General features: G+C 46.6%; 2 protein-coding genes, 1 non-coding gene and 2 pseudogenes across 4 annotated transcripts; all 5 read right to left on the bottom strand.

Annotated features, from left to right (window-relative positions):
• Nucleotides 1-6,688: 6,688 nt before the first annotated feature.
• LOC133253438 (hydroxyacyl-thioester dehydratase type 2, mitochondrial-like) lies at nucleotides 6,689-8,490 on the bottom strand (annotated as a pseudogene).
• A 4,488-nt stretch (nucleotides 8,491-12,978) lies between these two features.
• LOC133252910 (L-gulonolactone oxidase) lies at nucleotides 12,979-40,578 on the bottom strand. Its single transcript, XM_061425913.1, has 12 exons — nucleotides 38,171-40,578; nucleotides 37,092-37,193; nucleotides 34,975-35,100; nucleotides 33,623-33,717; nucleotides 33,162-33,252; nucleotides 30,154-30,339; nucleotides 21,947-22,054; nucleotides 20,814-20,890; nucleotides 18,467-18,616; nucleotides 17,468-17,632; nucleotides 14,534-14,624; nucleotides 12,979-13,759 (listed from the first exon to the last, which is right to left on the bottom strand). Exons 1-12 carry the CDS (start codon nucleotides 38,171-38,173, stop codon nucleotides 13,631-13,633), a joined length of 1,323 nt encoding a protein of 440 aa, XP_061281897.1. The 5' UTR covers nucleotides 38,174-40,578; the 3' UTR covers nucleotides 12,979-13,630.
• A 4,951-nt stretch (nucleotides 40,579-45,529) lies between these two features.
• Nucleotides 45,530-117,447, bottom strand: EPHX2 (epoxide hydrolase 2). Of its 2 annotated transcripts, XM_061425911.1 has the most exons (19): nucleotides 117,197-117,447; nucleotides 109,287-109,371; nucleotides 106,252-106,411; nucleotides 104,552-104,742; nucleotides 102,488-102,610; nucleotides 83,801-83,875; nucleotides 78,423-78,518; nucleotides 77,831-77,909; nucleotides 74,306-74,340; nucleotides 72,060-72,086; nucleotides 70,300-70,385; nucleotides 65,176-65,287; nucleotides 56,471-56,542; nucleotides 54,211-54,244; nucleotides 52,931-53,033; nucleotides 51,484-51,553; nucleotides 47,845-47,925; nucleotides 46,151-46,209; nucleotides 45,530-46,006 (listed from the first exon to the last, which is right to left on the bottom strand). In XM_061425911.1, exons 1-19 carry the CDS (start codon nucleotides 117,295-117,297, stop codon nucleotides 45,928-45,930), a joined length of 1,668 nt encoding a protein of 555 aa, XP_061281895.1. In that variant the 5' UTR covers nucleotides 117,298-117,447; the 3' UTR covers nucleotides 45,530-45,927. The 2 variants fall into 2 exon arrangements, with proteins under 2 accessions (XP_061281895.1, XP_061281896.1); XM_061425912.1 differs by lacking the exon at nucleotides 109,287-109,371 and having other exon boundaries at nucleotides 117,197-117,437.
• On the bottom strand, nucleotides 74,786-75,554 carry LOC133252911 (nascent polypeptide-associated complex subunit alpha-like; annotated as a pseudogene).
• Nucleotides 86,803-86,875, bottom strand: TRNAR-ACG (transfer RNA arginine (anticodon ACG)). Its single transcript has one exon. It is a non-coding gene; the product is annotated as a tRNA-Arg (tRNA).
• Nucleotides 117,448-122,351: the final 4,904 nt, after the last annotated feature.

Genomic DNA, 122,351 nt, shown 5'->3' with positions numbered 1-122,351 from the left:
TGGACCACCAGGGAAGTCCTGGTGTGTCCACCTTAGGCTGGTTGTTTTGTTTGTTTTAACCCCGGAAGGTCTTCATTTGAATGTGGGAAAAAAAGAGAAGAGAAAAACCAATGGCTAAGATGGTATAGTCTCATATAGTTGAGAATAAAAGGAGTGGGATGATGAAGTTGGTCCAGTTCAAGGATTTCCTGCTTTTAGGAAGAGATGTGCTCAGCAGCCAGCTAAAGCATGTTTCTGAAAAACGAACCTTTTCCATTTTCTTATAAAGTGGATACTTACTATGATTGGGGTGAGGATGATCTCCCGAAGGAATACATTGAAAATTAGGGTGTGTAAGGGGTAAAAATAAGGCATACTGGTTATTTTGATATATAATTGATATTTTCCTTCTGGAAAATGTACTCCTCCCCAAAAAACAAAAGGAAGTAATTTTCTTTTAGTTGTGAGAGCTTAGCATCCCTGTGAAACCTTGACTGTGGTATTGCTTGTTTACTCTCTGTTCTATACCACCTTTATATCTTTCCCCCAACCTTAAGAATTTCTCCTCTGCCTGGGTTTTTCCTGATAACTATTCATCCCTCCGGGCTTCTCAGGTGCCTCAGTGGTAGAGAATCCACCTGCAATGCAGGAGACACTAGTTCAATCCCTGGGTTGGGATGAACAGGAGAGGGTGAGATGTATGGAAAGAGTACCATGGAAGCTTACCTTACCATATGTAAAATAGATAGCAACGGGAATTTGCTGTATGGCTCAGGAAACTCAAACAGGGGCTCTGTGTCAACCTTAGAGGGGTGGGATGGGGCGGGAGATGGAGGGAGTTTCAAACGAGGGGGGATATATGTATACCCATGGCTGATTCATGTTGAGGTTTGACAGAAAAATAACAAAATTTAAAAATTTTAAAAATTTCGCCCCTCTGAAATATAGCTGGTCTGCAGTACCTCCAGATTGCCAGCAGGTGGCACTGACTAACTGCGACACTTCTCTCCACATTAAGAAGCCTTTGCATTTATAAATCTTCTCTAAAGAATCCTGTTCATCAAACATACATCAAAGGGAAATGAAAACCATCTGGATGCACCCCAGGTCTGTAACAAGATCCACATGTAAATTAAAAGCTTAAAATATTCTTAGTTTACTATTCCTTTTCTCTCTTAAGTTATAAGCACACTTGCCACACACGACAATGTCTATTAGCTTATGTCCATAGAAGCTAGTACTTTAGTATTGCTACCAAGGAAATTCAGAGGAAGGTAAGTGTGTGTGATTCACTTAAAGATATACATTAATTAGGGTTATGGTTCAGAAGACATTTGCTAAAATGACCATATTGTAAATTATATATTACATTAATGTCACTTACTACATTTCACAAGTTATTTTCTGTCTTCCACTATGCTGCTGGATGTTGGAAGTCACTATACCCAGTTGTTGCTTCTTTTTATGCAACTCCCTTTAAATTCTAGACTTGCCCCTTAAAAGACAGAGACTAGGACTTCCCTGGTGGTCCAGTGGTTAAGAATTTTTTCTGCCAATGTGGGGAACATGGGTTTGATCCCTGGTCCAGGAAGATCCTGCATGCCATGGGGCAGCTAAGCCTATACACCACAACTACTGAGCCCACGCGCCTAGAACCTGTGCTCTGCAACAAGAGAAGCCACCACAATTAAAAACTCATGCACCACAACTGCTTGCCCTAACTAGAGAAAGCCCACATGCAGCAATGAAGACCCTGCGCAGCCCAAAATACTACCTGATGCAAAGAGCCAACTCATTGGAAAAGACCCTGATGCTGGGAAAGACTGAGGGCAGGAGGAGAGGGGGGCGACAAAGGATGAGATGGTTGGATGGTATGACCGACTCAATGGACATGAATTTGAGCAAAATCTGGGAGATAGTGAAGGATGGGGAAGCCTGGCATGCTGCAGTCCATGGGATTCGAAAGTAGACACAACTGAGCAACTGAACAACAATAAAAGCACCCCCAAAAAGAGAGAGAGCCTGAAGCTGACTCTGAGTTTCATCGGATGCCCCTTTCCCCTTCCTGTTTCCCTCTTTGCACAGTGACCTGGTTTGAGGGTCCTTGGATGTCCCTCCATCCCTGATAGAAATCCCAGCCCGAGGCCCCAGAAAGCCCTGAGGCAGGAGATGAAGTCACCAAGGTACTAGATGAGACAGGGTGGGGATCTTCCAGCTGGGGGTCTGTGGATAATGGGCCCTTGGTTTCCAGCTTCTAGGATCCTTGTGGCAGAGAGGGAGCAGGGCTTGATGTTCTGAGAAGAGAGGGCTTGACCTCTGCTTAGTGGAGGTGGGGACGGGGTGCGGAATCACGAAGCCTGCTGTCAGACTCTGCATGCCACTTGACTGTCTTCTGCCAGAAACCTATGATTGGATATCGTCTCTGATGACCATGATGTGAAATGACACCAGAGTTGTGCAGTGTGCAGCCTGGGCAACTGTTACCAGGAACCCTGGACCAACCACAATTCTCTAATCCCTGGGCCAATTATTTTGTGTGATCCCATCAGTTCCCCACAGTTACCCTCAGGGCAGTGGTTATTTCCTCCACAGCATAAAAGCTGCTGGGAGTGGTGGGGGGAGCTTTCACTTGAGAAGTGCCTCGAGGGAAGAAGACCCCGCCCCAGTTCCTTGTGGCCCACAGAGGCTATAGGAGACCCGGGTTGCGGCCCTACCCTGTGAAGTAGCAGGGAATAGGGGAGTGGTGGGAGCCAAGAAGCCCTCCAAAAGGATGCAGAGAGCGAGAGCGCGCCACCAAGTGGTGGAGGTGGGGATGACAGTCACTCAGCTCAGGACTCCCCAGCCTCCTGGCATCGTCTCTCCTGGGGTTACACGGTCACGGAGTCACAGTGACAGGATTAGAAGAAAGTGGTCAACACGTAACAGAGCCTTTGGTCGCCCTGAGGGGGCTGGAGACTCGGACTGCTGGCAGGGGCCTATGGAGGACACAGGTGCCAAGTTTAAGGCCTACCCAGGGACACTGTTCACTTGTCGGTGATGAGAAGAGACCAACAGTAGCAGCCCAGGTCAACAGACCAAGCAAGACCCCACCCTGCCTCAGAGGAGCTTGACCAGGAGCAAGGAGGACGAGGGAGGGGTGTCCAGCGTGGGACACGCCCCCCTCCCTTCTCTGCTCCGGTTCTCAGAACGTGAGGAGGGCAGCCTGGTGCCCCCACCTCCTGCACCCCTCCTCCTCTGATGGGGGAGAGAAAGAGCCTGGCTTTGCATGGGAGAGTGGCGTTCCAAAGTAAATGGATCCTTTTATTACCTGTGAGATGTTCAGGAAGTAAAACAATCTGCTCTAGCTGTTATCAAGTGACGAGAACAGTGGTCAGAATGAATAAAATTGCTTCTTGTGTGTGCCTCTGAAGCATTGGAAACTCCACAATAAACAGATTCCCAGAGTCGCAACCACAGTTGAGCAAGAGCTTCAGACAGGAAGTGGACCGAGGAGAGGTAATTGCAAGTGTGGGTGTAAACATAATGTGTGTGCTCAGTTGCTCGGTCATGTCCTACCCTTTGTAGCCCCATGGACTGTAGCCTGCCAGGCTCCCGTTCATGGGATTCTTCAGGCAAGAATACTGGAGTGGGTTGCTGTGCCCTCCTTCTCCAGGGGATCTTCCCAACTCAGGGACTAAACGTGTGTCTCTTATGTCTCCTGCGTTGGCAGGTGAGTTCTTTACCACTATTGCTACCCGGGAAGCATAGAGATAATAAGAACCATTTATTTTCAGAAATGCAGAGTTGGGATCAAACCCAAGTCTGACTCTGGGGTCTGAGGCCCCTGCCCCAGGGTCCTCTCACGACCGAGCATTTGCCTGGTGTTCTCTCACTGTGACAGAATGGCTTGGCAAACCCAGGAAGTATCAGTATTGAATAGATCTAAAGACAATTCGAGGACTCAGCTCTGCAGAATTTATTCATAGAACTGACAACTGCCGAATCAGTCAATAAGAAAGCAAGGAAATGCTGGGCAACAGGGAACAAATTTACCAGGTTAATAATGGACTCTGCCTCTGAGATATCTCAGCCCCTCGGGCACAATCCTCCCAGATGGTGACATTGATCTCGGTGAGGTGGGGGTGGGCAATAACAGTGACTCCTGCCCCACCCCCACCACTCTTACACACTAATGGTCAACACTTGCCTTCAGCCAGGTCAAGTCCGCTGCAAGGTTGGGGAGGGGGAGTCAGGCTACATATAGGAGAGGGAGACAAGTCAGCACATTTCTTGCCCTCACTTCTTGCCTTGGGGCTTCCCAGGTGGCACGAGTGGTAAAGAACCCATCTGCCAAGGCAGGAGGCTTAAAAGATGAGGTTCGGTCCCTGAGTCAGGAAGATCTCCTGGAGGAGGGCACAGCAACCCACTCCAGTATTCTTGCCTGGAGACTCCCATGGACAGAGGAGCCTGGCGGGCTAGGTCCATGGAGTCGCAAAGAGTCAAACATGACTGAAGTGACTTAGCATTCCAATATCAAAGGAATAAAGACAGTGATCTTCAACTGGTACCAGATGTTCTACAATCTCCTCTTGATCTCCAGACACTTTGGTGCCCAATTCAATAAAAAAGAGCACTTGACCTAGGTTGACTGCCAAGCAGGCCTGTCACTCAGCAGTGGAGGTGACAGGTGAACCACATACTCCAGCCTCATGTCCATGAAGAGACTTTTGCCTTTTTTGTGAAGGACTTTGTGTACGTGGACAACATCACAGAGATGCCCTGACAGCATTAAAGGAAGATATTCGTCCTCCAAATTCAAGCCTGCACCCCTACTACCAGCCTGGAATGAACAAGCCATCATTCTTTAAAACAATGTCCTGCGATTATCCAGAGCCCAACAAAACATTCTCTTACTCTGTGTATGTAAAAGTATCCATTTGTGTGTGTCAAAAATTAAAACTAACCAAAAGTTTGATAATTTTCTTTGGGAACTTTCTGGAAATGCCTGGGTGTCTCTTGACCCTGTCACATGGAGAAGAAACCAGGGTGGAGATGAAGATAAATCAAGCTTGGGTATTTCGTGCAGCTTTACTCAGGCACTGCCTTGTATTCATCCCCTTTAGTTCATGGGTTCCTCAAGGAACTATTTCTCATAGCTATTTATCCACTTTCCACTGCCCCATTCTTGTAGCTCCTGCTTTTGGCCTCATTTTTGTGTGTGGCGCTAGTGGTAAAGAACCTGCCTGCCAATGCAGAAGATATAAGAGACACAGGTTCAATCCCTGGGTCAGAAAGATCCCCTGAAGTAGGAAATGGCAATCCACTCCAGTATTCTTGCTTGGAGAACCCCATGAACAGAGGACCCTGGCGAGCTACAGTCCATGCGGTCGCAAAGAGTCAGACATGACTGAACACACATAGAGATCTATGGGTAAGATCTTCCTGGTAGGGGACCCAGCGCCACCCCTTCTAAATTTGTTTCCTTTTTTTTTGTTTTAAAGACTCATCTGTTCTTTAATTTTTGGCCAGTTCAGTTCAGTCGCTCAGTCATGTCCGACTCTTTGTGATCCCATGAACCGCAGCACACCAGGCCTCTCTGTCCATCACCAACTCCTGGAGTTCACCCAAACCCATGTCCATTGAGTTGGTGATGCCATCCAACCATCTCATTCTCTGGCATCCCTTTCTCCTCCTGCCCTCAATCTCCAAATGCCCAAAGCTCCCAAATCAGGAAACCTGTAACCTTGCTCACAGATGAGAATGGACAACAGCAGAAGCTACTGTGTAGAGGCTGGGCTTTGTGCTTACCTGTTTGTATCTGTCATCTCCAACACTCCTGTGTGGTGTCATTATCCCTGCTTTGTAGTGAAACCAAGAGAGCTTATAGAACTGAGTCCAAAGATGTATATAAGCCCTCCCCCAGTGACAGGAAAACCATCTGAAGGGACAGTGACACTGAAGGGTCAAAAAATCACCGTCTTGCTATAAACAGTAATGAATTATAATAAATTCTGACTCAGAAATTGCTGGAGAACAGGATCTAAGAATATTTACTGGTAAAAGATAGGTGTTTAAAGAGGACCTATCTTCCATCATTGCCTTTAATAATTAAATGCTTGCTACTTATAAATTCAGTGACTTTAACAAATTCTTATTCTACACAGGTATAGACAAGTTTGTGTTATCTAACTGCAAATCTAATTAGGTTTGAAATCCTAAAAGTAGAACATTTAAGCTAAATGATAACTTTCCTAACACTTTTCAGAGTTTTTTTTTTTTTTCCCTTCTACAATGGCACCTCGTGGGAGACTGGTTAACAATGTGCAACCTTAGAATCACCACTGATTTCCTCTGTGTGTGTGTGTGTGTATATGTGTGCACGCGTGTGTGCTGTGCCACATGGCTTGTGGGTCTCAGCTTGTGGGATCGTAGTTCCCTGACTAGGGATTGGATCCATTGGATTGGCCCTGGCAGTGAAAGCCTGGAGTCCTAACCACTGCACTGCCAGGGAATTGCCTGTTTTTCTCAGTTTTGAAAACCTAGATAGGTGATGAATATACTTAATCCTGAGTGAAGCATTAGTGGACACTGGAACAACTCTTCACCTGCTCCCCTCCCCCAGTATAGGTCTGTGAGCCTGTCCTTGGGAAGAACAGCAATCCCTGTTTTCCCCAGAGGCTTTCAATACTAAAAACACTGATGGCTGAACTTGCATCTTTAAAGACATAGTTCAGGATTTGGGCGTTTCTGGAACCATAACTTTAACCCAGCCTTCCATAACAGTCTTTTTACTTTCTAGTACAGAACATGACACTGCAATAATGGCAATGAACCGCTTCAGCTTTTTCACTTCTGCAGAAGCTGAAACAACTTCCCCAACATACAAAGGGGCTGGAAAGTTAATTTTCTGGGAAAGAAATACACAGCCCGGCCCCGGCATTTTAGTACCGAGGAAAGCTGAAGTAAGTCCATTGATCAAAACTTCATGGACAATTGTCTTCCTAAATCTAGTGTGTTTTGCAAATCTTCGTCTAAGTGCAAAGGGTTGACATCCCCTGTTAATTCTGAGAAGGTGGCTACGTCCCTGTGTGTGAAGGCCCTATTGAGTTCAGCCCAGTCTCCGACTCTGAGGTGTGTGTGCTCTAAGGGCTGCCTGTTCGGTACTGATTGGCTCAGGCAGATTCTCCAGTGAAGCCAACCCCACCAAAGGCGATGGCTGGACATTACTGGGAGCATCTTCAACACTCTTAAATTCCATCGACAGGAGATTTTGGGCTGCTTCAGTCTCCAAACATTATGCTGGCACCAAAAAGTACTTTTGAGAGTGAGGAATATTTTCTCAAATTGAAGACTACTCAATTCTAGTTCCCTACTATTGCCAGATAATGCAAGGAGAGGTGGAGAAACCTGAATCACTCTGAAAGCACAGTTCTTGCCTTTATAGGATCCTAACAGGGTCAGAGAGCTCCACAATTTGACGAGACCACTGCTGCATATCCTTAGGATGGCTGACAGGGTCTTCTCTTCATAGGTCAGAACGTCCAAGGGTAACGCAGCATCAACCTCACCAAACAGGTCCTTCAGGGCTGAAATAAGCAGCTGTTTGAATTGTGCAGCATTCAGTCCAATCCCACAATCTTGAAATTCTAGGCGGACTTTCATGTAGTGGTACTCAGAGGGATGTTTGTAAACTGTTCTTTTCTATGTGGCAGCTGAGGCTGGCATCTTTTTCCAGTGCTGATCACATCTATATTGAGTCAAGAGGGTTTTGGGCACTTGAAGTCATTTTCAACTTTTTTTTGACTAACTTCTGCCACTGATTTCTCCCCTACCTGGGGCCAGGCGCATGCGCTCTGCATACGTGGTCTCAGTCCTCTCGGCCGCCCTGTGTGACTGAGACCGTGTTGTAGAGAGAGGCCTGGGATGGTTCATGGCCCAGCCTCACCTTAGTCGGTGGCATCCGCGGCCAGAGCGGGAGGTACCCAAGGCCGCTCCTTGCTGCCCGCCACCCTTCTGCCTTCTGTTTTCATTTTTTACTTTTTTATTATTTTATTTATTTGACTGGACCAGATTTCACTGTGGCAGGCAGGATCTATTTCCTTGATCAGGGATAGAACCCAGGGCCTCTGCTTTAGGAGCAGGGAGTCTTAACCACTGGACCACCAGGGATGTCCTCCACCCCTTCTCAATTTGAAACCTACTTTTGCAGGGAGGAATCTGTTCCCTCTTGCCCACCCCCATCCTCCAGGGTTTTCTCCCTTTTCTGAGGCCCTTCTGGTGGCTTCAGAGTTTGAGACTAGCCAGCTTCACGCCTTTAGGGTCAGCCTTGCTTGCCTTCTTGTGTGCTCAGCTGTGTCCGACTCTTCACGACCCCATGGATTGTAGCCCACCAGGCTTCTCTGTCCTTGGGATTCTCCAGGCAAGAATACTGGGATGTGTTGTCATTTCCTTCACCAGGGCATCTCCCCAACCCAGGGGTCGAACCTGAGTCTCCTGCATTGGCAGGCAGATTCTTTACCACTGAGCCACTTGGAAAGCCTTTTAGGTTCAGAGAGGGAGGCTTTGTTCCTCTTGAGCCTGCACCTCGCAGGATCCCGACAGCTGCCATCAGGGGGCGCCATGAGCCCCTGTTCCAGGGCTGACGGTGGATGCTGACCTTGAGAAGGACCAGAGCTGTGCTGTGGCTCCGCAGACGCTGGGCTTTGCTGCACTGCCCGCTCCCGTCACCTGACCCACACATTCCCTTGTCTATCTTCCAGTCTGAGCCCCTGCAGGTGGCCAGGTTGACTTGGCCGGTTTGGGGTTATCCGCATGCAGAGACACCTGCAAGTGAAGTGAGGGGGCATCCGTCTTGGTTTTTAAATGTCCCACATCTTTGCATTTGGGGAGGCTTTCTGATCAGTGGTGCATCCTTCTGGGACCCTCAGAGGTCACCTGGAACCCTCCTTTTCTCTGCTATGCACCTGTAGGGTGCGGGGGCCAGGCGGCCACTCGAGGGGAGAAGCTGCCCACAGTCCACTCACTCCACTTGGTGAAATTTGCATGTTACTTTTCGGCTGGTCACCCCAAATTCAACTTTGAGAGCCGCCCACAACCCAACAGCTCTGATGCTGTACTATGACTGAGCTTCACACTGGCCCAGGAGGACTTTTCCTCATCCTTCCAGCCTACTTCAAAGATGCTGCCGACGATCACTGTTTACTGTTAGAAGCACAGGTTCTGACTCTCAGCACCCACGATTTTCCAAGTCCCCCGAGGTGAGGACAGTGTTTGCCACTGGGGCACAATATGACCCGAGGCTTGGGCCTGAGGACAGCATTGGGAGAGAGGGGAAGCCAGCCAGTGGGAATCTGGACCAGCAATGGCCAGCAGGAGGTGAAGGAGGAGAGAAAAAGTGGATCTGCAGCAGTGGTGGCTCAGGAGCACAATTTATGGCCTCAGTATACACTCAATCTCAAAAGGACTCTGCAATGAAAATTTGGGGGGCGGGGAATGACCTTCAGGCTTTAAAAGGTCTCAAATCAAAGGAAGACTAAATTATAATTCATCAAAAGCCTGATCTAGGAAGGGGCCTTGGGTTCTCTGGTAGTTAGAAAGTCTGTTTCCAAAATATTCTTTGACCTCAGCATTCCAGGAGTTGAAGTTTAACTGAATCTCAAGGTTTTGGACTTAAGCCATTGCAGTGGGTATTCCTTAAAGCCTGCACTTGTCCCCTTGGGGTTCATGAAAGGGGCCATAAAACACACAGCAAACGTGGCACTCCTGCCTAGGCTGGAAATGCCATCTAAAAATTTGGAAAATAAAACTGCTCAAAAGTTTAAAACACAATTACATAATGGAATAGAAGACAAAATTCACAGATTTTAAACATTTGATTCGAGCTATTGAAAATATGGGTTTTGAGATGTACCTTGATTGAAATATTTAGGGGCACTGTATTTCCTAAATTGCTGTGTGACATTGAACAAGTTTCCTCAACTCTCTGAGACTTGGTTTTCTCATCTGTACAACAGGGAGTGACTTGGACTCCACCTTTTCCCGAGCCTCAGAGTTTAGTCCACCACGCTTTTCTTTGTATTAACGTCACCAGTCTATCTCTTTCCTTATATATCAGACAGCTCCTCCAGAGAAATAGAACCAGTGTACATGTTTATGTTAGACTGATGTCAAGGAGCTGGCTCAAGTCTGACAGTTGTAGGGCAGCCCCACGGGCTGGAAACTTAGCCAGCAGCTCTTGAAATAGAATTTATTCTTCTCTTAGAGATGTCAACTTGTGTTTTGAAGCCCTTTCTAATGTTGCATGAAGCCCATGTGCATTGTTATTGTTCAGTTGCTAAGTCGTGTCTGACTCTTTGCGACCCCATGGACTGCAGCACGCCAGGCTCCCCTGTCCCCCACTATCTCACTGGAGCTCGCTCAGATTCATGTCCATTGAGTTGGTGATGCTATCTAACCATCTCATCCTCTGCCACCCCCTTCTCCTTTTGCCTTCAATCTTTAGCATCTGGGTCTTTTCCAATGAGTCGGCTCTTTGCATCAGGTAGACAAGTATTGGAGCTTCAGCATCAGTACATTATTGAGGGTAATTCCCTTTAAATTAACTCACTGTAGATGCTCAGTGCTTCCACAAAATACCTTCAGAACAACCCCTAGGTTAGTGTTTGATGAAATGATTCAGACTGTTGTCCAGTAAGGTGACACGTGCCTACCAGCTATGCCTGGTGGTGGGGAGCAGGGCTGGTTTCATGGGTTAGCTCAGCCAGTGCTGTGCTTAGAAGGTCCCTGTACTTTTTAATTGTATATTTTAGTTTTGGGTTGTGCCGTGCAGCATGTGGGATCTTAGTTCCTTACCCAGGGATCCAACCCATGGCGCCTGCACTGGAGTATGGAGCCTTAACCACTGGACCAGCAGGAATGTCCCAGAAGGCCCTTGTGCTTGGTTGAGTGCTCTGTTGTCACCCTCTTGAAATTTGTGTTTTAATTGAAGTATAATTGTCTTCTTGAAATTCTTTATCGTCTTGCGCTGGGCCCTGTGATTCACATAGCCTGTCCTACTGAAGGTGTAGTTTTTGCCCTTGAAACCATGGCCTCGGATCTTGAACCAGTCTCTCTGGGGAAGCTGAGTCCATGGGGACTGACCAGGTCTCCATGGCTGTGCCATTTCGCTGACACTTCATCACACACTTCCTGGCTTGGCTATTTAATGTCCTATGAATGTTAGTCTTGCTTCCCTGAATTAGAATATACATTGCTTTACTTTTATTGGTGTAGAAATATATATAATATAGAATGTACCGTGTTAACCATTTTTCAGTGTGCAGTTCAGTGGCATTAAGTGCATTCACTGTATTTTATTTTTTCATATTTATTTATTTATATGGCTGTACCGGGTCTTCATTGCAGCATGTGGTATGGATTGAACCTGGGCACCCTGAGCTGAGACTGGACACCAGGGACGTCCCAAAGACATTCACTTTATTGTGAAGCCATCACCAGTCTCCAGAATTCTTCATCTGCCCCAACTGGAAACTGTACCAGTTAAACACTGTCTCCTAGCCTCCCTTTCTCCCAGCCCCCAGCACTCACTATTCTATTTTCTGTTTCTGAGTCTGAATATTCTAGGTACCTCATATAAGTGGAATCGTGCAGGATTTGTCTCTTTGTGATTGGCTTATTTCAGTTAGCAGAAAGCTTTCAAGGCTCATTAATTGTAGGATATATCAAAATTTCCTTCCTTTTTAAGTCTGAGTATTATTCTACTGTATGTGGAATATGAGTCCACATTTTATTTATCCAACCGTCCATCAGTGGACATGTGGGTTGCTTCTACTTTTTGGCAATGGTGAACGATGCTGCTATGAGTATAGGTGTGCAAATATCTGTTTGAGTCCCTGCTTTCAGTTGTTTTGGGTGTATGCCCAGAAGTGGAATTGCTGGATCGTGTTTTATGTTTTTTGAGGAACCCTGTACTATTTTCCTTGGCAGCTGCACCATATTATTACAGTTTCACCAGCAATATACACAGATTCCAATTTCTCCATGTCCTTGACAACACTTGTTATTTTCTGTTGTTGTTTTGGAAAATAGTAATCCTAATGCATGTAAAGGGACATCTCATTGTGATTTTATTTTCATTTCCCTAATGATTAGTGTATGGATGTGAGAGTTGAATTGTGAAGAAAACTGAGTGCCGAAGAATTGATGCTTTTGAACTGTGGTGTTGGAGAAGACTCCTGAGAGTCCCTTGGACTGCAAGGAGATCCAACCAGTCCATTCTAAAGGATATCAGCCCTGGGTGTTCTTTGGAAGGAATGATGCTAAAGCTGAAACTCCAGTACTTTGGCCACCTCATGCGAAGAGTTGACTCATTGGAAAAGACTCTGATGCTGGGAGGGATCGGGGGCAGGAGAAGAAGGGGATGACAGAGGATGAGATGGCTGGATGGCATCACTGACTCGATGGATGTGAGTTTGAGTGAACTCCGGGAGTTGGTGATGGACAGGGAGGTCTGGCGTGCTGCGATTCATGGGGTCGCAAAGAGTCGGACACGACTGAGCGACTGAACTGAACTGAACTGAATGATGAGTGATATGGAGCATCTTTTCATGTGCTTATTGACCATTTGTATATTTTCTTTGGAGAAATGTGTATTCAAGTCCTTTGCCCATTTTTGATTAGTTTGTTTTTGTGTTGATAAATTGTAGGGGTTCTTGGTATCTTCTGCATATTAACCTCTTATGAGACATATGATTAGAATATACATTTCTTGATCCAGGAGCCTGTCTTAAGGTTCTTTTAATTTCCCCCAAAGCACTTGGCACCTTGTAGATATTCAACAAAAGCTTTGTGAAATACTAGCCACAACATGTGGGAGGTTAGAGGCCACTTGAAACTGCAAAAGGAATATGAAGAGCATTTTCCAGGCAAGTCCAAGACTCTGGAGGGAAGCTGGGGAATCAAGGAGCCTTCTGTTCCCAAAGGATTACCTTGGAGATGGAGAGGAAGGAGCAGAGACTAGACTAAATGAACTCTTGGCCTTTATTAAAAAGAAGGCAAGGAAAGTCCCCCTTTCCAAACATCCCTGGAATAGACATGCTGCAGGTTGGGCTATGGGAGGTCAGGTGGACAAGTGGACCCCCTGAAGAGAACAGTCCCAGGGCAGGGCACATGCCTCTGAGCATCTGAAAGACCCTGGAGGGTGAAAGGAAGCAGGGCACAGCACACACGACCTCTATGTCTAAACGTATGCTGGTGGGACTCCTCCTTATGAGGGTAGGCAGGGTGACCCCTGGAGCTCCAGACATCCAGCCAGCAGGTGGAACCTGTGAATGGCCGAATCCTTACCTCCTAGATACACAGAATGTTTGGGGGCTTCTCTGTGTCCTGGGAACAGGATGTGGTGACTGCAGGCTTGGGCCAAGAGGATGCTGCTGGAGAGGTAAAGGGATTTGGTGCTCTTCCTTACCGAGGGTGTTGTGAGGATGAAGGAGGCAGGGGATGCCCAGACCCAGGTTCCTTGCTGTGGGTCAGAGAAGCTGTGGGTGTCCTGGCAGAGGGCCCCAGGGGAGACGTCTGTTCCCCATCAGGACAGCGGGACACTGAGCCTTCAGCCCTGTGGCAGGTGGGCCTGGAGGTGGGATGAGGTGGGCTAGACTTGTTTTCTGTTTGTGCTTCAGTAGAACACTTTCTCCAGATAGGCGTTCAGGAACATCCCCGTGGGGTCCAGCTTTTCTCGGATGGCACAGAACCTCTGGAAGGCCGGGTACATTTTCTCAAAGTCCTTCCGGGTGCAGTTGTGGGCCTGAGGAAGCAACCGGAGACAACAGGCCTTGTTTCCCGGAGCCGGCATTTCAGCGGGGCTGCAAACCTGTGTCTGTGTGCCTGCATGTGTGATCCCCCATCCCTTGGCACACACAGAGCACATGCGTGCAGGTATATGCATGCACACACTCATAAACCCACATGCGTGTACCACACCCATGTCTGCATGTATGCACATGTATACATGCATATAGGCTCATGCACAAACACATGTGTTATGTGTGTGCACATACGCACACACATACATGCATGCACATACATATACTGTGAAGAACCCAAACAGGAGGGAGGAAGTTCTTGGAAAGCAGAGAAGGAAGCGGTTAAAATGCAGTATTAAAGTTCCCGTTCCATTTGCCATTGGGCAGTGGAGGGGGCTCTGGCCCCAGTTCTACTGCTAATTAGTAGGTCCCATCATCTCTGAGAGACCCCTAGTTTCCTGTCTGCTGAATGGACTCATTGCCTTAGCCTGCTTATAGGGTTTCTATGAGAATTAAATAAAATGAAAAGTGAGCACTAAAAACTCGAAGGGAACTACAGTCACTGGGCTGCTGGAACATGAATGCAGAGAAGCTGGTTTAGTTGAGGTGGTGGAGGTCCTCCTTCCTCTGACTTGCTCAGCTCACAGTTTCCCCAGGAGGTTGGAGCCCTGGGCAGGCCGGACAATAGGGAAGAGAGGCGCCCTCTGGTGGAAGCCCTGGCTCACAGTAGCTGCCCAGCTCCCACCCATGGTGAGGCTCCAACAGACGCGTCTTACCTTGGCCCAGTGGGGCCTGCCTCCCACCTTCTTCATGATGGTCTCATAGGCCAGCCAGTAGTCCAGCCGCGGTACGTCCTTGCCATAGGGCCTGAGGAGGGGGCAGAAGGAGGTGAGGCTATGCTCTTGTCTTGTGTGGTCTCACCCATGGTTATCAGGCATCTTGCCCAGCACTTGTCCACACAGCACGGATGGCAGTGACTCAGCATCCTGCAGCTTTTGCTCAGATGGATTTGGAAAAAGTTTACAACCTCTTACATATATTTTAACTGTCAACTGAAAGTTGCTGTATTTTTGTTGTTGTTCAGTCATTCAGTCATGTCCGACTCCTTGCAACCCCATGTGTATGAGTGTGAATAATTTTAAATTAATACATTTTTTCCCTCTGTGTGTGTGTATATATACACACACACTTATTTGGGCTTCCCTGGTGACTTAGTGGTAAAGAATCCACCTGCCAATGCAGGAGATGCGGGAGACATGGGTTGGGAGGATTCCCTGGAGGAGGAAATGGCAACCCACTCCAGTATTCTTGCCTGGAAAATCCCATGAACAGAGGGAAAATCCTATGAACAGAGGAGCCTGGTGGGCTACAGTCCATAGGGTTATAAGAGTTGGACATGACTGAGTGACTAAGCATAGCACATACAGTTATTTAAAGATTTGAATTTTAAATCTAAATAGTTTAAAATGTAAATGTAAAAAATTTAATGTAAAGATTATTTAAAAGATATATACAAAAAATCTTAATAATAAATAAATAGATATATAAATATTTCTATCAGAATCACCTCATTTGATGTATGGAAATCACAGCCAATATAACCTAGTTGGTCAGTCCTTGCTGCAAAGTCAGACTTACTGACAGAGAAGAATCAGAACTCACAAAAACTCAAATGTTATGATGCAGCCCCCAGGCGAATTTTCTTGCTTCTGAATTTGCATTCACAGGGACAAAATGGACAGACATCTTGAGGACTGAGCCAGGCCCTAAGTTTGTCCCTGCGTGAAATAAGCTGCCTTCTGTTCAGTGTGGGTTTCTGAAATTCTCTTTTCTGGCTTCCGGACCCCCCTCCAGGGCAGCGCCCTCTTAAATTGTCCCTTGGGATCCCCTGAGTTTGGGGGTATTTTACAGATGGGAGAAATAAAGCATAGTAAGATTCAGGCTGGGTGAGAGGTGGTCTGTTTGTCTTTTACAAAGTCAGGGAAGGACTAGTATCAGTGGTGGATGGGAAGGAAGATAGATGTGTCTTAAGCAAGGAGTTTTAGAAAAGATGAGTTTCTTAAACTGTGTGTGTCCTTAAGCCTCACATGGGAGGTCATTGCCCAACCAACTCAGGAAACAGTAACACAGTATGAGCGTAAGGTGTCTGCCTATGGCCTGGCGGAGCTGGCTAGATGGGCGCCGTGTTCAGGCATAACTCTGTTTTCTGCTGAACTGAAACCTGGCCTCACAGTCCTCAACCCAATGTTCCGGGCTCTCAGAATCATTGCCTAGGGCAGCACATGAGACAGCATAAACTTGTCATTCCTTAATATCAGTTTTGCAAAGGGTAGCTTTGCATATTAACATTAATATTAACATTTGCCTGTATTTTCTTTTTTTTTTCTTTTTTATTCTTTTCATTTTTTAAAAATTTTATTAATTATTTTTTTCTAAATTTTTAAAAGAAAATCCATCCTGAACCCTCCTCCCTCCTCCCTCCCCATACCATCCCTCTGGGTCATCCCAGTGCACCAGTCCCAAGCATCCAGCATCGTGCATTGAACCTGGACTGGCATCTCGTTTCATACATGACATTTCACATGTTTCAATGCCATTCTCCCAAATCTTCCCACCCTCTCCCTCTCCCACAGAGTCCATAAGCCTGTTCTATACATCAGTGTCTCTTTTGCTGTCTCGTATACAGGGTTATCGTTACCATCTTTCTAAATTCCATATATATGCGTTAGTATACTGTATTGGTGTTTGTCCTTCTGGCTTACTTCACTCTGTATAATAGGCTCCAGTTTCATCCACCTCATTAGAACTGATTCAAATGTATTCTTTTTAATGGCTGAGTAATACTCCATTGTGTATATGTACCACAGCTTTCTTATCCATTCATCTGCTGATGGACATCTAGGTTGCTTCCATGTCCTGGCTATTATAAACAGTGCTGCGATGAACATTGGGGTACACGTGTCTCTTTCCCTTCTGGTTTCCTCAGTGTGTATGCCCAGCAGTGGGATTGCTGGGTCATAAGGCAGTTCTATTTCCAGTTTTTTAAGGAATCTCCACACTGTTCTCCATAGTGGCTGTACTAGTTTGCATTCCCACCAACAGTGTAAGAGGGTTCCCTTTTCTCCACACCCTCTCCAGCATTTATTATTTGCCTGTATTCTCAGTCACTCAGTTGTGTCTGACTCTTTGTGATCCCATAGGCTATAGCCCACCAGGCTCCTGGGATTTTCCAGGCAAGAATACTGGAATGGGTTACCATGCCTTCCTCCAGGGGAATCTTCTGGACCCAGGGAATTGAACCTGTGATTCCTGCATTGGCAGGTGGATTCTTTACCACCAGAGGAGCCCATTACGTATTACATATTAATTAATAGTACATATTAATAATATCTCCAATAATAACTAACAATTATAATTATTATATATAAATAAAACAATTCTAATTAACAATAATATTATATATTAATTAACATTAATGACCACATTAACACAGTACAGCTAGAAAGGGTAGTTGTTGGAACGGGAAGGAGAGAGACTATTTTCTGCTGCTAGGACCAGGGAAGTCTCCCTGGAGAAGGTGGCATTTGAACTGGCCTTGAAAGCTGGGGAAGGAGGGAGGGGCCCTTCGAAGCGCAGGGACCTGCTTCCGCAGCCCCGCCCCTTCACTACCGCCTTCCCCAGCCCCGCCCCGCCCCGAGCGAACCACTCACCTGTACATGATGATGTTCATGTAGCAGCTGTCGCGCTGGAAGCAGGGGCTCAGCAGGATGTCGTCCCCGCGAGTGAAGCGTACCTCCACGGGGTAGTGGGCCACTACCTTGGGGTTCGCCTCCAGCATGGCCTTCAGCTCCAGCAGGGCCTCTTTGGTCTTCTCTCTGCCCTCGGCCCAGGGTGGGAGAGGGGATGGAACCCAGACCTGAGGAAGGGGCCTCCGGAGATGTCCCATGAGGCTCAGCATGGCCCCCAGGAAGCCCCTTCCTCATGGCTTCTGCTCTTAAAGTCCTTCTCACAGAAGCAGAGAGCTACCTCCTGCTCCTGCTCCAGCCCCCAGGACCCCCACCCAATTGGAGGCTCTCCTCAGGTCTCTTTTCTGGCCACAGCTGTCCCAGGCCGTGGCCTCCTCTTCTTCAGATAGGATCAAGCCACTCTGATGCCAAGATTCCTACGTTTTCTAATAGTCCAGCCCTGAGAGTCTGGTGGCCCCAGCCCCTGAACACTGTGACAGAGGGATCTCCTGAGCCCTGAGCACTGATCCCCCTTTTCCTGGAGAAAGACAAAGAGGGGCAATTCAGAGAGGAAGCTGCAGTGAGTCGGGTACAGACCTAGCCTCCGTCTCAAGAGGGTCCCTCCCCATGAAGAGGCCCCCAGCCTGCCAGGTGGGCTCTGCTAACGGAGGGACTGAACACAGGGTACAGTCTTTCAGAAGAACCAGATGCTGGCCACAAAGCCCTATGTTTCAAGTCTAAACCTGCTCTCCCAGCCTCATGGCTGGAGAGGGGCCAATGGGGAGAGTGGAGTGGATCCCCTGGCTGGTTTCCCGAGAGGCACAATGATGCAAGGACACTGAACGGGGATTTGGAACTTTCCGTTTCCCCCAGAAATAACAGGTAGGATGGGGAGCCTGGTTGGCAGTGCATAGGCTATGAGCAGGACCCAAAGGGAGCTATATGTTGCTGACCCACCCGCAGGGTGGCCCACTCGGCCCTTACCTGGGGATGGCCCAGTCCTGGACATGCTGCTTGAAGCGGCACTCGTAGGTGAAGATCTTATGGCTGAGGTTGCAGTTTTCCTTCTTCCCGTTGAACAGGAGCCAGAAGAAAAAGCGATTGATCCAGCCCACAAGGCCTGGCAGGAAAGTGCTGGGGGGCAGGCCAGAGGGGTCATGATCATCAAATTATCCAGCGGTTAAGTACTGGCTGTGTTGTGGGCAGTGGACCGAGTCCTTTACAAACCGGGGCTTCGTTCTCTACATCCTGTGCCACATGTGCTAATCTGCAGCCTGGAAATCCCTCCAGGGAACCTGAAGATCCCCCTGCAACACTCTCTCTGTGGCTGCCCAGGGCTCCAGTTATGGATTTTAGCCTACGTTTTATTCTTCTCTCCCTCTTTAATGACTAGGTTGTTTTTAGTGTTAGAGTGTTTCATCTTAATCGTGATTTAAAAGAAAAAAAACACATAAAATTTAGCCTCTTAACCATTGTTTAAGTGTGCAGTTCCGTAGTGTTAAGTATATTCACATCACTGAGCAGTGGATCTCCAGAATCTTGCAAAACCGAAACTCTTGTCTCCATTAAAAATTAACTCCCCATTTTTCCCTCCAGCCTCCGGCAACCTCCATTCTTCTCCCACAACCTTCCATACTTCCTGTCTCTGTGAATTTGACTGCTCTGGCTGCCTCGTATAAGTGGAATCCTCAATATTTGTCCTCTTACGTGTCTGGCTTATTTCAGTTTTCATCATGTCTTCAAGATTTGCTCACATTGTAGCCTGTGTCAGAATTTCCTTCCTTTTTAAAGGCTGTCTGGTTTTCCATTGCATAGCTATATGTCCCATTTTGTTTAGTCATCAGTTGGATAGTTATGTTCACTTTTTGGTTGTGAACACAGATGTGCAAATGTCTCTTTGAAATTGTGCTTTCAGTTCTTTCTGACATATAGTCAGAGGTGGAATTGCTGGGTCATAAGGGAAATTCTGTTTTTAACTGTTTGAGAAACCTCATACTGTTTTCCATAGTGGCTACACCAGTTTATATTCTCACCAACAGTGCATGCGTCCTAAGTCGCTTCCAACTCTCTGTGACCCTGTGGACTGTAGCCCGTCAGGCTCCTCTGTCCATGGGATTTCTCAGGCAAGAATACTGGAGGGGGTTGCCATTTCCTCCTCCAGGGGATCTTCCTGACCCAGGAATCGAACCTGTGTCTACTGCATTGGCAGGCGAGTTCTTTACCACCGAGCCACCAGGGAAGCCAAATCACCAAGACCCAATCCATCATTTAGCTTTCACCACTGCATCCTTGGGCACATGGCTCAGCAAGCGGCCCAGAGCTGCAAGGGTGAGGCCAAGTGGACATGGTTTTCAGAAGCTACTAAATGAGAGCCACATGGGCGGGGCTCACAGGCCATGGAGCTCCCTCAGAGCATGTGTCCCGGCCCGGGATGTGGCCACTGTGATTTAGAGCTCAATTTATTTGGATGCTTCCTGGCTTGGACTCCACAGACACAGGTACATAAAGCTGCCAGGCTGCTGGGATGGAAGGGGAGAGAAGTCTGGCTGGGCATTTTCCACTCTCACCCCCAATCCATCATCTGATGGAGCAATGGCCTCCAGGCTGGACTCACTGTCTTTAATAAGACACCAAAGTCTCCAAGATAAAAGACTAGATGGATACACTTTACAATAAGTTTAAATATGTCTATACACCATAAGGGCTTCCCAGGTGGTAAAGAATCTGCCTGTCAATGCAGGAGACACAAGAGAAGTAGGTTTGATCCCTGGGTCAAGAAGATCTCCTGGAGCAGGAAATGGCAACCCACTCCTGTATTCTTGCCTAGGAAATCCCATGGACAGAGGAGCCTGCTGGCCTACAGTCCAGGGGGTCTCAAAGAGTCTGACACTTAGTGGCTGAACAACAACAATAGCAGCAACATACTTTAAATATGTGTTGCCTATATTATTTATGTGTATGAAACATTTCAAAAGTTTTTATCAGATGCCATTCCACGTCTTGGCTGAATATAGCATCACTGCTCAAGGACCCATAGGCCTTCCTCATCACTCATAGTTATGTGTCTGGTGCTTGAGCCTGAACACAGACTTCAGGCTGGGAAGGAGGTAAGAAACTGGACAATAGGAAGGTTCACATCACCCATGAGTCAGGGTGTGCAGCCTGGGCATGGGTATTTTTAAAAAAAGCTCCACAGCGTTGGAATTCACTGCTCTGGACCATGCAGACAGACCCAGTTTGCATGTCTGAAGGTGGGATGTTGTTCTCCTGATGGACCACATCCCCAGAAGTAGATGGCAGGTGCTGGGGAAAGATACAGTAGCATTCCTACCTGATCCAGAGTAGGAACTCCAGTAAGTAGAATCCAATAGCGTAGTCCCAGAACCAGTTGGCTGAAGAGGAGGGCGGCTGGGAAGCAGAGTCTGTGGTCAGTTCCGAGCTGGAGCTGAGTGTCCCAGGAGAGTGTGTGTGCTGGGGGAGGGGGAACCCACTTGCCAGGATGATTGAAAGCCTCATTCTTGGTGGCACTGCCGATCCCCATGTCCTGTCCCCTTCTGTTTCGTGCTTATGTGATCGTTTTGCTCAAGACCAAGAAATGCCTATGTCTCTTCTCTGCAGAGCTGATGAGCCTGGTGTTCAGCAGTCACCCTTTATGAACCCCATGCCAGCCCCATACACATAGTAGGTGTTCTGGCCTTTGCCTGACTTGTCCGGTCAACATTTTCCTGCTGCTGCTGCTGCTAAGTCGCTTCATTCGTGTCCGACTCTGTGCGACCCCATAGATGGCAGCCCACCAGGCTCCCCCATCCCTGGGATTCTCCAGGCAAGAACACTGGAGTGGGTTGCCATTTCCTTCTCCAATGCATGAAAATGAAAAGTGAGAGTGAAGTCGCTCAGTCGTGTCCGACTGTTAGCGACCTCATGGACTGCAGCCTACCAGGCTCCTCCATCCATGGGATTTTCCAGGCAAGAGTACTGGAGTGGGTTGCCATTGCCTTCTCCAACATCTTCCTAAGTGATGGCTTTATTTTATTCTGCTGAGAAGCAGCCTGTTTGCCAAGGACATGGTGGTGAGGAGACAGAACCATGGGTTTCTTCCCCTGGGGGGTGGGAAGGATGGGGTGCTGGAGTGAAGGTGGGATGCGCTAGCTGGCTTCTGAGGTCTATCCTGACTGCTTAGGACTCATTAGCCAGTCCTGCCAACACCACTGTCTCTGCTTCCCACATCTGGATTGTCCCTTGACCTCCTACTCCTGTATCCCTGCTCACAGACTCATGGACCCTTACTGGGACCACCTTCCCTCTCCTTCCACCCTCTGGCATTTAGTGCTTCTCTCCTCATGCTCAGGGATGTTCACCCTTTGCTTTTCCTCTCATCTCTCACCGATCATCAGGATGATAATAAGTGTTAGGTGCCCTGGGAGCTGGGCAGTGTGGGGGAATGGGGAAGATGCCCACAGCTACCTTGTTGGTGTGGTCCTGGTAGATTACACTGACATTCTCGCTGTGTGGGAACCAGAGAAAGCGGAAGTATTCGGATTTCTTCAGGTGACTGTCCAGGTTGTCAAGAACCTGAGAAAGGAGCAGAGATTGTGTTGGTCACATTTGATGGTGGGGATGCTGGAAGTTGGGCCCCCCCATCAAAAGAAAATATCCCAAATTGTCCTAACATTGCCAAATAACAAGGGGTGTGTCCTATAAGATGCTGGACGTCAAGTAGTAAGGAATCTATCACCAATGCAGGAGATGCAAGAGACACAGTTTCGATCCCTGGGTTGGGAAGATCCCCTAGAGAAAGGAATGGCAACCCACTCCAGTATTCTTGCCTGGATAATCCCATGGACAGAGGAGCCTGGTGGGCTACCATCCATGGAATCACAAAGAGTTGGACACGACTGAGCACACGCATGCCACGGGCATTAAAATGGTCCACTTTATAGGTTGACTTCATTGAATTATGCAGAGGATAAAAATGAGTTCTTGGTTATCCTGACTTGAACAAAGACTAGCTGTATAAGTTTGGGCAAGTGCCTCAATTTCCTCATCTGCAAAATAGGATTAACAACAGTATCTATGTCAGGATTGTTATGAAGATTAAACACACTAATGCCTAGAAAGCCCTTAATGTGGTGTCATGAACACGGTAAGCTCCATACAGGAGTAAGCTGCTGCTGCTACTATCACTCTTCCACTGTCGCTGGCAGCCTCACTGTCATCCTCTCTTATTCCCACAACCCCTGACACTGCAGTGGGCTTTAATAAAATGAACAGGAGTGTCTGACTCTGAATGGCTCATCCGTATACGTCGAGATGTCACAGAGCAAGTCATCTCTCCCTGACACCCATCAGGCTGACACATGACAGATTCTGAGCCAAAGGAGATGCAGATTTGGGGTTTGACAGGCAGCTGGGAGGGAGGGGGAGAGTGCTGGTTTTGGAGTAAGTTCTGGATTCAAGGCCTGGCCTGGTGACTTGGCAGCTGCACAACCTTGCCGGATCTATATCCCTGGAGCCTTGGTTTCCCACCCTCCCCAACAACACATGGGCAGTTGTACAAATGAAATGAGATAATCTATGCTGAAGCTCCTGAGTAGAGTGCCTGCCTGTGGCATGTACCCAGTGGAGAGTTTAGGTTCTGAATGTGAGCAATCCTGGCACACATCTGGGGATCTAGCCCTATTCCCCACCAGGTTCCCAGCTGCGAGTTTCAGGAAGCAGCATCTCTTCATCTGTAGAACCAAGACAGAAATAGCTTTCTGTCCTTTTCTTCCTTCCTTCCTTCTTTCCTTCCAGGACTCTTGTGAGAACCAAGGGAGGTCATGGATGTGAAAGTAGTTTACAAGCTGTAAACACAGCAAGGAGATCAAACCAGTCAATCTGAAAGGGAATCAACCTTGAATTCTCATTGGGAAGACTGACGCTGAGGCTGAAGTTCCAATACTTTGGCCACTTGCTGCCAAGAATCAACTCATTGGAAAAGACTCTGTTGCTGGGAAAAATTGAAGGCAAAAGGAGAAGGGGGCAGCAGAGGATGAAATGGTTGGATGGCATCACTGACTCAATGAACATGAAGTTGAGCAAACTCTGGGAGATAGTGAAAGACAGGGAAGCCTGGTGCGCTGCAGTCCATGGGGTCACAAAGAACTGGACACAACTCAGCGACTGAACAACAACAAAAACCACCTGTGATTTCCATATCTGGCCAGAAAGGAAGGAAAAACCAAGGTGAAACACCAAGGAATGAGTCCATCTAAAACTTCAATTTGGAGCACCTGGGAGCAGTGGAATTTTAGGATTCTGGGTCCTGGTCATCACTTCAGGGAGGACCCCTGACTTGTTAACTGATGCTTGATGGGGCCCAGGAGATACAGGAATGGGCGGACCATTGTCACCTTCCAGTGACCTGGCTGCCATCCCGAACCTCCCCTGCCACACGTGAGCCCAGGCTGTGAGTCACCCGATTGCATCTCTGTTCATATCTCTCCAGCCTTCCCCTAAAATCGGTTCCTGCTAACGTGGCTTAGTCCAGGCCCTTCTTAGCTCTCAGTGGCTCTTCTGCACTAGCCTCATAATTTTCCCCATTTTTCATCTTTCCAGACAACATCCACAGGGAAGCATTCCAAGACACAGCTCAAAAATCCCCAGCAGGGCTCCATTTCCAATGGAATCGAGCCCGAATAGTTCAGCACTAAGAGGACTTCTTCCACACACTCTGTCCAGTTCTGTTGCCACTGCCCACAAGTGACCACGTGAAAAGGGTCAGATCTGAATTCAGATGTGCTGTAACTCAGATGCTCAACTCAACCCCACCCCTACCCCCACCAATGCTGTCTCCTTCCATTCTAAGTGGTGTTTATTTATTATATTACATCCATCCCAGAAGTATATTACAGGTACTGAAGCATACATCTGTCCTGAAAGTCATCAAGCCTCTCATTCACATTTGGTTTCTTCTCGAGGGCAGACATCAGCACATTTTTTTCTGTTAAGGGCTAGATAGTAAATATATTAGGCTTTGCTCTCTCTGTTTCCTCACCTCTGCTGTGGTAGCATGAAAGCAGCCACCGACAATACGTTAATGAGGATCGTTGCGGTGTGTCAAGAAAACTTTATTTATAAAAGCAGGCAGTGACCCAGATCTTGCCTGTGGGCCAGTTTCCCAAACCCTCATCCTATCCGCTGCCATAGGGACTTGGACACAGTAAATGCGGCAGGGTTCTTTGCTGTTGTTGTTCAGCCGCTCAGTAATACCCGACTCTTTGTGACCCCGTGGATTGCAGCACACCCGGGTTCCCTGTCCGTCACCATCTCCTGGAGTTTGCTTAAACTCATGTCCATTGAGTCGGTGATGCCATCCAACCATCTCATCCTCTGTCATCCCTTTTTCTTCCTGCCTTCAATCTTTCCCAGCATCATACCTTTTCTAATGAGTTAGCTTCGCATCAGGTGGCCAAAATATTGCAACTTCAGCTTCAGCATCAGTTCTTCCAATGCATATTCAGGGTTAATTTGTTTAGGATGGGCTGGTTGGATCTCCTTGCAGTCCAGGGGACTCTGAAGAGTCTTCTCCAACACCACAGTCTGACAGTATCAATTCTTTGGCGCTCAGCCTTAATGGTTCAACCCTCACATCGTACATGACTCCTGGAAAACACTATATGGACCTTTGTCCACAAAGTGACGTCTCTGCTTTTTAATATGCTGTCTAGGTTTGTCGTAGATTTTCTTCTAAGGAGCAAGTGTCTTTTCATTTCATGGCTGCAGTCATTGTCCACAGTGATTTTGGAGTCCAAGAAAAGAAAGCGCCCTATGATTCCTTATTGGAAGAGGAGGCCCTCTTCTGCTGGGCTGTAGATCCGTGAAAAGTTCAGGAAGAAACACCAGGTCCCTGTCACTATCACTTCCATCCTGACTGGGTGATGGACCCATGGCCCATCTCCTCTGGGCAGAACTATTTCTCCTGGGAGGATGGGAACATGGTCTGGAGCTCTGCCTGGAGGATGGGACTGAGAGAGTGGAAAATCCCCCTTCCCTCCTGTCCCAGCCTCCGGGGCCTTCCCAGGTTGCCCAGAATCTCAGCAGTAAAAGTAACGGTGGCACCCCTTTCAGGGCGCCCAGGTTCCCACCAGAATGGAGTAATGGAGCCACTTTCACAGCACACTTTGTGCCTCTCTCCTGGCATCTGTCATTTCTTTTCCTCCCTGCTTTAGAGGGACAAGGCATATCTTTCCTCCCATGCTAAACTCCAAGCTCCTCCAAGCAGGCAGCATGTACCCCCCAGCTCTGTGTCCCTGTGGTCCCTAACTGAGCATTGTGTGGTCACTGAAGGATGGAGCCCCCTGCCCTGGACCCATCCCACTGTGACTCTCTTCAGGGCCTACAAACAATCCTATCTGGGGGAGGAGGGTCCCCAGGATCATGTTTCCTCAAGTCTAATTGGTGGTTCCTGGGAGCACCATCAAAGCGGGTGGGCCCCAGAGGAACATCTTCCTTGGAATGTCATTGGCAGGAAGGGTTCTAGAGGGTTCCATCCCCTCCAAAATTAGCACCCTACTGAACTGACTCACGAGAACTGATTACCAGGCCTGTGAGCAGAAGCTGAGGGCTACCTGTCCCATGGTTGGGGGTTACCTAGTCGTCACTGGCCAGCCACTCAAGAGAGTGGCGGGCATTGGGATGCTGCTGACAAGGTTGGTGTGTCCCAGGGACCAACCCTGCTTCCTGCGGCACGGGGGGAGGCGGTGACGCAGGCAGCCGGCTGTACTTCTCACATCTCATTATGATTTGCATGGCATAAAGGGCAAAGGTTGACAGCCATTTCCAAAATCCTCCAGTCTTCTCTCTGACTGTGATTTCATACCAGTTGGACTGCAGAAAGTTGGGAATGCTGAGACCTTGTCATAAGAAGCCAGGGAGGCCACCCCTTTCTTGGCCCCTCTGCCCAGAAGCACTGATTCCAACTCTCCCTTCCCCTCATATGGCTTTGAGCGGCCTTCAGAAGCTGTGTTGAGGTGCAGATAAGAGAATCAGACCTGGGAAGCAGGGAGCTGCGTCTGAGATGGACCACACACAGCACAGGGGTGGGCAGGAGAGGGTAACCTCAGAGAGGGGTGGATGTTAATAAATTCTTCCTTGTGGCTCAGACAGTAAATCTGCTGTCAATGTGGGAGACTCGGGTTCGATCCCTGGGTAGGGAAGATCCCCTGGAGAAGCGAATGGCAACCCACTCCAATATTCTTGCCTGGGGAATCCCATGGACAGAGGAGCCTGGTGAGCTACAGTCCATGGGGTTGCAAAGACTCTGACACGACTAAGTGATTAAGCACACATTGGTTCTCAGGCACCTGCCTGCTCCTGGAAATGAGGTCTCATCATTTTTCTTTTCGGAAGGAAAACATTCAGGGGGAGCAAGAGTGAGGAGAAGCTGCTCCAGTGACAGTTTTCTGATCAGTCACTGAGCAGACTGGGAGCAGGGAGCAGCCTGGGACTCGGCTTCCCACCTGCATATTACTCTTCCTCCCAAGCATTCCCAGCCCCTTGAAGGGGCCCTTTAAAGGCTGCTCTGAGCGGAGAGGGTAAAAGAGAGTTGAATGCAGGGCCATGGACAGCACACGCCCCTGGGAGGAAATCATAGGGTTGTAAATGCCACCCACCCTCTGCACAGTCCTTGTTTGTGGCCAAAACTGGGCGGAGAAGGCTTGTCCATGGGCGTGATGGACACTGATGATGGGCCTGGTGGAGACCCATGCAGCTCCGGGTGGAAGAGCAGCCAGAGTTGTGCAGAGGAGAGAGAGAGAATCCACAGAGGACCTGCTGACTCACAGAAGAGGAGGAGGAGCAGCATCTAGCCTTGTGAGCCCTCGAGGGATGGGCCGGGGTCACAGGGGAACGGTGGGGGAATCCACACCAGGATTCATGCCCCTCCCCAGGGATAAGACCCAAGAACATCCCCAGATGCTCCAGGGGAGAGAAGGACCCTCTGTCTCCAGGGTGGGGCACAGTTTTGTATCCAAGTGCTGCACTGGTTTATGTAATGTCAGGGCTGGAAAAGACCTCAGGTTCATCTAATCTGACCCTACTTTTAAAATGGCCAAGAAGGGACTTCCCTGGTGGTCCAGTGGCTAGGGCTCCATGCCCCCAATGCAGGGGACTTGGTTTCGATCCCTGGTCAGGGAACTAGATCCCACATGCTGCAACTGAGACCTGACCAGACAAATAATTTAAAAAATAAAGGCTCCAAAAGTTTGAAGGGCTTGGTCCAGGTTCCACAGAGGGAGCTGCACAATCAGGCTTGGGGCTGCCTGCCTCCCCAGAGCCCCTCTAAATACTCACCGAGCATTCATTGCTGTGTAATTGTGTATGTGTGTTGGGGATGGGGGACAGCCTGAGATAAGACTGCAAGAACCAGGCCTTAGGTGTGGTCAGTCTTAATACATCTCTGCCAGGTCAAAGGAGGAGCAGGAAGAGGGTGGAGTCTGTCTGTCCACTTGGTTCTAATGCCCTGGTAGGAGCCCCGGGGCCAATCCTACTGGCAAAAGAAGAAGCAATCTCTTTATCTCTGGGTCAAATTATTCAGCTTAAAAATGAACAAGTTCTGACCTAAGTGAGAGGCCGGAAGGTGGTCCCTTTCTTATTGAAGGTGATCTCTGCCCATCTCCCTTCTCTGCCTGAGATGCCGACCCCTTAACCTGCCCACCGCTCCATTGACACCATGCTCACTGAAGTCAGCAGTGATCTCCTGATGACCAGACCCTGCTGTTGCTCCCCAACTCCTCACAGCGTTGGACTCGTCTGGCTGCTCTGCTCTGGACTGAGCACTAAGGCTCCCTTCTCTCCTCAGCCAAGCCCTCTCTCTGTGGGTGACCACATCTACTCTCACGGCCTGAGGGGAGTGTCGACCTCTGCTTTGCGCTGAATTGCATCGACCTAAAATGCAGCATGTAGAAGCCCTCATCCTCGGCATGTGACTGTATTTGAAGCTAGGGCCTGCTTGGAGTGAACAAGAAGCTTAGATCAGCCCCTTAACACTGGTCTGGGGATGTGACTAGTTGAAGCAGGCTCTTGAGGTGGCTCAGAGTCTGGGGTGGCTCCAGGTGGACTGGTTCTACCCTCTTGGAGCTCCCTGGCTTAGCCACACAGTATCACTGCCAAACAATTCCACGAAATGTCCTTGTAATCCTTTCTTGGGCCAAAGCATCAGGCAACTCATTTGCCAAGACTGGCCCACACATGCTCAGCATTGATGCTCTAGGAATCAATGCCGCATCCCCTCGACCAGCATCCCCAACCTTTTTGGCACCAGGGATTGGTCTCATGGAAGACAAGTTTTCCAAGGACCAGGACAGGGGTAATGGTTTCTGGATGATTCAAGTGCACTTTATTTCTGTCATTACTACATCAGCTCCACCTCAGATCATCAGGCATTAGATCTCAGGGAATGGGGACCCCTGCCCAAGAGCATCCCTGGAATCACTTTGTCAGCCACCAGTGGAGAGTTCTGGGGCTAAAGTTCCACAAACATCATGTGTGCTCAGCTGCTTCAGTTGGGTCCGACTCTTTGCAGCCCCACCCACTGTAGCCCACCAGGCTCCTCTGTCCATGGGATTCTCCAGGCAAGAATACTGGAGTGGGTTGCCATACCCTCTTCCAGGGGATCTTTCCAACCCAAGGATTGAATCCGCATCTCCTGCGTCTCCTGCATCTCCTGCAGGCAGACATTTTACCGCTGAGCCACCAGGGAGGCCCCACCAAACACCATGCCTCTGCATAAAGGACCTTCTGCATTTAAATCCTTTGCTGTAAGGTTTATAATGTATTAGAAATTCCAATGGTAAGGATTTTTTAGACCAGATGCTAGATAACAGAATTTTCCATTTTTCACTGACTAGGTACCCTGGGGAGCGTGTTTTGGTACTGAACTAGATACTTTACAAGTGTTATCTGAGTTAATTCTCAGGTTCAATCCTTTCAGGTAAACATGATTTACTCTGTTTTTGCATGAGGAAATGGGCTCAGCAAGGTTAAATGGCTGACTCAAGGTCACAGCTTGGGGGTGGTACTGCCAGCATTCAGTTTGACCCCAAATTCCACCATAACTATGTGGGGCCAGTAGTGTTCACATCACTACCAACTCCATCTGTGCAGAGGGTCTACTCATATTGAATAGTGAGTTGACTATGGAGGAGCTCAGATGCTGAGGGACTTGGAACCATAGATTTGAGTCCTGTAGCTTAGCAATTACCAGGGATAGATCCATGTTTATCAGGCATTTCTGGTCTATTGCATGCTATCCATCCATCCATGCATCAATCCATCATCCATTCATCCATCCATCTGATCATCTGTCCATCTAGTCATCCATCCATGTATCCATTCATCCATCCATCCAATCATCCATTTTCCCAGCTAACCAACATGGGTTTTCATTCATTCAAAAAACAATCCTATCATTCAGAAGCCATCCTTTCTGCCCCTCATCATCCAGCTCCTCTGAGCTCCACTGACCTGCTCACAAAGGGATACTGCCACAGTATTCTGGGGTCAAGGAAGGGCTGGTGAGGTCAGCTCACTGCCCCATTCTGGGGACCTGCAGAGGAGCTCAGAGGAGCATGACTTATTAATGTCCTCCATTTCTTTTCTGAGGCTGAGCAGTGGCAAAGGAGAGACAGTACCTCTTTCAAGGTTGAGGGGAAGGTGGTCTCCTGCAAGTGGAACTGGGGCACACACTGCAGTGTGACTGTGAGGATGACTCCGAGGCAGCCCAAGTGCACGCGCGCAGCCTGGAACACCTCTGCGTTGCTGGACTCGGAACACTCGAGAATGGTCCCATTGGCTGTCAGCAGGGTCAGTGCCACCACCTGGCGGTGGGAGAAGAACCACACTTCAGCATCCCCAGGCTTCTGGCAAACCCCTCACTTCCCTGTTTGTCCTTGCAAATGAGGCCAAGTGTCTCCGATTCCCAGATGTACCTGGCCATGATTCCCACCATGTTTCTGGCCCCAGAGACTTTCCCAGCTAGGTCTCCAATCACAGCCCGAGGGAGCCTCAGTCTTGGGGGAGGGTAGAAGGAGAAATGGAGTGAGGGGGGCTGTTTCTGGGTGGCATCAGCCCTCAGCAGGGAGGGGGCCCATCCATCACAGGCATTTCCATGGCACCCCAGTGGCTTGCCCTCCCCCAGCTGCCTTGCTCATCCTGTGGATTTCAAAGTCAGGATTCAGCAAGCTTGACCTTTGCCCGGAAGAGAGCTAAGATGAAATCAACTCCAAAGAGCACGAGGCCCTGGGTGGAAATGGCTCATAAAGGCAAAGGGTGTGCATGCATCTGGGGGTCCGGAGCTGGCTCTGCTGTCCCAACACACAGCCCTGGGGACCAGAGTCCCTTGCAGGCTGTCTGCTCATTGCCCACCTGAGCACCATCTCAGCCAAGTCTAGTCCATTTTCTCATTTGGGGACCTCTCCCTTGCCTTAGGAACTAGATTCCCCTACTTGGCTCTACCAAACGCAGAATCTCTGGGCTCTGCAGAGTGGGCCGCCCAGTTGGAGACAGGTGATGAACATCACTCTCCTTGCCCTGGGCTCCTGTTTCCAGAGGAACCCTCTTTCATTGCCTGCTGAAGTTCCTCTCCACACTCTGCTATCTGCTTACTGGGATGGAAATTGCTTTTGACATGTGCGGTTGGTGGCAGGGTGCCCAGGGTGAGAGAACAGATAAAGCTGAACTAATTCTGGTTAACAGCGACCTAAACCAGAGAAGAGAAACTGGCAGAAGTGGGGCACAGTGGCCTGCTGTGGGACTGAGGGCGTTAGGATGGTTTTTATTAAAAACACAAACAAACAGACTTTGTTGGAGATTTGGGGATGAGCTGAGCACTGGCCAGTGAAACACAGCAGCGGGGTCCAGCAATAATAAAGGTGGGCACTGACTCACCAGCTGTGTGATCTTGGATGTGTGACTTAACCTCTTTGTTTCCTCATCTGTGAAATGAGGGTCATAACCAACTCAGAGAGACTGGGTGAAGCACCCAGTTAAGTGCCTGGGGGACAGTAGATATTAAAGATGCCAGTGTCTTCCCCTTGCTCCCTGCCATCAGCATAAGTGTAGAATTAAACAGAGGAGCTCTCACCCCCATGTGCCAGGGCCTGTCTTACTCACCTGGGCTTCCTAAGGGAAAGAAAGTAAAAGTGAAAGTCCCTTGTGAAAGTGAAAGACTCTTTGTGACCCCATGGACTGTAGCCCACCAGGCTCCTCTGTCCATGGAATTCTCCAGGTAAGAATACTAGGGTGGGTTGCTATGCCCTCCTCCAGGGGATCTTCCTAACCCAGGGATTGAACCCAGGTCTCCTGCATTGCAGGCAGGTTCTTTACTGTCTGAGCCACCAGGGAGGCCCAAGAATACTGGAGTTGATAGCTTATCCCTTCTCAAGGGAATCTTCCTGACCCAGGAATCGAACGCAGGACTCCTGCATTGCAGGTGGAAGGGGTGGGGAGTTGATAGCTTATCCCTTCTCAAGAAGATCTTCCTGACCCAGGAGTCGAACCAGGGACTCCTGCATTGCAGGTGGAAGGGGTGGCTCCCGACGCAAGTGTCGTGAACTGTCATTGGGCCCCCAGGCTCTCATACACACTGTCTCATTAACCCCCAACCTCCTACAGGTTGAGGAAGATTCTCTTGAGGTAACAGCTGAAAACAGGGATGCCCAGATGAGTTAAACAACCTGCACACATGTGCACACCCAATGCATGTGGGAGGCAGGTTTTGGCCCCACATCTGAGTCCCAAATCTGTGCCCCATACTGGATTCCCATGAAGTTTAAGAAATACTTTTGGGTGGGAACTTCCATGGCAGTCCAGTGGTTAAGACTCTGCCTTCCAGTGCAGAGGGCAGGGGGTTTGATCCTTGGTTGAGGAGCTAAGATCTCACATGCCCAAAACCAAAACATAAAAAGGAAGCAATATTGTAACAAATTCAATAAAGATTGTAAAAAGTGAAAGAAAAGAAAGTGAAGTCGTTCAGTCGTGTCTGACTCTTTGCGACCGCATGGACTGTAGCCTGCCAGGCTCCTCCACCCATGGGATTTTCCAGGCAAGAATATTGGAGTGGGTTGCCATTTCCTTCTCCAGGGGATCTTCCCAACCCAGGGATTTAACACTGGTCCCCCGCACCGCAGGTAGACTCTTTACCATCTGAGCCACCAGGGAAGCAAAGTGGTCCACATCAAAAAATCTTAAAAGCTTTTGGGTGAAGGTCAGATGTGATCCCAGGCCCATGTGCTCAGCTCCTTCTTGGCTCCTCCCCAACTTGCTAACCTGAAAAGGCCCTTCGCCCTGCCTGGCTTCCAGTTCAGAGCTTTCCCTGGGGATGGAACCCTTTGCTCTGCTTGCCCTTTTCCCCAGGGTGGCCAGGAAGCTCCCTAGAGATGGGGCTGTGTCAACACACATGGGGGTGCCTTCGTCACTTGTGTCTGCTGGGGACTCATGAGGTTCAGAGAGACAATGTTTCTGGAGGGCCTTGCAGAGTCTCCATCAGAAGAGAGACCCAAATGTGTTCAAGGCCCCCACAGAGCTCTGCCGACACCATGCTGGAATGCCTGCTTGTCAGGAGCATCGATGACAAGGGTGAAGGGGCCCTGACCCATCCTCCCCTCTCCCTGGTGGTCAGCATCGAAGCAAGTGAACTCACTTGTGTGGCCAGGATGCCGTGCTTGATCCCTGTGTTGTGGGTTCCAGACCCGATGACGCCACCTGCGGTCACGTCTGACACAGCTCCCAGGCTGGGGAGAGGAGGAGGGACACGGTTAGTCTTCCTGGGACAATATCTCCCAGGATTGTGGTGCGAGGCCCCTCAAAGCAGAACAGCTGATTCATCTCCTGCCTGGGAATCTTGTCCCCAGTTTAGCTTGCAAAGAGTCAGACATGACTTAGCAACTAAACAACAATTTCTTTCTATTCACATATAATAGCCCCTGGACACCCGGGGATGGGGAGATGGGTACCCTGTACAGGGATCCAGAGAAACAAGTTCATCCTAAAATGTGCTCCTCTCTGGCCCCTGTCAGATCCTTGAGTGTCTGGCTGAGGTCAGGGCTGGGAGTGATGGGCATCACTGGCACCCGCCCTGGGAGTGGGCGAGGTGGCTCTTACTTGGACAAAGCCAGGCCGTGCTTGTCCAGCTGGGGGTGCAGGTCAGCTAGGAGGATGCCGGCCTCCACGGTCACCTGCTTCTTCTCTGTGTCCACCTGCAAGAGACCGGCACAGGCTAAGGTGAGCTAGGCTGTCACCCAGCCCTCGTCCTGCAGCCACGCAAGGCTGTGAGTACAAGCATATCTGGCCCAGCCCACAGTCAGCCCAAGCTGCCTCCCGCTGCAGGCAGCCAAAAGGGCGTGCAGGCAGAGCCCTAGAGTGCTGGGGCTCAGGGACTGTCCTGTGCAACCCTTCTAGTCACAGGGGAGAGAAATAAGGGGCAGGGAAGAGAAGAGGTTTACTCAAGGTCACCTTAGGGCTGGGACTGGTGCTCAGGTCCCCTCAGCCATGTGGGAGAGTGGCTCTATGCCCTGAGACCCCCATGGCTGCCCAGGGGTGGTGGGGGAGGGAGGGGAGGAGTAGTCTCTCCATTTCACAGCATGGAGACTGAAGTTCAGGGACTCTAAGTCACTTGCCCAAGGTCACACAAACATCCGCAGTGGAACCGAGATAAGGATTCACATCTGTGGACTCCGGAACACACACTTCACTGACCCTGAGCACACAGCCTGGGCAAAATCAATTACCAGAGCCCGGTCCTCACTAATTAGCGATCAGAGTTAATTCCTGCCATGACTGATGTTTTGACCAGAGCATTTTCTACGGGGTGGAGATGGTTGGCCTGAGCAAATCAGGAAATACATAGTACAGAGAAATCTAGAATCTCTGCTAGCAGAGCTGGAGGGGTGGGTACCAGGCAAAAAAGACAGCTCAGAGGAGCTGGCCCTGGCAGGTGAGAACAAGAGCCCTGCACATGCCTGCACTCTCACTCCCTGGCAGGCTCCTGGTTGTGGGCGGGGCAGGGGAGGGTGTGAGACGCCTGGATTAATGTATCCCAGCACAGGGCTGGTGTCAGACTCCTGAGTCTGTGGCCAGCTCTGCCACTGGTCAGCTGTGTGACCTTAGGCAAGTCACTCCCCCTCTCTGATCTTCAGTTTCCCTATATGCAGAACAAGTTAGGTGCAAATCTTGGATTTGTCATGAATCCACCTTTGGGGGCCTGACTTGTGGACATCCTCTCTGTGGCCACAAGGATGCACACAGACCAGATGTGAGGCTTGAAGGAGTCCAGGGCAGGCCTGCGGGAGGTGAGGGTGACCACAAGTGGACCAGGAATGGGGGGCGTCACTTTGGGACTCAGAGGCCAGGAGGGGATGATGCATGAGGGAAAAGGAGGCTCCGCGTCCACCCTGGAGTCTGGGATGGAGTGGCATGGGGTGGGGCAGAGGCAGGGAGCCCAGCGCTCCAAGTACCTTGAGGACGCGGTTCATCTTGCCCATGTGGATCATGAAGCCGTCAGTGCAGGCGATGTCTGAGGGCGAGTGGCCACCGCCCACCACCTTCACCCGCTTGTTCTGCTGCCTGGCCAGGGCCAGCACCTGTGGAGGCAGCATCTGCATCAGCCTCAGCCCAGGCCTTTCTCTGCGAGGCAGCCGGGAAACCCAGGTGTTGCACCCCCAGTCCCCCAGGTGCTGCCTGGCTGGAAGCCGCTGTGCAGGCCACTCCAAGAAAGAGCTAGAGAGAAGGACCAGAAAGTGAGCGGGGTGCAGGCCAGCACGGCTTGGAACAAACTTCGCATGCAGGACATCAGCCCTCAGCTCAGTATGAAGCCTGTTTTCTCCGCATTCAAGGACCTCGGATCCATTCAAAGCCACTCCACCTCCTAGCCTTCCTCTTTTGCCCTCTCTACTCCACAAACATCCCCCACCAGCCACTGAAGACTCTGATCATTCTCCACCTGTCCTCCCCTCATCTCCCACTGCCCTGCCCCAGCTCCCTTTTGAGCTCCTATTCATTTTCCGGGTTGACACAGTGATCATTTTTCTTCATTTTTCTGCTTAAGAAATTGGGGGCTTCGAATCCGGGTTTAAAATCTGGCTCTGATACTTAGTATTTAATAACAAGGGGAAATTCCAAAGCCTTTCTGAGCCTGTTTGCCCATCTGTTAAATGGGCTAATAATCACTACCTCACAGGTATGGATGGGGACAGGTGAGACCACAGATATGAAGCAGGTGGTGCTGATCACCAGTGGTGACCATGTCATTCCCACCACTCTCCTCTGAGTGCCCTCACACACACGTATGAACAGGCTCACAAACACGTGAATCTCTCCCCTCTTTGTGGTCTGCTAATACTAGTGAAACATCTGCATCCTCTGGGTTAGTCCTATGCAACCTGTCTTAGGGGTAAGCCTTTCAAGAGCAGAGGTTGGGTCTTGTCCATTCGTTCATTCATTCACTCATTTATTCAACAATATTCATTAAGTGCTTCCTGTGTGCCCGATAAAGGGCTAGGTGTGCTAAGGATCCAATGGAAAACAGGAAAAATGTGGCCTTACATCCTTATGAGGGAGAGAGAAAAAGGCATGAAAAAGTTCATGTCAATGAAATAACTGCAGGTTTTGAATGCAGTGAAAGAAATAAGCAAGGAGCTGAGATGCAGAAGATGGGGACATCCTCAGATGAAGTGGTCTGGAAGTCTCTGAGGAGGTGATTTACCCTGAGTGCTAAAGGATGCAAAGGAGTTGGTCCCGTGAAAAGTGAAGGGACAGGCATCCCAGGCAGTGGGAACAGCAAGGGCTAAGATACAGAGGTAGGAAAAAGCTTGGTTTTTCCTGTGATCAAAAGTAAAGAATCCGCCTGCCAGAGCAGGAGATGTGCGTTTGATCCCTGGGTCAGGAAGATCCCCTGGAGAAGGACATGGCAACCCACCCCAGTATTCTTGCCTGGAAAATCCCCTGGACAGAGAAGCCTAGTGGGCTACAGTCCACGGGGTCACAAAGCTTCGGACAGAGATCAGTAGTGAGGCCATTTCAGGCCATGGCAGGTGGGGAAGGGGCGGTGGCCTGGGCTTAGTGACAACAGTGCTGGAGAGAAGGAGGTGGGTTCTAGAAACTTCCAAGCCAGGACTTGCTGAAGTCAGATAAGGGTAAAGAAAGGACAGTGACCTACTTCCTGGCTTCTAGTTTGAGCAACCAGGTGGTTGGTACAGAGTTAGGAAGACCGCAATAGAATAGGCTGAAAGCAAAGAAACATCAAAAACATCCTTTGGGACATCAAAGTTTGTTATGTCTCTGATGAAAGAAGTCATATGCCAATTTGCAGCTCAGGGAAGAGGCCTGAGCCAGAAATAACAACCGGACAGTCACTGGTGGACACCCCAGGTGGTCACGTGAGAGCAGAGTTCAGTTGGAGCCAACCCCATGGTGCTGTTGCCCGGCTAGCAATTCTGGGGTGGGGATATGGGTCTTAGCCGGGAAGTCCTCCTCTCAGCCTCCTCTCTGGGGGCATTTCTGATCTACATCTCCGGATGGAACTGGAGATCTGGTGGCTGGACCATCGGGCACTGTTCTGAGACAAGATACTCACCTCTCTGACCTCCTCCACGGACGTGGGCTGAAAGTACATCTCCGGGCAACAGCCATAGGTCCTTGCCCAGTTTTGGAATTTGACCCCCTTGTACCCGTGGACCTATGTGATAGGACAAAAGCTGGGTCACCTCCAGTGAGTGGTCTCAGGCTGCCTGACCCCCACCCATCCACTGCCCTGACATTGTAGAGACGGAGGCTGAGGCCACGGCACTGAGCCAGCCTCCGGTTTGCCCTTGTCACCCCTCTGCACCCCTGGGAAGCCTAAACACATGTCAGAAGTTCTGAAGCCAAGTGGCCATGTGGGGGCTTCCTGCTACTATTTTCCTCTATCAGCTCATGGCCGAGCGGGACGGTTGGGGGGTTGGGCAGATCATGCAGAAAACTCAGCGCTCTTAGGAGAAGCAGGGAGATGAGATCAGGGGTGCAGCTGGAGAAAGCAGTGTTTGGGTTCCGGCTCCAGTGTGGTGAGCCCTCTGAAAGACCCAGTAGTATAAGGTGCCCTGGGCTGAGTAGGACAATGGGGGAGGGGCTGCATGAACTGGCCCGGTGGCCCAAGAAGGAAGGAAACTGGCCTTCAGCTTTCCCACCAGTCTTCTCCTGCAGGAAGGGGCGCGTCTGGGAGACTCCATGGTAGCCTTTCCTGGCCTGGAAGCCAAGCAGGGAGCCCTGGGAAAGGGATTCCCATTTGAGGGACCTCTGCTGTGTGCCTGGATTCCTCCACATGTCATACCTTTTTAGGCCTTACAGCGATACCACTGGATGGATGATATCAACGGTCATTTTCAGGAGCAGAAACTGAGGCCCAGAGAGGTGCAGTAACTCCCCCAAACTCACACAGCAACCGAGTAAAGACACAGGAGCCCAACCCAGGCCTTCCTCTTCTATCCCTTCCCCAGCACCCCAACGGCTCCTCAGAGCCTCGAGTCCAATTTGAAGGCTTCCCTGTGGCCACCCCTCAGCCCCACGCCTGCCCAGTTTTGCCCCCTGCCCCAAGCCAGGTTCACAGGCTCAGTCTGGATGTAGCCGGTGGGGCTGACCGGCTGAACTGACCCGACCAGCAGTACCATTTGGCCCTACCATGGCTCCAGTGGTGGGTCAGTGGCCTCGGCTGACTCCGGCTTCGTCTGGGAAGAGAGCACAGGGCAGCAGGGCCCTGGGGCAAAGCAGAGGGGCTGGAACCAGCAGTGTGGTGACAGTGAGCACAGAAGCTCAGGGAGGCACAGAGGGGCCCGCCGGAGGCGGATCAGCAGTGTGACGACAGGCTCCACCCAGACAAACAGCCGCTGGGCCGGCCCTCCGCCCCTCAGCCCCTCTCAGGCAGCAGGGTGAAGAGGCAGCCTTCACAGGGTGGCCGGTTTTCCCTCAAAAGCTGTGGAGCTCTGATCCCAACAGGGTCTTTGGGGGCTTTCTGGAGCTGAAGGACCCCTGGCCTTGAAACTGAGTCCTTAATGCCACAGATCAGGGGAGGTTGTGACATGGGGCCCATGTGTCAGTTCATTTGTCAGAGTTGGGGGAGGAATTCACCAGGCTGCCCACTGCTACAGGGAGATAGGACAGGATGTTGGTGGCTGTAGTGGGGGGTGGTGTGCGGGGGAGGAGAGGGACCAGTGACAGCCCAGGCAGCCTTCTAGCTGAAGTCTTCCTTCTCCAGGCCTCAGGGCAGACAGACCCGGGTTCCTCTTTCGTGCTTTGCTGGTTAACCTCCATGAACCTCAGTTTTCTCTTCAGTAAAGCGGGGGCATGTGCCTGTGTGCTGAGCTGCTTCAGTCATGTCCAACTCTGTGTGACCCCGTGGACTGTGGCCCACCAGGATCCTCTGTCTATGGGATTCTCCAGGCAAGAATACGGGAGTGGGTTGCCATGCCCTCTTCCAGGCGATCTTCCTGACCGAGGGATCAAATCCACATTTCTTAGGTCTCCTGCATTGGCAGGCGGGTTCTTTACTACTAGTGACACCTGGGAAGCCCTGAAGTGGGCTTTTTTGCCTACTTCTCTGGGCAGGCATCAAGGTTAGAGCAGACGTCTGAGAAGCACTGGGACACAATCAGAGCCTGACATGGTATCAAGCTCTTGCATTTGCTCCCGGCTCTGAGCTTCCAGTGGCAGATTCCTTGGGACATTCCTGTCCCCGTCACTGCCCCTTGGCTCCATGCCTGGCGCCGCACTGGCCTCTGAGGCACGTTTGTCCAACAGAACAGATTAATCATCGCTGAGTACCTTGGCATCAGATCTGTCCAAGCCAAGAGCTGGGGTCTAGTGGGAAGTGAGAGCAACAACTCTGGGGTTTGAGAGGTGAGGCTGGGCTGGAGGAGCAAAGCTTGAGGTCAGACACATACATAAGTTCTGGGATGGAGGTGGTCAGAGTCGCACCTGTGTTCTCAAAACCAGGGTCTCATACAGCTGCCAGGCGCTTGTGTGTATCCATGTTCATGTGTGTGTGTGTGTGTGAGAACATGATCACACTCCCCATCTGCAAATGTATGTGCTGGGGGAGGGGAGGGGTGGCAGCTACATGCTCCCCACAGGGAGATCCCAGCTAGTGGAGATGCTGCTGTTTATGATCGCTTAGAGGCAGCTCAACAGCAGAGAGGAAAGAATGGGATGGGTAAGGAATCTGCAGAGCTCAGGGCCACAGAACAGAGCTGACTGGGAACAAGAGATGGAGCCCCTGTTATGGGCTGAATCGTGTCCCCTCCCCCACCCTTAAGTTTCTAAGTTGAAGGCTTAATCCCCAGGACCTCAACAGGTGACTGTGTTTAGAGAAGGTTTTTAGAAATAATGAGGTTAAAATGAGGTCATTAGAATGGGACTTGATCCAATACAACTGTGGATAAGAGGAGATTAGGACACACACACAGAGGCTTCCCAGGTGTTGCTGGTGTAAAGGACCTGCTTGCCAATGCAGGATGTAAGAGTTTGTTTCCCACACTTCAGGCAAAATGTGTCCTGCCCCCACCCACAAATGCCTCCTACAGCTACAGCTGAAGCCAGGTTTTCTCCTTTGGGCATATGCATTCCGAGGCAGAACATTCCAGAAGCTGGGTGCCATGGGTGTGGGTGCACCTGGATTGTGCCCCCAAACTGCCTGGGGGCCTTCTTCTGTGCTCCGCTGAGACCCCCTGGAGCCTAGAGTCACCCATCAGGCTTGCTCTGTTCACTCCACGCTGCGGCCCTTGCATGGAACTCGTCCTCCTCACCTCCCTTAAACCAGGAACATCACTCCTACAAATGGCCCTTATTGAAGGAAATAAAATGACATGAAAAGAAATAAGATCAGCAGAAATGGTGTCTATCAGTTAATTCAATCTGCGTCGCTGCCATCTCATGGTTGAGGTCGATGGTTTATTGCTTACTCCTTGTCTGAAGGACTCAGCTTGTTCTATACTTGCTGAGTCTTAACTTTTTCAAACATTTGCTGGCAAGGGAAATTAATGTTACTGTCCTGATGGTCACTGAAGCTCGTTTATATCTTTTCCCCTCCTATGCTTATTTTTTTTTGGGGGGGGGACTCCTATGCTTATTAATCAGTGAAAATGAGTCCTTAATATACAATAAATTAAGGGCAGGAGGAGAAAGGGGCGACAGAAGATGACGGTTGGATGGCATCACCAACTCAATGGACACTAGTTTGAAAAAACTCCGAGATAGTGAAGGACAGGGAAGCCTGGTGTGCTGCAGTCCATGGGGTTGCAAAGAGTTGGACACGACTTAGTGACTGCACAACTTAACACATTTCTTTGAAACACCGTGAACATCTGGAAGAGTGTTTAATGATTTCTGATTGGCAGATACTACTTCCTTGACCTGCTCAGCCAGCTCATTCTCTTTTAATAAATTTTATCTAAATGGCACCATCTACACAGCACTGAAAGTGAAAAGAGAAATGTTAGTCGCTCAGTCATATCTGACTCTTTGCGATCCCATGGACTGTAGCCCACCAGACTCCTCTGTCCATGGGATTCTCTGGGGAAGAATACTGGTGTGGGTAACCATTTCCTTCTCTAGGGGACCTTCCCAACCCAGGGATAGAACCTGAGTCTCCCGCATTGCAGTTGGAGTTTTTACTCTTCTGACATCGGGCAAACGCCTATGCACCCAACATCTGAAATATGGAAATATGGATGGAAATTAGACAAAATGTATTTAGCTAACATCAGGGAGAAACTTCCCAATTGCTAAGAAAGTATTTTATCATTTGTGGCCCGCTGTGTTCCTTTGAATAGCGAGTTAGGATGTTTTCCACGCAACTCTTGTTTCTTTTCTTTTTCTTTCTTCCTTTTTTTTTTTTTTTTTGGTGTGGATCATCTTTAAAGTCTTTATTGAATGTGTTGCAATATTGCTTCTGTTTTACGTTTTGGTTTTTGGCCCCGAGGCATGTGGGATCTTAGTCCTGGATCAGGGATCAAACTACCAGCCCCTGAATTGGAAGACGAAATCTCAACCATTGGACCACCAGGGAAATCTCCAATTCTTGTTTCTAAAATCTTTGAGCTTCTGATCTATATATTTTCTTCTCTGACCTACATATTTTAACCATTGTTTGGTTTTAATTTGTGTTCATGTTAACATCAGTGTGAACAGTGGGCCTTAGAATCACTGCCAGGCCTAAAACCACGGCTTCATTATGCTCCAAGAGAGACAAAAATAGCTTTTTGTTGCATATTCTAAATAGACCCACTTTTAGAAGACATTTCTCCTGGAAACCTTGGACACTGCTAGTTGACAGTCACTGGGTGTGAGGACAGTGCCTGTGAGTGAGCGTGGCATTCCTGCCCCCAGTGGGATGTGGGTGTCATAGAGAACGTGGGGTCTGCCATGCTTCTTTTAAAAGGCTCACTAGGTGGCTCAGTGGTAAAGAACCCTCCTGCCAACGTAGGAGATGCAGGTTTGATCCCTCGATCGGGAAAGTCTCCTGGAGAAGGAAATGGCAACACACTATAGTATTCTTGCCTGGGAAATCCCATGGACAGAGGAGCTTGGCAGGCCACAGTCCATGGGGTCCCAAAAGAGTTGGACATGAGTGAGCACTAGCTCCCTCCGCAGAGGTAAAGACACTTTGTTATTTATGCCTTCGTAGTCTGAAATAAGGGAGAAGGCAATGGCACCCCACTCCAGTACTGTTGCCCAGAAAATCCCATGGATGGAGGAACCTGGTAGGCTGCAGTCCATGGGGTCGCTAAGTCAGACACGACTGAGCGACTTCACTTTCACTTTCCACTTTCCACTTTCATGCATTGGAGAAGGAAATGGCAACCCACTCCAGTGTTCTTGCCTGGAGAATCCCATGGACGGAGTAGCCTGGTAGGCTTCAGTCCTTGGGGTCGCACAGAGTCGGACACGACTGAAGCGACTTAGCAGCAGCAGCAGTCCGAAATAAAAATAACATTTAAAAAAAATCAAAGCAGTTTGAACATACATCAAACAAGTTGCACTTAACATGGCCTCTGAAAAGTATTTTTGGGAATGACCTAAAAACTTTTTCCCGATGAAGCAATTTTTTTTTTTTAATGACCTGCAGTCTTGTACGACTGGTGATATTTGTGTTGCAGTGCTATGGACTTGATTCATCTGGCCCTTATTTGCCAAAAGAGAATTTCTGAACATTTTGAATAGTTTACGGAGATTTCTGCGTAGAATTCTGGAAACGCAAACCGGTTGAAGAGGTTTGCCTACTTGTGTTTTTTCTGATGAAAGATGTTTTAAGATTTTTCTTTCCAGTGACTGGGCTTCCCTGGTGTCTCAGACAGTGAAGTGTCTGCCTGCAAGGCTGGAGACCTGGGTTCGATCCCTGGGTTGGGAAGATCCCCTGGAGAAGGAAACGGCAATCTACTCCAGTATTCTTGCCTGGAAAATTCCATGGATGGAGGAGCCTGGTGGGCTATGGGGTGGCAAAGAGTCGGACACGACTGAGCGACTTCACTTTCACTTTCTTCTAGCAACTGCTCCCTGACAAATAAGCCTGGACACAGTGAAATAATGTTATCTGGATTTTGTAGTCATCCCCCTGGGGCACACATTTGCATTTGAAATGAGTCCTTTAATTCTCAGATCCAAAAGAGAGGAGCTGGTGGTGGAGTGGATGGGAGTTTAAAGTCCTCAGAAACCTTGTCCCGGGATAAACTGGAAAGTTCAGTTCAGTGGCTCAGTCGTGTCAGACTCTCCGCGACCCCATGGACTGCAGCACCCCAGGCTTCCCTGTCCTTCACGAACTCCCAGAGCTTGCTCACGTTCATGTCTGTTGAGTTGGTGATGCCATCCAACCATTTCATCCTCTGTTGTCCCCTTCTCCTCCTGCCTTCAATCTTTTTCAGCATCAGTGTCTTTTCTAATAAGTCAGCTCTTCGTATCAGGTGGCCAAAGTACTGGAGCTTCAGCTACAGCATCAGTCCTTCCAATGAATATTAAGGATTGCTTTCCTTTAGGATGGACTGGTTGGATCTCCTTGCTGTCCAAGGGACTCTTAAGAGTCTTCTCCAACACCACAGTTCAAAAGCATCAATTCTTGAGGGCTCAACTTTCTTTACGGTCCAACTCTCACATCCATACATGACTACTGGAAAAACCATAGCTTTGACTATATGGACCTTTGTCAGCAAAGTATTGCCTCTGTTTTTTAATATGCTCTCCAGGTTTGTCATGGCTTTTCTTCCAAGGAGCAAGTGTCTTTTAATTTCATGGCTGCAGTCACCATCTGCAGTGATTTTGGAGCCCAAGAAAATAAAGTCTGTCACTGTTTCCATTGTTTCCCCATCTATATGCCATAGAGTGATGGGACCAGATGCCATGATCTTAGTTTTCTGAATGCTGAGTTTTAAGCCAGACTTTCCACTCTCCTTTTTAACTTTCATCAAGAGGCTCTTTAGTTCCTGTTCACTTTCTGCCATAAGGGTGGTGTTATCTGCATACCTGAGGTTATTGATATTTCTCCCGGCAATCTTGATTCCAGCTTGTGTTTCATCCAACCCAGCATGATGTACTCTGCACATAAGTTAAACAAGCAAGGTGACAATATACAGCCTTGATGTACTCCTTTCCCAATTTTGAACGAGTCCATTGTTCCATGTCTGGTTCTAATTGTTGCTTCTTGACCTGCATACAGATTTCTCAGGAGGCAGGTAAGGTAGTAAGGTATTCCCATCTCTTTAAGAATTAAAAACGGAAAACTTACAGTTAATGCTTGGAACACTTTCTCTGTGCCAGGCACTGCTCCAGGGGTCCTGCATGTATTCAGTCATTTAATACAACTGTTGGGGTCACTATGAAGAAAGCAGGAGAGACTCCATCTTAAAGCCTGTCATACATCTTAAAGAAAGGATGTGAACTGGGCCTGAATTCTGCTCAAGAATGAGGAAACCATTGCTAACAAAAAACAGGTTTCCTTCCCTCCCTATAGATGGCAAATGGAGATTGTAGTTGAAGTCTGATTGCCCTTGGACCCGTTGGAGTAACAAACTGTACTCTGCTGTCTTGAGTGTCCTCCAAGATGTGTTTTGTGACTCCACATTCCACAACACAACCACTAAGAGTTTAGTGCTATTAATGTCCTTTTTTTTAACAGAGGAAGCTGAGGCAGAGGAAACCCTTTCTTGAGGTCACACTGTGATCGGTGGCCCAGCAGAGTTTGATCTGGGTAGTCTGACTCCAGATTTAGAAAAGAGAAGAGCTTTTGCTGGAAGGAGCTCTGCTTGAAGAACCAGATACCATGTGTCTGAATCTAGGCTCTGTCCCACAGTAGCCCAGTGACCTTGGGCAAGTTATCCGACCCTCAGTTTTCCTAATCTGCTAAATGGGAAGAATAAGAGATGGTCTGTATGGGGCTCCAGGCACACAGAAGTACTTAAAAATGAGCTTCTGGGACTTCCCTGGGGGTCCAGTGGCTAAGACTTCATGCTCCCAATGCAGGGGGCCTGGGTTTAACCCATGGTCAGGAAGCTAGACCCCATATGCTGCAACAAAGAGTTCATACGCTGCAACTAAAGATCCTGTGCGCCACAACTAAGATCAGGCATAGCCAAATAAATAAAAATAAATATTTTTTTTAAAAGAAGCATGATAGCTGCTAACATTTCTAACCTATCCCTTGCTTTCTACATATACCTAGATACACATGCCATTTTTTTTCCTAGTTAATTTATATTCATCAGAATTCAGCCTGGTGACACCACCTTGTCCACAAGACTGCCCTGCAGGAAGAGCAGCGAGGGAGGTGAGCATAAGTTACTGAGGACACCGTGCCAGGGGAGCAGGGAGACAGGGTGAAAGGCTAAGTGTGGCTGGCTGGTGGCCCCTCTATCCGACAGCACAGATTATTTTTATAACATCAGAAAGTTCTACCCGACAGCGTTGTTCTAGGCCATGCAGAGTCTTGCAGACACAAGTGCAGAGGGAACTGGATTCACAGTTACCCTGCCTTCCTCCCAAGAATGAAAACAGCAGTATCATCATTGCCTTTGCTTTATTGAATAAAGGAGCTCTCATCTCTGCTGAAAAGCATCTCAATTGCTGATTCTGCATAATCAAAATAGTGAATTGATCCGTTAAAAAGAAATCACCCCCTGATCATCTCATTCTGTCCTCCACAGAACACTAACCACCCTTAGAGACAAATTGATGCCTTTGTACCCAGAGAATTAATCACATGTGATTTTTCCCATATCTAAAATTAGGTCAGACTTGACTCATTTCATTGAAAGAAAAGCATTCTTGGCTGCAAACCCCTTCTGAATGATGCTGCTGGTTTTGAAAGACACATGTAAAGCTTCATGTGGGTACCAGAGCAGTTCCCCAGCAGATGAAGAGGTCAGAATGCCTGCTGGCAGCTGACACATCACACCCTAAAGCTTTGAGACCACCGGCAGGTCCCGGGCGTCAGTCTCCAGCCACTCAATGAGGATCCGATTCAACTCAGTGGGCCTGGAAAGGGAACAGAAGGCAATTCCCATTTGTCTCCACCCACTCACCTGGCTCGCGGGAAGGTAGGGGTGACGAAGCGAGCAGCTTATTGGAGGTGAACAGGGAGCCCTGCTGTCCCCCACCCAGGGACCCCCATCTCCTTACTTCTCCATCTGTGTCCAGTGTCCACAATCCTTAATGTGTCCCCTTTTCAGGTGGGGAATCTGGAAGAAAATCCCACCCAGAAAAGTAAATGGCAGAAGGCAAGTTTTCTGCTCTCCACAGGCCACCCTGCTGAAAACCCCACATTATTTACAAAAGAAATGACCACTGCTCAAGTTCCTACTATGTATTAGGTGCTCTAAACACACTGCACCATTTAACCTTGACCATGATCCTCTGGGTAACTTGAAGGCTCAGAAAAGAAGCTAGGTGACTGGCCCAAAGCCACACAGAAAGTGGCTGAGCTAAGACTCAAATTCAGGCTGACCCATACTCATCACAACAGACTGCCTCCCTTCAGAACCATTAGGACTTGGTCCACTCGCTACCTGGAAAAGGCCAAGTCAAGCTTGGTTGACTCTTGCCCTGCAGCCATGATCTTGTCCCCTCCCCAGGCTGCCTCCCTCCTCCCTGGTGGTCTCCGTGCAGGGCTGTTCCGCCTCTCTTTGGCACCTGAACCCCCAAAGTAGGTCACAGCCCTTTCTTGACTGGTTCCACAGTCCACAAAGGGCGTCCTTTGCAGCAGCCCTTGAAACACAGTCTCTCTGTCGCACGAGATGATGCTAACAAAGCCACGGCCAAGTGCAGGCGAATGCTCTCAGTATCCAGCCCCAATACTTGAGCAGTCATGGTGACCCCACTCAAGACCTCCCAGTTCCCCCCAGCCTCCAAGCTTTTGTCAGAGAACACTTCCAAATCACAGCTTTGACTCTTGAGAGTCTCTTGGACAGCAAAGAGATCAAACCAGTCAATCCCCAGAAATCAACCCTGAATATTCATTGAAAGGACTGGTGCTTAAGCTGAAGCTCCAATACCTTGGCCACCTGATGTGAAAAACTAGATGCTGGGAAAGATTGGAAAAGACCCTGATGCTGGGAAAGATTGAAGGCAGGAGAAGGGGATGACAGAGGATGAGATGGTTGGATGGCATCACTGACTCAATGGACATAAGTTTGAACAAACTCCTGGAGGTGGTGATAGGTAAGCCTGACATGTGGCAATCCATGAGGTCACAAAGAGTTGGACGCCACTTAGCGACTAAACAACAACAACAATTCCACTTCAGTGGGCTCCATGCGCTTAGGTCCATGCAGCTCAGCAGCTCCTAGCAGGCTCAGGGAGACCCTGATGCCTATCGGGTTCCTACCATGCTCTGAGCTCTTTCATCTACCCTCACCTCTCAACACCCCATCTCGTCTCCCATTCTCTCTCTGCCAGGCAAGCCTTAAGAGTTCCTCAAGCCCAGAAGTGGTGGTCAGCATTTCTGTGAAGCCCCTGCTCCCAGCTGTGCCCCCATCCTCCCAAGCCTCTTGGGTACCGCATTAACTGCTGGCCATGAGCTCCTGCATGGCGGGCTCCGTACCTTCTTCATCTTTACCTCCCTGGTACCTAGCACTGTCCCAATGCGTCTCAGTGCACTGTAAAAGCCCATGAGATGAAAGAGTGAGTGATGAGAGACTGCAGCAGGGTGGTGGAAAGGAGGTCTTAATTGCTACTCCCCAAAGGTGACTATCTCACTGTGGAGGAAGGCCTTATTAAGCAAGTGGTTTCCCTGAACATCCCACTCTGCATCCTCTGGGACACCTGAGACCTCTGCCAGGAAGCCCCGATGACCCCGAGCAGGACTGTTCCCTTACCCAGTCCTCCATATGCTTGGACATCTCAGGAGTGAGCACAAAGTCCTTCTCCGCGGTGACCATCAGGGCCGGAATCAGGATCTGGGGAGAGATTAACAGGAAGTAGAAGCGATTTTCACGCTTGGGCTCCCCCATCACCTGGGAAAGGAAATGTTATTTTCACGCCCTGTAGTTTCCTCCACTTGTTTAGTCGCCAAGTCGTGTCTGATTATTTTGTGACCCCATGGACTGTAGCCAGCCAGGCTCCTCTGTCCATGGGATTCTCCAGGCAAAAAAACTGGAGTGGGTTGTCATGCCCTCCTCCCAGGGATCTTCCTGACCCAGGGATAGAACCTGAGTCTCCTGCATTGGCAGGCGGGTTCTTTACTACCGAGCCTCTCTTAACTCCCCCCAAAAGACCCCTCAGAGCACTACTGTGGTCTGGCTTTGTTTTCACCACATGCTTTGTGCGAAGGAGGCACCACTATTATTGAAGATCTACAATGACTGTGTAAGAGATTAGAAAATGTATTAATATATCTCGGCCTCTGCCCCTGGTGCCTGACACAGAGCTCCTGAAGCCCTTGTAAATTCCTAAGTAGTAAGCATTCTCAGAGCATCTTTTGTTCTAATGAGGTGACTCTGGGTGGGTTCCTGGGTGGGAGCTCATCACCAGAAAGACAAAGCCAGGATTAGAAGCTTGGGATTTTCAGCCACCTCCCCCTTCCCCACAATGTCTGGAAGGGGAGGGAGGGAGGAAGGGCTGGAAGTGGAGTTAATAATTGATCGTGCCTACATGAGGAAGTCTCCATGAACATCCACCCAACTCCAGGAGCATGGAGTTCAGAGACCTTCTAGGCTGGTGAAATCCACCCTGAAAGGGTAACATGCCACAACTCCAGGGAGACAGAGGCTCCTGTGCTCGGGACCCTCCCAGATCTTGCCCTGTGCCTCCCTTCATCTGGCTGTTCATCTGTGTCCTTTATTAAATTCTTTTATAAACTGGTTAGGGTTAGGGTTCTCCAGGGGATCTTCCCAACCCAGGGATCGAACCTGGGCCTCCTGCATTGCAGGCAGATTCTTTCCCGACTGAGCCACCAGGAAAGCCCGAATAACACTTTATAAACGTGTAAACAAAAGTGCTTCCCTGAGTTCTGTGAGCCACTGTAACAAGTTAATAGATTCGGGGGGTGGGGTTCTGAGACCCTCCAGTTTATAGCCAATCAGTTGGAAGCACAGGTGAAGACTTCAATGTGGGGTTGGCATCTGAAGTCGAGGGGTCAGTCTTGTCAGACTGAGCCCTTAACCTGTGAGCTCTGATACCCTCTCCAGGTAGATAGTGTCAGAATAAGTTAAATTGTAGGCCACCTAGCTCGTGTGGCAGAGAACTGCTTGGTGTGGAGAAAAACCTCCACACATTTGGTGGTAGTAAGTGTCAGAAAGAAAGTGTTTTGGGGACTTCCCAGGCAGTCCAGTGGATAAAACTCTCTGCTTCCAATACAGAGGGCTTGGGTTCGATCCCTGATTGGGGAACTAGACCCCACATGTCGCAGCTAAGACCTGGTCCAGTCAAATAAATAAATAAATAATTGTTTGTTTTGAAAAAGAAGACAGTGTTTTGTGTGAAAGTAAAAGAGACACAGAGAAGGAAAAGACTGTGTTTTTCTCAATTGGATGGATTTGGGCATGTAGTGACCACTCAGGTTCCGTGTATGTGTGTGTAATACATGCATGTGGTCTGCTCCAGGGACTGATATTTCTGGAACCAATCAAATGGCACCAGGAAGGAGGAAGATGCCCTCGGATGGGTGGAGATCAATATTTCTTTTCTTTGAATTGAACGGATGCTTTAGAAGGGCAGCCAACATGGTGACCAGCATGACATTCGAGGCAGCAAAATGACTTCACTTTTGTCCTCTGATAAATGGGGCACTGCCAGATCGAGAGAGCCCCTCTTTATTCTTGTTCTCACGCCACCATTACAACTTCCAGACAGTGTTCATTGTCTCTGGTTAAGGAATTTGCACTATTTTTTTTTTACCTACAATGCAGAGCTGTGTGCTTCTCACTGCTCCCCCTCCTCTGAGGAGTGAAGACCCAGGGGTGGCTTTGTGGCTGAAATGAATCCTGAGGCTGCTGTGGGGGGCTGTGGAGGGACGCCCTCCACAGTGTTCCAAGGGAAAATGTGAAGGCATAGTAGAGGTGTAGAAGGAGGTGGGAGAGAAGAGCTGGAAGGAAACCTCAGAAGAAGGGGTCCCCAACCTCAGATCCCTGGGCTTCACCTCCCTAAAGACCTCATCTTCATCCCTCACGCTATGAGAGAATCTACCAATCACACTGGGGTTTTGTCCATCACAGAGTAGAGTGATGATTGGCTCAAGAGCATTAATTAAGCCACTACTATGTATCAAGCATTGTTCTAGCTCAGCATTTCATATGCATCAACCCACTGTATCCTTACACAGATCCTGAGGAAGGCACCACTCTTGCCATTTCCATCTTAAGCAGCCACAGAGAACAGAGTGGGTAAGTGCCTTGCCCAAGGTCACACAGGGATTACAAGGCAGTTTCTGCCCATCCTGTTCTTTTTTCTTTTTTTAAATTTTATTTATTTGGCTGTCAGGTCTTAGTTGCAGTACATGGGATCTTTAGTTACATGTGCTCAGTCGAGTCTGACTTTCTGCAGCCCCATGAACAGCAAACTGGTAAGCTCCTCTGTTCATGGGATTCTCCAGGCAAGCATGGCAGGTTGCCATGCTCCTCCAGGGGATCTTCCAGACCCAGGGATAGAACCCAGGTCTCCTGCATTGCAGGCAGATTCTTTACCATCTGAGAAACCAGGGAAGCCCAGATATTTAGTTGTGACATGTGAACTTGTAGCTGCAGCATGTGGGATCTAGTTCCCTAGCCAGGGATCAAACCTGGGTGCCTGCATTGGGAGCATGGAGTCAGCCACTGGAACACCAGGCAAATCCCTGCCCCACCTGCTCTTTACTATGTTTCATGTTCTCCTGACTGAATACCTGATCCCGAGAGGTTGGGACCGCCCTTGTTTTATTCGTCTGGTGCCCCAAAGTCTAGTACAGTTCCTGGCACATGGAGGATGTTCATTTTCACCTGAATCAAGGAGATGGCTGGGGTTACCGAATGAGTGGGGGAAGGTGAAAATGCAATTTCCCTTAGATTTTTAATGCTCTGAGTGTGAACCTGGGACCCCATTACTCCATTTGCTGACCTGGAGATTGGAAACCTGTCTTCTGCTTGACAAATGAGGAAACTGAGACTCAGGCTGACTTGGTCAAGGTGACACACCCAGGGGTTAAAGCCCTACCTCTCTTGTCTCTCAGAAAGCACATGATGCTCCTTCTGTGAGCTGGGGGCTTCAACCTTGTGATCTCTGGGGGTTGCCCTGGACCACCTGCACCCTGAGCTGGGACACCACTGGGAGACCTGGGTGAAGTCATCTGGCAGACCCCTGTCCCCCCGCCCCACCCTCTGCCATTCCAAGAGAAGCAGCCACACAGAGGTCCCAAGAGGAAACCCTGCAGTGGAGGTGCTTCCCAGAGCAGCTGGCAGTCTGTCCACCCCTAACTCTGACCAGCTAAGTGGGGTCCATGGATGCCCCGAGGGTGACTTGGGAGAGAACAGCGTGGGACTCACCTTCCTCCCTGAGCCTTTGAAGCCAAACTCCCAGTTCTTGTCCATGTTTCGGTACCAGTTTAGAGGCCCCCTGGGAGGGGCAGATTGGGAAATAACAAGAGGAAAGCTTTTAGTAGATGTTTGTGTTACAGACCCCACCAGCAACCAGCATGGCGTAGAGCCAGTCTTCCCAGGAAGAGCCAAGATTCTGGCAGGGGGTCGAGAACACAGCCTAGGAGTCACGCCCTGGTGCCCTATATGCCTGCCAGGCTTTGTGGAGCACAGCCTGGTGCAGGCATGGCCCTGGACTGGGAGCTGGCACTCTCTGAAACCAGCATTAGGGGACACAGAGAAGCCAGCCCCACAGGACTCTCCGCTTCCTCCCAGGGCTGTCTCAGAAGAGGGTGGGGAACTTGGTTTAGTGGCCTCACCAGCCAGAGCCACTCCCCCTACCCCAGGAAACCCACAGAAAAGGGATACGAGGAGATGCTTCCTCCTAATGGGACACCAGTGAGTGTTGCTGAGGCGTCTCCACTGGACTAGCAGGGTGGCCCCAGGGCTGTGCCTGGAACATTCTCCCAGTCCTCAGGCACAGTAGGGGTTGGTGCTGTTGGGCCCTTGAGACTTCTCCAGTGTAAACGAGGCCTGGAAAGACCCTAGACAAGCCACATGTCCTTTCAGCATGCACGTTTCAGTTGTCTCCATGGACGGTAGCCAGGCTCCTCTGTCCACGGGATTCTCCCAGCAAGAAGACTGGAGTAGGTTGTCATGCCCTCCTCCAGGGTATTTTCCTGACCCAGGGATCAAACCCATGTCTCCTGAGTCTCCTGCATTGCAGGCAGATTCCTTACCACTAAGCCACCAGGGAAGCCCCAAGTGTGTGTGGGTGGTGTGCTCAATTGTGTCCGGCTCTTTGAGACCCCATGGACCATAGGCTGCCAGGCTCCTCTGTCCAGAGGATTTTCTGGGCAAGAGTCCTGGAGTGGGCTTCTAATACTTCGGGGCTTCTAAGTTTCCCTCCTGTGAGAGGAGGGGCTGGAGCAGATAGCCTTCTACGCTCCTTTCTATAGCACATCTATGCCCCAGTCTGAGGCTCCTAAATTGCTACCCACTTCAGAAATATGTATGCAGTTTTGAGTTTACGTGGGTTTTTGTGTTCTTTTGAAGTAAGAACTCAGAACTGTCTTCTGATCCTCACTGAGATCACGACTGAAAAAAAGCTAAAAACGTGTGCTCTGAAGGGACTCCTAAGCATAAGGGAGAACAAACTAAACTCTCCAAACTAGAGCAGACTGAGCGTCGTCAGTAAAGAGCCTCCTGACACTGGAAGCATTCAAGCAGAGGCTAGCCAGACATTCAAGAGGGCTGATGAGCTGGAGGATCTCCGGGCTTCGCCCTGCACCGTGTGAGTAGAAGAAGCTGTCTGCCCACCTTCTCTCTCCTGCGTTCGGGGTGCTGTCCTCTTTACCTGAAACCAGACTTCTTGAACTCCTGCACATAGAACTGGATGTCCTCCTCAGTGACCATCTTGCTGAGGGTGGGCTCCTCTGGGGTGTTCACAAGGAGTCCTCCTGCAAAAAGCCACTTGTTTCTTCACCATCCCCTTTCCATTGTTCTTCACCGCCAGCCCCTCCCCGGGGTCAGATGTCTGAGTTACAACACCTTGGTGTCTCTTGAGACCCTCCACCACCTCTCCTTGTCTTATTAGGGTGCTCTTTGCCTCCTTAAGAGACTATATGGCAGAAGTCAGCACAATATTGTAAAGCAATCATCCTCCAGTTAAAAATAAATAAATTTTAAAAAACAGACTGGGACTCCCTGAGGGCAAAGACGCTTTCCCATGGGTTTGGATACCTGCTCCTGCTTTTACACCAAGTGTACACTTTAAATGTTTGAGGAATGAAGGAATGAATCAGTGACCATGTGAATGAGTAAAGGGGTGAAGGGAGGGAAGGGAGAGGTGTTCCTGACCAGTGACAGGAGTTTAACCCCAGCCTGGCCACTTTGGACAAACTCTGGCACTCTTGTAAGACTCATTTTTCTCATCTGTAGAACAGAGATAATAGTGAGAGTTTTCAGGGATGTCATGAGGATGATAAACAATATATCTAAAAAGGGCTAGCCCAGTGTCTGATGCACAGAGTAGGTGCTCAAACAAGTGGTAGCCATCATCATCATTAATACAAAATACAAGGGAATCATGGCAAAGTCACAGGCTTGGGGTCAAGCAAGGTTCTCTGGAAACAGTGCTGGATCCAGAAGCTGAGGGGATGAGCACTTGGTCTGCTTCTGGCTCTGGCTCCTTGCTTATTTCCAAACTGGGAGAGAGAACAGGGGATGTTGGAACAGAGCTTGATGGAGGGGAGGCCAGGGAATTGTGACAGAAGTGACCTGGCTGGGGTCTGGCCTGATTTCCTCCTTACCTGGACCAGGTGACCATACAGAGGTCAGGTTCTATCTTGGGTCTCTGTCCTAATCAGTAGAGGATGCTTTGACAAGCTCTGAGAGTTCTCCAAGCTCTTGGCTCTAAAACTCTGTGGGTAAACGGAAGCTGGGGCCTCATGGTCACCCTGGGTCAGGGTAAATGTGATTCACCAGCAGAGGTTCTATGTTAAGCATGTCAGAGTTCAGGCTGGCAGGTGACTGCTTCTGCCCGCAGCCGGCAGATGGAGAAACAATCATTAAACGTTCATCTGGTTCCTGCCATGGCCCCTCCTGTCTCCCTTCCTTCCTGAGAATGTCTCTTACCCATTTCACAGGTTCTGCTCACGGTGATGAAAGTCTGGAGGGAGAAAAGTTAGAAACAACGTCATGGGTCAAGCAAAGGAAATACGTATGAACAGGGCATCTAAAAGCCCTGTGAGTGCCAGCAGACCATACACCAGCAGACCATACAAATATTCTAAATGCCCAGGATTCCTAGGCGGGTCCTGAGTGGTCAGAGTAGAGATAGCTCCCAGCAAGCTCCAGGTTACAGCTGCTCCTGGGTGCTTGCAGGTCTTGGTAACGTAAAAACCTGGGTGTACCAACCAATAGGAACAAGAGATTAGGCCTTAGGTCTATGGCAGATGGGAAGTTAAAAATGAGATTGTCCCCACCATCCACAGAGTTAATCTGGGGTCATCAGTTAAAGGGTGGACTAGGAAAAACCCTGGAAAAGGAAATGGCAACCCACTCCAGTATTCTTGCCTAGAGAATCCCATGGTCAGAGGAGCCTGGGGTCCCACAGAGTTGGATACAACTGAAGTGACTTAGCAGCAGCAGCAGGAAAAACCCACCCATCATGATAGAGAGAAATCAAGGGAGCTGTCTATTCAGTTTGATACTAAGAAGATGCTAAAAACACTTCCCTAGGAATTCACAGCTACAATTCTGCCTTTGCATGTATTTGAGTTTGAATCCACACTGTGAGATCTGGAAAGCCCCAGTAAGTGATGTAAAACACTACAGTAGCTAAAGGGAGCTTGGGCTGGTAAATTCTACCAGGAGGCCTGGCAGGAGCAATAAATGCTGGACCACCCAGGAAGGGCATTTCCTCCATGTCATCTGAAGCAGGTTGGAGCAGATTAAGTGCTACTGAAGATGAGCTCACAAACCAAAATTATGGAACTTTCTCCACTACCCCCACATACACAATAAGGCCCCACTGCAAGAGACAGCAAGCAAAGCAGACAGTAAACAAGACTCTTCAAGAATACTAATAGAACCTGAACAGAGAGAGAAGAAAAAATGAGTATGCTTAAGATGATTAATGTGGCTTCCCTGGTGGCTCAGATAGTAAAGAATTTGCCTGTAGTGCAGGAGACCCAGATTCAATACCCAGGTGGGGAAGATCCCCTGGAGAAGGCAATGGCAACCCTCTCCAGTATTCTTCCCTGGAGAATTCCATGGACAGACCATGGGGTCACATGGAGTCAGACTAAGATAGAAGAAGGAACAGAACAACAAGACTAGAACCAAGACTCTATGGACAGAGATCTGAATGCTTTGAAAAATAATCAAATACAACTTTCAAAAATTAAAAAAAAAAAAACACAACTGTTCACTGAAATTAAAACCTCAAAGATGGGTTAAACTGTGGATCAGACATGACTAAAAGACAAATAATACACAGAAGGTAGACTTGAGACCGATTTCTTACAATCAGTGATAGAAGTTTCTAGAAGAAAATAATTGTCAACCTAGAATGCTTTGATAAACTGTTCCTCGGGCCTAAGAGCAAAATAAAGATATTTTCTAGGCCAAAATATGATGAGTTTATTCCTAACAAACTTATTGAAAAAACTACAAAAGAAGGTACTTCAGGAAGAAAGAAATTGAACTGAATATCAAAGAGTGAGGTGCCAGAAGTACTCAGCAAAGAAACTGGCAAAAATCGGGACATCTGAGCAGGCACTGACCAGGCAAAGCAACAGTGACTCCTAACACATAAGACGGGACAGTGGGATTACCACGATAAAGCAGTCTGGGCTCTTGCGTTGTTCCAGAAAAGAGTTAGAAGCATCAACTCATTCTGTACCTTCATAAGCAATCATGCATATGAAAATGATAATGGTAATAATTTCTTAACTGTCACCATTATGATCAGTTCAGTTCAGTTACTCAGTCGTGTCCAACTCTTTGAGACCCTGTGGACTGTAGCACACTAGGCTTCCCTGTCTGACCAACCCTGTTTGACCAGCTCCTAGAGCTTGCTCAAACTCATGTCCATCAAGTCGGTGATGCCATCCAACCATCTCATCTATATATACATATGTTTCAAAGCCTTCCTGGTGTGTTTCAGTCAGGACCAGACCTTTCCCCATTATAATGAAGGGACCAGTGGGAGTGAGGACCCCAATCACCCTGACCACAGAAGTCAAAGAAAAGAAGGCCAGTTGCTAACTGCCAGACCCTGACACCCCCATCCTCCCATCCCCGCATCCTCCCGCGGGAGGCATCTGGGGACCTGCACCCCTGCAGCTCCCACTTTCTGCTGAAAACCCACCCCACGCCCCGCATTCCTCACCTCATCATTTGATCTGAAGAAGCTTTTGAAAGTCCGACTCAGGTTCTTTTCCAGTTCAGCCTCAGCCACTCCCTAAAACAATCAAGAAAGCAAAATGAAAGATGTGGCAGAGATCTAGGAAACCTATCTGACCCAAAGCAAGAAGCCCGTGACCTCTGTCCCATTCAGCCCAAGATTCGTCAGAAGTGCATGATTTTGAATTTTCATATTGAAAAACATTTTTTTTTAAAGCTTCAAATAAAATATGAGATTCTGACAGAGGTCCCCTCCACCCCACCCTGAACCTGGGAGATAGGTTTATGGCTATCACTTTTTTTTTCTCTTATTCTAAATTTTTACAACGAGAATGTAATTCTTATAATAATCACTTTATTATTATAGACTGGGGCAGGAATGAAGTGTTGGGGGCTGAAGGGTGGTGAGGGGAAGAGGAGGGTTTGGAGGAGGCCTAGAAGCCAAGGGCGGTTCCATCCACGGGTCTCGAATTGCCATGGTAACGTCAAAACCAACTCCTTTGATTTGGACCCAGGTTGTCTCCCCAAGAACAGGACAGTAAGGTGTCTTTGGCTAAGGAGCTGGGATGCATATCATTTGTGCTCCCAGTTCTTCCCGCCACATGGGAGCTCAAGTTGTACCTTGGACTCTTTCATCCATATCTGATTCTTTGGTCATTTCCAGGCCAAATCAAACCCTGTACCAAACCCTGCCTTCTCCTTGAAGCCCCACATCCCTCATCACAATAAAACAGCTCTGCTCTTCCTGGATCCTACAGGGTCTTTCATGTGCTCTCCGTGGTCCACCCTGAGAAAGCAGGAAAACATCCACTCCGGGGGGCATCTGTGACTGGTCCTGGATGGACCAGAAGCTGGATGTGGTGAAAGGTTTATTCGTCTCCTGCTAGTAACATTCCCAGAGAGTGTTGCCGAAAGGAGGGTGTGGGGTCTGGCTGCTTGCTGCTCAAAAGCCAATAAACAGGCCAGATTGGTGGAAAGGAAAGTTTGCTTCATTTCAGATGTTGACAACTGGAGAGGGAGGGTGGCAGATGTCTGTCCAAAGGCTGACTCCCCCACCCCCACTGGCAACCAGTGGGCAAGAGCTTTTATAGACAGAAGGTGGGGGAACTACATGCAGAATCAGCACAGTCAGCTCTGACAGTCACCTTTCAAATTGGTCATCGGTGGTCCAACCAGCATCATCTTGATTGTTTTAGGTACAGTCAGTTCCAGGGTCCATTTGTTTCCATTTCTTTGAGCTCAGTTCTTGGAATTGTGGCAGCTTATGTCATGGCTATAGTTTGGTCATCATGTAGTTAACATCTTCAACCTGGGATTTCAGTATCTACAAGACAACTTAACAGGAGATGACTCAGAATATTATCTATAGCCCTTGAGAAAGAACTAAAGGTCCTCAACTATGCTTAATGAGTACATTACTGTTATTTGGTTTCTTTTGACTCTTTTCCTTTGTTTTAACTGTTTCTTACTTGTCTGATTAAACTTATTCTCTGACTACAGTTTTCCACAGACAAAAGGCTGGCAGATGATATGGGTGGGCTTGGGGCAAGGACCCTAATAGGGTCCTGCTCTGTTTTAAGAGGAGGGTCCTGTAAGCCAGGCTGGCAAAGTGTGCTGGTGGCCCTCAGACCCTGCACACTTAAAGAGGTCCTGCTACCCTGCACTTGTTTATTCTGTAGGTTGCATATCATGAGAGCTCTGGATTTACAAGAGAGCGGCACTATAGGCAAGGAAACATTTATCATCAAGCAGCGCTGCGTCAGCAGTTTGAGGTTTTCTGATGAAAGCAATGTTGGCATGTTAATCACAATCCTTTGACAAGCATAGGATTCCATCACGATGGAGAATCAATCGTGGCCTTTAGTGATGTGATGAATGTTGGGGCCAGAAATAGCCATGGAAGGCAGTGCATTTTATGTGCTCAATAAAGGCCCCGCATGTTACCACAGGTCATCATTCTTCTTCTTCTTCTTTTTTCTTTTTATTGGTTTCTTTGCTCTCTTATTTATTTATTTTATTTTTGACTGTGCTGGGTCTTCATTGCTGCTCGGGCTTTTCTCTAGTTGCGACAAGCCCCCAGAGGCTACTCTCCTGTGGCAGTGTATAGGCTTCTCATCGTGGTGGCTTCTCTTGTGTGGAGCACAGGCTCTAGGGCGCCCAAGCTTGCACGCTTGCAGCATGTGGGTTCAGCAGTTGTGGCTCCCAGGCTCTAAAGTGCTGGGTCAGTAGTTGTGGCCCATGCGCTTAGCTGCTCTGCAGCATGTGGGATCTTCCTGGATCAGGGTCGAACCTGTGTCTCCTGCATTGGCAAGTGGATTCTTTACCACTGAGCCAGTAGGGAAGCCCCATCATTCTTATTTATTGTGAACAGCCCCCATCTGGGAAACAGCTTGGTGTTCATGAGCTTGGGATATGTCTCAGCATGTGGAGGAATCTCCACGGGGTCAGAGGTCTGGACAGGCTGCAGAGCTCAAACAGTCCGTAAAAGAGCAAATGAATATCAAAAGGGTCAACCAGAAAATCAAAGAGAACACAAAGGTAAATAAGTCTGTCCACCCACATGAAAGCATATCAGATCAACAGGAGTGATGAGGACAAAGGTGAGGGCCAGAAGGGGAGATAAGAGCATTTGTACTCTGGTGGTGTGGTCTGTTGATATTCTCGGGCTCTCTGTAATTTACAAAAGGTGTTACTCTATTTTTAAGTCCCACAGACCAATGACAAGCCTCCTGTTAGTCCACTGTATGGGGCTCCTCCCTTTGTGCTCCTGATCAGAAGAATTAAAGGATGAACTTTGGAATCTAACAAACAAGGTTTCAAGCCCCACTGCAAGTGCTAATCACTTAGTTGGGTCCAACTGTTTGCAACCCCATGGACTGTAGCCCGCCAGGCTCCTCTGTCTGTGCAGTTCTCCAGGCAAGAACACTGGAGTGGGTTGCCATTCCCCTCTCCAGTGGATCTTCCCAATCCAGGGATAGAATTTGGGTCTCCTGTATTGCAGGCAGATTCTTATCTGTCTGAGCCACCAGGGCAGCCCCACTACTTCTCCTTATTAACTGGGCAACTTAATCTTCCAGAGCCTCAGTTTCCTCATCTGTAAAATGGGAGTTTTATAAGGATAACAGGAGATAATGCCTGTTTCTGATCATGCCTGGAAGAGTATACATAGGAGAGATGCCAATAAATGGTGATTATTATTGTTGTTATTATTACCTCCATAGTTAAAAGTGACTTGGATTTTCTTTTGTTCCATTTTCAAGGGCTTTTCCCTTTCTTTGTCTTTTAGCCACCACCATTTTGGACTCCTTTTTCCTATTCTAACTACCTAACAGTTAAAAGTTATTTGATTGCATAAGAATTGTCTTTGGTGGGAATGTCTTCTAAATGACCACATGGATTGTGGCTTTTATTTTTTTGCCCTCTACTGTAAGCTCCTATTCACCAAAGAAAGTGAAAGAAAATGCAGATTTTATGGCAGGAAGTGAAGAAGAACTAAAGAGCTTCTTGATAAAAGTGAAAGAGGAGAGTGAAAAAGTTGGCTTAAAACTCAACATTCAGAAAACTAAGATCATGGCATCCGACCCCATCACTTCATGGCAAATAGATGGGGAAACAGTGGAAACAGTGGCTGATTTTATTTTTTCTGGGCTCCAAAATCACTGCAGATGGTGATTGCAGCTATGAAATTAAAAAACGCTTACTCCTTGGAAGAAAAGTTATGACCAACCTGGACAGCATATTGAAAAGCAGAGACATTACTTTGCCAACAAAGGTCTGTCTAGTCAAGGCTATGGTTTTTCCAGTGGTCATGTATGGATGTGAGAGTTGGACTGTAAAGAGAGCTGAGTGCCGAAGAATGGATGCTTTTGAACTGTGGTGTTGGAGAAGACTCGTGAGAGTCCCTTGGACTGCAAGGAGATCCACCCAGTCCATCCTAAAGGAGGTCAGTCCGGGGTGTTCATTGGAAGGACTGATGTTGAAGCTGAAACTCCAATACTTTGGCCACCTGATGCGAAGAGCTGACTCATTTGAAAGACTCTGATGCTGGGAAAGATTGAGAGCAGGAGAAGGGGACGACAGAGGATGAGATGGTTGGATGGCATCACCGACTTGATGGACATGGGTTTGGGTGGACTCCTGGAGTTGGTGATGGACAGGGAGGCCTGGCGTGCTGCAGTTCATGGGGTCGCAAAGAGTCGGACACGACTGAGCGACTGAACTGAACTGAACTGATGGCAGGACAAGATTAATTTAGACATAAAATTTTTTTCTATGACTTTCAGCCTCCTCTCCCCCAACACTGTGCACTGTGTATCTGCATTAGACAGGGAACAAACCCCCATCAGCAGAAATACCTGCTCAACCATAAAGAACAACATTCTTCTCACATCAACAAGACAACTCCTTAAAAGAAAACCTTGACCTTGTAAGGGGCCACGATGAACCATGATGACTCACTAGATTGTGTAAACTGTTGATAAGACATCATTTAATATACAGCCCTCTGTCTCAAAAAGTGTAACTGTGTCTAGACCTCTAATCAGTAGGACAGTTCTCAGAATTTTCTGAGAGACTGTTTCTGGATTACAGTCCTCACTTTGACTCGAATAAAATTTTGCATTTCTGGGACTTCCATGGTGGACAAACCCAGACAATGTACTGAAAACCAGAGGCATTACTTTGCCAACAAAGGTCTGTATAGTTTTTCTACTAGTCAAGTACAGATGTGAGAGTTGGACCATAAAGTAGGCTGAGCGCCAAAGAATTGATGCTTTCGAACTGTGGTGATGTAAAAGACTCTTGAGAGTCCCTCGGACAGCGAGGAGATCAAACCAGTCAATCCTAAAGGAAATCAACCCTGAATATTCACTGGAAGGATTGACACTGAAGCTCCAATACTTTGGTCACCTGATGGGAAGAGATGACTCACTGGAAAAGACCCTGATGCTGGGAAAGATTCAGGACAGGAGGAGAAGGGAGCAATAGAGAACGAGATGGTTGGATGGCATCACTGGCATCACTGACTCAATGGACATGAGTTTGAGCAAACTTCAGGAGATAGTGAAGGACAGTGGAGCCTGGAGTGTTGCAGTCCATGGGGTCACAAAGAGTCGTACATGACTGAGAGAGGGAACAACAATATGCTTAAGTACACTTAAAAGCATAGTTTTAAAACATCTGGGAAATACTCATCAAGCTATTCATAGTAGCTAGTTCTACAGAAGTGAAGCGGGATCTGACTTTTTATTTTAGACAACTCGGTACTTTTTTTTCAGATAGCAAGCATGAAATACCTAAAGAATAAATGATGTAACAAACCACAAGCAGTCTCTGTAGCTCAAGGAATTACTGTGTTCTAGAGATTAAGACGGAGAAGGCGATAGCACCCCACTCCAGTACTCTTGCCTGGAAAATCCCATGGACGGAGGAGCCTGGTAGGCTGCAGTCCATGGGGTCGAGAAGAGTTGGACACGACTGAGCGACTTCACTTTCCCTTTTCACTTTCATGCATTGGAGAAGGAAATGGCAACCCACTCCAGTGTTCTTGCCTGGAGAATCCCAGGGATGGGGGAGCCTGGGGGGCTGCCGTCTATGGGGTCACAGAGTCGGACATGACTGAAGCGACTTAGCAGCAGCAGCAGCAGCAGGGATTAAGAAAGATTCTAAACATCAAGGGTAATGTGGATGTAGATAGTAATGTGGATGTGGATGTCAAGGTTCCTTCCTTCTATCTCAAAACCATCTCTCTTAATTACCTATAATTTTCCCCCACATTTTATCTCTATTCCCTAGTTTCTCAGCTGGTTAAACACCTGAAAGTGTGTTTGGTGCTTGAAATTTGCCCATAGCTATGGTTTTACACACACACACATGGACACCCCTGGGCACCATGAAATCTTCTCCAAAGAAATAAAATATAAATACACTGCTAAGGAGAAATAAAGAGGAAGCAGTGTTGGGGTTGGGAGAGGGCAGGGTTAACAGGACACACTGGACGTGCTGAGATGTCCCCAGGGTCAGAATCTTAAGATTAAAAACAAATGGAACAGGTCGTACTGAAGTCACCTAGATTCTATTTGTCTTTGCTGTCCTGAGCTGCCACTGCCTTCTCCTCCTCCTCCTTTTCCTCCTACAAAAAGGTGAAGGTCATAATCCCTTCCCTGAGAAGAAAAACACAGCTTTTGATTTGAGTTTCCACCAGACTTGGCGAGTTCCCAGGACAGAACAGTACATGTTGGCTAACAGTTCAAAGAGCTGGATCTCAACGTGGCGTTTGTCTAAGCTACATTTCGAGGTGCTCCGAAGAACTTGAGGTGGGAGGGCTGGGGACAGGAGTCTGGACACCTGAGAGTTCACAGACGCCACCTGCAGGCTGGAGAGAGGTGGCAGCTGTGGTAGGGAGACAGGAGGGTGGTGGTGGTGGTGCAGCGTAGGTAAAGGGTGGGAAAGAGGGGCTCCCAGTGCCTGCATGCTGAGTCACTCAGTCGTGTCCAACTCTTTGCAACCCTATGATGGTAGCCTGCCAGGCTCCTCTGTCCATGGGATTCTCCAGGCAAGAATACTGGAGTGCGTTGCCTTGCCCTCCTCCAGGGGATCTTCCTGACCCAGGGTTCAAACCTGAGTCTCTTACATCTCCTGCACTGGCAGGCAGGTTCTTTACCTCTAGTGCCACATGGGAAGCCCAGGGCTCCCAGTGCCCACCCCTGAATCAAAGACTTGCTTTATGTTGTGTTTTATTTATTGGCCCGAATTCAGCTTATCTTTAAAGCTATCACCTGGATGAAAACTATCCAACCAGACCCACCTTTTTCAAATAAGAAAACTGAGTGTAGAGACAGAAGCATACAGGGCGTGTCCATTTCCTCACTGAGCAGGGAGTATACAGGCTGGAGGGACTCATCAGCCACCATGGTTTCTCCTTAAGACCCAGCTTGGGGCCCATCCTACCAGGCCCAGATACGAATTCACTCAGTCTGGTCTTCTAGTAGTCAGATCACTAATTTGAATATAGAACACTTCCCTGCCAAGAAGCTTTGTCCTTAAGAACAAAGCCAGCCCCAAACAGTGACCACAGAACAATAAAGGTACTGATTTTTTCCACAATGACTGTAATAACCTTTGAAACAAAAATCATTGCTCTACAATGGCTGCTATTAGTAAGCATCGTTCCCCCTCCCCTGAGGTCACTCTGACCTTGAGCTTATCCTGGGTTGCCCCTCCCCTCCCTGCTTGGATGCACAGGATGCACAGATAAAGTCCAAATTCCCTCTGAGTGTGGCTGAAGAGGAGGTGTGAGGGCTTTGAAGACAAACAAGGCAAGGTCAGCATCCTGACCCAGTCGAGGATCTGGTCTCTGGCCACTGAGAAAGACTCCTCGAGCCAGCTCAGCTGAAGAGATGGGAGAGAAGGCCACGTGATGATGCAAACAGAACTACCTGGCCCAATAGGCACCCAAACAGCAGGAGTTGCAACCCAAGCGTCCATCAAGGGAAGAATGCATGAGCCAAATACACAATGGGATACTGCATGCGTGTGCGCATGTTCAGTTGTGTCTCCCTCTGGAACCCCACGGACTGTAGTCTGCCAGGCTCCTCTGTCCACGGAATTTCCCAGGCAAGGATACTGGAGTGGGTTGCCATTTCTAACTCCAGGGGATCTTCCTGATCCAGGAGACGTGGGTTAGATCCTTGGGTCAGGAAGATCCCCTGGAGAAGGGAATGGCAACCCACTCCAGTTTCCTTGCCTGGGAAATCTGATGGACAGAGGAGCCTGACAGGCTATAGTCCATAGGGTTGCAAACAGTCGGATACAACTTAGTGACTGAGCGCACACACGCACACGCGCGCACACAAACACACACACATGAGTAGCAGACAGGCAAAGGCTGGATGATAGATGTGGTGAGATGCTGTCATGATCTTTATCAATAGACTCGATCCATCCTTCTCTCTTTGGAGTGTTAGGGAGCATTTTTATCCTTTCTGGAATTACCCAGACATAGCTGGGCATCAGAGTGCAGAGCCCACAAACGGAGAAGGATCAGATGAGGGCAGCTTCAGGGGGGCAGGCCGGCTGGACGATGTTGCTTTCAGGGAATCCAGGGACAGGTGGAAAGCAGCCACATGGATCACACAGCACCCAAACCCTGGGAGGCAACTCTGAAAGGCATCCTAGGCTTTGAGGCACACAGGTGATACCTAGAAGCCTCCCACATCTCTCAAAGGACATCTGCAGGGGCTCCATCTTTTAGGCTCCAGTGCTGTCTGTAACTACAAACATCACTCCTCAGTACACAGAAATATCAGGTCCCAGGCAGGAAGCCAGGAGGTGTTCACAACTAGAGGTGAGTTTCACCAGCTGCTTAGCCAGAGAACTAAGAAGAGGTGGCTCCAAACGAATGCTCAAGCCCCCTGCTTCCCCATTTCAGAGAAGCAGGAGAACCCCATCCACCACACTGCTGTTCCATCAACACCCCAAATACACACACACACACACACACACATGCAGAATTGCCATCACTCAGGAAGGACCAGCTGAGCTCAGCTTCACCTAAGCCTTCTTGTGAAACACCTTTCTCACTGAAGCCACAGAAAACTCAAGAGGGCAGACACAGATCAGACCATCAGGGAGAAGGAGGGAGGAAGGAGAAAGAACAAAACCCTCGGTGGGCTGGCAGGGCCCTGAACTTACTGGTTCCTGGAAGTAGAGCTGGTAATTGAAGGTGGGGGTGGCCTTGATGATCTCCATGGTGGACACTTTGGGATTTGACGGCATGAAGGGAGTATTCAAACTGGCCACTGCCCTGTGGGAAGAAGAGGTGTCAAGACACAGACCCCATAAGAAGACAGTCTGCAAGGACCAGAAAGGATCTTATGCATCAAAACGTAGATCGGAGTGGGGGAGTGCCACATACATGATCTCACTTCAGCAGTGCATAGACAACAGGACCTAAAACTAAACCACCCTTCTTGACTTTCCAGTCCAGTGTTTTTTTTTTTAATTTAATTTTTATTTATTTTATATACCCCAATACAAAACCAAAGACATTTTTTATTGAGGTATGACCAATTAACAATGTTGCGGTAGTGTCAGGTGGACAGCAAAGGGGCTCAGCCTTACATATACAGGCATCCATTTTCCCCCAAATTCCCCTCCCATCCAGGCTGCTGCATAACATTGAGCAGAGTTCCCTGTGCTGTACAGTAGGTTCTTGTTGGTTATACATTTTAAATATAGCAGTGTGTACACGACCTTCCCAAAGTTCCTAACTATCCCTTCTCCCCAGCAACCATAACTGCAGTATTTCTCACCTACTTGCCTTCGACAAAGACATGCACACAAGCATGCCCTCATGTATGTTACATGCAGTATATCTATCTTGATTAGAATAAGTGCATAGCATAGTCTTTCTCTAGATTTTAAAAACACAGTCATATTTCCTTCCTTCCTTCACTCACTGTTTCCTCTGTGTTGAGTACAATTCCATGCCACATACTAGGGGAGAGAAAACATAAAACCAATACTCCAGGAGCTTACTATGGTCTAATAGGAAGCCTAGACAGATACATGCATGCGTGCTCAGTCGTGTCTGACTCTTTGCAATCCCATGGACTGTAGCCAGCCAGGCTCCTCTGTCCATGGGAGTTCCCAGGGAGGAATATTGGAGTGGGTTGCCATTTTCTTCTTCAGGGAATCTTCCTCACCCAGGGATCAAACCTGGGTCTCCTGCATTGCAGGCAGATTCTTTACCAACTGAATTACTAGGCTTCCCATAGGAATAAAAGAGAGCGTGAATTTGAAAGACCCCATGAATGCAGAACTAACAGAAGTTGGCCAGGAATACAGTTAGCTTGACTGGTTGGCAAGAATTCCATATCCCCCTCTTACCTTGGGGAAACTTCCTACGAAAGAAACAGATATATAGGGGATTCTCTTGGTGGTCCACTGGTTAAAGCTCTGTGCTTCCAATGCAAGGGGTGTCGGTGTGACCCCTGGTCAGGGAGCTAACAACCCACATGCCACTAGGCATGACCCACGCCCGCCAAATAAACAGTTAAAAAAAATCCCATTAAAAAAACCCAGATATATGAAATTATTAAAAAACATATATATAAAAAATATACATATTTTATATATAAAATAGGAGCAATGGGATAATCAGGGCAAAAGAAATAATCAGAGGAAAGACTGGTAAGGCTTACTCCATACCAGCCAATAGAAATATAATTCAAACCATACATGATTAAAATTTTCTAGTAGCCTGCAGTGCAGGAGACCTGGGTTCAATTCCTGGGTTGGGAAGATTCCCCTGGAGGAGGGGATGGCAACCCACTCCAATATTCTTGCCTGGAGAATCCCCATGGATATAGGAGCCTGGCAGGCTACAGTCCACAGGGTCACAAAGAATTGGACATGACTGACTAACTAAGCACAGCACAGTAGCCAAATTAAAACCAGTAAAGAGGAATATGTGAGGTTAATTTTAAACATTATTTAATATTAATTAATTTGATATTAATTTTAATTTAATGTTAACTGAAACGTTAATATTTAACCTAATATATCAAAATATTAATAATTTTAATATGTAATCAATATTGAGAATTATTAAGAAGCTATTTTACATTCTTTTTTTCATACTAAGTCTTTGGAATCTGGAAGGCATTTTCTACTTATAGTAATCTCAATTCAAACTGGCCACATTTCAAAGGTTCAATAGCCATGATTAGTGCAAGTTATGGTACAAATCTCATTGGAAAAGACTCTGATGCTGGGAGGGATTGGGGGCAGGAGGAGAAGGGGACGACAGAGGATGAGATGGCTGGATGGCATCTCTGACTCGATGGACGTGAGTCTCGGTGAACTCTGGGAGTTGGTGATGGACAGGGAGGCCTGGCATGCTGCAATTCATGGGGTCGCAAAGAGTCGGACATGACTGAGCGACTGATCTGATATGATGGTACAAATAAGTTATATTTATGCCTATAGGTTTCTAATGATACCATAGTGAACCCATTTTAAGTGCTATTTAAGTCACAAGTCAAGAAACTATAACTTTTACTAAATACTTTGGACAGAATGGGGTTTTCTTTTTAATCACCTTGACACTATTTATTCCATATTAAAAAACCATCACTAAATGAGATGATAGCATGTAAATACTTAAAGACTACTTAGTACATATAAACTGCATTAAGATTAGAAAAAGCTGAACCATAGCCTCCTGGCAGCAGCATCTTTAGAAAGGATATAAAACAAACAAGGGAGTACATCCTTATTTTAAATAGGTCCTCAAAGCTTATTTGAGTAGAATGGCAAAACCATGATTCAAAGAAATATTCCACATCAAATGTTACCTTTTCTTTTTCCTTCACTCATTGTCTGAATAGAAAGGCAGAGATCAGTGCTATCAACAATATTTTTTAATAAAAGATGCTCCCAGACCCAGAGATGCGCAGTCCTATTCTCTGGAGACCCAGAGATGTGAGACCCTGAGAGGGTCTCAGCTCCCTTACAACCTCCCAGGAATAAGGTAACAGGGCTGATTTGATGAGAGCAGATGGAGGAGAAGCTACTACCCCAGAACCAATGGCAGACATGGTGGAAACAGCACAGGGAGAAAAGAAACAGGAAACCAGAGCACGCCTGCGTGTCTCAGATCTGATGTTATTATGCACAAAATTTCACTTGGCTCATGTTAAATCTTTTAAAATTCTCACAGGAGAGAAAGAGACAAAGAGAGAGAGACTAAGTTTAATAGAACAGCAATGTGGAGACCATATGTTGTTGCTCTATTTCTTTTTGTTCCCTTCAAGAAGCATCCAGGGACTTCCCTGGTGACCCAGTGGTTAAGAGTCTGCTTTCCAATGCAGGGTCTGTGGGTTCAATCCCTGGTCGGGGAACTAGGACCCCACGTGCTGAGGGCAACTAAGTCACAACTAAGGCCCGGTGCAGTCCAATAAATAAAAAAAGAAGAAGAAGAAGCCCCTAACACGGTCTGCAGAGTAACTTTTTGGTGAAACTGATTCTTGAGAGCTGATTTCTTACCTTGCTTTTGAATGAGAGAGAGAAAACAGAGAGAGAAGCTAAAGAGATCAGAAGAACAGAGCACAAAAACTTTAAAACTATTTTAGGAAATGTTTGATTTTTTTCTGGTCTTTGAGATCACCCAACCGTTTGAACTGGGGTTGAACTGAGCATAAACATTTTTAAAATTTCTCAAGTGTTTCCATTTGTATAAAGTCTGCCAAACAAAAAGTAATTGGGTTAGTTAGGGAAACACAGAGGACTCCTAAGGATGATGTTTTAGTTAATTTGCTAAGATAGAAGGCTGAAATGGGAGGTCAGACAGGCTTTAACTGCAGTTACCAACTCAAGTGGTGTGTGGCCACAAAGACCATCTGACCCTCCAGGTTCAAAACAGGTCATCTGAAAGCTCCCATGGGTGCCCTGAAATGCCATTCTCAAAATGATTATGAGTGATGTGATCATGATCATGAAATATCACTCCAACCTGACTTCTGTACAGCATTTTGCAGGGGAAGTAGCCATGTGTGTGTGTATGTGTTCAGTCATTTAGTTGTGCCAGCTCTTTGCAACCCCCTGGACTATAGCCCTCCAGGCTCCTCTGTCCATGGGATTCTCCAGACAAGAATACTGGGGTGGGTTGCCATTTCTTCCCCCAGGGGATCTTGCCACCCAGGGACTGAACCTGTGTCTCCTGCAGCTCCTATATTATCAGGCAGATTCTCTACCACAGAGCCACCTGGGAAGCCCTGGAAGAGTTGGGCAGGAGTGGCAATCACCACTTTGTGGTTGAAGAAACCAGGGCCTAATGTGTGAAGTGAGTTGTCACACAGCCAGTTTAGGGCAAAATCGAAAGCTGCATTTTCTGACTCCAACCAGGGCTAAAGTCTTTCCTGGTCCTCAATTCTATGAAGCTGACATCCCTGCTACCTCACCCACTCCCCTCAAAGCCCACCCTCATTGTCCTGCATTCTGGCTACTAGGGTGCTACATTATTCCCTGCATTACTGGTGACTGGGACAGGCCTGGTGCCTAAGACGTTAGCTCATTAAACTGTCCCTATTAAGAAATGGAATATTTTCTGCCATATCAGTAAACAAAGGATGTCGCAGTCATCAGCAACTGCAACCCTCCAAAGTGAGCAGGTAAGCCCTGACGGAACTCAGGAAAGAAAGAATACCTACCATCTAGGAGCCATCAGACTGAAGCCACTCCCTAAGTTGAGCCCTGAGAAAACTCAGGATGTAAAAACACAGCATGCTGGCCTCAGACAGCTGAAGCGCATGTCAAAGGAATGGTTTCAGTGAGCCCAGACTCTTGCATCTTCCCATACATGGGAAGCATCTTTCCATACATGGGAAAGTGCTCAATTCCCTTAACTTGAGATATCTCGTTTTCTTTAATTAACAATCAACTTTAAAAAATTATTGGAATATACTTGCTTGACAATATGATGCTGGTTTCTGCCATACATCTGCCATCTGCTGCAAAACTGCTATACAACCTGGCCCCCCCTCACCTCCTCAGAGCAGTTTCTCAGAGCTATCTGAGACACTGTCTCCAGGCTGCAGTCCTCACTTTGCTGCAAATAAAACTTACAACACTCAAGTTGTGAAAAATTTTTTCAATTCTACTCACACACCAGTGAGCTAAGGGAATAAGGTTTTACCTTCTCAGATAACAACCTACCATTTTCAAGATGTTTTCTGGAACTCAAGACCTGAGAAAGGATTTTAGGGAATTCAAGTCCGGTCTGACCCAAACTCTTGATGCCCATTGCCTAATTACCTCACTCTCTCGGGGTGGAAGAGAGCGATGGTCCACACCAGCATGCCGCCCCAGTCGTGGCCAATGAACACAGCCTGAGAGATGCCCTAGGAGGACAAAGAAAGGGGAAGAGTGTGAGCAGGTTCCTGGGATGGGGGATAGGTGCTGAGAGCTGAAGGCCTGGTTCTCCCTTGAGGTCCAACCATAGCAACTACTTCCAATGTCCACTGTCTTGAAACCTCTGTCCCCACGTGTGGGCCCCACAGACCTGCCACACAAACAACTGGCCTTTTAAATCTTCTTGGAAGACTGAGGCCACTGGCCATGAATTCCCTCTCTACCTTCTCTCCAATCAAAATTTTTTTCACCTTCTTTCCTCCTATTTGTCTTAAAGTTAGAATGACTCCCCTCCCCTCCTGTGCTCATCTCACACTGAGTGGTTATTATTCTGTTCCCCATTCTTTTGGGATCTTCTCTCCCCTAAGTAGCCAGGAGAGCCTCAAAAGCATCTTATATCTCCTGATTTCTCCCTGGAACTTCCTCTTCTCTGCTGCTGTAACCACGAATGACCACACTCCCTTCCATGGAAGACCTACTGTGTCACAGGCTCTTTGTCTTCTAACGCACATTTTGCAAATGAAAGATGGTTCACAGTGGTCAAGAGACTTGCCCATGCTGCACGGATGATAAGTGGTGGAGGTCCCAGGTGGAGGTCAGACCCAGGTCCCCCAGCCTAAGGACTTCCCAGGTGGTGCTAGTGGTAAAGAATCCACCTGACAATGCAGGAGACATAAGAGATGCTTCCCTGGGTCAGGAAGATCCCCTGAAGGAGGGCATGGCAACCCACTCCAGTATTCTTGCCTGGAAAATCCCATGGACAGAGGAGCCTGGTGGGCTAGTCCATAGTGTTGCAAAGAGTTGGACACTACCAAAGTGACTTAGCATGCACACAGCCCCCAACCTAAAATTGGGCTCCCTCCTCTATCCTACCTACTGATCACATTTAGGGCCTTCAGATCCTTCCCAGCCTCACTGGAAGGAAGTGGGCAGGACACAATCATTAAAAGAATGATACAACCATTAAGAACAGGATATCACAAAAATCTGTTAGAATGTACTAGGCCCAAGATGGCAAAAGGTTCGACCTCCAATAGACCTTGAGCCTCATTATACGCTCAAACATTCTAAACCACGTTAAATGAAGGCATTAGATTTTAAATATTTCAAAAGGGGTGTAACTTTTAAAAAGTTGTGTAATATTGTTGTTCAGTTGCTAAGTCATGTCCAACTCTTTTGTGACCCCATGGGCTGTAGCCTGCCAGACTCCTCTGTCCATGGGATTTCCCAGGCAAGAATACTGGAGTAGACTGTCATTTTCCTTCTCCAGGGGATCTTTCTGACTCAGGGGTCAAACCCACATCCCCTGCATTGGCAGGCAGATCCCTTACCACGGAGCCACCTGGGAAGCACTGTGGGAATATTAGGATATTTTCCAAACTTCTTAACTTGGCACTAAGCCTCTCCACCTGGCTTAAAGCCAACAAAGATATCCTATCCTTCAGAAGATGCTTTTCATAAAACAAGAAGCAAAACAAATTCATCTGTGTATTCTCCAAACCTGTCTTTGTGGTCCCTTCCCACCCACCACCCCCACTTCCCTGGCCTGTGCCACTCCCTTGAGAGCTCTGACAGATGACATCTTCTAGGATTATATCTTTTCTTTAACTGCCCAGCCCCAAACAGAATTCTCCAAAGAGATCAGTTCAAGATAATTAACTTACCAACTTATCCAGGAAGGTGATCATGTCCTAAGAAAGAAAGCATACAGCAAAATCAGAACTGTAGCCATCCAACTCAGCAGTTTGAAGATTAGAATTACTGTGTTTGCCTTTTTTACAGTCTGAATTGTGTCCTCCCCAACCACAATCCCATCCCCAAATTCCCCTAACCCAGAATATGGCTGTATTAAATATCTGAAAGTAGAGTCATTTAAAAAGTGATGAAGTTAAATGGGATCATTAGGATGAGCCTTAATCCAATATAAAAGGGAAAACAACTATGGCTTCCTGTTTCTCAGCCCCGCTCCTCCAAAAAGACTCCCAGGTAACTTGTCACACCGTCTCTGTCTGAGCCAACACAAAGGGCCTCTGCTCAGTACAGTAAGTCTACAGAGCTGCATATATGGAGCCCATAAGGGTGGGGCCCTGAGCCAGTAAGATTAGTGTTCTTATAAGAATAGCCCCAGAGTTGTTCTCTCTCCCTGCCATGTGAAGACACAGCAAGACGGCAGTCACCTGCAGGCCAGGGGGTCCCTCACGAGAACTTGAGCCTACTGGAACCAGATCCCAGACTTTCAGCCTCAAGAAAGAGGAGGAATACATTTCTGTGGTTTAAGCCCTCTGGTCTGTGGTGTCTTGTCATGTAAGCTCGAGCCGACTAATGCATACACTAATGGGGAATTTAGCTGAGAGATTCCCAGAAACTCCATGACGTGCAAAGTGGCAGCACCCATGAGGTTCCCAATGAGGAACCAACAGACTGTCTGATGTAAGAGCATCTCCAAGGGGTGAAGGGTGCAGAACTGTGGTCCAGCTACAGTGACTGGGGTGAACTGAGTCCCCCATCAGCAAGAAAAGTGATTAAGGAGGAATGTGGGAAATGAAATAAACACAGGAACCCCTTTACCTTCTCCTCCTAGCTGATACTGTCCATACCACTCCCTCAGCACTAAAGTTTTATTCATAGCATCTCTCCACTTCCTTCTTTCTTTATCATTCCCTTAATTTATGGGTTCTCAGACTGGTTCCTCAGACTTGCCTGAGCACGGGCACTGTTTGCCGAGTCCACAACTCTGCTTTGGAAGCAACTCAGAGCATGGGCTTTGCTTTTTGGCAACTTACAGAGGCTGTTCACAGGCTAGAGTGAAGTCAGGGTCACTAATTCCAGGGCAGCCAGAATCCTGTGCTGTTCCTGGGACCACTTCATTTCTAACAAGAAACAGCATCATTCTCACAGTTCCCTGAAGGATCTCTGGTCCTGGGGAAATCATTTCCAGAAGGAAGGTCCTGGATCCATACATATTCTCAGGGGTCTACCCAGATAACTATCCACTGGAAAACTCACTAAGTGTACTTTTTCTGTATGACAGGTAGGCTTATACCTGGGCAGGCCACAGTCCCCTCATCCTGCCAGTAATAAGCATTTGTAATTTTAGCATAATCAGTGGCATCACCAGTTTCCAGGCCACACAGGAGGCTGTTTCTTCCTCCCGGTCCCTCCAGCCTTTGCTTTTGCTCTAGGGCTGATGGAGGTTTGGGAGCAAGCTCTGAGATGAGGGTCCCCCTCCTAATGGTGCTTATGCCTTAGAATAGGAAGACCACTGCAGTCTCCAGTCCACACACCCACTCCCAGGGTCTGACCAAAAATGTCTTTACCAAAATAAAGTGATTTTTTGAAATTCTCAGGATAGAAAGTTGGTATGGTGGAGTAGTTAAGAGCAGGAGCAGGGGAGCTACTATAGAATTCAAACCTGGCTCTAAAACTGTTGACCTCAGGCAAATTATATGACTCCTTGTACTCAATTTCCTTTTCCATCAAACACTTAGAAAAATACTTGATATACAGGGTGTGCATGCATGCTGAGTTGCTTCAGTCATGACTCTTTGCAACCCTATGGACTATAGCCTGCCAGGCTCCTCTGTCCATGGGATTCTCCAGGCAAGAATACTGGAGTGGGTTGCTATGTCCTTCTCCAGGGAAACTTCCCAACCCTGAATTCCAACCAGCATCTCTTACGTCGCCAGCTTTGGCAGGCAGGTTCTTTGCCACTAGCACCACCTGGGAAAACCTACTTGATATACAGTAAATGTTGGCTATTATTTCAAAATATTTCAACCTTCAGAAAGAACTTATACCCAAATGTTGTGAAATGCTGCATTCTTAGGACTTAAAGCACACTTCTGTCTTTTATCAATGAAAACACAGGATGGAAAATAAGTTACAGATGTTACCCAAAGACCCTTCTTACCTTGCTTAACACTTCCAAGGAATATTCTTCTATTTCTGCAATTATAAATAAAAGAAACATTTAATTTAATTTAATTTGTGTGATTAAAAATTCAGTTCAGTTCAGGCTCTCAGTCATGTCCGACTCTTTGCAACCCCATGAATCGCAGCACGCCAGACCTCCCTGTCCATCACCCACTCCTGGAGTTTACCCAAACTCATGTCCATTGAGTTGGTGATGCCATCCAGCCACCTCATCCTCTGTCATCCCCTTCTCCTCCTGCCCCCAATCCCTCCCAGTTACCAACAAACTAAAAAGGCCCCTTAGCAAAAAAAAACGTATCTTATTACATGATTAGATTGATACAGTCCGTACAAGGGATTCAGGGAAGATTACAATAGAGATGAATGAAAATAAACACTTAAATAATTAAAGAAAATACCCTTAGACATCTTTCCTGAATATCTGGACTGAGTCCTTCCTTTTTTTTTTTTTAGTTCATCCAACAAGAAGCCATAACTTTATTAATGATAGAAACAGTACAAATTTCAAACCCAGCTGCAGTTACTCTTTTGAAACACCAAAAAAAGGTCCTCTTTTCAGATGGTTACATTGTTAATTCCATAATAGCATTTACAATATCATTACTGTTGTTCTTCAGGGCTCTGACTGCCTTTGCTCTGGACACATTTGCTTGTGACATGACCAATTCTATGTTCTTAACTTCCACACCTGTTTCATCAACCTCTTCCTCTTCACTCTCCTCTTGTACAGTTGGAGTCTGTGTGTTTTCTTGGATGTTTGAGACAGCTTCACCTTGAACTTTGAATTTCTCAGCAGCTGCTAACTGTGCTTGCTGAGATAAATCCTCAGTCTTGGCTTCCCAAAAACAATGTAGGTATCTGAACCTGGGCTCTTGTACACATCTGGTTTTGTGATGACAAAAAGGATATTCTTAGATTTCCGGATAGTGACTCTAGTAACCCCTGTAACCTGTCGAAGACCCAGTTTGGACATAGCCTTCTGTGCCTTTTTTTCACTCCGGCTCTGTTTTGCTTTACTGACTGGTTCTTCATCGATTTCAGCTGCTGCTGCCAGCTGAGCTTGTTGTGTGGTTGCCTGTGTAGAATCCTGTTCCTCAAGCTCTGGGACTGATTCATCACTATCAGATTCTGTTCCAGACCCTGTCTCAGCCTGGGGCTGTGGCCAACTCCTGCTCTGTAGCAGGGACGGTGTCTGTGGCTTCACCAGGCATTTTGTGCGGGGAACGCGGAACCAAGACGGCGGCAGAAAGAGCTGAATCCTTCCTTTTATCTAAAATGCTTCTGTGTCATTCAAGAGGTAGTAAGCTGAGGCTGAGTTGACATGATGACATTTAGGGAACAATCATAGAGGCACACTCTTGCCATGATAGGCTGAGTGGCCTGGAGGTGGCCCCTGAGTGCCTAAGAGCCCCAGCCCATGTCAGCGGGTTTCCAACTCAGCATAGCAGGGCTGATGTGAATGTGGCTGCAGCAGCTCAGGAAAGGGGTGGTGAGCCACTGCCTGGGCTCACTAAGCTGCTAAGAGCATCCTTGACGACAGAGGGACCAGAGACTCTGCTGCACACCTGACTGCTTCCCATTCCCTCCTCCACATGGCATTCTTAAAGGTTGCGGGCTGAGGAACCCTCTGACACTGATAAAGACAATGCACTCTTGGGCAATCCAGTGCTTAAGACTTTGCCTTTCAATGCAGGGGGTGCAGGTTAGATATCTGGTCAGGGAGCCAAGATCCCACATGCCTTGTGGCCAAAAAACCAAAAACATAAAACAGAAGCAATGTTGTAACAAATTCAACAAAGACTTTAAAAATTGCCCTAATTAAAAAAAAATCTTAAAAATATAATGGATTCCTCCCTTCCCAGGGGAAATGCTCATAAACCCACATGTGGTCTCAAGGGTTCACAGGCCCTGACATCCTCGGATGGGCTCCCACTAGGGCCCATAGATGCCGGGTTAAATAAGAATCTGGCCTGCAAATTACTGTATGATTCAGCAATTCCACTTCTGGGTATATATGCCAAAGAACTGACAGGAGGGATGCAAAGAGATATTTGTACACCCGTGTTAATTGCAGCATTATTCACAATAGCCAAAAGGTGAAGCCATCCCAGTGTCCATCAATGGATGCATGTATAAACAAACTGTGGTCTATTCATACAACAAAATATTGTGTGTGTGTGTGTTCAGTCCCTCAGTGGTGTCCGACTCTTTGTAACCCTATGAACTGTAGCCCGCCAGGCTCCTCTGTCCATGGGATTATTCTGGAAAGAATACTAGAGTGGGCTGCCATGCCCTTATCTAGGAGATCTCCCCCACCCAAGAGTCAAACCTGCATCTCCTGAGGCTCCTGCATTGTCAGGCATATTCTTTTATCACTGATCTACTGAGCCTCCCACAATGGAATATTATTCACCCTTAAAAAGGAAGGAAATTGTGATACAGGGTATAACATGGATGAACCCTGATGACATTATGCTAAGTGAAATAAGTCAATTACAAAAGGATAGATACTGTATGATCCACTTAGATGAGGTACCTGGTGAAGTTTATAGAATCAGAGAGCAGAAGGGAGCTTGATGGAAACTGAGGGGAGGGAGAATGGGGAGTCACTGGTTAATGGTCCAGAGATTCAGTTCTGCAAGCTGAAAAAAGAAGCTGCTGCTGCTAAGTCGCTTCAGTCATGTCCGACTCTGTGCGACCCCAGAGACGGCACCAGGCTCCCCCGTCCCTGGGATTCTCCAGGCAAGAACACTGGAGTGGGTTGCCATTTCCTTCTCCAATGCATGAAAGTGAAAGGGAAGTCGCTCAGTCATGTCCGACTCTTTGCGACCCCATGGACTGCGGCCTACCAGGCTCCTTCGTCCATGGGATTTTCCAGGCAAGAGTACTAGAGTGGGGTGCCATTGCCTTCTCTGAAAAAGAAGCTGCTGCTGCTGCTGCCAAGTCGCTTCAGTCGTGTCCAACTCTGTGCGACCCCATAGACGGCAGCCCACGAAGCTCCCTCGTTCCTGGGATTCTCCAGGCAAGAACACTGGAGTGGGTTGCCATTTCCTTCTTCAATGTAGGAAAGTGAAAAGTGAAAGTGAAGTTGCTGAGTCTTGTCCGACTCTTAGCGACCCCATGGACTGCAGGGTCCACCAGGCTCCTCCATCCATGGGATTTTCCAGGCAAGAGTACTGGAGTGGGGTGCCATTGCCTTCTCTGGAAAAAGCTAGATGGTACCAATTACACTTTATATCCTCACTGACTCACAGGAGACTCCCTTGGGGGCACAGACCGCTGAGTTTCTTATATTCATTCAGAGTATGAGGACCAGAGTCATCTGGGGCCCTAAGTGCACAGACATGGACACTGCAGGAACTGGGAGGGGATGGGGTAAGTCAGACCTCCTGGAAGGGCTGCCTGCTCTGACATGAGACCAGGGGAAGACAGTACAGTTGGAGAGCTCAGACAGTCAGAGGGCATGACTCACACAGGAACAGCTGTAAAACAGCTAACTCACCAGGAGGAGCAGATGACTCTCCGTAGCCTTTCATGTCCACAGCTAGGACCCGGAAACCTGCCTGGGCCAGAGCAGGGATCTAGAGCACAAACATTTCAGAACCCCTCTGGTGTGGTCTCATTAGTATTTTTTGGACACTCCCTCTTTGCTTCTTATAAATGGCTTGATTCTAAGTGCTACATGATACTACCTGGAATCCTTGCCATGGGGTTGGAATCTCACTGGGATGGGGCTGCCATGGATGGTGGTAGGGTTTGTACACTGCACCTACTGCGACACGAGAGAGAGTAGCTTTCCTAGTAAAGACCTTGCAGATTTTTATAATCACTACAGACACTTCCCAGCAGGTGGCATAAAGCATCTTGAGGAAGTCGACCTTTATGTAATCTGCAAAGAGATTATAGGAACTAGCACAGCTCTGAGCTCTGAAGCCATCTACAACCCCAATATTTCAGAGATATCACGGTCATCCTTGGGAGACGATGCTCCACAGCAAGGTGTCAGCTTCTTAACGATAGCCAAGGCTGGGTCACACTGTCTAGATGCTTCCCTCCCCTCACCTGACCGTGGTGTTTCTCCCAGTTTCCCTTACCTGATACCTCCAAGAGAACCAACTCTCAGGAAATCCATGGCAGAGGCACACGACAGGGCCAGAGCCCAGCTCCACAAAATGCAGACGTACCCCTGGCTGTAGAAGAGAGAGGGGAACAGGGAGTGATCACAGCCTGCAGGCCAGAGGGAACCAACACCTCTTCCCCAGACCACACGGCCATTTCAGTATGCTGCCAGATCACTTGCGCCTGGCCTGGCTTTCTCAGCGAAAACCCCCAATGTTAGAAGAAAATGTCTGAGAAGAGACAAATGGTCAAACTGTGCAACAGAAATAGGCAGCTTCACTGGAACAAGAAAAGCATGAAAAGAAGATCATAATGTCAATCCCAAAGAAAGGAAATGCCAAAGAATGCTCAAACTACCACACAATTACACTCATCCACACGCTAGTAAAGTAATGTTCAAACCTCTCCAACCCAGGCTTCAGCAATACATGAACCGTGAACTTCCAGATGTTCAAGCTGGTTTTAGAAAAGGCAGAGGAACCAGAGATCAAATTGCCAACATCCACTGGATCATCGAAAAAGCAAGAGAGTTCCAGAAAAACATCTATTTCTGCTTTATTGACTATACCAAAGCCTTTGACTATGAGGATCACAATAAACTGTGGAAAATTCTGAAAGAGATGGGAATACTAGAGCACCTGACCTGCCTCTTGAGAAACCTGTCAGGAAGCAACAGTTAGAACTGGACGTGGAACAACAGACTGGTTCCAAATAGGAAAAGAAGTACGTCAAGGCTGTATATTGTTACCATGCTTATTTAACTTATATGCAGAGTACATCATGAGAAACGCTGGGCTGGATGAAGCACAAGCTGGAATCAAGATTGCAGGGAGAAATATCAATAACCTCAGATATGCAGATAACACCACCTTTATGGCAGAAAATGAAGAAGAACTAAAGAGCTTCTTGATGAAAGTGAGACAGGAGAGTGAAAAATTTGGCTTAAAGCTCAACATTCAGAAAACTAAGATCATGGCATCTGGTCCCATCACTTCATGGCAAATAGATGGGGAAACAGTGGCTGATTTTATTTTTCTAGGCTCCAAAATCACTGCAGATGGTGATTGCAGCCATGAAATTAAAAGACACTTACTCCTTGGAAGAAAGTTATGACCAACCTAGACAGCATATTCAAAAGCAGAGACACTACTTTGCCAACAAAGGTCCGTCTAGTCAAGGCTAAGATTTTTCCAGTAGTCACGTATGGATGTGAGAGTTGGAATATAAGGAAAGCTGAGGGCCGAAGAATTGATGCTTTTGAACTGTGGCGTTGGAGAAGACTCTTGAGAGTCCCTTGGACTGCAAGGAGATCCACCCAGTCCATCCTAAAGGAGGTCAGTCCTGGGTGTTCATTGGAAGAACTGATGTTGAAGTTGAAACTCCAATACTTTGGCCACCTGATGTGAAGAGCTGACTCATTTGAAAAGACCCTGATGCTGGGAAAGATTAACGGCAGGAGGAAAAGGGCACAACAGAGGATGAGATGGTTGGATGGCATCACTGACTCAATGGACATGAGTTTGGGTAGGCTCCAGGAGTTGGTGATGGACAGGGAGGCCTGGCCTGCGGTGGCTAATGGGGTCGCAAAGAGTTGGACATGACTGAGTGACTGAACTGAACTGAATTGAAGTGAATGTTGGAAAACAAACTGATTTTGCTTTCCTCCCTAAAAGGCCCTCATATCCTGTCAGGGTTTCTGGTACCATATGTATTGCATATTTTAAACTAGGGGCTGGGGCTTTCCTGGTGGTCTAGTGCTTAACAATCCTACTTGCAATGCAAGGGACACCAGCTCCATCCGAGGTTGGGAGGATCCCACATGCCACGGGGCAACTAAACCCGTGCACCACAACTAATGAGCCTGCACTCTGGAGCCCAAGAGCTGCAGCTACTGAAGGCCGTGCACCCTAGAGCCCATGCTCTGCAATAAGAGAAGCCATGGCAACAAGAAGCCTGAGCACCACAACTACAGAGTAGCCCCCTGCTTGCTGCAACTAAAGAAAGCCCTCGAACCGCAACAAAGACCCAGCATAAACAAAAATAAAATCAATTAATTAATTAAAAATAAAGTAAACTGGGGGCTGCTCTCGTGCAGGGCATAATATTCAGATGAAGGTGCAGAACACCGTGATTGTTACGTTAAAAGCCGTTTGTCTCTTGAATATGAATTTTTTTTCCCCAGCTCTGCTATACTTCTGGTCTTTGGTGGACTACACAGGTGTGCCTAAGACTGCTCGGGCTGAAAATCCACCTTCTTCTCTACTCCTTGGCTTCTGCTGACATTTTCCAGGCCTCTCCCAACCTCGTTGCAGTGGGTGTGGCCGTGTGACTTAGCCAGTGCTGCCTGAGTGCAAGAGCCCTGAGTTCCATCTGGGCCATAAACCTCTCTCACACCTGGTTCCCCCTCGCTTTTCCTATCTGTACCCGAATGGACTGGACTGTGAGGAAGGAAGAACCTGCAAAAAGAAGAAGCCTGGGTGCTTGAATGACTGTGAGGAGAGAGCCCATTCCCAAACCACAACGGATTTCGCTGCCAGACAGAAACAAACTTGGGAGTCAAGCCACTGGAAGTGTGGGGCTACTTATTACAGCATCGAGCCTACCCTGACCATTACAGCAGGGTCTAAGCAAAAGAGCTAAAGCAATATATAGTCAAAGCACCCTATTTTCTCCTCAAAATACATATCTTAAAATTTCTAATGGAAATAAATGAAAAAAAAAAATAAGCTCCATCTTATGGAAATCTACTTGGAATGACTCTATTTCACTGCAGGTCATACAGCTCCAGGGTGGGCATTCCAAACTGGAAGTTTCACTCATAATTCCCAATGAGCTATTTTGCTCAAGAAAATATCAAGCTAAAAAAAAAAAAAAATATCAGGCTGATGTTTCACAAACTATTTCATGGACAATAGTTGTTTGTTTTTTTTTTTTAAATCAGAATATGTTCTATAGTCTTTCCTTCAGTACTTGGCAAAGAAAGGGAATTGAACTTTTTTGTTTAGGCAACAGTTAATATGCATGGGGTCGCTAAGAGTCGGACACGACTGAGCGACTTCACTTTCACTTTTCATTTTCATGCATTGGAGAAGGAAATGGCAACCCACTCCAGTGTTCTTGCCTGGAGAATCCCAGGGATGGGGGAGCCTGGTGGGCTGCCATCTATGGGGTCGCACAGAGTCGGACACGACTTAAGTGACTTAGCAGCAGCAATATACTTTAATTTGTAAAACTTGACTTTTGCATGTAAAATTGTTATTTAGTCGCTAAGTCATTGGACTCTTTGGCGACCCCATGGACTATAGCACACCAGGCTCCTCTGTCTATGCGATTTTCCCGGGCAAGAATACTGGAGTGGGTTGCCATTTCCTTTTCCAGGAATTGAACTTTAAATTCTATACTCCTTTATATTGAAAAATATTACAGTGCTTTTGTTCAGTCAAATGATCCTAACCGCCCTCTGTTCTTAATGGATCTTAACTAAAAGGTTTGTTCTTTCAGCTGAGTAGCTCAGCAAACACCTGCACTTTCCCATCCTTTGAACAACTTGTTAACACAACTGTCATTAAGCCAGAAATCGGAGATCTATTATTAGCCCACTTTGAGTTTCACTGGCATCAAGGCAACAGTACCCTCAGAGCCTAGGATCCCCAGAGGCCACTACCCCAGTCCTTAAGTTTGGGGTGAGGCCAGAGGAGGTGGTTAGGCAGCTCTGAATCACACTCCTTCAAGGTCAAATAGGAATCTATTGAAACTGGCTGGATATGCAAACATCAGGAGGATTGTGAGAACAAACACTGTCCACTGGGTTGGAGACGCAGGGTCACAGCCCAGACCCCAGCCCCAGGCAAGGAGGCCCTCATGCTGATTCAGTATTAGAGATGAGGTCTGGAGGGAGCTTATGAAACCTTCACCACTCCAGGAGTACCCAGGACCGCACTCACTGATGCTCACCAGAAACGCCCTTTCTCACTGTTCAAATCCCACTCATTCTCTGATGCCTGCTTCGCCACTGAGCCTTATCCCCAGCAATTACATTATAGTCACTTTCTCCATCCCCATAGCACCCATTCTGAGTACCTGAGTCACTGCCAGTAGGGCCATATCCTGTGATGTCACCATGGGAAATATTTTCCTGGCAGACTGCAGACCGCACAAGTCCCGAGGTCATGGAAGACCTCCATTCATCTAGGTTGTTTCTTGAGGTGCCGAGCAAACAGCAATGCTCCCTGAATATCCCTGTGGCTCTCCTCCAGGACATCAGGCACCCCCCCCACACACACACCCAGGTCCCAGACCCGCACAGCTCAGGACACCTGCTCTCTTTGTCCTCAGCTCTCTTCTTTGTGGAGCATGAGGCACAACACCCCATGATCAACACAGGATATTTCAGTTAATCCTTACAAAAACACCAAGACCAGGTATTAGCACCGTCACATCACATAGCTGTGTATACTGAGGTTCAGGACATTAAGAAATGTACACATATGTGTAGACTTAGTAAGTGCCAATGCAGGATTCTAACTGGTTCTTTCCGGCTCCAAAGCAACTGTTGGGGTTTTTTTGTTGTGTGTCAGCTAACCCATAGCTATACTTGCTTTTTTAGTTTAAGTGGTAACAGTGCCAAATGAAGAAAGATCCCAAAATGAACCTGAGTAGATGTCCCAAAGCCCTGTCCTGTATGCCAACTGGGTCGGAAGTCAGGGCCCCTCTGCACATGGCCTTGGTCTTGCCGTAGCTCTGATCCCTGGGCTTAAAACTGGCCATCTCCCTCTTTTTCTTTTCCCTGCGTTTTCCCCAGGACAGGTCTGGTGCCTCCCTGCACCCTTCATATCTGGCTCATGCCTGACACAAAGGAAGGCCCCAATCACACCCGCCAGATGAAATAATGAAATTAAGTGCCAGACACACAGGATGTGCAGGCCAAGCAAGGCCCCCACATGGCCTGTTGTTTGGTGGGAGTCTGATCACACTGGCCCACATCTGTTGTCAAGTTTTGAGGAATGATGCTTTTGTTGTGTTGTTGTTTAGTTGCTAAGTCATGTCCAATCTTTTTTGACCCCATGGACTCTATAGCCCACCATGCTCCCCTGTCCTTGGGATTTCCCAGGCAAAAATACTGGAGTGCGTTGCCATTTCCTTCTCCAGGGGATCTTCCTGATCCAGGGATCGAATCCATATCTCTTGTATTGGCAGGTGGATTCTTTACCACTGAGCCACCAGGGAAGGTGGATGCTTGTGGGAAAGGCCTTTTCCCTATAAATGGTGGGTGTGCAGCTCCCCAGGAGATTTCACAAATGTACATGGGCTGGTTGGAGAGGACTCGGCTGACAGCGAGAGCGCATGGACTCACCTTTATGGGCACGTATCCATGGGTCATGGTGCTTGGATCACATGAGATGGGCTGGGGGGCTGCGGTTTGGAGAAGCTGAAAGTAAGAGACACACAGTAAGGGAGATGGCTCTGCTTCTGTCCACAAGACCTCTGAGTTCACAAAGTATTGCAAGACAGCCCCAAGTTGTGCCATGGACTCCTGAGCTGATGAGGTGACTGACCTACTGGCCCCCTCTCCCCTCGGGTCATAGCCAGGCTTCACTCCCTCCATTTCCCCTTGGGTCAGTGGAGTCTGATAACTGAGTTCTGGCCAATGGGTAGCAGACAAAAGAGTATGGCCCATGCAACTAGAGGTGATCATACTGAGAGAAGCAACTCAGAAAGAGAAAAGACAAATACCATATTGTCACTTATAGGTAGACTCTAAAATACACACAAATGAACCTATCTGTGAAAGAGAAACAGACTCAGACAATAAACAATAAGGCCCTACTATAGAGCACAGGGAACTATATTCAATGCTGTTGTGTAGTCGCTAAGTTGTGTCTGACTCTTTTGCGATCCCATGGACTGTAACCCACTAGGCTCCTCTGTCCATGGGATTTCCCAGGCAAGGCTACTGGAGTGGGTTGCCATTTCCTTCTCTAGGGGATCTTCCCAGACCAGGAATCGAACCTGCATCACCTGGATTGCAAGAGGATTCTTTACCGCTGAGCCACCAGAGAAAAGATTTTTAAAATGCATGAAAAATAAAAGAAGAAGAGCGTGGTCTGACCACCAGACCTGTGAAAATCCACATGCAAATAATGGAGGAAGTAGACTGTGAAACTGACCTCCTTTTAAAAATGGAAGAGTCTGCCTGGGAATCTGTAGAGGGTGAGACTGGTGGGTCTCCACCTATGCAGTGTTCAGAAAGGACCCAGGGTGAGGTGACAGGGATGGGCAGCTGGGTGCCTCTGACAGTGATGAGGGAGTCAAGACAGCCCCCAGGGCCAGTGTACCCTGGAGTCCTTTTTCTAATGTGTCCCCAACTTCCCAGATCACACACTAGGGGCTGTCTCCCTGATTCCATGGGTGGGGAAGGTGGGGATTTCCTTCACACACATGGTTCTCCCATGTTTTTGTCCAGCTTATAAAGCCCACTCATGACTGATTCCCATAGCCTTTCTGACAGATAAGAGGCACTTCCCTCTTTAAAAAGGAGTGATTAGCATTTTTCCTTACACCTTCCCCATGCCTCTTAGGAGGACAAGTGGGACATAGCTTACTTTCCCTATTATAATAAGGCCGGTGTGTGTGGCTCAGATGTGATGAGGGGATAAATCTCGTAAGTGGGAGCAGCAAGTGGCCACTCTAATCCCAGGTTTGGCGCTTCCTTCTCTGCTGCACAAGGCTTCTGGGCTTTCGGAAAGACAAATCAAGCTTGGGAGAGATGCTCTAACGTTGTGAAGTCATTGTGCTGTGTGTGCTATGCTAAGTTGCTTCAATCGTCTCTGACTCTGCGATACTATGGACTGTAGCCCACCAGCCTCCTCCGAGTCCATGGGATTCTCCAGGCAAGAAAACTGGAGTGGGTTGCCATTTCCTTCTCCAGGGGATATTCTAGACCCAGGGATGGACCTGAGTCTCCTGCATTGGCAGGTGGGTTCTTTACTACTGAGCCACTTAACTTCCCCCAAAAGACCCCTCAAGGCACCACTGTGGTCTGGCTTTGTTTTCACCACATGTTTTGCGCAAAGGAGGCACCACTATTATTGAAGATCTACAATGACTGTGTAAGAGATTAGAAAATATATTAATATATCTCAGTCTCTGCCTGGCACAGAGCTCATGAAGCCCTTGTAAATTCTTAAGTAGTAACAGTGCTCATTGAAAAAGCAAGAGAGTTCCAGAAAAACATCTATTTCTGCTTTATTGACTATGCCAAAGCCTTTGACTCTGTGGATCACAATAAATTGGAAAATTCTGGAAGAGATAGGAATACCAGACTACCTGACCTGCCTCTTGAGAGATTTGTATGCAGGTCAGGAGGCAACAGTTAGAACTGGACATGGAACAACTGACTGGTTCCAAATAGGAAAGAAGTATGTCAAGACTGTATATTGTCACCCTGTTTATTTAACTTATATGCAGAGTACATCATGAGAAATGCTGGGCTGGAAGAAGCACAAGCCGGAATCAAGATTGCCAGGACAAATATCAATAACCTCAGATATGCAGATGACACCACCCTTATGGCAGAAAGTGAAGAGGAACTAAAAAGCCTCTTGATGAAAGTGAAAGAGGAGAGTGAAAAAGTTGGCTTAAAGCTCAACATTCAGAAAACGAAGATCATGGCATCTGGTCCCATCACTTCATGGCAAATAGATGGGGAAACAATGGAAACAGTGGCAGACTTTATTTTCTTGGGCTCCAAAACCACTGAAGATGGTGATTACAGCCATGAAATAAAAAGACACTTACTCCTTGGAAGGAAAGTTATGACCAACCTAGATAGCATATTAAAAAGCAGAGACATTACTTTGCCAACAAAGGTCCCTCTAGTCAAGGTTATGGTTTTTCCAGTGGTCATGTATGGATGTGAGAGTTGGACTGTGAAGAAAGCTGAGTGCTGAAGAATTGATGCTTTTGAACTGTGGTGTTGGAGAAGACTCTTGCAAGTCCCTTGGACTGCAAGGAGATCCAACCAGTCCATCCTAAAGGAAACCAGTCCTGAATGTTCATTGGAAGGACTGATGTTGAAGCTGAAACTCCAATACTTTGGCCACCTGATGCGAAGAACTGACTCACTGGAAAAGATCCTGATGCTGGGAAAGACTGAGGGCAGGAGGAGAAGGGGATGACAGAGAATGAGATGGTTGGATGGCATCACTGACTCAATGAACATGAAGTGAAGTGAAGTCGCTCAGTCGTGTCCGACTTTTTGCGGCCCCATGGACTGTAGCCTATCAGGCTCCTTCATCTATGGGATTTTCCAGGCAAGAATACTGGAGTGGGTTGCCATTTCCTTCTCCAGGGATATTCCCAACCCAGGGATCGAACCCGGGTCTCCCGCGTCGTAGGCAGACGCTTTTACCATCTGAGCCACTAGGGAAGCCAATGAACGTGAGTTTGAGTAAACTGCGGGAGTTGATGATGAACAGGGAGGCCTGGCATGCTACAGTCCATGGCATCACAAAGAGTCTGACACGACTGAGCGACTGAACTGGACTGAACTGAAGAGTGCTCAGAGCATCTTTTGTTCTAATGAGGTGACTCTGGGTGGGTTCCTGGGTGGAGGCTGGTCACCAGAAAGACAAAGCCAGGATTAGAAGCTTGGGATTTTCAGCCACCTCCCACTTCCCCACAATGTCTGGAAGGGGAGGGAGGGAGGAAGGGCTGGAAGTGAAGTTAATAATTGATCGTGCCTACATGAGGAAGTCTCCATGAACATCCACCCAACTCCAGAAGCATGGAGTTCAGAGACCTTCTAGGCTGGTGAAATCCACACTGAAAGGGTAACATGCCACAACTCCAGGGAGACAGAGGCTCCTGTGCTCGGGACCCTCCCAGATCTTGCCCTGTGCCTCCCTTCATCTGGCTGTTCATCTGTGTCCTTTATTAAATTCTTTTATAAACTGGTTAGGGTTAGGGTTCTCCAGGGGATCTTCCCAACCCAGGGATCGAACCTGGGCCTCCTGCATTGCAGGCAGATTCTTTCCCGACTGAGCCACCAGGAAAGCCCGAATAACACTTTATAAACAGGTAAACAAAAGTGCTTCCCTGAGTTCTGTGAGCCACTGTAACAAGTTAATAGATTCGGGGGGTGGGGTTCTGAGACGCTCCAATTTATAGCCAATCAGTTGGAAGCACAGGTGACGACTTCAATGTGGGGTTGGCATCTGAAGTCGAGGGGTCAGTCTTGTCAGACTGAGCCCTTAACCTGTGAGCTCTGATACCCTCTCCAGGTAGATGGTGTCAGAACTAAGCTAAACTGAAGGCCACCGGCTCATGTGGCAGAGTGTCAGGGAATGTTCAACAGTAGGATTCCTGTGTGCTGTTTCCTATCTCTCTTGAACCCTCTGTTCCTTATCAGTTCCTGATAGGAGCGAGAGGAGTGGCAAGCCACTCCCAGGACTGAGGTCAAAGAGATGGGATTCTTGCATAGGATTTCCTTCATTAGCTTTTCCATACGGTGAAAGGGATTATCTACGACCCTCTTTTGATATGGATTGCCTTTTGGCCTTATGGCCTCTACTGCTCTTTGTTTCCTTGGTAACTCCCGGTAAAGCCTGGTCTTTTGATCTTTATCTGAAGAAGCTATCTTGTAATATGGTATATATACTCACACAAAATTCAATGAAGCACACTTGTTCCATCAGACTTGGGTCCCTGTGCCCTTCCTTCTCTCTCTCTCTCTTTCTGTCTTATTCCCTGGAGTGTGAAGGCCAGCTGCATAACCCAGGGAATATCACCCTCTTTCCTTCTTTCACTTTCTTATCGTCGACTCTGGACCACCAGGTTCTGGTCCACTGAAGGACCCCAACAAGTGGCGCCCAGAACAGGGGCCTGGTATATGCGGTACTTCGGACAGAGTGACTCAGGGCCTATTGAGGCCGGTAAGTACAAGGACATGGGTCAAACGGCTGGAAAGCCCCCCTCACTTTTCTACTCTACTTCATCATCTATTTAAAGTTCAGGGACTTTCGGTTTTGTGCCAATGAGTAGAGGCTTGCCTTCAAACAATAGTTGAACATAATCCCTGGTTCCCTGATGAAGGCAGTTTTGATTTAGAAATTTGGCAGTGGGTCAAAGAGAATGTTGAACAAGCCGCTAGACGGGGAAAAAATATTCCAATTGATTTCTGGCCCCTGTGGGCTCTCATTAAAGCTGTAATCTGCCATTTCAAGGCAATTCTAGCCCTCCCGATATTCGACAACAGACAGAACGCTTATTACATTAATATGAATTAGATGATGAAATTTTACAAAAGGCCCAATTAGAACAACATAAAATATTTCAGAATTTTCCTACAAGCCCTGCCCTGGCTGCTCCAAATGCTCCTCCTCTGCCAACAGGCGCGAATCCAAAAGTCTCTCTTTTTCTAGAACTTAATGCTTCTGACGACTCTCCTGAGACACTTTGTGACACCAAAACTGGCAATACTTTTCTGGATAATAATGATATGTCCTTAGCACAAATTCATATTTGCAAAAAATTGCTACCTACTCACTCTCCTTTGCGACAGAGGCACTCTGATTTGCTGGCTTTGCAATCACATGTCTCTGAAGCCGATGGTTTTTTCTGCCTTCCCAGTTTTAGGAAATGCAAATGCTCAAAGGCAAACAATATCTCAATATGAGGGTATTAACTTTTCTCACATGCAACAAATGAAAAAGGCTGTAAATATGTGTGGCCCACATTCACCTTTTACTAGAAAAATTCTAAATGCTATGGTGTCTTCTACTGGAACCTTTATTCCCTATGATTGGTCAACTTTAATAAAAGCTCTCCTTAAACCAGGAGAATATCTTCAGTGGACAATGTGGTTTTAAGATATAGCCAGAGATCATGCTAACAAAAACACTCGAGCTGGCACTCCCCCAAACCAAATTACTTTTGAAATGTTAACTGGCACTGGACAATTTGACGCTATAGAAGCTCAAATACAATGCCCGCCTTTCTTGCATGAATAATTAAAAACAGTGGCTCTTGAAGCTTGGGATGGAATTACTCCTCAAGGGGAGCCTACAGGTAGCTACACTAAAATATTACAAGGACCTAATGAAACTTATGCTGATTTTTTTAGCTAGATTAGAAACTGCTATTTCCCGTACTGTAATCAGAGAAGAAGCTAAAAGGCAACTTGAGAAATTACTTGCTTATGAAAATGCAAATCAGGGATGTCAAAAGGCTATAGCCCCAATTCGTGAGACAGGGACTATTATTGATTATTTGAAGGCTTGTCACAATCTAGCATCAGAAACTCAAAAAATGCAAATGCTAGCTGAAACAATGGCTGCTTGCTTTAAAAAGGGAAATGGGGGATATTTTACATGCGGGGACAATAACTATTTAAAAAGGGATTGTCTTAAGTAAGCTAATAAAAAACCTCCAAAAGTCTGCCCCCACAAATCTTCGGTCTTTTACTCAGCCGATCTAGTTTGACTTCTAAAGGAATTAATTAACTGTTCACCCTGGAGTAATCGATTCAGATTATAAAGGAGAAATTCAAATTATGATGTCATCTAAGATTTTATGGCAATTCAAAAGGGGGGACAAAATTGTTCAATTACTTCTTTTACCCTACATTTCTATTAACTCCTCTAATGATGTACGGACAGGCGGATTCGGCAGTACAGATCAAAAACAATCTTTATGGACATCATTGGTATCTGAATATGCCCGACCAAATATAAATATCAAAATTAACAGTAAAAGATTTTCTGGTCTCCTTGATATTGGATCTGATATTACTATTATATCCAAACATTTATGGCCCAAATCCTGGCCTATACAAAAAATCTCTTGCCAAATTGCAGGAATTTCTCAAATCAAAGTACAAGAAGTTCATCAAAGTGTTCAAATCTACCCATGTGAGGGACCAGAAGGTCAAACTGCAACATTAAAACCTTATGTGATAGATGCACCCCTTAATCTAATAGGAAGGGACTTACTTATGCAATGGCAAACTCAGATATACAGTCCACATTTTTCCGAGGGGCCACTGCTCATTTAACAAATAATACAATTATTAAAATAACTTGGAAGAATGATGAGCCCATTTGGACAGAGCAGTGGCCTCTTATGAAAGAGAACAGGCTGCTAAAGAACTTATAGATACACAATTAGAATTGAAACATATTGAGGAATATTACTCTCCTTGGAACTCTCCAAGTTATATTTTTGTTATAAAAAAGAAATCTAAAAACTGGCGTCTCTTAACAGACTTTAGAAAAGTTATTGCTACTATGAAACCTATGGGTGCATTACAACCAGGAATCCCATCACCTACCACTATTCCTCAAAATTGGCACATTATTATTATTGATTTGCAAGATTGCTTTTTTAATATACCTCTATGAGATTCGCTTTCTCTCTCCTTTATCCCAATCATATCAGGCTTCATAAACGATACCAATGGACTGTATTGCCTCAAGGAATGATGAACTCCCACTATGCGTCAGTACTACGTAGCTAAAGCCCTTGAGCCTGTGAGAAAACAATTTCCTGACTTGCGACCCCATGGACTGTAGCCTATCAGGCTCCTCCGTCCATGGGATTTTCCAGGCAAGAGCGCTGGAGTGGATTGCCATTTCCTTCTCCAGGGCATATTCCCGACCCAGGAACTGAACCCGGGTCTCCTGCATTGCAGCCAGACACTTTACCGTCTGAGCCACTGGGGAAGCCCTGTTATCCTTTACATGAATGATATATTGTTTTCGGTTCCATCTGTTTTAGAAACTCAACGTATGTTTGATACAGCTCAACAATGCTTATACTCTGGATTAATTATTGCCCCTGAAAAAATTTAAGCCTCTACACCTTATCATTACTTAGGATTTGTTGTTAATAGACAACGTATTACTACCCAACTAACTCAGATTCATACTGATAACCTTAAATGATTTTCAGAAACCCTTGCTGCTGCTGCTGCTAAGTCACTTCAGTCGTGTCCGACTCTGTGTGACCCCATAGACGGCAGCCCACCAGGCTCCCCCATCCCTGGGATTCTCCAGGCAAGAACACTGGAGTGGGTTGCCATTTCCTTCTCCAATGCATGAAAGTGAAAAGTGAAAGTGAAGTCGTTCAGTCGTGTCCGACTCTTCACGACCCCATGGACTGCAGCCTACCAGGCTCCGCTGTCCATAGGATTTTCCAGGCAAGAGTACTGGAGTGGGGTGCCATCGCCTTCTCCGTCAGAAACCCTTAGGTGATATAAATTGGATTAGACCCTCTTTCAGTTCAGTTCAGTTCAGTCACTCAGTCGTGTCTGACTCTTTGCGACCCCACGAATCACAGCACGCCAGGCCTCCCTGTCCATCACCGACTTCCAGAGTCCACCCAAAACCATGTCCATTGAGTCAGTGATGCCATCCAACCATCTCATCCTCTGTTGTCCCCTTCCCTTCCTGCCCTCAATCTTTCCCAGCATCAGGGTCTTTTCAAAAGAGTCAGCTCTTCGCATCAGGTGGCCAAAGTATTGGAGTTTCAGCTTCAACATTAGTCCCTCCAATGAACACCCAAGACTCATCTCCTTTAGGATGGACTGGTTGGATCTCCTTGCAGTCCAAGGGACTCTCAAGAGTCTTCTCCAACACCACAGTTCAAAAGCATCAATTCTTTGGCGCTCAGCTTTCTTCACAGTCCAACTCTCACATCCATACATGACTACTGGAAACACCATAGCCTTGACTAGACGGACCTTTGTTGACAAAGTAATGTCTCTACTTTTTAATATGCTGTCTAGGTTGGTCATAACTTTTCTTCCAAGGAGTATAAGCGTCTTTTTTTTTTCTTTTTTTTTACAATTTTATTTTATTTTTAAACTTTACAATATTGTGTTAGTTTTGCCAAATATCGAAATGAATCCGCCACAGGTATACATGTGTTCCCCATCCTGAACTTTTCACTCCCTCCTCCCTCCCCATACCATCCCTCTGGGTCGTCCCAGTGCACCAGCCCCAAGCATCCAGTATCATGCATCGAACCTGGACTGGCGACTCGTTTCATACATGATATTATACATGCTTCAATGCCATTCTCCCAAATCTTCCCACCCTCTCCCTCTCTCACAGAGTCCATAAGATTGTTCTATACATCAGTGTCTCTTTTGCTGTCTTGTACACAGGGTTATTGTTACCATCTTTCTAAATTCCATATATATGTGTTAGTATACTGTATTGGTGTTTTTCTTTCTGGCTTACTTCACTCTGTATAATAGGCTCCAGTTTCATCCACCTCATTAGAACTGATTCAAATGTATTCTTTTTTATGGCTGAGTAATACTCCATTGTGTATATGTACCACAGCTTTCTTATCCATTCATCTGCTGATGGACATCTAGGTTGCTTCCATGTCCTGGCTATTATAAACAGTGCTGCGATGAACATTGGGGCGTCTTTTAATTTCATGGCTGCAATGACCATCTGCAGTGATTTTGGAGCCCAGAAAAATAAAGTCTGACACTGTTTCCACTGTTTCCCCATCTATTTCTCATGAAGTGATGGGACCAGATGCCATGATCTTAGTTTTCTGAATGTTGAGCTTTAAGCCAACTTTTTCACTCTCCTCTTTCACTTTCATCAAGAGGCTTTTTAGTTCCTCTTCACTTTCTGCCATAAGGGTGGTGCCATCTGCATATCTGAGGTTATTGATATTTCTCCCAGCAATCTTGATTCCAGCTTGTGCTTCATCCAGCCCAGCGTTTCTCATGATGTACTCTGCATATAAGTTAAATAAGCAGGGTGACAATATACAGCCTTGACGGACTCCCTTCCTGATTTGGAACCAGTCTGTTGTTCCATGTCCAGTTCTAACTGTTGCTTCCTGACCTGCATATAGGTTTCTCAAGAGGCAGGTCAGGTGGTCTGGTATTCCCATCTCTTTCAGAATTTTCCATAGTTTATTGTGGTCCACACAGTCAAAGGCTTTGGCATAGTCAATAAAGCAGAAATAGATGTTTTTCTGGAACTCTCTTGCTTTTTCCATGATCCAGCAGATGTTGGCAATTTGATCTCTGGTTCCTTTGCCTTTTCTAAAACCAGCTTGAACATCTGGAAGTTCATGGTTCACGTATTGCTGAAGCCTGGCTTGGAGAATTTTAAGCATTACTTTACTAGCGTGTGAGATGAGTGCAATTGTGTGGTAGTTTGAGCATTCTTTGGCATTGCCTTTCTTTGAGATTGGAATGAAAACTGACCTTTTCCAGTCCTGTGGCCACTGCTGAGTTTTCCAAATTTGCGGGCATATTGAGTGCAGCACTTTCACAGCATCATCTTCCAGGATTTGAAATAGGTCAACTGGAGTTCCATCACCTCCACTAGCTTTGTTCATAGTGATGCTTCCTAAGGCCCACTTGACTTCACATTCCAGGATGTCCGGCTTTAGGTGAGTGATCACACCATCGTGATTATCTGGGTCGTGAAGCTCTTTTCTGTACAGTTCTTCTGTGTATTCTTGCCACCTCTTCTTAATATCTTCTGCTTCTGTTAGGTCTATACCATTTCTGTCCTTTATTGAGCCCATCTTTGCATGAAATGTTCCCTTGGTATCTCTAATTTTCTTGAAGAGATCTCTAGTCTTTCCCATTCTGTTGTTTTCCTCTATTTCTTCGCACTGATCCCTGAGGAAGGCTTTCTTATCTCTTCTTGCTATTCTTTGGAACTGTGCATTCAGATGCTTATGTCTTTCCTTTTCTCCTTTGCTTTTCACTTCTCTTCTTTTCACAGCTATTTGTAAGGCCTCCCCAGACAGCCATTTTACTTTTTTGCATTTCTTTTCCATGGGGATGATCTTGATCCCTGTCTCCTGTACAATGTCACGAAGCTCCATCCATAGTTGATCAGGCACTCTGTCTATCAGATCTAGGCCCTTAAATCTATTTCTCACTTCCACTGTATAGTCATAAGGGATTTGATTTAGGTCATACCAGAATGGTCTAGTGGTTTTCCCTACTTTCTTCAATTTCAGTCTGAATTTGGCAATAAGGAGCTCATGATCTGAGCCACAGTCACCTCCCGGTCTTGTTTTTGCTGACTGTATAGAGCTTCTCCATCTTTGGCTGCAAAGAATATAATCAATCTGGTTTTGGTGTTGACCATCTGGTGATGTCCATGTGTACAGGCCTTCTTTAGACATTGCTAATTATGAACTGAATAACCTATTTAATACTTTAAAAGGAGGTCCTGATTTAAATAGCCCTTCTTTACCTTCTCAAGAGACACGAGAGGAACTGTATTTAGTGCAAAGTAAATTACAAAAACAATTTCTTACTCACCTTAAACTAGATTTACCTCTAAAATTATTTGTACTCCCCTCTCTTCATTGTCCCACAGGACTTCTTGCCCATCAAGAACACCCAGTAGAATGGATCTATACCCATTTTAGGGGAATAAAGTCACTTACACCCTACCTTGATTTAATTGTTCTAATCATTATCAATGGAAGAAATAGGACTAAAACTCTAATTGGCTCTGATCCTCATAAAATTGTAATACTTATCAATAAATCTCAATTTGAGAATGCATTACAAACTTCTACCGATTCCAAATAGCTTTTCTGGAATATTTTGGAGAAGTTTCATTTCATTATCCTTCTGGTAAGCTGTGGAATTTCTTCAAAAATACTGAATGTATTATTTCTTGTATTATCAGCTCACAGCCTATACCATAGCCTGAGGTTTTTTGTATAGATGGGACTAAAAACGCCAAAGCTTCATTCTAGTCTCTTAAGGAATATAAAGTCTTTTATACTAAATTTCATTCTGCTCAACAAAATGAATTATATGCTCTTATTCAAGTTGTTTACCTACATCCTTACCCCATTAATATAGTCTCTGACTCTTTATAGTCTGTTTTTGTATTAAAAAATATAGAAACCTCCACCATAAACTCCAATCAACCTATTATTCAACAACTCTTTTTCGAACTACAATCTGTTGTTAGAAACTGCAATTCTCCCATTTATATTACACATATTCGAGCACATTCTTGTCTTCCTAGCCCCGTGACTATGGTAATGAACAAGCTGATAAACTGGTTTCCTTTGCTACTCCAGAGGAACAGCATGTTCTGTTGCATAACAATGCTGGCTCCCTACACCAGCTATGGAAAATCCCATAACGCCAAGCTAACGAAATTATTAGTAATTGCTCTACTGGTAGATGAAGACCCCTACATCTTCAACCCATCGCACAAGGTATTAATCCTCACGGTTTGCAACCTAATGAACTATGGCAAATGGATGTAACTCATTGCCCTGAACTTTCTCCATCTTCTTCCTTGCATGTCTGTATCGACACGAATTCTTCTTTTATTTGGGTCATACCTCTTCGTGGTGAGGTTACACAACACGTTATAACCCACTTATTAACTTGTTTTGCTGTAATGGGAACTCCTAGTTCTAGAAAAACAGACAATGGCCCTGCCTATATTGCTAGACACTTTAAACAATTTTTACAATCTTTTTCTTTAAACATATTACAGGTATTCCTTATAATCCACAGACACAAGACGTAGTTGAACGAACACATCACACACTAAAGTTACAAATAAAAAAAAATAATAAAAAAGAGGGAATACAGAGGAACACTACTGTCTTCCTTATCTAAAGCAGACTTTACCAGATTCCAATATAAGATGTTTTCTAAACGTATAACTATTGTTAATACAGCTTTATTTGTTTTAAAATTTTTAAACTTACCACAGGGAGATATCTTAACGAGAACAGAAAGGCATTTTGAGGAATTGAGGACACTCCTCTTCCTCTGCCCATTTGGTACCAAGACGGGTTAACGAAATAATGGAAATCTGGGAAACTAATCTTACAGGGAAAGTGGTATGCTTGAATTTCCCCAGATGGATCAAACGAACCCACATGGCTTCCCCTTCAAAAGATTCGACTCAAGGGGGCCCGTGGCCTTCAAAATGGAGACGGCACAACATGGACACCAGGAGGAAGAAATTCGAATACGGGCCATGGCGGCTCTAAAGATCTCCAGGAAGCACCGCCCTCAGCGGCATCAACCATATGATCTCCCCACTTGGGGACAAATAAAAACTCTTACTAATGAAGCTAAAAACTTGGTCTTTGAACAGGAAATGCCTCGTAGTCCTGAAAACCTCAGTTGGTCTGCGCGACCCCTGGTTGAGCCGGATTAACTAATCAGACTTAACTGGGCTTACTTACCCAACTGCCCTTTATTGCAGGCCGTAAAATGGACAGAGAAAGGACCAATCATATCAACCAATGACTCCACCAATAAGCCTGGAATGTGAAAGGGCCCTCACTTTGGGGAGGAGGGGAAACTAATTAACATTTCTTTAGGCTATGAAGTCCTTCCCTTGTGCCTGGGCCCAGGGGAATTATGCATAAACGTCAGCCAACAAACTTGGGCTTTTGTCCTGCCTCCCCTCAAAAATTTTCAGACGTTGCTTGGACTATTTACTGCCCTTTCTTTGTCTGTGAACCAAGTTTATACTATTGAGACTTTAGGGAAGGTGTTAGGGAAAGAGTTAGGGAAAGAACAAAGAACATTAAGCAAAAGGTTTACTTATAAGAACTTTACATATACTCCTGTTCGTTGGGACAAATGTCAAGCCAAATCAGGAAAATTAATGTTTGTGGCTAATCATACAATTGTTGATTGGGGACCCCATGATAAGTGGTGATCCAGTTGCTCAGAAGAGGTTAACAGCATGGTGTGTGACTGTTACTCAAGTGACATGGAGGGTCACTGACACTACGATGGAGCATTACCATGACATAGGACTTCTTGGGTGGCTTGACGGTGGATTAGCCCCACCTCGTCCTAGGATTATCCCCGATAAACAGACTGGGCCTGAACAATGGGACATTTGGAAACTTGCTGTGAGCACCGAACAACTTGGAACTTGGACCGGACATTTCACAGGGGACAGTCATGGTCATAGTAACTATTTCTTTTGCTATAATCAGTCATATCTTATACAGGCCTGTGTCCCACTTCCTTTTGTTATAGCCATAGGCAAAGTATTACCCACAGCATCGGGTCTGGAACTATAACTTTGCTGATTGTCTTGGTAATTATATTTGTTGTTTATCGTTGCCTTTCTATAAGGTTGGTTAATACTAAACAAACTCAACTGGTCAGGCCCTTTTTTACAAATAAAATAAAATAGGGGGAATTGTCAGGAAGCATTTAACAGGAGGCTTCCTGTGTGCTGTTTTGGATCTGTCATGAATCCTCTGTCCCTTATTAATTCCTGAATATTCAGGAATTAAGTGGAGTAGCAAACTACTCCCGGGGGCTTAGGAATGCATGCATTTCCTTCGTTAGTTTTTCCATACGGTGGTAAGTAACTATTTAAGACCCTTTTTATGAACCATACCATAAAAGTGATTATTTACAACCCTCTCTCTTTCATATGGATGACTTCATGTTTCCTCGATAACCTGTAAGTTTTGATTTTAGCTCTGCTGAAAATAGCTACCTTGTAAGACAGTATAAATACTCACACAGTGTTGAATAAAACACCTTTGCTCCATCAGAACTTGGGTCCCCGTGTCTTTCTTTCTATCTCTCTCTCAGGCTAATTGTCTGGAGCACAGAAGCCTGTTGTGTTCACTTTCCCACCCAGGCTTCTAAGACCCTCTCAAGAAGGCGCTCTGTGCCTTCACCCCATCGAGAGGGCGCCAGGTGCCTTCGTGAACAGCGCAAGCCCCATGTCAGGAGCTTTATTGGTTTTCTGTGTAAACCAAGGAATATCAGCCTTTTTCTCTCTCCTTTACTTTCTTATCATCGACTCCAGACCACCAGGTTCCAGTCCATTAAAGGATCCCAACAGGGGAATACACTGGAACATTGCTATCTTCCCTTTCTAAAGCAGACTCTACTAGATTCCAACATAGATATTCCCTAAACCTATAATTATTGTTAATACAGCTTTATTTGTTTTAAGTTTTTCACACTTACCACAAAGAGGTATCTTGACAAGAGCTAAAAAACATTTCGAGGACCTGAAGGACACTTCTCTTCCTCTGCCCATTTGGTATCAAGACGGGTTCAATAAACAATGGAAATCTGGGAAATTAATCTTACAGGGAAAGGGCTATGCTTGTATTTCCCCAGATGGATCCAACGAACTCACATGGCTCCCTCTTCGGAAAATTTGACCTAAGGGGGACCCCGGCATTCAAAATGGAGACAAAACAACAAAAACCCGAGGAGGAAGAAATTCCAATACGGGCCCTGTCGGCTTTAAAGATCTCCAGGAAGCACTGCCCTGGGCGACATCAACTTTATGACCACCCCTCTTGGGGACAGATAAAAACCCTTACTAATCAAGATGAAAATCTGGTTTCTCCACAGGGAATGCCTCAGGTCCTGAAAACCTTCTTATCGCTATGCTCGATCTGTTGGCCTGCACGACCCCCACTCTAGCTGGATTAACAAATCATACTTACTGGGTTCACCCAACCCCCTTTTATTGCAGGTCGCAGAATGGATGGAGAAAGGACCAACCATATCAACCAATGACTCTACCCAGATACCCCTTCCCTGGAATGTGCAAGGGACCTCACACTCTAGCGAGGAAGGAAAAAGAATTAACATTTCTTTAGGCTATGACCTCCTTCCCTTGTGCCTGGGCCCAGGGGAATTATGCATAAACGTCAGCCAACAAACTTGGGCTTTCATCCTGCCTCCCGAAAAGGATTTTTGGATGTTGCTTAGACTGTTTACTGCTTGGACTATGCAATATGCACTCAATATGCAATATGCACTCAATATGCAATATGCACTCAATATGCAATATGCTGGGAGCCGGCATATTGCATATTGAGTGCAGCACTTTCCACAGCATCATCTTTCAGGATCTGGAATAGCTCAACTGGAATTCTATCACTGCCGGGAGCCAGCGTGAGGAACTCTGCCCATGACAAAGGTCATGAGGAAGGAGGCTCGGCATACGCAAAGGCAGGATCGAGCTTCAGGAGTCCCCCTGGAAATTCTCGAGCATCTACCCCCAAAACCAGAGTCTGCCTACTTTCTGCTTTGTGCTTTCACCTACACCTCTGACTTTTCGGAGGGATGTCCCCCACTACCTCTCTCTGAAAAAGAGTTAGCTTACAGCTCAGTTAATAATTCCTGGGTGTGACAGTGTTTAACCTACAAACTCCTTTGGAAATCCTCTAGCCTGCCTGAATAGGTTTTTCTGGCCACATGTGATTGCTCAGAGCCTCCAAACTGTGAGAGGCATGAGATGTTCTAAACTGTCTAAACACAGATTCCTTTGAGCAGTTAAAAGATTGTTTAGAAATTGTATTGGTGAAGGGATTTTCACTTGTTGGGCCAATGTTTGCTGCTAAGTTTCCATATCCCTTACCTGCTGTGTCCCTGGCATTGTATTGATTAATATAATTGGTGTAAATAGTAGCTTTAATGTTTGTAACCTGGGACCCTTGAGTTAATTCTTTTTCTTGTTATAGCCCACCACACCTTTGCTATCTAATGCTTTTGGAGGGTGGCGCTTGACTTACCACCTTTAGAGAAAAATAAGTTTTCTGAAGAAAGGATCTTAAAATGTTAACAGGCCTCTGGGCCAGAAGATGATGCAAATCACCTAAGCTTTTGCATATGATAAGTTTGCAGGAAGAAAGCCTGGCTTGCTGCATGACTCTACCCCTTCCCCCATTATCCTCTATGCATAACTTAAGGTATACAAACTACTTTGGAAATTAAAGTGCGGGCCTTGTTCACTGAAACTTGGTCTCACCATGTCGTTCTTTCTCTTACCTTCTGGCTGAATTATTCAGCCTCTTTTCTCCACTGAATTTCCTCACTGAGCTATCCTTATTTCAGCCTCTTTTCTCCACTGAATTTCCTCACTGAGCTATCCTTATTCCATTACTCTTTATATCCTTAATTAAAGTTTAATTAAGCAGTTGTTTCCTGATCCTTGCCAATGCCGTCCCCGCTTCGAATTCCCTGGATCCACCAGGGCTGGACCCCGGCAGTGAAAGGGATTATCTACGACCCTCTTGATATGGATTGCCTTTTGGCCTTATGGCTTCTACTGCTCTTTGTTTCCTTGGTAACTTGTAAGGCCTGGTCTTTTGATCTTTATCTGAAGAAGCTACCTTGTAATATGGTACATATAGTCACACAGAATTCAATAACGCACCCTTGTTTCATCAGACTTGGGTCCCCGTGTCCTTCCTTCTCTCTCTCTCTCAGTTCAGTTCAGTTCAGTCACTCAGTCATGTCCGACTCTTTGCGACCCCATTAATCGCAGCACACCAGGCCTCTCTGTCCATCACCAACTTCCAGAGTTGACTCAGACTCACGTCCATCAAGTCAGTGATGCCATCCAACCATCTCATCCTCTGTCGTCCCCTTCTCCTCCTGCCCCCGATCCCTCCCAGCATCAGAGTCTTTTCCAATGAGTCAACTCTTCACATGAGGTGGCCAAAGTACTGGAGTTTCAGCTTTAGCATCATTCCTTCCAAAGAAATCCCAGGGCTGATCTCCTTCAGAATGGACTGGTTGGATCTCCTTGCAGTCCAAGGGACTCTCCAGAGTCTTCTCCAACACCACAGTTCAAAAGCATCAATTCTTTGGCGCTCAGTCTTGTTCACAGTCCAACTCTCACATCGATACATGACCACAGGAAAAACCATAGCCTTGACTAGCCAGACCTTTGTTGGCAAAGTAATGTCTCTGCTTTTTAATATGCTATCTAGGTTGGTCATAACTTTCCTTCCAAGGAGTAAGCGTCTTTTAATTTCATGGCTGCAATCACCATCTGCAGTGATTTTGGAGCCCAAAAAAATAAAGTCTGACACTGTTTCCACTGTTTCCCCATCTATTTCCCATGAAGTGATGGGACCAGATGCCATGATCTTCGTTTGGCTTTAAGCCAACTTTTTACTCCCACTTTCACTTTCATCAAGAGGCTCTTTAGTTCCTCTTCACTTTCTGCCATAAGGGTGGTGTCATCTGCATATCTGAGGTTATTGATATTTCCCCCGGCAATCTTGATTCCAGCTTGTGTTTCTTCCAGTCCAGCATTTCTCATGATGTATTCTGCATATAAGTTAAATAAGCAGGGTGACAATATACAGCCTTGACAGACTCCTTTTCCTATTTGGAACCAGTCTGTTGTTCCATGTCCAGTTCTAACTGTTGCTTCCTGACCTGGATACAGATTTCTTAAGAGGCAGGTCAGGTAGTCTGGTATTCCCATCTCTCTCTCTATTTCTGGCTTATTCCCTGGAGCGTGAAGGTCAGCTGCATAACCCAGGGAATATTAGCCTCTTTCCTTCTTTCACTTTCTTGTCGTTGACTCTGGACCACCAGGTTCCAGTCCATTGAAGGAGCCCAACAGCAGAGAACTGCTTGATGTGGGGAAAAGCCTTCACACATTTGGTGGCATTAAGTGTCAGAAAGAACGTGTATGGCAACTAAGACTTGATACAGCTAAATAAATAAGTTTATTTTTAAAAGAACAAAAGATACCTCCTCTCTGGCAGAGCAGGCTAACCCCTAGCAGCCCCCAGCAGCATCTTGGTGGGCCTCCCTGCCTCCTGAGAGAGGAACAGGTTAACTCTGGAGCCTTCCCTCTGACTGCCAAGAGGGTGTGGCCCAGGTGGAACTAAACCACTATGCCTGAGTGCCAGTAGCATCACCAGGCAGATGAGAGAAGAACAGGGCTCCTGACCACCTCAGGGGAGGACCCAGCAGTGACACTCTCAGTATTTACTCTGAATATGTGACTCTGAGGGCCTGGCTCTAGTCTTGGTCCCCTGCCTCTGACCAATATAGATTCTTGCTCTCCGAGCATCCGTTCCCTGTTCACTGATTGCAGAGAAGGAACTAGGAAGTTTGTCACAGACATCATGCTGGTTACAGGAAGGGTAACAGTCTTCCACCCAGGAGTTCCTTGCCTGGAACTCCGCGTGTTTTGCTGAGCATGGCTGAACATAGGCAACTGACTGGAAATCCGACTCGGCACAGCTGGAAAGTTACCTGCACCCTGGTTACTTTCTCTAGCTCCTTCAGGGCTGCATCAGTGTCGTGGACGAAAATGGTGACCATCCCCATCTCACGGGCCGGCTTCAGATTAGTTTCGAAGTTATCTAAGAAAACCACCTGAATGCAAAGAGCATGGATGGTAGCGTTAGTCTGATCAAAGCAAAACTGAAGCATGAGGGCCATTAGCCTGAAATATGCTACAATGTGGACAGTGACTGAGGTTAAGAATTAGTAATCTCAGGACTTCCCTGACAGTCCAGTGGTTAAGACTTTGCCTTCCAATGCAGGGGGTGTGGGTTCTATCCCTGGTCAGGGGTCTAAGATCCCACAAGCGTCTCAGCCAAAAAACCAAAACGTAAAACAGAAGCAATGTAACAAATTCAATAAAGACTAAAAACAGTCCATATAAAAAAATCTTAAAAGAAAAAAAAAGGATTAGTAATCTCATGATAAGATTGATAAAATATTGAGTATTTTTCTCTCCATGTAACTGTTCACTCTTAAAATAAATTTTGTAATTAATTTAATTATGTAAGCATACATATAAACACATAGTTAGATACACATGTTCCCTGAATCTGAAACTGTAAGAAGACGAAAGATGCATATAAACTTACCAGATGAAACTTAAAATTCATCTAGGAAAATCAACATGTATGAATAGACTCCCTCCAAAAAAATGTTTGGAATAGACCTATAATAAGGTCATATAATAAAAGGTTTCATAAAATATGAAGCTATAAAAGGTATAAAAAGAAAAAGTTTTGTTCTAGAAAAGAATGAACATATTAATGAAATAGAAGAGTCTAGGAATAGACTCATATGAGACTCAAATGAGAATTTAGTTTCTAATAAAATTGTCATGCCCAGTTGGTAAGGAAAAGGATTACTTAAAAGATTAAATATTTCAACTGTTTGGGGGGAAGAAAAGTTATTCCTTCTTTCACTTATTCTCTATATAAATTCTGAATAGATCAGATCTAACTTAAAAAAAAAAAAAAATGATCCTTTGGCACTTCGCTGGTGGTCCAGTGGTTGAGAATCTGCCTTGCAATGCAGGGGACACTGGTTAGATCCCTGGTCAGGGAACTAAGATCCCACATGCTGTAAAGCAACTAAGCCTGACTCTGCAACTGCTGAGCTCTCACACCACAACTAGAGAGTCCGTGTGTCAAACGATCAGCTTATGGGTGAAAGGGGTCAACAGGAAAGTGTCAGAGAGGAATTTGTCTTGGTCCAATCACGTTTGTGGAGAATAGAGTAGTGAAATACAACAAAAACAACATTTCAGACCAAATAATCTAGAGATGGCACGAAGGCAGGATTTAGGGGTGCGGGGGTGCCTACAAGGAGACTCCTGCAGTATTGGATCCCCTTCCTGTACAGCCTTTGGTTGGGTGACACTGACTAGCCTGTGGTTTTGGGAAAGTCTCCCAGGGTCTATGTTTCTTTATAGGCAAATGCAGGCAGCTGGTCTGGCAGCTTTGGACAATAATGACTGTTTTAACCAAGCTCTCCAGGGTATCTTCCCAACCAAGGGATTGAACCCGCATCTCTGACGTCTCACTGCATTGGCAGGTGGGTTCTTCACCACCAGTGCCACCTGGGAAGCCATTCTGAAGGGTCTGGACAATAATGCCTGTTTTAACCAAGGTCCTGCAAGAGGCACAGAGGTCAACCAGAGGGCCATCTCTGGTAGAACTTCCTAGGCTGAAGGGGCAGGTGAAAACCCTTTAGAAGTCCTGGCCTGGGAGAAGTTGCTCCTGCCACTGGACATTGGACCACTCTGCCAAGTCCCAGGTGTCCCCTACCTGTTCACACCTCTTTAATGTTTTTAAAATTTATTTGTTTATTTGGCTGCATCAAGTCTTAGTTGTGGTACCCTGGATCTCTCCACTGGGGTGTTCGGGCTTAGTTACCCCACATCACTGAACCTGTGTCCCCTGCATTGGAAGGCAGATTCTTAACCATTGGACTCTCTAGGGAAGGTCCCTCAATTTTTCTTGATTGCAATCACTCTAGAACATTCTTTTCCATCGAAAGGCAGTGTCCACATACCTCACTGGGGCTGATCTTCAAGGTGTCCAGCACAAACTTGTAGATCTGAGGGTCAGGCTTGACCATTCCAATCTGGCATGACTCAATCAGGAAATCAAAGTGTGGCTTGAGCTCACACAACACCTGGGCCAGGCTGCCTCTCTCTGCGCTGTCATCCAGCCAAGTGTTGGTGAGGATGCAGGTTGTAAATCCTAAGCAAGAAGGTGCCAATGAATCGGCCAGCTACAGAACTTTGCTCTGCGAAGCTCAGGGTGTCCCACTGAGGGGGCCCCAAAGATGGGGCCAAACAGGTTTCTGCTCACTTACATCAATCTCCTGATGCCCGGCTTCTCAACTGACAAGTTGGAAAAGCACCATCTTTACCCATCCGCCCCTTCTGATGCAGACATGAGAGCCAGCTAGTGGTGTGTACCAAGGGCTTTTGGATGGAGATGATACATCCCTTCATTCCTTGCAATTGCAGAGCAAGAAGTTGTGACATTTGTCAGCTCATCTGATCAAAGTGTTTTAACTTTCATCAGCCCCTTTGATCCTTACGCCTTTGGGGCAGGCAGGGTAGGCCTTACCATCCCACCTTTACCAACAGGAAAATGAAAGCTCAGACAAATTCTACCCTGCCCAAAGCCACACAGTACAGGAAGAGCCAAGCAAGGCCTAGAATCCCACCTTCTGACTGCCACTCCAACCCTCCACCCTCCTCCCAGTCCACGTTACTGCAAACTTCGTTAGTGTGTGTGTTGTTTGTGTGTGTGTGTGTGTGTGTGTTCAGTTGTGTCTGACTCTTTGCCACCCTATGGACTGTAGCCCTCCAGGCTCCTCTGTCCATGGGATTCTCCAGGCAAGAATACTGGAGTGGGTTGCCATGCTTTCCCTCCAGGGAATCATCCTGACCCAGTGATCAAACCCAAGTCTTCTGCACTGGCAGGTGGGTGCTTTATCACTAGTGCCACCTGGGAAGCCCTTTCCTTCTTTATACCCAACTGCATTTTTACATAAGTGTAATCTTAGTGTTCTGACACTTTTACCATTCTGCTTTTATTATTTAACCTCCTGTTTAAAGCATTTCTCCATATTTTAAATCATCTTTGTAATTAACAGTTAAAATTTCTGTGATAAATAAGTAAATGCCTATTGAGTGGACATGACCGCATGTCCTAGACTATTTGACACCACTTGAACCCATGTCAGCCAGCTCATATAGCTCAACCACTGTGACATGAAGAGGTTGAGAAAATCATGGTTGCTTAAAAGGTCTTGTTTTTGGGACTTCCTTGGTGGTCCAGTGGTTAAGACTATGGGCTTCCACTGCAGGGGGTGTGGGTTTGATTTCTGGTTGGGGAACTTAGATCTTCTGTGTTTCATGGCACAATCAAAACAAAACAAAATAAAAAGGCTTTGTTTTCTAATCACTGTGATAAGAAGTTGGGTCATTCAGGTCATTACTGGTACCATGGTAGGGGGAGAATTTTGCTCATGAAGCATAAATTGCTAATTAAACAAAATTCTTTCTTACAGGTATTCTGATAGTGCTGATTTTGGCCATTTCCTAAAACTTACTTTGAAGCTGTGTTTGAAGAACAGCTTTCCATCTAGGCCCAGAAAATTCCTGATCTCCAACCACATTTCAACATACTACAACCTGACCTTCCCAACAGTTCCGTTGCAATTAGGTCAGAGAATGGCCAGTATTGAATCCTTACCCTTCTGTTTGAGAGTGACAGCTGCCTGAAGCATGGGGTAGTTGATCTTTCTTGATGAAAGTATCTTCTCAAAGATTTGCTTTATAGAGAAATTCTCTGGGAGGCAGATTCCACAGTCCTTGGAGCACTTCCTGCAGTCTTCTTCCATGAATGGCACCCACTGCAAAAGTGAATTGATGAGGGACTGTCAGTCGGTACAACCACTTGGGAAAGCTTTGGGCAGCACGTACTTAATCTGAAGACACGCATTGCCTGTGATCCACCAGATCTGTTCCTGGACACATTATTGTTCGTACTCAGTCATGTCCGACTCTTTGCAGACCCACAGACTGCAGTACACTGAGCTTCCCTGTCCTTCACTATCTCCCGGAGTTTGCTCAAACTCACGTCCATTTAGTTGGTGATGCCATCCAACCATCTCATTCTCTGCCACCCCCTTCTCTTTCTGCCCTCAATCTTTCCCAGCATCAGGGTCTTTTCTCAGCATTAGGGTCCTGTACACATACTCAGTGGAAATTGTCTACACATGTCAAAAGACATGAGCCAAAGTGTTCTAACAGTGATATTCCCAAGAGCTCCCAGTTGGAAACTACTCAAACATCCCTATTATGAGCCTACTTTTGTTTCCTCCAAATTCATGTTGAAGTCCTAAATCCTAGGACCTTGGAATGTGATGTCGTTGGTGAGAGGGTCTTTATAGAATTATTAAGGTAGCTCAGATGGTAAAGAATCCACTTGCAATGCGAGAGACCTGGGTTTGATTCCAGGGTTGGGAAGATCCCCTGGAGAAGGGAATGGCAACCCACTCCAATATTCTTGCCTGGAGAATCCCACAGACAGAGGAGCCTGGCGGGCTACAGTGCATGGGGTCACCAAAAGTCAGACACAACTGAGTGACTTTCACTCACTCACTTACCTAAGGTAAAATGAGGTCACCGGGGGCCCTAATCCAATCTGATGGGTGTCCTTTAAAGAACAGGAGATCAGGACACAGATACACACAAAGGGACCAATGTGTCTGGACAGGGAAAAGGAGGCCATTTGCAAGCAAATGAGAGAGGCCTCAGGAGAAACCAGCCCTGCTGACACCTTGATCCTGGGCTTCTACCTCTAGACCTCTGAGAAAATCAATTTTTGTTGTTTAAGTCACCTAGTCTGTGGCATTTTTTTAAAATGGCAGCACAAGCAGGAGACTTGAGTTTGATCGCTGGGATGGGAAGATCACCCTGGAGGAGGAAATGTCAACCCACTCCATTATTCTTCCCTGGGAAATCCCATGGACAGAGAAGCCTGGTGGGCTACAGCCCATAGGGTCACAAAAGAGCTGGACACGACCAAAGCGACTGAGCATGCACAAATTTAAAAAGTTAAGGTTGTAGTAATAATAATAACCACTATTTCTTAAGCACTTACTACATGACAAGCACTGTGCTAAGCACTTTTCAATCTTCATAACAACCTAGGATATGGACAGTGTTATTTGTCTCATTTTATAGATGGCAAAACTGACTTTGAGAGCTTCTGTGACTTGGTGTGCTCACACATCTGTAAGTGGGAGCCGTGACCCACATTCTGTCCCTAGATTCCAAAGTCCACCCATCACATAGTTATTAATTAGCAAAACTGCCTCTGACCCAGTGGCTTGGCCTGAAAACAACTACTCTAAGGATGACTACCATTAAAAAAAAAAAAAAAAACACGAAAATAATAAGTTGGCAAGGATATGGAAATACTGGTAACCTTGGGTGTGTTGCACAGAAATGTAAAATGGTGCAGCCACTATGGAAAATCATATGGTGGTTCCTCAAAAAATTAAAAAGTGAAACTGCCCTATGATCTAGCCATCCCATTTCTGGATGTATACCCAGAAAAACTGAAAGCAAGGTTTCAAACAGATATTTGTACACTCATGTTCATAGCAGCACTGTTCACGATAACTAAAAGGAGAAAGCAACCCAAACATCCTTTGAAAGATGAATGGATAAACAGAGTGTGGTCTATCCATACAGTGGAATACCTTTCAGCCTTAGAAAGAAGGAAATGGTGACACATGCTACAGTATGGATGAAACTTGAAGACTTCATGCAAAATGAAATACGCCAGTCACAAAAGGACAAATATTGCATGAGTGTTAGTTACTTCAGTTGTGCCCTATTCTTTGTGACCCCAGGGACTGTAGCCTACAAGGCACCTCTCTCTATGCATGGGATTCTCCAGGCAAGAATACTGGAGTGGCTTGCCATTTCCTCCTTCAGGGGATCTTTCCGACCCAGGGATGCAACCCGGGTCTTCTGCATAGGCAGGCAGATTCTTTACCATCTGAGCCACCAAGGAAGCCCATATAAAGTATCTAGAGTAGCCAAATACATGGAAAATTTAATAGTGGTTGCCAGGGGCTGGGGGTAAGGAGGGCTGGGAAGTTGCTGTTTAATGGGTATAGAGTTTCAGTTTTTGAAGATAAAAAGAATTCTGGGACTTTCTTGGTGGTCCAATGGATAAGACTCTGAGTTTCCACAGCACAGAGTGCAGGGTCAATCCCTGGTGGGGGAACTAAGATCCCACATTCCATGTGACTGAAAAAGAAGGAAAGAAAGAAAATACAACATATTAACTTAAAAATTTTTTTAAAAACAGTTCTGGAGATGGATGGTGGATTTGGTTACCTAACATGAATATACATAACATTACTGCATTGTATACTTAAAAATGATCACGGTGGTAAATTTCATGTGATGTGTATTTAACTACAGCTTAAGAGGGAAAAAAAGCTACTCTGGCTGCTGTAATTCCCTGGCACACATCTTCAAGGGCTTGGGAAATCTCCTAGTCACTGATGCATGCCCCTCTGTTTGGCTCAAAGAGACAGTAAACCAGCCTGAAATGTCTCCACACCAGTCTTGTGAGTTAAGTGTTATAAGGGGTAAATGGATGAGTCAGAAGACGTCCTGCCCTCACGGAGCTTATGGGTAGCGGGGGAAGATGGGTGTGTAGGCACAGAACATCTCCTCAAGGGGGTCTATGAGATGTCACTGCACCTGGGAGAATGTGATCTCTCCTTTCATCACACGGATGCTGGGACCATCCGGGCCTCCTCTCAGGAAAGCTTTACTCAGAAAGCCTCTGCAAGACACAAAGAAACATTGGGAACGTTTCAATGACTTCATCACAGCAGCAGGCAGGGGACAGACACCTTGATGGTGGACTTCTAGCTCCTGGAATTGCTGTTGAAAACACCCAGTTTGTAGTCCTTCTTTACAGTAACCCTAGCTGATTAATACACTGGTTCATGGTTATCCTGTGTATGTGGCCCAAAGGAGAGGCAGACAGAGAGAGACCAGGCCATTACCCTCTTACTTTCCTATATTACAAAACAAAAGGTTCCATTCCACTTTCTTGATAATTTCTCACCTCCCATGGCTGGCTGGGTGACATCAGACAGGTAGCAGATGGCAGATACAACTCTGTTCCCTCAAATTCCTGGCCGATTTTCTAACCTGTCACATCCTATACCACTGCATTCAGACATTGATTTATAGTCCTTCTTAGTATAGGGCTCTAGGCAAAAACTTAGAATGGAATGGAATTGGCAACCCAGTTGAAAGTATTAATATTTAACATTCCATGTTAAGAGGACAGACATCTGGGAGTTTCATATCTGATAAGTCAACAACCTTTTACCCAACGAATCCTCTTGCAGGTAACAGTGATTAACATTAAGACATAATATTAAAAAAAAATCCCTACTATTTATAGCCTTGTTCAGTTTTCTAACATCAACAATGGCTTTGGCACATCTTTGCCATTGGTTGTCTTTTTTCAGATATGACTTTATTAAATTATACTTACATGTCCTCAAACGCACAAGTTTTCAGTGTACAAGTCAATGACTTGTAGTAATTTTTGTAGTGGTGCGCAAACATCACTGTGTTGCAGTTTTAGAACATTTCTATCTTCCCTGGTGGCTCAGATGGTAAAGAATACACCTGCAATGGGGAAGATCTGGGTTTGATCCCTGGGTTGGGAAGATCCCTTGGAGGAGGGCATGGCAACCCACTCCAGTATTCTTGCCTGGAGAATCCCCATGGACAGAGGTGGGCTAGGGTTCATGGGGTCACAAAGAGTCAGACATGACTGAATTACTAAGCACGACATGGTACATCACCTCGAAAAGATCCCTCATGCCCTTCTTAGCTGCCACCCACTTTGAAGAAACAACACACAGTTCAACTCAACAATCTTTCATTGAGGACCTAAGGCATCAGGGCATTGTGTCTGGTGCTGTGATAGAAAAATGAAAAAATATGGATATATTCTTAGGGAGCTCCTAGGGGAACAAGTGAGGCAACAAATAAACAAATAACTATTACACACTGGATGAGTGAGATGGAAAAGTACAGGGAAAATTGATTTTGCTGCCTGACATTGGGGGTAGGTAAAAGAAGAGGAATTGAAGGAAGAATGTAGCTATACAGGAAGGAGAGGTTGATAACTCTATAAAACAAAAGGAGGCAGTATTTTTATTGGTGTCTCAGAGAAGCAATTGGAGATAAGTTGTTGGCACTGGAAAGCATGACTTTCAAATTTTAAGGTTGCTTAATAAAAGCAGGGAACAGTGAAATGGCTATCACAGAAATGAAATTAGTGAATCAAAAGACCCAACAAGATTTCCGAGGACAAAGAGTAAAATGATGAAGCAATTAAAATGAATGTGCAAGCAGGGAGGTCAACTTGGTGCTCTGTGATGATCTAGAGAGGTGGGGGATGAGAAAGGAGGTCCAAGAGGGAGGGGATATATTTATACACAGAGCTGACTCACTATGTTGTACAATAGAAGCTAACACAACACTGTAATTATACTCCAATGTTTAAAAAAAGTTTAAAAAAAGAATTAATGTACAAAAAGATAAGGCCCATGGAGGCCAAATTCCTTCAATAAACAATAAGAATCATAGAAGGAAAGACCAAAAAGCAATAGTCAAAGGAAAAATAGGAGAAGATGTTTCCAGGCTAAAGAAAAATCTGAGTTCTTAAATCAAAGGTGTTCACCAAAAAAAAAGTGTTCACCAGTCAAAATTAACAAAAAAATAACCACAGCAGATAGAGGGTGGGGAAGTGTTTCAATTCTTGGGATAAGAAAGTCTAACAGACAACATTTTGGGCAAAAAAAAAAATAGACTATACACAAAAGAAGAACAATTCAGACTGACAACAGCCTTTTATGCTTGCAGCTTTAAATGTGAGAAAATGGTGGAGTAATACACACTAGACACTGAGATAAAAAGATGGCAAGAAAGAATGCCCCCCAAGTCTATCGCCAGAAAACTTATTTTATGCCCAAGGAGGCACCTTTGTTTTAGAGATCTTGGTTAATTTTCATAACTGATCAAATGGGGTATTTGTTCTATTTCCATGCTTTAAATTCCCGCTCTTGTTTGAAATTCACCAATAAAGAGTGAGCCCATGAAACCATGGCCCACATCCTGAACCCTGATAAAAGCAGAACTCAGGCCCACGTGCTCTCATTCTCCTCATATCCTCACTATGTGGCCCCAGGTGTGCTGTGCAATTTCCAGGTCCCATAAGTAATAAATCTTTATTTTTTTCAAAGTTCCCCAATGGCTACTGCTGAAGGATGTCTTGTAATCACAAAAAGAACCTCAAGGACTGGCCCAAACAGAACACTGGTTATTGGTAAGCTGAGACCCACACAAACCAGGTTGAGGCAGGGAAAACTAATATAGTAGTTTGCCATCATGCCTTTCCTGGAAGAAAAAAAAATACAAGAAAGACTTCCAGTTAACTTAAAGATAAATCAAAAAATCCTGAGAAGAGCAAAGAAATGGTTTAAAAGAAATTACAACAAACAACTGTCTCATTCAAGAGAATTATCAAATGGCCAGTAAGCACCTAATAAGAAGCTCAACATCATCATTCATCAGAAAAACATGAATTAAAGCCATGGTGACAAAGCACCAGGCCAGGCTCCCTGTGTGATATAGCAAATTCTCACTAACTGTCCACTTTACACATAATAGTGTATGTATGTTGATGCTACTTTCTCTATTCGTCCCACTCTCTCCTTCCTCCTCCATGTCTACAAGTCCATTCTCTACATCTGTGTTGCCATTCCTTCCCTGCAAATAGGTTCGTCAGTACCATTTTTCCAGATTCCACATTTGGGCATAAATATGCATTTGTTTTCATCTTTCTGACTTATTTCACTCTGTGGGATGGGGGTAAGGGAGGGAGGCTCAAGAGGGAGAGCATACAAGTATAATTATTTCTGATTTGAGTTGAGTTGTTGTATGGCAGAAACCAACACAACATTGTAAAAATTAAAAAAAAAATTTTTTTTTAAATCCAAGGGCTAAAAAAACATACAAATGAACCATGAGATAACACCATAAACCCACCAGATTTGCTAAATTTAAACAGAATGACATCAAGTACTAATGACAAGGTGGAGAAACTAGAACTCTCTTATATTTCTGGTAGGAGCAGGATTTGATACAACTGCTTTAGAAAAATTGTATACCTACTGAGAACTTTTATACTGACAAAGGGCACAAACATTTACGCAGTAGAGTTATAAGGCACACAAGGTTATGCACGGATTACAATAGAGTGAAAGGAAAACCCGAAGAGACCCTGATGCTGGGCAAGACTGAGGATAGGAGGAGAAGGAGGCAACCAAGATTGAGATGGTTGGATACCATCACTGAATCAATGAACATGAATTTGAGCAAACTCCAGGAGATGGTGAAGGACAGGGAAGCCTGGCATGCTGCAGTCCATGGGGTTGCAAAGAGTCGGACATGACTGAATGACCGAGCAATAATGATAATGAACGAGCGGTCTGGAATGGAGCCAGGAGGCTGCCGAGGACACATGACTTATGTACGTCTCAGTCTGGGTGAGAGCATGTATTGTCCTATGTACTGTCCTAGGAGACATCAGAATACCTGCCAGAAACTCAGGATACGTACTAGGTTCCTTCCCCAAAGGGCAACTATTTCGTTTCTTGAATCAGAGCACAGCCTCATGGCTTTTGCCTTAATAAGCCCTTGACTCTTTCTCTTCCCCAAAACACTCTCGGTTTTACCCAAATTTGTTTCTCCCGAATTGCAATTCTTAAGACTCTTAAATCAAGCGCTTTGTTCTTTGCAGCCTTGATTCTATTGAAAGAGGGGATTGTACCAAGACATCACTCTGGGCACTTATCTGTTTCTCTCTCTGTCTAAAATACCACTGAAATTACACAAAAGATAGCCTTAAAAGATTTAAAAAAAATAATAATTTCAGGAACTCCCTGGTGGTCCAGTGGTTAGGACTTGAAGCTTTCACTGCCAGGGGCCGGGTTCAATCCCTGGTCAGGGAACTAGATCCCACATGCCATGGCACAATCAAATAAATAAATATTTTTTAAAAAAGAAGTAGCAGAAGAGATGGTAAGTAAAAAACATAAAACATCATGGTAGAAATAAAAAGTTCCTAGAAATCAAGAAGAAAGTGATAATCAAATGCAAAAAAGGGCAAATGGTATAAAAAGGTAAACACCAAGGGAAAAAAATACAGATGACCAATAAAAATGAATAGCAGAGAGGAAAATGCAGACTGATACAGGATGTTTTTCCCTCTATGTCTGGCAAAAGTTCAGGAGAGTCATGTCCACCTTAGGGAGGATCTGGGCTGGCCTACTCAAGCATTGTCAGGGCAGGTACAGCATGTTCTGGAGAATAGCTTGGCAGAATCAGTCAATATTTTAAATGTAAATACTACTTGCTTTTACTTGGCAACTCCACTTTTAGAAAACTACTCTATGAAAATATGATAGTGACATTATTTGTAATAGTGACCACTAACAAATAAATGTCCACCAACAGGGGAAAATGGTTAAATAAATTATGGAACTTCCATATTGTGGAATACTATGGAGTGGTTAAAAAGAGAAAAGTAGGTCTATGTAAACAAAAAGACATCCAACTGTTGAATGAAATAAAATGGTTAAAATTAAATAAAAAGTTAAAAAATTAAATAAAAAGTTAAAACCTAGAACAATACATGTACTAGAATTCTGTTTGTTTTAAACCTACCTGTCTACCAACCTACCTACCTACCAACCAATGTATTCATAAACGTGTCTGCATTTTTCAGACTATAAAGGTAAAATGGGGAATATACCATATATTAAGTAACATCTCCAGGAGGCTGTGGCAGCCTGTGTAATCAAACTCATGAAGATATTTATAGTGAAAGGTGTGACTATTTGAGGTTTCCCAGGTGGCTCAAGTGGTAAAGAATCCACCTGCCAACGAAGAAAAAGCAGGAGATGCCGGTTTAATCCTTGGATCGGGAAGATCCCCTGGAGGAGGACATGGCAACCCACTGCAATATTCTCACCTGGAGAATCCCATGGACAGAGGAGCTTGATGGGCTGCAGTCCATGGGGTCACAAAAGAGTCAGACATGACTGAGAACACACGCACATGCACAGGTGATTATTTACAGTAGTAGGAGAGATAACGGTGATAAATAACTTCATGCTTGTTCAGGTCAGATTTGCCACCAAATGAAGCCAGGTAAGATTTTGCTGCCAAAAGATTATAAAATAAACAAATAAAACCCTGGGTTTTGCCTAAATGATTTATGTATCAACTATGATGATGTCTGGGATGTGGAGAGGAACAAGGAAAAGTGAAGAGGCACTTTCATTTTCTGTCCACAGGCTAATAAGGTCAAAGTCATGGACTCTGACTTCTGGGGTCAGCTAGCTTTGCTATACTGTTTTGTGACTACTGGGAACAATCCTCACCATGGTCACAGAGATAGTGTGTGAGTCAGTGCCACACTGGATGAACAGAATATCCCAGTACATTGCTCTCCCTGTGCATGCTGCTGCTGCTGCTAAGTCGCTTCAGTCCTGTCTGACTCTGTGCAACCCCATAGACGGCAGCCCACCAGGCTCCCCTGTCCCTGGGATTCTCCAGGCAAGAACACTGGAGTGGGTTGCCATTTCCTTCTCCAATGCATGAAAGTGAAAAGGGAAAGTGAAGTTGCTCAGTCGTGTCCGACTATTAGCCACCCCATGGACTGCAGCCTACCAGGCTCCTCTGTCCATGGGATTTTCCAGGCAAGAGTACTGGAGTGGGGTGCCATTGCCTTCTCCCTGTGCATGAGAACTGAATAAATAAAAAATGGATCAGGAACACAGTGGCCCACCTATCTTACGTGTCATCTAATTTAACCTACAGAAATTTGAGGGGAGGTATTTTCTTATTTTAAGACTAAGGTCTCAGTTGAGTTGAATAAGTCAGGTTAAGCAAGTATTAGGCCCAACGCTAAGTATTAGAACTGAGATTTTAACCTGGGTGGGACTCAAAGTCCGGTGCTGTTTGAAATTCTGTACATTTGTGGGTTCCATTGTGTAATGGTTAGCACTCTGAACTCTGAAATGTTGTACATTTGTAAACTTGACTACTGGTGACCTGTACACTCACAGATATACTCTCAAGTATATGCACTGGTATACTGACAAGTATTCTTGTGACTTGCACATTCACAAGTCATGTTCTCTCCCCCACTGATGAGGTCACAGGTGTAAACATACGACATACCTTACTCTCTTTTTAAGTCTTTTAAAAAAATAATAATACAACTTACAGGGTAAAAAAAGTGAAACAATACCATGGTTAAAAGGACTTCAAGAAAAGGCAATCAAAACTACAGTGAGATACAACCTCACATCTGTTAGAATGGCAAGCAATAACATGTTTGGCAAGGATGTGGAGAATGATAAACCTGCCTGCACTATTGACTGGAATGTAAATTGGTGCAGCCACAGGGATATTTTGGAACATTTCTTTCAGGCATCTTCAACAGGTAGCTGTTTTTCCATAGTTGAAATAGTTTTTCCATAGTTTCCATGCTGTATAAACAGTTGTACATTCTGGTGGGTTTGTTTTTCTGCACTTATTATAATAGATATGTTCTGATGTCACTGAAATCTCATCCTGAACATTCCGGTTACTGGTTATGCTTCCTAGTTGACCATTTCCCAGTAGTTAGGTTTGGGGGCTGTTTCTGCTTTGCTGTTAACATTGTGCAGGAACACGACGTTTTCCTCTAAAAACCTTCAGCGCAGCTCTCTGAAGTGAAGGTCGCTGAGTCGTGTCTGAGTCTTTGCGACCTCATGGACTATACAGTCCATGGAATTCTCTACGCCAGAATGCTGGAGGGGGTAGCCTTTCCCTTCTCCAGGGGATCTTCCTAACCCAGGGATCGAACCCGGGTCTCCCTCATTGCGGACGGATTCTTTACCAGCTGAGCCACAAGGAAAACCCCAGCCCATTCCATTACAGAGAAGTAAGTGGGCAGCAGACACCTCAGGGAGTAATTTCTCTGACTTTAAGAAGAGATTTCAATATAAAGGTCAATTTTGGAGTCCTTCTGCTGATGCTAAGTCACGTCAGTCGTGTCCGACTCTGTGCTACCCCACAGACGGCAGCCCACCAGGCTCCCGTCCCTGGGATTCTCCAGGCAAGAATACTGGAGTGGGTTGCCATTTCCTTCTCCAGTGCACGAAAGTGAAAAGTGAAAATGAAGTCGCTTAGTCGTGTCCGACTCTTCGCGACCCCATGGACTGCAGCCTACCAGGCTCCGCCGTCCATGGGATTTCCCAGGCAAGAGTACTGGAGTGGGTTGCCATTGGAGTCCTTAGAGAGCTTTAAACACTCAGCATTTAGAAAGACAGTGGATCTACTTACACACACTGGTATTTGAGGGCCGAATAATTGTTCTAACCTTCCACCCAGCGCTCTCGCCCTACAGCAATCTGAAATCAGAACCGCGAGTCTCGAAAAGCAACTTCTCCAAGGAGTGGCGCCCCAGCCGCCCGGACCAAACCACGCAGGCTTCTGAGCACTGGCAGCGATGCGGGGTCCCTTACCTGGGCAGCGCCAGCTCCTCCTCGGCGCGATCCCAGAAACTGGTGGCCGAAGGCAGAGTCAGGATCCCGCCCAGTTCGAACACGGCCGCACGCAGCGCCATGGCGATCTTTCAACCAGAAATCAAGCGAAGCAAGATGCACGAAAACCGGGCGGCCAGACTGGAGCAGCAGGCCACCAAGGTTACCTAACTCGAGCTCGGCCGCGCTCCAGCCCGAGCCTCGGCCCCACCCCCTGCCTTCAGACTGGACACACCTCCACCCCGCCCCCTGCCCTGACCCTGGCCCCGCCCCTGCCCCGGCCTCCGCCACGACCCCCTGTACCAGATTCGACCGCGACCCACCTCCGCTCCGCCCCTTGACTTGCGCTTGACCACGCCCCACCTCCGCCTCGTCCCCTGACCCCGGCCCCGCCACTCCAACACGCCCCCATGCCCCGCCTCAGCCACGCCCCCCCGTGCCAAACTTTATTGCCACCCATCTCCGCCCGCCCCCTGTCCTGGTCCCCGCTGGGGTCGCCAGGAGGTCCTATGAGCCCTCCTTTGATGTACCCGCACCCGACTGAGCGACTTCACTTTCACTTTTCACTTTCACGCATTGGAGAAGGAAATGGCAACCCATTCCAGTGTTCTTGCCTGGAGAATCCCAGGGACGGGGGAGCCTGGTGGGCTGCCGTCTATGGAGTCGCACAGAGTCAGACATGACTGAAGCGACTTAGCAGCAGCAGCAGCATCGTCCGAGGCCCGGATTCCATCTCCTTGCCTCCTCGCGCCTGCATCTGGGGCTGGAATCTCGCTTCTGAATGCATCATCTTCTGTCCCCAAAACGAAATTCCTAAGAAGATCCCCTGGAGAAGGAAATGGCAACCCACTCCAATATTCTTGGCTGGAGAATCCCATGGACAGAGGAGCCTGGCGGGCTACAATCCATGGGGTTACAAAAGAATCGAACTTGACTGAGCGATTAAACAAGTAGCCTCAGGCCGGAGCAGTGGCTGCTTGAAAAGATGGACCCAGGCCAGGGAACAGGCTGACAGGCTTAAAGTGTACTTGTCAGACTTTCCAGTCTGGGCGAAGATGGGGACCTGAGAAAAAGCCAGAGGCCACAGAATCTTTGAGAGAGAAAGAGAGAGAGAGAGTGTGTGTGTGTTGCCAAATCTTTCTTCATTCAATATTTGGATCTTCTATATTCATCTCCGGAGAAGGCGATGGCACCCCACTCCAGTACTCTTGCCTGGAAAATCCCATGGATGGAGGAGCCTGGTAGGCTGCAGTCCATGGGGTCGCGAAGAGTTGGACATGACTGAGCGACTTCCCTTTCCCTTTTCACTTGCATGCATTGAAGAAGGAAATGGCAACCCACTCCAGTGTTCTTGTCTGGAGAATCCCAAGGACAGGGGAGCCTGGTGGGCTGCTGTCTTTGGGGTCGCACAGAGTCGGGCACGACTGAAGTGACTTAGCAGCATATTCATCTCAGTTGGAATATCTAAAAAAATAATAGATTTGTGTCCCTAATTTTCTAGATACAGATTCCTCACTATCCTGACCATGTGCCTCTAGTCACACTTGTTTGTCAAGGCAAAATGTAATTCTAGAATAAAATAGAATGCCTCATGTATGGTATGCCAACAGAATACATCCACCCCAGCCTCTTGTGGAATGAGGTTTAGAAGACGTTGTTGTTCAGTCTCTCAGTCGTGTCTAACTCTTTGCGACCCCATGGACTGCAGCATGCCAGGCTTCCCTGTCCTTCATGATCTCCTGGAGTTTGCTCAAATTCATGTCCACTGAATCAGTGTTGCTGTCTAACCATCTCATCCTCTGCCTCCCCCTTCTCCTTTTGCCTTCAACCTTAGCATCAGGGTCTTTTCGAATGAGTAAGTTCTTCGAATCAGGTAGCCAAAGTATTGGAACTTCAGCTTCAGCATCAGTCCTTCCAAAGAGTATTCAGGGTTGATTTCCTTCAAAAGACATACATTTGAACTATGATTACTCCTTTGTACATTCTTTTTATGCTAATGCTGCCTTAAAATGTTTGAACTTCATTTTAAACTATACTCTTGGCTCATTTGTGTTTTTGGAAAACCTAAACCTTAGGAGTGTCCGAGTTGAGCTTACTAATGGGTTGTTGGATTCTCTGTGCCTTTGTAGTAAGTTCTGTGAGTTAAAGCATACACCTGGCCTAATGTTCCAACTTGCTGAGATGTGGGTTCGATCCCTGGATTAGGAAGATTCCCTGGAGGCAGGCATGGCAACCCACTCCAGTATTCTTGCCTAGAGAATCCCATGGACAGAGGAGCTTGGGGGCCTACAGTCCACAGGGAGGGTTGCAAAGAATTGGACACAAATGAAGCAACTTAGGATGCATGCTCAAAGACCCTAGGTTTGAAGACTGAGCCAGAGTTAAAGTGAATAAATACAGTAGTCACTCAAGAAGTTGATGATCTTAGGGACTTCCCTGATGGTCCAGTGCTTAAGACTTCACCTCCCAATGCAGGGGGTGCAGGTTCCATCCCTGGTCAGGAAGCCTGGGGCCATAAAATCAAAACATAAAATAGAAGCAATACTGTCATAAATTCACTAAAAGACTTTAAAAGTGATCCACATCAGAAAAATTTTTTAAAAAGTTGGTGATCTCAGAAGTAAAATTGAGTCGAAAAAAAGAAAGAAAATGGCTGCCTGACTTATGTAGTTTAAAACCTCTTAAATTGAAATCTACAATTTAGACTTCTCTGTGGTCTCCACATATGCACATGCAATTTTCTATTCAATACCTCGTCATGAATATCTCATAGGCATCTTGAATTTCTAATGATTGAAACAGAGTTCTTGCTGCATTCACACCTCCCAAGTCTGCTCCTGGTCTTCAGTTCAGTTCAGTTCAGTCACTCAGTCATGTCTGACTCTTTGTGACCCCATGAATCGCAGCACGCCAGGCCTCGCTGTCCATCACCAACTCCTGGAGTTCACTCAAACTCATGTCCATCGAGTCGGTGATGCCATCCAGCCGTCTCATCCTCTGTCATCCCCTTCTCCTCCTGCCCCCAATCCCTCCCAGCATCAGGGTCTTTTCAAACGAGTCAGCTCTTCGCATCAGGTGGCCAAAGTATTGGAGTTTCAGCTTCAACATTAGTCCCTCCAATGAACACCCAAGACTCATCTCCTTTAGGACGGACTGGTTGGATCTCCTTGCAGTCCAAGGGACTCTCCAGAGTCTTCTCCAACACCACAGTTCAAAAGCATCAATTCTTCGGTGCTCAGCTTTCTTCACAGTCCAACTCTCACATCCATACATGACCACTGGAAACACCATAGCCTTGACTAGACGGACCTTTGTTGACAAAGTAATGTCTCTACTTTTCAATATGCTATCTAAGTTGGTCATAACTTTCCTTCCAAGGAGTAAGCGTCTTTTAATTTCATGGCTGAAATCACCATCTGCAGTGATTTTGGAGCCCAGAAAAATAAAGTCTGACACTGTTTCCACTGTTTCCCCATCTATTTGCCATGAAGTGATGGGACCAGATGCTATGATCTTAGTTTTCTGAATGTTGAGCTTTAAGCCAACTTTTTCACTCTCCTCTTTCACTTTCATCAAGAGGCTTTTTAGTTCCTCTTCACTTTCTGCCATAAGGGTGGTGTCATCTGCATATCTGAGGTTATTGATATTTTTCCCAGCAATCTTGATTCCAGCTTGTGGTTCATACAGCCCAGTGTTTCTCATGATGTACTCTGCATATAAGTTAAATAAGCAGGGTGACAGTATACAGTCTTGACAGACTCCTTTTCCTATTTGGAACCAGTCTGTTGTTCCATGTCCAGTTCTAACTGTTGCTTCCTGACCTGCATACAGGTTTCTCAAGAGGCAGGTCAGGTGGTCTGGTATTCCCATCTCCTTAGGAATTTTCCACAGTTTATTATGATCCACACAGTCAAAGGCTTTGGCATAGTCAATAAAGCAATGTTTTTCTGGAACTCTCTTGCTTTTTCGATGATCCAGCAGATGTTGGCAATTTGATCTCTGGTTCCTCTGCCTTTTCTAAAACCAGCTTGAACATCTGGAAGTTCACGGTTCATGTATTGCTGAAGCCTGGCTTGGAGAATTTTGAGCATTATTTATTAGTGTGTGAGATGAGTGCAATTGTGCAGTAGTTTGAGCATTCTTTGGCATTGCCTTTCTTTGGGATTGGAATGAAAACTGACCTTTTCCAGTCCTGTGGCCACTGCTGAGTTTTCCAAATTTGCTGGCATACTGAGTGCAGCACTTTCACAGCATCATCTTCCAGGATTTGAAATAGCTCCACTGGAATTCCATCACCTCCACTAGCTTTGTTCATAGTGATACTTCTTAAGGCCCACTTGACTTCACATTCCAGGATGTCTGGCTCTAGGTGAGTGATCACACCATCGTGATTATCTGGGTCGTGAAGCTCTTTTTTGTACATTTCTTCTGTGTATTCTTGCCACCTCTTCTTAATATCTTCTGCTTCTGTTAAGTCCATACCATTTCTGTCCTTTATCGAGCCCATCTTTGCATGAAATATTCCCTTGGTATCTCTAATTTTCTTGAAGAGATCTCTAGTCTTTCCCATTCTGTTGTTTTCCTCTATTTCTTTGCATTGATTGCTGAGGAAGGCTTTCTTATCTCTACTTGCTATTCTTCGGAACTCTGCATTCAGATGCTTATATATTTCCTTTTCTCCTTTGCTTTTTGCTTCCCTTCTTTTCACAGCTATTTTTAAGGCCTCCTCAGACACCATTTTATTTTTTTGCATTTCTTTTTCTTGGGGATGGTCTTGATCCCTGTCTCCTGTACAATGTCACGAACCTCCGTCCATAGTTCATCAGGCAGTCTGTCTATCAGATCTAGTCTCTTAAATCTATTTCTCGCTTCCACTGTATAGTCATAAGGGATTTGATTTAGGTCATACCTGAATGATCTAGTGGTTTTCCCTACTTTCTTCAATTTCATTCTGAATTTGGCAATAAGGAGCTCATGATCTGAGCCACAGTCAGCTCCCGGTCTTGTTTTTGCTGACTGTATAGAGCTTCTCCATCTTTGGAAGAAGCCAAGTAGCCCTAACTCTTTCCTGGTTTGAAAGCAAGAAAGTTTCAAGGAGGCAAAAACTCCACAAACAGTTACAAAGTTTATTATTAGA

This window comes from Bos javanicus, chromosome 8, assembly GCF_032452875.1.
Source record: "Bos javanicus breed banteng chromosome 8, ARS-OSU_banteng_1.0, whole genome shotgun sequence".
Lineage (NCBI taxonomy): Eukaryota > Metazoa > Chordata > Mammalia > Artiodactyla > Bovidae > Bos > Bos javanicus.
This window is presented reverse-complemented; position numbering and strand designations above follow the sequence as displayed.

Bases quoted from the DNA above. Each gene is read 5' to 3' on its own strand.
- LOC133252910 (XM_061425913.1), bottom strand. The intron at 14,625-17,467 runs GTGAGTGGTTCG...CCCCCTCCTCAG, and splicing joins ATGAACATCATCATGTACAG to GCCCTATGGCAAGGACGTAC. The intron at 13,760-14,533 runs GTAAGACGCGTC...TTGCTTCCTCAG, and splicing joins GCAGGCCCCACTGGGCCAAG to GCCCACAACTGCACCCGGAA.
- EPHX2 (XM_061425911.1), bottom strand. From the start codon at position 117,297: ATGGCGCTGCGTGCGGCCGTGTTCGAACTGGGCGGGATCCTGACTCTG. The intron at 74,341-77,830 runs GTGAGTTAGCTG...TTATAATTGCAG, and splicing joins AGAGTCATCTGCTCCTCCTG to AAATAGAAGAATATTCCTTG. The intron at 65,288-70,299 runs GTAATTAGGCAA...TTCTTCCCACAG, and splicing joins TTCCACCCCGAGAGAGTGAG to GGCAGTGGCCAGTTTGAATA.